This window comes from Tasmannia lanceolata, unplaced genomic scaffold (assembly GCF_043159265.1).
Source record: "Tasmannia lanceolata isolate RefF3 unplaced genomic scaffold, GAP_Taslan_0.1 ptg000013l, whole genome shotgun sequence".
Lineage (NCBI taxonomy): Eukaryota > Viridiplantae > Streptophyta > Magnoliopsida > Canellales > Winteraceae > Tasmannia > Tasmannia lanceolata.
Genome location: NW_027518690.1, coordinates 13444487 through 13588665, shown reverse-complemented (window position 1 = coordinate 13588665; position 144179 = coordinate 13444487). Strand labels below are relative to the sequence as shown.

General features: G+C 38.0%; 7 protein-coding genes, 1 long non-coding RNA gene, 3 other non-coding genes and 1 pseudogene across 13 annotated transcripts; 10 read left to right on the top strand and 2 right to left on the bottom strand.

The window, feature by feature from the left end:
- Nucleotides 1-9862: 9862 nt before the first annotated feature.
- On the bottom strand, nucleotides 9863-17878 carry MAP65-8 (microtubule-associated protein 65-8). 2 transcript variants are annotated; one of them, XM_077394218.1, is made up of 11 exons: nucleotides 17433-17878; nucleotides 17124-17327; nucleotides 15992-16249; nucleotides 15684-15899; nucleotides 14678-14833; nucleotides 14417-14576; nucleotides 14172-14323; nucleotides 13986-14073; nucleotides 13795-13868; nucleotides 10542-10616; nucleotides 9863-10412 (listed from the first exon to the last, which is right to left on the bottom strand). In XM_077394218.1, exons 1-11 carry the CDS (start codon nucleotides 17514-17516, stop codon nucleotides 10074-10076), a joined length of 1806 nt encoding a protein of 601 aa, XP_077250333.1. In that variant the 5' UTR covers nucleotides 17517-17878; the 3' UTR covers nucleotides 9863-10073. The 2 variants fall into 2 exon arrangements, with proteins under 2 accessions (XP_077250333.1, XP_077250334.1); XM_077394219.1 differs by having other exon boundaries at nucleotides 15992-16246; nucleotides 17433-17876.
- A 28341-nt stretch (nucleotides 17879-46219) lies between these two features.
- LOC143890984 (uncharacterized) lies at nucleotides 46220-47697 on the top strand. The gene is made up of 3 exons (XM_077395646.1): nucleotides 46220-46734; nucleotides 46963-47323; nucleotides 47680-47697. Exons 1-3 carry the CDS (start codon nucleotides 46220-46222, stop codon nucleotides 47695-47697), a joined length of 894 nt encoding a protein of 297 aa, XP_077251761.1.
- Nucleotides 47698-59936: 12239 nt separating this feature from the next.
- LOC143889844 (putative inactive purple acid phosphatase 27) lies at nucleotides 59937-74255 on the top strand. The gene is made up of 12 exons (XM_077394217.1): nucleotides 59937-60401; nucleotides 65823-65914; nucleotides 66123-66189; nucleotides 66308-66430; nucleotides 66574-66666; nucleotides 68302-68431; nucleotides 69386-69467; nucleotides 69555-69687; nucleotides 71246-71451; nucleotides 71559-71684; nucleotides 72558-72855; nucleotides 73662-74255. Exons 1-12 carry the CDS (start codon nucleotides 60216-60218, stop codon nucleotides 73965-73967), a joined length of 1842 nt encoding a protein of 613 aa, XP_077250332.1. The 5' UTR covers nucleotides 59937-60215; the 3' UTR covers nucleotides 73968-74255.
- Nucleotides 69194-76839, bottom strand: LOC143889845 (uncharacterized). Its single transcript, XR_013254956.1, has 3 exons — nucleotides 75137-76839; nucleotides 69565-69730; nucleotides 69194-69418 (listed from the first exon to the last, which is right to left on the bottom strand). It is a non-coding gene; the product is annotated as an uncharacterized LOC143889845 (long non-coding RNA).
- Nucleotides 76840-78228: 1389 nt separating this feature from the next.
- Nucleotides 78229-91449, top strand: LOC143889843 (putative inactive purple acid phosphatase 27). The gene is made up of 12 exons (XM_077394216.1): nucleotides 78229-78500; nucleotides 81074-81165; nucleotides 81361-81427; nucleotides 81538-81660; nucleotides 81806-81898; nucleotides 83176-83305; nucleotides 84485-84566; nucleotides 84654-84786; nucleotides 88456-88661; nucleotides 88769-88894; nucleotides 89753-90062; nucleotides 90869-91449. The coding sequence occupies exons 1-12, from the start codon at nucleotides 78315-78317 to the stop codon at nucleotides 91172-91174; spliced, it is 1854 nt and encodes a 617-aa protein (XP_077250331.1). The 5' UTR covers nucleotides 78229-78314; the 3' UTR covers nucleotides 91175-91449.
- Nucleotides 91450-95268: 3819 nt separating this feature from the next.
- On the top strand, nucleotides 95269-107430 carry LOC143889842 (putative inactive purple acid phosphatase 27). 2 transcript variants are annotated; one of them, XM_077394214.1, is made up of 12 exons: nucleotides 95269-95575; nucleotides 98417-98508; nucleotides 98704-98770; nucleotides 98880-99002; nucleotides 99148-99240; nucleotides 100520-100649; nucleotides 101827-101908; nucleotides 101996-102155; nucleotides 104185-104390; nucleotides 104498-104623; nucleotides 105500-105809; nucleotides 106848-107430. In XM_077394214.1, the coding sequence occupies exons 1-12, from the start codon at nucleotides 95390-95392 to the stop codon at nucleotides 107151-107153; spliced, it is 1881 nt and encodes a 626-aa protein (XP_077250329.1). In that variant the 5' UTR covers nucleotides 95269-95389; the 3' UTR covers nucleotides 107154-107430. The 2 variants fall into 2 exon arrangements, with proteins under 2 accessions (XP_077250329.1, XP_077250330.1); XM_077394215.1 differs by having other exon boundaries at nucleotides 95271-95575; nucleotides 101996-102128.
- Nucleotides 107431-114981: 7551 nt separating this feature from the next.
- On the top strand, nucleotides 114982-115061 carry LOC143891472 (small nucleolar RNA R12). The gene has a single exon (XR_013255354.1). It is a non-coding gene; the product is annotated as a small nucleolar RNA R12 (small nucleolar RNA).
- Nucleotides 115062-115822: 761 nt separating this feature from the next.
- Nucleotides 115823-115898, top strand: LOC143891473 (small nucleolar RNA R12). Its single transcript, XR_013255355.1, has one exon. It is a non-coding gene; the product is annotated as a small nucleolar RNA R12 (small nucleolar RNA).
- A 2887-nt stretch (nucleotides 115899-118785) lies between these two features.
- LOC143891505 (small nucleolar RNA SNORD24) lies at nucleotides 118786-118869 on the top strand. The gene has a single exon (XR_013255381.1). It is a non-coding gene; the product is annotated as a small nucleolar RNA SNORD24 (small nucleolar RNA).
- Nucleotides 118870-120943: 2074 nt separating this feature from the next.
- Nucleotides 120944-130672, top strand: LOC143889841 (protein LOWER TEMPERATURE 1-like). Its single transcript, XM_077394213.1, has 6 exons — nucleotides 120944-121102; nucleotides 123270-123315; nucleotides 125699-125828; nucleotides 128648-128721; nucleotides 129818-129915; nucleotides 130339-130672. Exons 1-6 carry the CDS (start codon nucleotides 120971-120973, stop codon nucleotides 130399-130401), a joined length of 543 nt encoding a protein of 180 aa, XP_077250328.1. The 5' UTR covers nucleotides 120944-120970; the 3' UTR covers nucleotides 130402-130672.
- A 9933-nt stretch (nucleotides 130673-140605) lies between these two features.
- LOC143890983 (protein FAR-RED IMPAIRED RESPONSE 1 pseudogene) lies at nucleotides 140606-141100 on the top strand (annotated as a pseudogene).
- A 30-nt stretch (nucleotides 141101-141130) lies between these two features.
- LOC143890982 (protein FAR1-RELATED SEQUENCE 9-like) lies at nucleotides 141131-141736 on the top strand. Its single transcript, XM_077395645.1, has one exon. The coding sequence runs from the start codon at nucleotides 141131-141133 to the stop codon at nucleotides 141734-141736; it is 606 nt and encodes a 201-aa protein (XP_077251760.1).
- Nucleotides 141737-144179: the final 2443 nt, after the last annotated feature.

Here is a 144179-nt window from a genome sequence, read left to right as displayed (position 1 = left end):
CTTTATCGACTCCAAAAAGTCCGACTGAACTCAAAAATTTGCTAAGATTGATTTTTCACCCACTTTACAAACACCCAATGTCAAATCTCTAAACTACTCAAGGAGTTTCCACTCTTCCATCATCAAGCATGCAAGTCTAGCACTTCCTTGCCTACTGAGAGCATCGGCAACCACATTGGCTTTACCCGGATGGTAGCTCAATGTAAAATCGTAGTCCTTTAAGAACTCAAGCCACCTCCTCTGGCGCATATTTAATTCTTTCTGATCAAATAGGTATTTGAGGCTTTTGTGGTCCGTAAAAATCTCAAACTTCACACCATACAAATAATGATGCCATATCCTGAGCGCAAAAACCATAGCTGCCAATTCTAAGTCATGGGTGGGGTAGTTCACCTCATGCCGCTTCAACTGCCGTGAGCCATATGCAATCACCTTCCCATCCTGCATAAGTACACAACCTAACCCCTTTATGGAAGCATCGCTATAAATAACAAAATCCCCTCCTTCAGAAGGGAGGACAAGTACAGGCGACGAAGTCAACCTCTTCTTCAATTCCTGGAAACTGAGCTCACACTCCTCCGCCCAAATAAACTTGACATTCTTTCTAGTCAACTTGGTCAGAGGACCAGCCAATGTAGAAAACCCCTCAACAAATTTTCGATAATAACCGGCTAGCCCCAAGAAACTCCTGACCTCAGTTGCGTTAGTAGGCTCTTTTCACTGCAACACTGCCTCTACCTTAACTGGGTCAACTGAGATGCCCTCCTTAGAGACCACGTGACCTAGGAATGTCACGCTCTCTAACCAAAACTCACACTTGGAAAGCTTGGCAAACAAGTGATTTTGCCTCAAAGTTTCAAGTGCTCTCCTCATATGCTCTGCATGATCTTCCTTGGACTTGGAATAAATGAGAATATCGTCAATAAATACTACAATGAACATATCTAAGAAGGGTTTGAAGATCCTGTTCATTACATCCATAAAGATGGCTGGAGCATTAGTCAGCCCAAATGGCATTACCACGAATTCAAAATGACCGTATCGGGTCCTGCAAGCTGTCTTGGATATGTCCTCATCTCTGACACGCAGCTGATGATACCCTGATCTGAGGTCAATCTTAGAAAAGTGACAAGCTCCCTGCAACTGGTCAAAAAGATCGTCGATCCTAGGCAAAGGATAACGATTTTTTACAGTAACCTTATTCAGTTGCCGATAATCGATGCACAAACGGAGGCTGCCATCCTTCTTTTTAACAAATAAAACAGGAGCACCCCATGGCGAAGAACTTGGCCTGATGAATCATTTCTCAAGCAACTCAGACAACTGCACCTTCAATTCTTTCAACTCGGTAGGTGCCATCCGATAAGGTGCTTTGGAAATGCGTAAGGTCCCTGGCTCGAGGTCAATGGTAAAGTCGATCTCCCTGTGGGGAGGCAACTCCGTGAGATCCTCTGGAAAAACATCAAGGAATTCACTCACCACGGAAATATCAGCTGCTGATAACCCTACACCATCATCCTCTTTCTTCACATACGCCAAGAAACCTTCACATCCTCTACTTAACATTTTTGGGCCCTTAATGCAGCAATAATTTTGATTTTGCCAAGGCGCTTCACACGCTCAAACATGAACTCTTCCTCTCCGGGTATTCTAAACACCACCACCTTATGGAAACAATCCACACTGGCGTGATAAGACGCCAACCAGTCCATGCCTAAGATGACCTTGAAGTCATTCATATTCAACAATACAAGGTCTCCCAAAAGCTCATGGTCACCAATTTTAATTATACAACCCTTACACATTATGTTAGTAACTACCACATCGCCTACTGGTGTAACCACTCTCAATGGATGCAGTAATGGTACAGGAGATAAAGCTAATTCTCGAACAAAATCAGGCGATATAAAGGATAATGTAGAGCCAGAATCAAATAAAACGTGAACAGATATACCATTAACGAGAAGCTGACCTTCGATAACTACATCAGATGCCTCGGCGTCACGCTGACTCAAGGCAAAGACCTGATTAATAGGAGCTGGGGGTGCATTTATTCCTTGAACCGGTATGTGATTTGGGTTTCCCCTCCACTGATTTTGCTGCTGCGGCTGGGGTGGAGGTCTAGGAGGAGCCTGCTGCTGCTGTTGCTGATATGGCTGCCTAGCATACTGCTGACGCTTCTTCTTAGGGCAATCCCTCTGCTTATGGTTCGGATCCCCACAATTGAAACAGACGTTCATTGTTTTCCAGTAGTGGCCTGAATGGAATTTTCCGCAAAGAGGGCACAAGGTCTTGGATTGCGAACCACCATCTGTTCTCTGCTTTTTGAGTGGAGGTCCCTGATTCTTGCTAGCAATTGATTGAGATCTAGCTATTTGTACTGATTTCCCGCAGTCTTCCGCCACTTCGGCCTTCTCACAGGCCTCGGCTAAGGTCCTAGTACCAAGGTTAACGATACTCGCCTTAATGGAAGGGCAAAGACCGCTAACAAATTTCCGAACCCGATCTACCTCCGTAGCTGCGTATCCAGGTGCAAAACGTGAAAGCTCTCTGAACTTGGCTCCATACTGAGCGACAGTCAATGCCCCCTGCTTTAGTTCTGCGAACTGCCCCGCCAACTGATCTTTTATGCGCTCCGGAAAGAACTGCTCATTGAAGCGGGACTTGAGCTGTCCCCAAGTTCTAGACAAGACTGCAGCATAGTTCTGAACCATAGTCCGCCACCAGACACCCGCCTCTCCCTTCAGTAGGAAGGAAGCAAGACGAATCTTCTGAACGCTAGTGCACTCCATCACGGCAAAGATCCCCTCTACCTCTGTAAGCCAATGATCTGCCGCTTAGGGGTCACCTGAACCCGTAAACTCAGATGGATGGCAGTCTCAGAACTGACGGTGTACCTGAGGGGCATCCTCACTAGGCCTCGACTCCTGACGAGCCCCGAGATTGGCTGCGATGGCCTGAAGGGCGGTCTGATTAGCTACCTGATTTTGTCTAAGAATCTCTGCCAGCATTTTTAGATCATCTTGATTTGGGGGTTGAGCTGGGCCAGGTCCATCCTGGCCATGCGCACCGGGCTGAGCTGGTTCATGTCCATCATTATTAGGGACATTAGCCTGGTTAGCAGCTCCCCTCCTCTGATACATCTGCAAAATGAACAATACATAGTCATATGTATATATATCAATGGCATAATCTTTTTATTTCTAGGAAGTATCATACTACTAGAAGACTTTGTTTGCCACTGATTGAGTAGTATTAAAAATTTAGTACTGTGTCTTTCCTTTAAAAATCAGAGTGCATATATTTTGGTCGTCAAGTCTTAATTGTCTACCCCAATCCTATAACCTACCCACACTCACGTAGTCCAGGTCTTTCACAAAATCCCATAGCTCTGATACCACAACTGTAACGATCTGATTCCGTCAAGTCGCTACGAGCAAAAGAACAACGCAAAAATCATGGGATTTTTTTTTTTAGATAATCAACAAACACGACAAAGATCTTATTCCAAATTAAATAAGTCTAACATAACAAGAGGTCCTTTCAATGCTTATACTTCAAATGAAAAGTAAAGTTTTAATCACTAAAGTTCAAACTAAAGGAAGTCCCGACAAAATAAAAATAGAAAATGACGTAAGACGTCATAGCATAATAATCCATGAAGCGAACTCTCCGATCACACGATCCCTTATCCCAAGGTTTCTTCGTTTGCAAATGCTCCGCCATCTAACGCCTCAACCCCTGTGGTGGAGGAAACAACGTTAGAGCAGGGTCCTCCAGAGACCGAGCGGATTAAAAGCAACAATATAAAAGGGCATGCAATAATAATTCAGATCCTTAGCAATCATCTAAAAGCAATAATAAATAACTGGAGAATAAAACTACGCCATCTATATCAATATAAACAGGAATGAATGACAATAATGAATGATATGTTATGTGTGCATTGAATATGTAAAATGAGAGCATTTTTCCCAGGAACATCCGGCTTTTCCCCAGTTTACTTTTCTGTTAGTTCTTTTCTGACTTTCTCCTTTTTCCCGATGTCCTTGCCGCACGGCTATCCACTACCCCTGTCTAAAGGTAGTGGCGTTATGGACTCGGATTTCGGTCTCGTATTTAATGCCGAGCCGTTTCGGGGATACTATCCCTTTGGATGGTTTGCCAACGAAAGGCTGTACACGCTTCTCGCGTTGGCCTTTGGACCCTAGGTCTCAGGATGATACCACCACACCCTTAATTTCCCCTTCACTCTCCCCATGTAGGATAGCAATTAGGGATTTTAAGGTACGTTACCTTTGCCTTTTTTTTCTGCATCCTTTCACATAAAGGTTAGAAACAGTTTATTATTTATTTCATTTCAAGTAAACTAGTATAATGAGCTATACAGTTATCACAAAGAAAATAGTATACGTAAGATTACTTTACAAGAAACAAGTTATATTGAAACCATTACAATACAAGGTCTAGCTGTCACCTGCCTTGATTTCTGAGTGTGGGGACAATGCTAGGTCTCTACTAGTCACACAGAAAGGCCCCCTGAAAGTTTTATATATCAAGGGTGTTAATGTAGTACTTTGGGAATTCCTTCCTTATTTCTAATATTTTACACTATCATACGTTCTTTATTTTGCAGGTTTTATCAACGAGGGTTTGGGCGTGACGGAGATCTGAAACCAAGGAAAGTGTACTAGGTCATTGATTGCAGATTCTGCGGTTAGCCATTTTGAAAGGGGTGCGTGCTTATCAAATGAATGCCAGGGTATTATGTCTATCAATGAAAGAATGTGAAGGGGTGTCATTATCAAAATGATAGAGATGAAAATCAGCACCTTTGCTTAAAATTTTGAGACAAGGCTATATTAATCAGATAAAATTATTAGTATAAAATAATGCTGAAAATCAGCAACTTCTATTAAAATTTTGGGAAAAGACGAACTGAGATTATGCCATTATTAATACGAAATAATGTTGAAACCAACAATTATTTTCATAAAAATTAAAAGACAAACCTAATTTGTGCCAATATAAAAATATAATAATGCTAGAACAACCTTTGGGAAAAACTTAATTGTTCAAATATCTAACTATTAAAGTTATCTATTTAGGAACTAATCCAATTACTACTACGTACTCAAATGCTGCTATCCCTTATTAGTAGCTATAGGGAAAATATCATATTTACAGTTTACTTCTCAAATAGACTTCTAACTGTTAAAGTCTCTTATAATAACTTTTGGGAAATTAAAAGTTCCTTATATATGTTTCATTTGTGACAATAAAATATAAAAATGTTGGAACAGCCTCTGACGCATGTCTTTAGAAAAGACGAATAAACTAAAAGGGGTGTCTCAAGGGTAAAACGAGGTGCATAAGTATATATAGATTACTTTATTTATTTTTCCCTTTTTGTATCTTGCTTCCTTTGTTTACAGCATCCCTATATTTATTTTAACATAGGTGTGGGTTTTGCAGGTGTTGGAAAGTAAGATTGGGCATGGAAGAAATCTTGGAATAAGATGGTCGTGAGCAGACCAATGGATCTAAAATAAAAAATTTGCATATGAGCAAGGGCTTTTTAGGGTGTGGCTCTGAGTCAACATGGAATGGGTTTTAAAGAAATAAACAAAGAGGGTTCCATTGTATAAACAAAAAGGTTTGATGAAGAAGTTGCCATGGAATTGAGCGTAGTTATTGATCAAGGACTTTCAAGTAAACTCACAATAAACATACCTCTCGGCTATGGTGAATGGTGAAAATGAAGTAGCAAAATGGGTTCCTGGCCAAGAACAAGGATGTTGTGCCCGAGCCTCTCTCTTTCTTCCTCTCGCAGTGTATTTCTTTCCCTTGTTTTTTTTTTTTTTTTTTGATCTTAATATTAAGGCAGTGTAGCTAATTTGGTGGGAATTTAAGTTTCAAAGCAAGGATAGGTGGTCCCACAAAAATGTGCGTTCCACATAAAAATCTTGAGTTTTGCCCACGCTTCTCTCAATTTTAGAGATCGTGATTTCCCTCCCCAAAATTTCCAACTGTCTTTCCGTTTCAACCTTACTAACCTTCTTAACTTATCCATCATATGACCCTAGTCACTTACCCTAATTATGCATATTGAATGGCTTTTGAATGTTAGTTCAAATTAACAGCAACACATACTAAAACATTGAATTTTTAAAAAGATCTTCAAGTGGGCCCACACTCCTTAAGGAAAATTGCACACGTTTTCCCACAAGAGGGAAAACGTAGGACTCTCCACTTGCTATTTATTCTCCACTTTTAAGTTGTTTTTCCACGTAAAATAATTTCCAAGGAAAATCCTATAATTACTAGCCATTTCTTGTATTTACTGAATTAAATTAGGGCCCTTGATTCTCAAATCGTTTGATCCAAGATAATCAAGGAAGGACGGAACAATCACTCTCGAGAATCGATCCAAGGCAGATCGATAACCTCGACCCTCAATTTTGATTCAATGGTTTAGAATTTACAGTTAAAAAAAAATAACTTTATAGATGAACGAGGGTAGTCGTTACATATTCTCTTGTTAGTTACCTGTCAAAGTGGGTGGTACTGTGAATAAGTTTTTTTCTTCTCAAAATATCACTTTTCGTGGTGAGTCGTGTATCATGGAATCAGTGTGAGAAACCTCAGATTATGTGTGATTATTGGTTATTCAAATCCAAAATCATGATTAAGGATTTTCTGTTCATAAATGAGGTGTATTATGTCTCATATATTTAGCTTAACCATTGAAAATCTTGTTTATTTAGTTTGTTGAGTTTCTTCTTATTTGATCAAATCCTTTTGGATTGCCTCAAAGCTTGATTTGTAGGTTAGTAACTCCGTAAGGTCTGATCAGTTCCTAAGCTTCTTACACATCTGGGTTTGTTTGAGGTTTTTTTTTTGTTTTTGTTTTTTGGGCTGGTGTTGAAAGGGGGGGGAGATGAAATGAAATGGTCAGTTTGATTTCACAGCTACATTTCTTCATCGATCAATTCTCTATTAATTAAAATGAAATGATCAGTTTTCATCTAATTTTGTTGGTGGGAATGATTGGAGGGTTGGCATGATATGATACACCCTTGTTTTATCATTTGTTCCCTCGGTACGAACTGGGTGGAACTGAATTCTTGAAATTTTCCAGGACTGAAGAGGCTTTCTTAATCAGATCAAGTTTGATTAGAGATTTTTTTGTTGTGTTTTTACAGAAAATACGGAGTTACAAGCACTACATTTTTAGAGGTTCTACTCGCTTTTGTTGTTCCATTGCTAAGATTATGAACTTATCTTCTTCTACTTCGAAGTATTTTTAAAAAAAGAATTTATCTCTCATGGGTATATTTCTATAAAAGATTATCTTCTTATTGCAATTTTATGATTATGTTAATGAAATAGTATCGACAGATCATTGGATACATAGCCAAAATATGGGAGGTGGGTTTCACACAATGGTTTTGTAACCGCTATCTTATGTAGTTCGTTTTGGCCACATACTCTGTCACGCCCGAAACCAATTGTGTTCAAATTTCAAGGTGTGATTATCGAAGATCAATGGTTACTGCCATTATCCAGATTAAATCATACATATATACAATCAGAGCCAAATCCATATATTGTGTGTATGGCTACTGATATTTGCATTGCCATGTTTTGACTTTTGATAATGAGACAAACTAACCTTGTCTTTTATTATTTAGCTAGCTGTCAAGAAGCTCTCAATAGCCAATTAAAGGAAAAGACAAAGTGAGTTTGTCTCATTATCAAAACTTGGTTGTGGGAATATCATTAGCCTATATCTGTGTGTGTGTGTGTGTGCGCGCGCGACATTTGATAATTTTTTACACAATTGATGACTCTACATACACTGATTCAAGTAATAACTCAAAAAGGGGGCAACAACTCCCTCAACTATACTGCTTACAAAATCTTAACCAAACAAGAATTATGCTTTAGCTCCCTTGATTGCTCTAGAACATTTCATAACAAGGGGTTAGCTAAATCACTCAGTAAGTAACTAGCAATGATCAATAGTTTAGAAATTACACTTGAAAAGAATGATATTTAAACATGGTAATAAATCTTGGAAAAATCAAACAAAGATTCAATACGACAGATTTTATTACGAAATGCTATAGTCAGAATTTTCCAAAATGGGACACATAATTCGAAAAGTGGTTCACATATTTTCCAAAAGTTCATATATTTTTCAAAACTTCACATATTTTTATTGATAATTCTGATGAGGCTCACATATACCTCAAGTGAGGTCCACTTATACCCCAAATGAGTTCCACTTATCCTCACTGATCAGATGTGGGTACGTATCCTCTCTGATAACTTTGATGTGGCCACTATATCATGTGGCCAAAAGTATAATAATACCTCATCCATATATAAATTAGTCCATATAATCTTCACCGATCAGATGGGGCCAATTGTATATCTTCACTGATCTGATGAGACCAATTGCATACAATGGGATGAGAAACAAATATGAAGATTTCAACTCTTTGCAGCAAAGCAAACATCCAATTGAAAGAATGATAGTAATAGCCCAGATTCACATATGATATTCCCATCACAAAATTGGACTCCAAGATTCAAAAGACAAATATTCAAATAAGCCCATGTAAAGTACGTTATGAAGCACATACAACAGCTTTTGTAGAATCCCATGTAAAGTATTGTGAAGAAACAATTCAGTACTTACACGTGCTTCAGAATTCAGAAAAAACCATGGATTCGTTACTTACAACTGCTTCAGAATTCATGTACACATGGCTTCGTTACTTACATATGCTTGAAAATTCGTAAAAAACATGGATTCGTTGCTCAAAGTGCTTCACAATTTAGAAAAACATAGATTTGTTACTTACAAAGTGCTTCAGGATTCAGAAAACATGGACCATCAAGGTGCCATTTTGATACTTCTCTCAGATGATGAGTGGGATGAGTAGATTTTGTTACGACTTACTACACCTAGAATGGCATCTATAGCCTCCCTATATTGACATGCCAACTTCATAAATGGAAATGCCTATTTGCCTTCACATAGAGCATTTGGCAACTTGATAGAGAGGCTGTTTCCGTGACTCGAACCCGTGACCATCAGGTCACAATGGAGCAACCTTACCGTTGCGCCAAGGCTCGCCCTCGTGCAGCTGTGAAGATAAATCCTCCTTATAGAATATGCTCACCAAATAGGCTATGCTAGATAATTAAGGGTTAGTAATGATTAGAAGTGGTGATGGTGCTTGACTCTTTATGTTGCTAACATGACACAAGGAGGATTATATTATATATAAACCTATTTTTGGTGGCTGCATTTCTTCAAGTCGAGCGCTTCTTTTGCTAGCTTGATATAGAAGCATTAACTTTATAACAGTGGAGCATTTTGTTTTTATTTCTTACTTTTTAGCTCCTTATTTTTTTACTATGATGGAAGGAAAATTTATCTTGATCTCCTCGTGAGGGTTATGTTTTTATGTCGAGTTGTGTTTTTCCCAAAGTTAACTTTGATGAATTCTCATCTGCATATGTGCACTTGTACAAACATGCACACATACACAAAGCAACACCCATGCAGTTTAGTGGACGGTTAAAGAAATAGCATGCCATTACCATTTGTACACTGAGAGTTCCTAGTGCTTAAGTGTTGAGTATGGTTTCACCAAAACTAATAGGTTTTCTAATTTGGGATTGACTGGTTCTGTATCATGACTTGAGAGGCATGGCACAAGCAAAATGGAATCTAACATACCCGTTGTCTGAGAAAGATTGAATATGGATTGAATCTGGTAAAATTTGCTCTCCAAATAATAAATTAATTGTTGTCAGTTTCTGATAAATTCGACATGTACAGTAGTTAGCAAATGATTTTATTCTCCTTCACAATCAGAAATTTCGTAAGGCACTCAACAGGGCCTTTGTTACAAATGTAATTACATTGAAACTGTCAAGCTGACACAATCTTTCTCTGCCATAAATTCCCAAACAACAATCTTTATGTCCCTAATCTATGAATTTTGTGACAAAGGAAGATAAAAAAGTTGAGTTTTCCATAGAACATCACATTTCTAATTGAAAAATGAAGGGGATGATGGGCTTGAAATTGTTGCGGAGACATGTGAAGCCGTATCCTCTCTAAGGCAAGACACATAATTGTACTGTGCAGCCCTTGTTTGTCCTTGTGCCTTCTTACCTTCCTTAATGAACGATATACCTTGTGAAGCAGAGTTGATGCTGTGTAAACCTAGTTGTTGGATCCCCATCGACAGCCTCCTGTTCAAAGGGGTAGCACTGCCAAAACCCCCATTTATGCTTCTGTTGGAAAGACGGCGATTGCTTGTTGTTGGCCTTGACCCAAACAGATTCTCTTGTTCAGCTACCACCTGACCTTGCACTCTCTTCTTTTCCTGTAGAAGCAAACGAAGGTAATTATGTTTACACTGTTAGAAATATGACTCGATGATATAATTATTATGTCTGTTCTTCAATTTACATCAAACTATACTCTTCTTTTGTCATTTTCAAACATTACATACTCGTTGCCTTTGCTTCTCCTCTTCCTTTTCATGTCTTGACAAATTGTACTCTTTCAACATTGCCAAGAGTGGTACCTACACACCAAGAATCAATCCCATTGTAAGAATAAATATGGTTTAGCAGAGAAGTCATCCATAATTGTAAGAAAGATGTAGGAAATATTTAAATGGTTCCCACATCAATAAAAATGGAACAGAAAACTTTGTGGTTCTCAACTTAGGATATTCACTCCATAGTGTGATGCAATTAGCTTCCAGGCTTTGTTTATTAATATATTACGAAATAAGATTTAGAATGCAGTTGCAACAGTATTCTCTCCATGTAATCCACAGACCCTTCCATGAGAAGAAACAAGAAAACACACTTACAGAACATTAACACTGATGGCCCCAGAAAACCAATGAATATTCCATGATAAAACGCTTCCCTGGAATAAGGCATCGTATAATTGCAACACATTAAAATTTATTGTACTGTCAGTGTTGTAGATCAGGTGTTCTTCTCTTTTGGCTTTCAGTCAAGATAAAAAACAAAAGAAAAAAACTCCAAGGAGAGCATGTATGGGCCTCTCTTGGTTTATTTATGAAAGACTATTTTTGATGGGTTCTTTCTTGTTAATTGTGGAATCCCCGTGGATTTCCTATATCACTATTGAATTGTTTAATACAATCTCAAGCATGCCAGCGATTGCAATCTAAATTAGATTGAAATATTAATGACTTGACACAAAATTATATGTTATGTTTCCAAAGCTAACCATGATAGTCTAGAGGTTTAGGATCATAGGGCGGCCCAGTGCACAAGGCTCCCATCATTGCGGGGTCTGGGGAGGGCTAGGTTTGGGATCATAATGACATGAAGATAAAATATAATAATTTGACGGTAAACTATAAAAAACACTACTGTTAGCAGATTTCCATGCCAGAAATATGTAGCTGAGCGTCCTTGTTCGTAGATCCTTCACTAAGACGGGAGCAAAAACAAAATAATAGTTATGTTGTAACAGAAGAGGGTCCTACTGTGGAATTAGAACTGTCCAACAACAAATCAATTGAAATAAATAGCATATAGATATTTCCATACCTGAAATATCTTGGGAAGCCTCCTCGTTTGTAGATCCATCACAAGGATGGGAGAAAAAACAAAGTAATAGTTATGTTTGCTTGCGAACTTTGGAACCAAAATGAGACGTGATAGAAGTGGCACCACTGTGAAATAGGAAGAGAGGACTCATGAATGGAGAGAGTCCGCTTTTTACAATTCTGAAATTCCATTCAAAGTTGAAATTATTTGGGTGTTATATGCGTATGAATCATGCAAGTTTTTCGAAAGATCACTAATAGAAATATAATAACTAGAAAAACTTGACTTGTCGCGTTGAGCTGATATTAGGAATGTAATTGATCTTTTGCATTATATGCTGCAATGTCCGGGGTTTCTCCCATTGACACCTTTACCATCTCCTTCAGTTGGTACTCATGAACAATCAAGATGTTTCATATTCCTCGTCTACGAGCAAATGAGCAATGTAGATGATTTGCCTGGGATAGCCTATGGTTACCAGTTGAAAAAGGAGAAGGAAGAGAGGATGAGGAGACAAAAGGTAGATATCAATGCATGCAGGTAAGCAAAATAATCTAAATGAAGAGGATTAGAGGCTAGTGAACAAGAAAGAGGGATATCACTAGTGAGGGAAAACTTGTCTTTTGGGTTTATTGGGCAAGGGTTTTGGAATTTTCTAGAACCCTTCTGTTTTCTTTATATATGTAGGCTTTAAGCTATTCGTTTAGACATCTTATGGATGAAATACAAAGAGCTCTCTTGCTTCTGAAGAAGTTTTCTTCTCTTATAGATCTTGATGTGAAGTCTTGATTTCTCATTGGTGTGAGGCCTTCTGTCTAGAAGTGTGATGCTTTGGGTTATCTTTCTTACTTCATCTTCTCAAGACATAATTCTATTATTATCTCTTCTCTTCTGACTGAATTTTTAGAGCTCCAATTCATGTGATTTTTCCCAGTTGGGTTGTTGATTTTATTCAAGTGTTCTACTAAGAGTGTCAAGGTGACTAATTAAGGGTTTTGGAATTCTATAGATCTCATGGCCAGATTAATTAATCTCTATCGTAGAGGGTTGTGAATTTCAATGTAATCTTTGATTTCAAATTTTAAAGTTACTAGGGATGCTAGGGTCTTACTATTATCATTAAGAGGATCAATCTGAAAGGATCTGATCTGAGATTTGAAGGATGGATTTATTCAACATCAAGCATCCGATTTCTACATTGAGTTGATCTTCAAACCCATTGGTCTGATCAAATCGATCTCAATTTGGATCAATATGATTTACATTTTGAGGCACATTGAGGGGTTAGATCTAAGTTATTTTTTAGAAAGAGTGAGATCCTTTTTATAAAAAAAATGAAGTGTGAGTTCCTAATTTAGCCTCACGTTTGAGCAATTTTACATAAGTTAATGATTGACTTGGGACTTTCTCTATGAATCCTACACCATCCCTAATTTGCAGTCTGACAACAAGAAGACGATTCTAGTCCTTCAATAGAAAATGGGCATTCTGCAATTTTCCAAGCTATTTCATCATTTGATATATGTGGATCAAACACGTGATATCTCTATCTGATGTGGGACTATACAGGTGGGATGTTCTTGTTCTGGCTCACAAGATGAATAAATCACGATTATCAAACCCATGCGCTCACCTATAAAAACATGATGTGTAGGAAATGGACATCCAAATTTGTTAAATGCTATGATTTGGCCGACACTTCGAATTTATTGCCGACTCACGTGTCCTGCCGTGTCCACACGTGTCGACACTTCTTTGGACACTTTTACTTGTATTGCTGGAAGTGTTAGACTTAATGTGGGTGTGTGGACATGTTTTTGTACCGTGTCAACTGTGACATTCTGTTTTTTTATTGAATATTGTGTTTACCTCATTTCGACAACTAGTATCCATGTCGAAACTGGACACACGAATCCAGATCCACAAATCATGATTACATATACTTTCTATTTTAGCCGTGTCCCCATTTCTAAAGTTTGGGGGTTTGCCGTGTCCGACACTCGGTGTGTCTGTGTCGACACTTGACACTCGTGTCGTGTCCACAAATCATAGGTTACATGCACTATATTTTTTGTAACCTTAACACATCATACATCAGGAGACTAACAAAGGGAACAACAGTATAATTTCCTCAGGAAGGCGATGCACTAAAACATTAGAATGCCTCACCTCATCATACAAGAACAGTTTCTTCCTTTCCTCTTCCCAATTCTGCGTCTTTGCCATCAGTGATGACACCAAAGCTGCATGCATATCACACATATTTATAGTCAGTTACCATTCATTAAAAAAAAACATATTTATAGTCAGTTACTTTTTATCATCATTCACAATTTGCAATCTATCTTTGAATTGCTTGCCTGGGATTTTGCTGACCCTTACTCTAGCACGTTCTGCACGTTTTAGATTCTTGTGAGCACCTCTGCTAACCAAGTACCGATTTTCATCCTGAAAAAAGCATAGAAGAACACAGAATCTAAATGACGTTAAATGTTAGGAAACGAAAGGATACAATTATGTGGATTAATCGATCATCAGAAAATGACCCTGCTGTATTCTTCCAACCAGCGCTCTTCATCACATGACACCATCCATTTTTCCACCTTCTCCATTATATCCTTCCTGCTAGAAGCTTCTTCTTTTGCTTTCAATATCTGTTCATCCATACTTGTGAGGAGATCAGCATGGTCAATCTCCCCTTCAACATGTGTATGTCAGTACACGGAATAATCTAATCTGTTAATATAGTATCGGACTATGACCTTAGAAACAGATAAATCAGAGAGCTCACCACAATTTATTAGATTCATTATATTATTCATCTCTGACTGTGAAGGTATCTCCATATGCATTTTCTTGCATATCTCCTCCAGTTCCATCTGTTTCTTAAGGAAAAGCTCCTTCATTTTGCTTGCTTTTAGTTGATCCAATCTCTCAACTTCAGCTTCAGCCTAGAAAGATTTCAAAATTCAAAACAAGCATCAATGAATTTTTGATACATGTAAGTATTCAAATCCGGTCATCGTTAATAAATTGATCATAAGCTCTCAACCTGGTGGATTATATCAAGGGTAAGGCTTCCGGGCTTTGATATGGCTTCTGCTGAGACCGATATAAAGTCAGTTACATGAGCAAATAATTTCTGGTCTTCGATGGATGTATCCATGAGACTCCACAAGTTTGTCAGGGTCTTCCCGAGTTTGTGAAGCTGCAAAAAAAATTGGAGACAATAATGCATAGTATAGATTAATTTATGGAATATGGAGAAGCATTAGCGGTTTAGGCATGTGATTGCCGCTAGGAATTTTGCTCTTTTTTAATTTTTAGCAACTATGTGGAATACCTGATGAAGAACTGAACTTATTCACCACCGATAACTTTCCTGCCACAGTGCAAATTCTCTATTCTGACATCCAGTGGTCTTGAATCTCTTCCACGTATCTCTCATGAATTAATTTCTTTTTATCGAATGAATTAAATTCTTTGATATGTTCTTTTTATTTTATACATGCCAACATAGCATATCACATGAAAAGATGCAGTATAAATGAACTTATTCTGCATGTGTTACAAAAATTTATCTCATACAGAAAGTTTGTTTCCTTTTGCAATATATTATATTTTGCGTGTGAATTGTGAAATTATTACTTCAAATCAGGCCATAAATGTTTTAGCTACCATTCTTTTTGAGGGAGGAGATACTCAACTCAACAAAGCCTTTGTCCCAAACTAGTTGCGGTCGGCTAAATGAATCCTTTAGAAAAATTTCATGAAAAATTTCGAGGGAGGATATAACATTAGTAAATAGATTTTCAGTTGTTTCTATATTTCTTATGCTGTGGAGATGGCATATAATAAGAACAGAGTTGTAGAGAATGCAGCAATAAACCATAAGCTTATACTGTGAACATGTGGGTGCATTGTGCCCTTGATCTTTATAATGATCAAACTATTCTCAATTGATTATGGAAGTTTCCTGTCTTGTTTCTCATGCAGCTTAAGATCACAACTATTGGTACGAAGCAATTTAACCCGGAAAAAATGCAGGTAATCACTACCTTCTCGAGCCGCCTTTGCTTCTCTTCCTTCAGGGACTTCACAGTACTGTCAAGTCTAGCCAAAATTGCGTCACTTATGTTCTTTGATTGCTTCCCACATGAACCTTCCAAACTAGGATGAACTTTCGTTATGATATCAGAAGAATCCATCCCCAAAGTTGCAGAAAGGTTATGCACAGCATTTATATACTCATCCACCTTCAGGAGCCTGTCACTCTTTCGAGAGTAAAAAAAAGAAAGAAAATTACACATTAATTTCTAACAAGCTCAAGACACATAATCCAAACTCAAGTTTTCTGCTCAATTACCTTCTCTTTGTGAAGCCGTTGAAGTTCAATTCGGTACTCGCCGAGCTTCTTCAGGGAGAGATCATTCTCATTCACGGCAACATCCATTGGAGAAATTTCATGCTCTAAATGGCCTTCTATTTCTGCAGAAGTCCTCTGAATTTGCATTTGAACCTCACGGAACTGGTTTACCCTCTCTTCTTTCCGTAGCTGCATTTCCCGGAGTGCTGGAGTGATTGAATCAAGCTGCTCCTTCAGTGTTCCTGACATTTTTTCCTGCTGTTTTAAAGAAAAATACTTAGAAAATAATCTGAAAAGGACTATAAATTGAGATCAACCATAACAATGTGGCCCCCACTGTATTTTAAGCTAGGGTGTAGAGAACTCTCTACATAGTTCTCTACACACTAGCTTAAAATACAGTGGGGGCCCACATTGTTTGGGTGATCCAAGCCATCCATTTTAAAGGCCCTCACATAGATAGGGTGTCTACAAAAAATCAGATCCATAGGATCATCCCAACCCTACGATTTGTGGAGGTAAAATGGATGTCTTTAAACCTTCACAAATTAATTCATTTTTTGCCTCCAAAGTTCGAATGGTTAGGATGATCCTATGGATCTGATTTTTTGTGGACACCCTATCTATGAGAGGGCCTTAAAAATGAATGGTTTGGATCACCCAAATAATGTGGCCCCCACTGTATTTTAAGCTAGTGTGTAGATAACTTATCTACACATGTGTAGGAACCGTTCTCTCTATACATTTGTATATATAAAGAGAGAGATGATATCAGCACAACCATGTTTTGATATTTTCACTAATCTTATCTTTTAGCACTTATAGAGCTGTCAAAGGTTATTTCAGTTCACAAAAAACTCTCAAAAGCCAATTAAAAAAGAAAATATAAGATGTATTTGTGCAATTATTAAAACATGGTTGTGCTAATATCAATTTCCTAGAAGTGCCAATGATTTGGTGGATCGCCTAGCTAAATTAGGTGCTTCTAGTAACTCTTTCTTTGGGGGCGTACTCACTCCCCTCTGAAGTGCACTTGTAATCCTCATTTTTATTAATGAAATTTAATAGAGGAATCTATTCCATTATATGTATGTATGTATGTATATATGTATGTATGCATGTATTAGCTTACCCGGCATGGGAAAGATCGTTCTCCGAGTGACACAAGGAGATGGGTGAATTCAGCTTCTGAATCGGCTAGCGTCTGATGCAAGCGAGCTCTAGAGATGTTTGCACTATCAACTTTTCTCCTATAAACATCCAGACATTCCTGTTCCAGGTCAAGGAGAATCTTCTCTCTTTCAATCTGATCTTGCCCCACTTCATCCCAAATCAGCTGTTTCAAGAAAAACAATCAATCAAGTTTTTAACACCCAACATTCATCCAAGACTATAAAATCAAAATTCTAACAAGAATTACAGAAAGAAAAACAGAACTCACCTTTAGTTCTTGAAGCAGGTAACCACAGGAAGACTCGAGCAATGCCAAGGTGCGCATTTTTAGCGGCATCTCGAAAGACCCCATTGGGTGAATATGCAATGATCTTGTGGAAATGGTGATGATTCAGTCGCAGAGTTTCTAATTTCTAAGAGCTGAGAGTATCAGTCTCTTAGAGAGGACCATTTACCTTCAATGAAAATATTAAAGGATGGTGAGAGGAAGTGACAGATTAGCACAAGGTATGGATGGATAGTGGGAGCTAAAGGATGTGGGTTTTGCTTAAAACATAAGACTGACAATGGGTAGGTGATGCTTCCTGCTGAACCAATCTAAAGCTTTGGTAACAAGGATCAGCCCTTCTTTCCTTTAGTCTCCTTCTCCCTCCTGTTACTTTTTAATTTGAATAAAAATGAGAAAATTATTCTCTTTTGGATGATTGGCTGCATAATTTATTAGTGGAAATTTTATCTCTACTCCCTTTTTTGTTATTGGGACTCCTAACTTTTCAAACACTTATTTGGTTGGCAGATAATTGCTTTTTGGAATTGTAAGCTAACAAAAGCTAATTAAAAAGGTGCAAGAGAGAAGTGTCGTTATCATCATTTCTCTATAATGTTGTAAATGAACATGGAAAAAGGATCTTGACTCTAAAGTAAAGAAAAGAGAAGCTTAGATCTTAATACATTTTAATTACTAAAAAGCCTTGTATAAGTGTACACAAGCGCGTGTGTAAGTGATTCTTATTGTTACAGAATGTGACCCATCTGTGGATGGGCCCATGCTTCTCTACTTTAGACGGGTTGGATGGCTTGATAAGTTCGGTTTTTTGGCTTATGGACATACATAGTAGACCCACATTTTGAACGGTCTTGATCACTATATACATTCGCCATGTGTTTGGTTTAGATCAATTTAATGGATCTTGTCTTTCTAGGATTGCTTTTGGGCGAACCTTCAAGCGAAATTCTCTATATTTTTTTGGATTAATATTCATGATCTAATTAGTTTATAGGTTAATAGTGTTATTTAGTGGTAGTTGCGGGCCCGGGACACCATATACCATCCTTACTATCTATACATAATCAAAATCAGTTCATCTGATATCTACTAGTTAATACAACAATGTATTATATACATGAGTTTTGGGGATTCTTCTACGACAGATTTGCATGCTTTTTTAAAAAGAAAATATTTGCCTACAAAAGTACAAGTGAGGGTCACTTGCTCACTGATCGGAACCATAGTTAGCAAAATGTGATGCACCAAAAAAACGGCACCGGAAAAATTGAGTTTAATACAGTATTGGCTCCAGAAACCATAGTAAAAAACAGTCAAATAAATAAAAACATGAAAAACACATTTAATACGTGTAAAATTGTCACTTACAAAATATAATAAGGGCCCATTTGGATACCTCCCATTTTCTATTTGGATTTGGAATTGAGTTTTCAATATAAATTGAATAGATCCAGCAGCTCATGTAGAGGGAGACAGAGAGGGAAGGGGGTACTTTGTAGTGGAGGGGAGAGGTTGAGGAGCAACGAGGGTGAAGGAAACTGCCAGATCTATCGATTTCTAATTTCTAATTTCCACAGCAAATTTAGAAATCTGATTTTTTTTCACTGTCAGGTGCTGAATTAGAAATCCAAGAATTTGATCCCATCCAAATTAAAACGCAAAAAGGCTGCAAATGTGAGAAATCCAAATCAAAATCTTCATGGCATCCAAACGGGCCCTAAGGGTAAATTGGAAAGCTGATAAAAAAACAAATTTAATATGTTTAAAATGTTTTCTTAAAAACTAGAGTTATTTTTTTGTAAATTTTTTTAAAAAGAAGTATTAAAAACTATGACCCTAACCATTTATTTCACTGTCCTTTCTATCGATGGGCCCGAATTGAATGATTCTATCCATCCAATTTGTGGCCACTAAATTGATGATGAGAAAATTTTAAAAGCAGCAACTCTGTATCCATCAAGAAAACATCTACAAATTAAAAGCTTAGGATCATCCAATGGCAGTGGATTTTGTTCCATTGATAGCGAGGATTAGCGCTGATGCGTGCTTTTAACTTGTGCAAATACCGCATGTGATCGACCGCGCATCAGCGCATGGGCATTCTTGGTATTTTTTTTAAAAATTTAAAATTGCTATATATAGGATGATATTGTTTTTATTTTTTTTGGGTGCAAATATATAGGAGTAGATATTACATTATATATTAATCTCAGTAAAACTAGAGATAATCACTGTCTTAATCTTGAACCTAACACACCACCTTATTCACCTTTAGAATACCATTTCTTAGAAGTGAGCTATCTTTTTCATGTGGTCTCTTTGGGGATGAGTTTAGCTGGACTGAAAACATGCTAAAGAAGAAGAAGAAAAGGATGAAAAGGAACCTAATGGGAGATACTTAGAGTGTCAAAGACCAAAACATTAGGAAAGGAAAGATATAACTAGTGCTGTCATAAGGGGTTGGAAATGTAGAAAAGTGAAAGTGATGGAAATATTGGTGTGTGGCATATGCACCGAAAGTTCGGTGTATGTGCTAGTTATGGATGGTTGATTGAAATGATGAGTAGGACTCACCACCTACTAGGGAGGTCTAATTGTGGGTGGTGGAATGTACACCAATTTTCAGTATACTATATGTGAAGAATGTCCAGTGGGGTGTGGCTTGGCCGTGTTTGGATTGTAGGAATTTTCTGGAAAAGTTTGGAAAGAAAAAACACTTCTAAAAGTTCCTACATTTTTTTCACATGAAAAAAAATCACTTGAACCAACCCTATAACTTATATTTTTACTTGGAGGGACCTTGAATTTGAGATAGTGTCCCTTAAATTGACTATAATCATATCATTTTCCATCTAAATTGTGGCAAGAAAAAGTTTTCCCAAGAAAATGTTTTTCTTGCAATCCAAACAGGGCCTCAGTTACAAAATTCTCTGAATAATTAGAAAAATCTTGAAAAAATCTTGAAATTGTGCTACCCATTTTATACTTGGCCGGGCTATGGAAAAAGATCAGAAACTACAGGTGCCGCAGAGAGTAGTAACATATGTTTTTATCTTGTTCCCATTAAACAACCACTCTTTATTTATAATATGAGATTAGGGTTAGGTCTCCCATGCACTACCTCCTTTTAATCTATGGACCTCTAATTAGAGATTAACTTTAAGTAGCCTTAAACCCATTTAGAAAACTCTAAACCACATTAATTAAGAGAGGCAAACGTGGTCCACCTTAGGAAACGTTTCTAACAACTTTGCCCTGTAGAAGCATCATTTCCTTGCATTATGAACATCACACCACAAGAAATCTGCAGTAGAAAGACACCATCATACTGTTAACAGACGGTTGTTGAAACCATGTAGAAAGATAACATATGAAAGTTTGCCAGATCTATCTTTCTTCTACGTGTTACAAAAGCCAAGTAGTCCTCGGACCACCATGTAGGTTTGAATGCTTCAAACTCACTAAAAACTTAAAACCTTGAAATGTATTTCCTGAAATAGGTTTTATTCGTGTGACATGTTTTAAAAAGTGTTTTACAAGGGACTTGCTAGGCAATTTTGAAGAAAGAAATTTGCTCACTTTTAAATGAGAGAAGAGCCAGCTGGTAGCAGGGTTTGTCGTATTCATTTAATTCATCCGAGGTGGTCCGAGGTGGCCGTTCTTTAAAATATATTTTAGAAGGGGTCATCCTCAGTTCCTCACAATGTACGTCTCCTCCGAAAAGTCATATATGGTCTCAAGCAGGCTCCTCGTACCAGCTATGTACTTCTTGAGCATGGCTTTCGATTTTGTCCTTCCGCCACTTCTTTATTTGTGCGGTTCACCTCCTCTTGATGCCACTTACTACACTTATTACTCTTATATGTAGATGTTATCATCCTCACTGGCAGTGATAAAGCCGGTATCTGCTCATCTATCATATATATTTCTTAACACTTAAATATGAAGGATGTTTCCTCAGAAAAGGAAGACGATCAAACAAACACAAGAGGTCTCAAAGAATCTCAAAAAAGAGAAGTATCATGGGCGGATGAATGTAATCTAGTCCATCTGATCCTAGTCGAGCAAGATGATAGTTGGGATGAAGAGAATCTAGAACTTGAGGAATCAAATGATTCATGACAGGAAGTTCACAAGAAAAATTGGCCAAGACGCACACAAAAGAGCCCAACATACCCCTGCCAATTTAGCTGATTATGTAATTCACAAGTATTGAGCATTTAGATCTCGTAGGCTTAGTGTTTGTCGCTCATATGTGCCGAGCCTTGGCTCTCCCTCTCTCGCATGTTCCGAGTTAGGGATGGTTTTGTGCCTATTATTGTATCATCTTTTTCTTTATCAGGACAAACCGGTAGGAGTCTCTGCCGAACCCCTAGCTTACCAATCTAAACAATGAAGGATCTGGGTGTAAAGTTTCAGATTTAACTAGTCTGTGATATCTTTCATTAATCGGTAAAGGGTGCTTAAATAAGCACTTACAGATAAAGAGATAAACATGAAAGCGATAAAGATAAGAAGATCATCCTAACTTCCCTAATCTACCACATCCTAATCTAAACCAAACTTCCACCAAGATCATAAACAGTCAGATTGACAAATCTCAACATGCCCCCTGAAATGTATATTGATTGAAAATCTATATACGTTTGCATATAATGAAAATTCCCAAATTGATTATAATAAAAATCCCCAAACAATTACAATAAAAACACCCCTAACATATTCAAGCGGAATATTGCCGAATCTTCTAGTGTAATGCACACCAAGTTGATGAAGAAGGTCCATTAACGCTGATTGATGCTTCTTGCCACATGTACGTCATTGCCGGTTGCCGAAAGGAAGCCACAATGGGCTAAATGAGACTCAAGGCCTCGATGGGGGTCTACATAAAATGGGTCACCATGGACTAATGCCAAAATTGGCGAGAATGAGCCCAATGGGCAAGAAAGCTCTCTCATGCACGCACTCCAAGGGTCCAAGGCATACACCTCAATGGATTGAAGAACCTCAACCGAGTAGAGTAGCTACTATTTCAGACACGCAGCCCAAGGGTCTGAGGCATATACCTCAATTGACTGAAGCACCTCAACTGAAATAGTTTGGAGAAACGAAACTGAGGAAAATAGGTAGGAGAGCGACAACAAGCGGCTTAGGGAAAACAACTATTGGCAAACATCAAATGAAATATGAAACCTTTTAAAAGAAATGGCCAGTGTCTACACAAAGAAGGGTTCAAATATCAATAGTTGGGAATGACATCTCTCTCATAAGATGATAGAAGGGTGTCAATATCAATTTTATGATGAAGATGAAGAGGGTGTGCATACCAAAAGCAGAGGGCTGTTTCATAAAGAGTACTTCAATGGGCCGCTGTTCTAAAGACTTGAAAGGTGCAAGGATGATAATGGGGATGTTAAATAAAGCCAATGGGCTGTTTTAATTTCCGCCATCAATTAATTAGTGCGACCTCCGTAGGCATCCTTGGCTTGGCTTTGGGAAGATCGGTAATAAATAAGCCAGGCTTTGGAAAGATAAAAAAAGGATCAAACACCAATGGGGGACAAAAATTAGGTGGAATTATCAACGACCAATGCTTTTCAGAAATGATCAAAGAGGGACAAAAGAGGTCTTGTCATTAAAAGTTGGACGAAGATGCCCTTTTCTTAAGCAACACATTTTGCTTTTCCACTTTTCCCTCTTCTCTCTTCTTTCCCTTTTTTTTTTTACATTTTCATTTTCAACTTTGTATTTTTACCTTACCAGTCATCTTCTTCATCATTTAGCCACCATTGGAGGCGGAAAAACTCAAAAATTTGAAACGTGAGTTCATTCCCATCTCTCTCTCTCAATATCTAGGTTTGTTTTTCATTTGTTTTAGGGTTTTGCATTTCTCATTCTCCCTTTCAATGGAGGATGAGGAAGATGAATCGTACGGTAGAAAGAAAAAAACGTAAAAATGAACGAGTAAAAAAAACAGGAAGTAAAAACGTGTTCATGAGGGACTTGATAAGCCCATTCGGAATTTGGTAACCCCATTTTGATACTGGATAACCCCAACCCCAGAGACTTGAAAACCTCCTTCCAAAACTCCAGTACCCTTGGGCAATTTTAAGGCACTTGATAAGCCCATTCATAAATTGGTAACCCCTTTTTGATACTAGATAATCCCAATCCCAAATACTTGAAAACCCCCTTCCAAAACTCTAGTACCCTCGGCCAATTTTCAGGGACTTGATAAGCCCATTCGGAAATTGGTAACCCCATTTCGATACTTGATAACCCCAATCCCAGAGACTTGAAAACCCCCTTCCAAAACTCCAGTACCCTCCGCCAATTTTCAAGAACTTGATAAGCCCATTCAGAAATTGGTAACCCCATTTTTGATACTAGATAACCCCAATCCCAGAGACTTAAAAACCCCCTTCCAAAACTCTAGTACCCTTGGCCAATTTTCAGGGACTTGATCACCCCATTCGGAAATTGGTAACCCCATTTTTTATACTAGATAACCCCAATCCTAGAGACTTGAAAACCCTCGGCCAATTTTCAAGCACTTGATAAGCCCATTCAAAAATCGGTAACCCTACTTTTGAGAGTTACTAACCCCTTCTGCTACAAAATCCCCTGCCTATAGCAACTCTTCTAATGGCATTACAATTCTGTTCATGATAGAAATAACAAAAGAAATGGATGTTATTTTCATTATATGTGTTTCATGTATTACATCCCAATTTGTGTATTACAAAAAAAGAAGATTTAAGTAAATAAAAAAATGTGTAGTCATCCATTCATGTATTACATCAACTTTTTCTTATACAACCATTTGTCTTCCAAAATATTGAGTGAAGCCATCCATACAACTCACCCTAAAATACAAATCGCTTAAACCCTAAACAAGATAAATCAGAAACAGAAGAATGAAAAATAGTGCAAAACCCTAAAAAAAAAAAAACCTAAATACAAAGAGATAGATGGTAAAAATTCAACATTCAAGTTTTCAAGATTTGCCAGCAACAATGGTGGCTGAACAAGGAGGAAGATGACTAATAGGGTAAAAAATCAAAAAGGTGATAATGGAAAAGTAAAAGAAGAGGGAAGAAGGAAAAAACAAGGTCAAAACGTGTTGTAAATGCCAAAGGGCATTTTCGTCCAGCTTTTACTGACAAGACTTCTTTTGTCCCTCGTTGATAATTTTTGAAAAGCATGGGTCCTGTTGGTAATTTTGCCTAATGTTTGTCCCCCATTAGTAATTGTTCCTAAAAAAAAATAGTAGATGCCATTTTCACCCTTTTGACTTGACTTGGCTAGGAAGAGCGCTCATTACTTCTCCACAAACTTGGAAGTCAAGCGACAGGGATAAATTAAAAACAATCTTGACAATGAAATAATGAACTTTTTTCCCTGTACTCACAAGGCAAAGATAGAGAGGAGAAAAGGAGACGAAGACACCATGTGAGGTGCTTCAAAAGATCTCCATGTGAGGAGAAAAAGCACACTCATTATTGAAGACGCCTCTCATGGCGGCCTTCTCCTTCGCAGACGAACACAGACACATGCAAGACAGGTCTCCACATGTGCCACGTGTAGGCCAGCCCAAGAAAAAGGGGGGGCCACATGTGAGGGGGAGTGAAGTATAAAAGATTAAAAGCGCCTTTCTCCAAACTATTAATCTGTGTTAATTACAATTATCAATAACTAGTGCTTAAATAAGCACTTGGAGATAAACAATGAGAGATAAAGATAAGAAGATCATCCTAATCTAAACCAACTTCCCTAATCTACCATATCCTAATCTAAACCAAACTTCCACCAAGATCATAAACGGTCAGATTGACAAATCTCAACACGCCCCCTCAAATGTATATTGATTGAAAATCTATACACGTTTGCCTAAAATAAAAAGTCCCCAAACAATTACAATAAAAACACCCCCAACACACTCAAGCGGAATATTGCCAAACTTCCAGTGTAATACACCCCAAGTTGATGAAGAAGGTTCATTAATGCTGATTGATGCTTCTTGCCACATGTACGTCACTGCTGGTTGCCGAAAGGAATCCACAATGGGCTAAATGAGACTCAAGGCCTTGATGGAACGAGTCTACATAAAATGGTTCACCATGGACCAATGCCAAAATTGGCGAGAATGAGCCCAATGGGCAAGAAAACTCTCTCAGGCACGCACTCCAAGGGTCCAAGGCATTTACCTCAAGGGACTAAAGCACCTCAACTGAGTAGAGTAGTTATTTCAGGCACGCACCTCAAACAGATGTACCTCAACTGAAATAGAAAATGAGAGAAAAAGTGGAAAAAAGAACGGCAACTAGCGGCTTAAGGACAAGACAAAATTATTGGCAAACATTAAGGATCATATAAAACTTTTAGAAAGGAATTAGTGTGTACAAAGAATGGGTGTAATTATCAAATAAGGGGTACATATTGGGTAGGGCATACGAGGCAATAACAAACTAGGATACGGAGAGGGGTGTCATTACCAATAACCCTTCATTAATCTCCCATTCTAATTGCCATGTGAAGAGGTCTGACATGCCTTGCGATTTTGTGAAGAGAGCAAGTAGATTTGGAGAACAACATAAACCCCATTTCGCCCCTTTGTTTTTGTTTCAACGAAATGGCCGTGAAAAGAAAAGCAAGAAGGTGTTACTGTGAGCGGCTCCGGTGGTTGATAGAGGGATTACAAAGAAAGGAGAAGCTGAGCGAACAATGCAGGAGATCTAGGCTTTTGATAGGAGATCTACTATGCGTTGAAGAGAGACAAATGAAGAAAGGTAGTTCAGTACTCCGGTGAGCGGCTAGCAGCGGGATGGTGGCAGCCGTCCGCCGGAGAACAAGATTGGCAATGTTGTAATTAGTGCAAGGCCCAGATCAGCTGCTTTGATACCATGTAAACTATTAATATGTGTTAATTACAATTATCAATAACTAGTGCTCAAATAAGCACTTGGAGATAAACATGAGAGATAAAGATAAGAAGATCATCCTAATCTAAACCAACTTCCCTAATCGACCATATCCTAATCTAAACCAAACTTCCACCAAGATCATAAACGGTCAGATTGACAAATCTCAACACTGGGTGCCCTCCGCTTCTTCCTTGGCATGGATGTTGTTTGAACACCTGCTTCGATTATCCTCACACAAACGAAGTATACTCATGAGCTTCTTGATCATGCCTCTATGCTTAGGGCAATACCACTGGATTGCTCGTGCTCCTCTCACTCCATTATGTCTCATGCCATGGCACCAGTCTCCCTGATCCTACGTTATATTGCAGTCTATGCTTAGGGCTCTTCAGTATCTCACTATGATATGCTCCGATAAGCAATCAACCAGATCTTTCATTTCATGCACTCTTCCACCATTGTTCGCTGCGAGGCCGTCAATCAAATCCTTCACTATCTCAAGGGGTCTCTTAGCATTGCCCTGACTCTTCACCCTATTACCACTCTTCGCATTGCTTATTTGGATGCCAGCTGAGTTGAATCTCCTGATGAACATCAATCTACTACTGGCCGTTGCATCTATTTTGGTCTTAATCATGGTTTTAAATTTCGGTTTCAGCTAAAATTTTGGACTTATCCGAAACTGAAATTTTAGTCGAAATCCCGAAATTTTGGGCAAAATTTGGTTCACGCGCACAAAACTCCGGAAATTTGGGATGAAATTTCGATCAAAATTCTTTAACGTAATAAAATATTAATATTTTCTTATCAATTTCGACGAAATGATTTCGGTCAAAATTTAAAACCATGGTCTTAATCATCACTTGTTGCTCTCAGAAACAACTAGAAGGGGTGTTAACGGATCCACTTCGGATTGAATCCACCTGTGTCTCAGTCACGATCCATTCAAATCCCTTATCGATTGGATCGGATTTGAAGTGTTCTTCGGATCCTACTTACATGTCTCAGTCACGATCCATTTCAAATTGGAATGTCCATCTGAATGTCTTAGTAGGTCCTACTTACATTGCATATTGTAACATTTCTTAGAAGAAGGCTAGGGTGAGGGTAAGTGCGAGTCGCAATGGGGTCCATGGTTATAGAAGTAAGACAAGAGGGTGACTCGTGAAGAGAGATGAATGACAAAATATTAAAAATAGGATTAGTACGAAAAAATGCAGGATACCCTTAAATGATACTTAAAGTTATAAAAAGTGGAAGGGAAGTTTTGTAAAATAGCATAATAAATTCGGATTTCGGACTCTCCTGTGGGCTTTTGGTAGTTGTCTAGATCCGATTCAAAACAATTCCGGGGATCCTATGGTAAGGATCCTAAATGTGTCCATGGATGTAAAGACCCGACCCCACATGGCCCTAGAAAGTTAATAACCTTAATTAAATCTAGACCGTAGATCCCCGACCAAAAATCACAACAGTGTATTTTCGTTTTTTTAGTATAACCAGTTTTTGGGGCATCAAATCTTGTCCGTTCGACATGATTTTGGTCCCGGTAGATGGGTATTTCGAATACCTATCCAACGGACCCAAGATTTAGCGATTCAGATGTGATTTGAGCAAGTTATGATATTTTTTCTGTTAGAGTTAGGCATAGTTACGAGTTTTGTTTTATTAGGCAACTTTTGGGTTTTTATTTTTATTTAAAACTTTAGTTTAATTGTTAAATTTGATAAGTACACATTTAAGGAGTTTTAATAAAGATTGACTCTTGCTAATTGTGGGAGACTTAGATTAGGAAACTAACTTTTAACATTCAATCTAATTGGGAAACCCACTTTAAGCACAAAACTCATTAGCTATTAAAAATCCAAAACATGAGCTTTTGCAACCCTACTTGTGCACACCAAGAGGGAGAGAGAAGAAGAAAAAAAAAAGAAAAAAAAAAGGAAAAGAGAAGAAAAGGAAAAGAAAATGAGAAGAAGAATTGGTGTTTTTCGTTGTTTTGGGTTTTCGTCTTCGAGTTCTTTTCCGATTGGTACATAGGGCTTCATGTCTCATTCTACACTCAAACTATAAGGCAAGTGATGACTGACTCTTGTAATAATGGTTACATTAATATTTTTGTTATTGTAGTTTTGTTTCATATGACTATTCTCATATCCTAGAACATGTATCCTTAAACTGTTAATAAAATCTATGGTTAGAAATGTCTACTTAGGATTTTTATTTTTAGGCCATATGCTATATACACGGGAACCTTTGTTGCCTCATACTAAGGTATGAGATGTCTGTATATGTATATGGTTTTAGATAGCCACAAACTACGGTTTGTGATGATGTTCACCGAGTATATACATATGATACATTAGATGAGACTTTCATATTTTTATAAAAGATGATTCATTAATAGTATCTTTATCCTTGTGTCTCTTTTACTTGTTATGTGCCGCTTCCTATGAGACCTGGCTAGTCTCTAGAGCGCTCATGAAACCAAGATATAGACACAAGGCCAGTACATGTGTCGGTTTTAGAAATTGCCCAAAGAGGTAAAATCTTGTGTGTGAGACTTATCCGGTTAACCAAATAGAATAGCTAGTTCAAAGATACGTCTACTATGCAATTCTGGTTAACTTTGATATGTCCTCACTAAGTGAAGGTTCAAATCGAGAGATACCTTCATCTATGCATAAGATTTCCAAGCATGATGAGAAAATTTTCTTTGATTTTGAAAATGGTGGGGGATTGTTAGTGATTTTGCATTTTCAAAATCATGTATATTACATGTTTTAGTGTTTTGGAAAATATTTTATCAAAAGCGTTTGGGAAAAAGAAATGTTTTCTTGGAAATATTTGCTTTTACAAAAGGATGTAGAAGTGTAGTTGAAAAGATAGTCCCGTACCGGATGAGAGAAAAGAAAGAGAATGGCTTATAAAGCACTACATTTTCTAACTCTTGTTGATTGCACATTGGGTTGAACCCATGGTTGGACCCGCGGGACGGTGCAACGCACCGTTCGCACATGCGCACGCGCACGCGCGCGCGCGGCGTGGGCAATGGGCTATAAGGCGCATAGTGGCGCTTTATTGGCGCTTTTTAGGCGCACTTTGCACTTCGCACGTACGCAAGGTCGCGAGAAGCGGCACCACTTCTGTTTGTGATTCTAAAGGATGATCTACAGAAGTTGTCGGTTCAATTTCTTTAGGAATTGAAGTGAACCTATTTTCATAGAAAAAGGCATCTCTAGATTCAATTATGGTATTGACATCTATGAAATCATTAGGTTCTATAACTAAGAACCTATAGGCCTTACTGTGACTAGCATATCCCAAAAAGATACACTCAATACCCTTTTCACCTAATTTTCTTAACTTAGGTTTAGGGACTTTAACTATAGATCTACAACCCAAACTTTAAGGTAACTTAAGTTTGGTTTCCTTTTCTTCCACAATTCATAAGGGGTTATATTAGATTTCTTACTTGGTACCCTATTCAAAATGTGACAAGCTGTAAGTAAGGCTTCACCCCAAAAACTTTTATTTAAACCAGAATTAACAAGCATAGCATTAATCATTTCAGTAAGTGTCCTATTCTTCCTTTCTGCTACACCATTTTGTTGTGGTGTATAAGGGGCAGAAGTTTCATGGACTATGCCTACTGATTCACAGAAATGAGGAAAGTGATATTCACCACCTCTATCTGATCTGAGACATTTAATGCTTGTTATACATTGGTTTTAAATAAAAGTTTTTGGGGTGAAGCCTTACTTACAGCTTGTCACATTTTGAATAGGGTACCAAGTAAGAAATCTAATATAACCCCTTATGAATTGTGGAAGAAAAGGAAACCAAACTTAAGTTACCTTAAAGTTTGGGGTTGTAGATCTATAGTTAAAGTCCATAAACCTAAGTTAAGAAAATTAGGTGAAAAGGGTATTGAGTGTATCTTTTTGGGATATGCTAGTCACAGTAAGGCCTATAGGTTCTTAGTTATAGAACCTAATGATTTCATAGATGTCAATACCATAATTGAATCTAGAGATGCATTTTTCTATGAAAATAGGTTCAATTCAATTCCTAAAGAAATTGAACCTACAACTTCTGTAGATCATCCTTTAGAATCACAAACAGAAGTTGGTGAACCTAGTGTACAACCTAGTAAAATAAGAAGAAGTTCAAGAGATAGAAGGGATAGGAGTTTTGGCCCTGACTTTGTAACCTACCTGGTAGAAGGGACAAGGGAAAAACTCCAAGGTTCTGTCTTGTTAAACTTAAGCATAGAAAGTGACCCTCAAACCTATGGAGAAGCCATAAAGTCACAAGATGCTGCTTTTTGGAAAGAAGCAATTAATGACGAAATGGATTCTATCATGGGTAATAAAACTTGGATTTTGGTTGATCTACCACCTGGGTCTAAACCGATAGGATGTAAATGGATCTTCAAGAAGAAGATCAAAGTAGATGGGACCATAGAAAAGTTTAAGGCAAGGTTAGTTGCCAAAGGGTTTACTCAAAAACCCGGTATTGATTACTTTGACACATATGCACCTATTGCTAGGATTTCTACCATTAGAGTGTTGATTGCCCTTACTTCCATATACAAACTTCACATTCACCAGATGGATGTTAAAACCGCATTCTTAAATGGTGAACTTGATGAAGAAGTGTATATGGAACAACCTGAGGGATTTATTCTGCCAGGCCAAGAGCATAAAGTATGTAAGCTTATCAAATCTTTGTATGGGCTTAAGCAAGCCCCTAAACAATGGCATGAAAGATTTGATAAAGTCTTAGTGTCAAATGGTTATAAGATACATGAGTCAGATAAATGAATATACAGTAAATTTAAGGGTGGCAAAGGTGTTGTTATTTGTTTATATGTTGATGACATGTTAATTTTTAGTACCGATATTAAAAGCATTCAAAGTACTAAATCATATCTTTCTCAAAACTTTGATATGAAAGATATGGGTGAAGCTGATGTGATTTTGGGTATTAGAATCATAAGACAGGATAATGGTCTTATTCTAACACAATCATATTATATTGAGAAAGTTCTCAAAAAGTTTAACCATTTTGAATGTTCACCCATTTCAACACCTTTTGACCAAAATATAAAGTTGTATCTTAATACTGGTAGGACTATCTCTCAACTAGGGTATGCTAGTGTAATTGGTAGTCTTATGTATGCTATGACTTGTACTAGGCCAGACATAGCATATGCTGTAGGTAAACTTAGTAGGTTTACCAGTAATCCTAGTTTTTCTCATTGGAATGCAGTCTCTAGAGTTTTAAAATATTTAAAGAAAACTATAGACTATTGTTTATGTTATAGTGGGTATCCAACTGTAATAGAAGGATACTCTGATGCTAGTTGGATAACTGAGCGTATAGACCATTTATCAACCAGTGGGTGGATTTTCACCCTTGGTGGGGGAGCAGTCTCCTGGGCCTCTAAGAAACAGACATGCATAACAACTTCAACTATGGAAGCAGAGTTTATAGCTCTGGCAGCATGCTGTAAAGAGGCGGAATGGCTTCAGAATTTGTTATTGGAAATTCCGTTATGGTCTAAACCAATGCCATCGATTTATGTCCATTGTGATAGTCAGGCCACACTATCAAGGGCATATAATCATGTTTATAATGGTAAGTCCAGACATATAGGACTTAGACATAGTGCTATAAGAGAGTTACTTACTAATGGAGTAGTAACTATTGATTTTGTGAGATCGAGTCAAAACTTGGCCGATCCATTCCTAAAGCTCTTGCAAGAGATCTGGTGTGTAAAACATCATTAGGGATGGGGTTAAAGCCATTAACCAATAGTCATCAATGATGGAACATCAACTCAACACTTGAATAAACATCAAGTCTTGAGTTCAATGAGTTCCAAGTACATCATATGGAGTGATTGCAAGCACTATAATCTTTATTATTTGCCATCCCAAGGTAAAGTGCTTGGTAGCTGTAGACACCCCATTTTGACCAAGCCCTAAAAACAAAAAACAAAACAAAACAAAAAACAAAAAAAGAAAAAGAAAAATGCCTGAGCAGCTGGACCCGGATAAGTCCTCGAGAAAAGAAAAGAAAAAAATAAATAATAATAACCTATGAATTAGCAACTTAAGGCTCCCGCGTTAAATCTTGGGTAGTTCGAGACCGTAAGTGGGCCTCACGAGGTTTCGTCGAAAATCCGCCGGAATTTATCCGTATAATAGGGTTCATTTCGAAAAATAGTGCAGAAGGGGGTCTAATTAGTCAAGTCAGAGAGTGCCCTAGGCAGAAGAAAAGCAGTGGAGATAAACCAAAAGAGGGTTGTCCCTGGGAAAAAGAAGGAGCGAAATTCGTGCGCTCATCAAGGTTGGGTTTTGGTGCTCTTAGAGGATATTGGTGTGCCAATATCTCTCCCCAAAACCTAACTATATATGGCAAAGAGAGGGGAGAGAAGCCCAAATTTTCCTTTCACCCTCATCATAAAAAATAAAAAAAAAAGAGGGAGAGAGGGAAAAAGCTTGAGCCGCTGCCTCCACCACCGCCTCTCCCAACTCCGGCCACCCTCCATCTCCTCCCCTCATCTGCCACAACCTCCACCACCACCTCAAACCCATCACCATCCTCCTTCCCCGGCAAGCTTGCCAGAATCCGGCAAGCCTACTCCCACTCCATCTTCTTCCTCCACTCATCTGTCATTTCCCCATTCTCACCTTCACCTCCAAATCTCACAACCACCACCACCCACCGCCAGCCCGAATCCGGCAAGCCCCCATCCACAAACCTTCTTCTTCCTCTCTACCCCCATCCATCCACTCCCGTCGGCCGGCCACCGCTCGACCAAACCCACATCTTCAACCTCCACACGGATTTTTTGCAAAATCCAAAACCCACGTTCACCTTCTTCTCCGGCGAGCTTGCCGGAATCCGGCAAGCCCCCAGCCTTACCTCCTTTTTCTTCCCTCCACCCAAATCACCACCGAACTCCACCCAAACCACCACCGAACTCCAAACCCAAAACCCAAACCACCCTCCTCCACAGCCACCACATCAAAACCCATTTCAAAAAAAACCACCACCAACCACAGCCACCACCACCCAACCCTTCGAAAATCCTCCACCATCCTCCACCTTCACCTTCCTCAACCCCCAAAGCCGAACCCACTTTCTGCATCTCCCAAAAACCGAAACCCATATCCTCCATCCCACCATCTTTGCCGGCAAAACCCATCCTCGGCCATCTCCGACCAACCACCGCCTCCACTCAAATCCGTTTTCCCCTTTTCACCCACAACCTCTGCAACCACCGAGCCACCACCTCCACCAACCCCAACCTCTGCGAATCCGGCCGATTCCGACCCAAGCCCATTTTCCCCATTCCCTCCTCTTCATTCAACAGAGAGAGAGAGAGAGAGAGAGAGAGAGGGAGGAGCTCCGCCACCATCAACCTCCTTCTTCGTCGGCCACCCTCTCTTCCACGGCAGCCACACCCCAAACCCCTTTTAGCTTTCTTTCTCTTTCTCTTTCTATTTCTCAACCTTCTCCTCTGTTTCATCAAACCCCCACCCCCTAAAAAAACAAAAAGAAAAATCAGAGAAAGAGCTACAAAAGGGAATTGAGGTTTTCAAGAGGGGAGGTCTTTTTCATTTTGCTGAAATTACAGAGGGAGAAAGGGGAGTTGCAGAGGGAGAAAGAAATCGTCCATGCTATGCTGGTATGTTCTTGTTGACTGTGTATAATGCTCCCCCTTTGTCATTTTAAAGAAGCATATGGCTTGCCGTTGATTTCATTTATACATTTATATCTCCTTTGCATTCTCTTCTACAAGCTGATTCTGTTCAATTAAAGCTTGACCTATTTCATCTGTTTTGCAAAACCAGCCATCGTGCTCCTCCTTGGTCTTTTCTTCGGTTGGTTGGTTCAGCTCCTCCTAGGGGAATCATAATGGTCCCTTGGTAGTAAAGGGGAATATGGGGTTTTGTTTTGGGAATTAGTTTTCTTGCTTAGGTTTGTGATCTCAAGCCCCCACCGGTTTCCTTTCGTTCCTCCTCCCGACTATGCTTCAGTGTTCAAGATTTTGTAGGATTTCTGTGATCTTCATCTGCTCATGTTTCCTTAGGAATTTCAGAATCATCTTGTCTTTCGAGATCTACACCAGTTCTTCGAGATTACTCTCTTACTCTTTTTTTTTCTATGATCTTCTTCGAGTCTAGGGCGATCCACTGATTTTAGGAGCATTCTGCCGGGTTTAGGCTATGACGGAATGTATCTTGAGCCAACTCCTTCCCTTCCTGCCTTAGAGTCTTCGCAGGTTAAGGGATTTCTTCCTCTTTAGAGTCAGTCCTAGAGAGTTTAGGAGTCAGTCCTACCATCCTAGGGTTTAGGAGTCTGTCCTACCTTTGTAGAGTTTAGGATTCTGTCCTATCCCTTCATAAAATTTAGGATTCCGTCCTTCCATCTTTCAGAGTCAGTCTTCAGCATAGGAGTCAGTCCTTTAGTCTTTCAGGAGTCTGTCCTTCAGTCTGTCAGGAGTTTATCCTATCATCATAGGGGTTAGGATTCTGTCCATCCCCTCATCAAGTCATGTGATTTTGTCCGTTCCTGCAAGGTATAGGATGCTGTCCAACCCTTGCAGAGTCGTGATTCTGTTCATCCCCCCGCAAAGCATAGGATGCTGTCCAACCTTTGCGGGATATCAGGAGTCTGTCCTCCCCTTGTGATGATAGGATTATGTCCTCTTGTGTCAAAAACATCAAAAAAACATCTGAAAAATCAAAAATCTCAAAAATCTCGAGTCATTAGAGTGCAGTTAGGAAAATCTCGTCCGAACTACGGATGGCTTGATCCCTAGCTGAGGGGTACGTAGGCAGCTCAGGCGTGCAGCTGGCATCCTGAGTCCAGTCACCCTTTCTTTTTTACACTATTTTCACACACTATTTTTACACCCTCTCACCTTTTCGTCCACCCAAGTTCAATCAAACCTTTTTAATAAATATTTTCAAACATTTCAAAACAAAAGCAAAAATGGGCAAGGATGGTGATTGCCAGGTCACTCGGAGCTCTCTTTTCATTCCATTTCCGGTTTTCATCGTGATTTTCCGGTTTCCATCGCTTTTCTGACGTTTTATCGGGTTTTGGGACGGGCGATGACGTAGCGTGGCCCCTTTACAGGGATTGCCCTCTCTGAGCCCAACGATAGGTTATGACGATCGCGAGACTTGTCCGATCTTCAGCAGATTAGGATCGCTGGGCTTGATTCCTTTTGAATCGCCCTCTGAGCCTATCGTGTGTTCCATCTTCTTTCCCCTGGCATTTTTGGTTCTCACGTGCCGTTGATTTTCCGATTTCTTTCTTTTCTTACGCCTTTTAGCTTGCTGTGTGCTTATCTTAGATTTCTTATGCATTCTAGTTTGTTTGTTCTTCTAGTGTGCTATCGATTGCCATTTTCTTAGTCTTATCTCTTGTATAGGCTCGCATGCTAGTGTATTTACCTTACTGCTTTGATTGCTTAGCTATAGCGTTTATCCATTCGTCTTAGCTTGATTATCTGTCTAAACTTAGATATTTGCTTTCCTTATCTCATTATATCTGTCATTATCTGCTTAGCTGTAACTATGCATGCGATTGTTTATTGCTTTCTTAGATGTGATGAGTTAGGATTAGATGCGATGAGTTAGGATTTGGACGTTCACTTTCTTTGCCCATCCCCGGGTCATGCATGCTTAGATAGACGTTTTCTCGGGGATGATTGTTCCCATTTCACATGATTTTTGCCTAAAACTCTTCAAAGTTAATAATAAATGGCATAAGAGACCAGGTGCTTGCACTTGGGCGAATTGGGGGCGCCTAACCCCTTCCCCATTCGTCATCAGGCACGGACCTTTTGTATCTCTGGTTATCTGTTGCGACAGAGCACAGCATGGGATCCAGGGCCTACTTTCTTGGATGGCGACTCTTTCTTTGTTTAAGGTGCGTCTCGAATCCGGGCTGGTCCCCGAATCGAGAGGTATCTCACTTTACATCGCCGCTCATGCTGTGAGGGACACTCTTTCGAGAGTTCCTTGGCGGAGCTCTCCTTCACGTGGATGATCCCGAGACTCGCGTGGGGGCACGTCCCCCCGCCTCTCTCGGATCGGGGTTCACAGTAGCTGTAATGTTTAAAAGGAGAAGGCTGAGTATTTAAACTCTTAATAGGCTTATAACATAGTGTTGGAGTGTTTTAGTTACAGGGGCACTCTTGATAAGCCTACCTATGTGAGTGTGGAAGTGGTGCCGCTTCATATGAGACCTGGCTAGTCTCTAGAGCGCTCATGAAACCAAGATATAGACACAAGGCCAGTACATGTGTCGGTTTTAGAAATTGCCCAAAGAGGTGAAGTCTTGTGTGTGAGACGTATCCGGTTAACCAAATAGAATAGCTAGTTCAAAGATACGTCTACTATGCAATTCTGGTTAACTTTGATATGTCCTCACTAAGTGAAGGTTCAAATCGAGAGATACCTTCATCTATGCATAAGATTTCCAAGCCTGATGAGAAAATTTTCTTTGATTTTGAAAATGGTGGGGGATTGTTAGTGATTTTGCATTTTCAAAATCATGTATATTACATGTTTTAGTGTTTTGGAAAATGTTTTATCAAAAGCGTTTGGAAAAAAGAAAATATTTTCTTGGAAATATTTGCTTTTACAAAAGGATGTAGAAGTGTAGTTGAAAAGATAGTCCCGTACCGGATAAGAGAAAAGAAAGAGAAGGGCTTATAAAGCACTACATTTTCTAACTCTTGTTGATTGCACATTGGGTTGAACCCATGGTTGGACCCGCGGGACGGTGCAACGCACCGTTCGCACACGCGCACGCGCATAGTGGCGCTTTTTTAGGCGCTTTTTTAGGCGCACTTTGCACTTCGCACGTACGCAACGTCGCGAGGAGCGATTGGAGCCTTTAATTTTTTCAGATTTGATCTGCACCGTTGGATCAAGATGAAGGTGGACCGGTCGGATGGGTGGGTCAAATGGTTCGCAGGCCCATCAAGCCGAATGGTTCAGTTGGGTTGGGCTTCAGTTCGGGCCAACGGTCAAAGGGTGGGTTGTGTCCCTTCCTCCAACGGTCATGTGCCAAGGGGGTGCGATCCACACCATAGATGGTTGATCTAACGATGACTGGGTTGGAGAGAGGTTTTACTCAAACCAACAGTCACCTCTAGAATCGATCAGGACCATTCAATATCAATGGGTGCGATCTAACGGTCAGATTTCAAACATTCTGGAAAGGTGCCCTGTAGAGGTGTTTTTCACACTGAAAAGACACCAGATGGTCTATAAAAATGTGCAAACTTCAGTCATTTCATATAGAAATCGAATTGACAATTCTGACTGACTTTACACTCCTACAAAAATCCCCAAGTATTTCTACATACTGTTTTTCTTTTGTTTACTGTTCTAGATACTGTTTTTCTGTAGAAACAGAATCTAGAGATTTCTCTAAGGCTTGAAATTTCGGAAGGGCATTTCGGGTTTGATTCCGCTAGTGCTACGCGTCATCAAACATTAGTGTAGACACCCCATTTTGATCGGACCCAAATTCACTATGCTTGGGCAAAACCCCATCCAATCATCTCCGCCATGTTTCGCATTTTTCCGTTAAGTATTGAGAGGTTGAGAGAGATTATTCATAAGAATCCGAGCGAAAGAGAATTTAGACCCATTTACTGGGCCCGCATCGAGCATGTCCTATTAAAATAAGATCAAACGGGTGTGCCCTGCATTTTTTTTTTATGAAGAATATGGTTTTGTTTATTTATTTATATGGACTCTTTGAATAAGATCAATTTCTATGGTGGGCATCGTGTATTTTTACCAATCCGGTGGGGGCTCATTATTGTGAAAAATTAAAATTTAAACTTATGGCTTGTCGGCTTGTCAAATTGGACAACATGGATCATCCTATGGAATAGATTTAATGAGTGCGACCGATTTACATTATGGCCCACTATGATATACGATTTAGATCACTAAATGAGGTGGGCATATTGTATTTTTTTTATGCAACCCAAATTATAGCATGATCCGAGCCATTTAATTTATGGTCCAACTTCTAACTCGTCGGAATTATTGAGCAAGGTGGGCTCCAATTTGAGTTGGTAGGCATTTTTTTTTTTTTTTTTAATATATTGTGCAAACCATTAGATCAACCTCTCTCTCTTTTATTTTTGGAAGAGCCATGTGTATAGATATTGGTGGGAAAAGTTACACGTGAAACTCTGGCTTCTCATTGTTTCATATGAAAGATAAATGGACAGGGAAGGCCTCATTCATAAAAGCAAGTCGGCATGTTTCCATTGCATTGCAAGTATCCCTCACCTCAATCATTATTTTGCTGAGCACAACCAATTTTTTTAAAAAGGAAAATGTCTAAATATATAATTGTTTACAATGGCCAAAGGTAAGTACAGTTGAGAATAAAGGAAATTTTCTAAAGCAAGGCAATAGTTAATTTGGGTAGTGGAGGAAACCTTGGGTAGTGGAGGAAACCAAGCGTGAGAGGGTTACTTATTTTATTGAGATTCTACTTTTGAGGGGGTAATGAGAAGGAAATTGGGTCTTTCTAAAAAACAAGGAAAATATTATTTAATAGGGAGAAAGAGAATCACATTAGAGAGTTTTTTTGGTTTTTTCTCTTTTCTTATTCTTGGACGGTGGAGGTGAGTAATTTTTTCTATTCCAGATGCTTTTTGATTTTTCTCTCCTTGCTCTTATTTATTCTGATTTTCTCGATCTCCCTAGGGGACAGATCTGAGATACCTCGAAGAGAAAACTCTCTCTCTCGGTCATTAAGGTCGCATCCCATCCTCTCAACTAAAACCCCTTTTAGACCAACATCCTCTCTCTTGATCTATCTAAATTTTCAACAGGCAGTCCTCTTGCTCTTGCATTTCTGATTTTTTTTAGAAAGAAGCTAAGTCCCCATTCTTCATTCCTTGGTAGAAAGCATACTGCTGAAATTGGTTTTCTTGGATTCTCATCTCCAAAGTGGGCGAATTTTCATTTTTTAATTCATGTTTCATCCCAAAGCATATAAAGAGGGATCACTTGGCTGCTCATGGATCAAGATCGATTCTCACTCTACTCGTTGTTGAATTTTGACCCTGTGATCACTCTCTCTAAGATTTTGATAACCCTTCTTTTCAAAGAATAATAGAATTGAACCTTTTATTCCTATTTGGGTTCTGTTACCTCGTCCTCCAAATCTCCTCTCATTCAGCTGGGCGTTTCTTCTATCCACTTTCTTGGTTCTTGATCGACCAAACTCTTTTGGATTTTCTATTCTATTCCATATTCCTGGATAAGCAACATATCGGACAATAAAGAGTGAGAAAAACAAATAAGAAGGAAAGAGAAAGCGGAGCGGATCAAGCGTCGGCGGGGTTTTCGGATTCTTTCGGCGGCGGGGATCTCCATTTCAGGTAAGTACAAATTTAATAAATTTCGTTGTATGATTAGGCTTTTTTTTTTAGTCATAAGTTTTCATATGCTTCAATTCAATTTATGTCCCTTACTTGCATATTCTAGTGTTAATCATTGATTAAAAGATTGTTTAATCAATACCCAAATTGAAAAACCATTAGGATTCCCCAATTTAATTAGGATTTTTGGATTTATTAGCTCTAGGGATTTTTCGAATCTTTTGGACAAAGCCATCAAAAATAAAATAAATAATGATTTTTTTTTAACCTAAAAGATCATAAACAGACAGCCCATTCCATATTGATAGAACTAGCCCCCACTCCAAATTGATAATTACAGCCCCTATTCCATATTGATAGAACCAGCCCCCACTCCACATTGATAATTACAGCCCCTATTCCATGTTGATAGAACCAGCCCCCACTCCACATTGATAATTACAGCCCCCATTCCATGTTGATAACAATAGCTCTAATTCCAAGTTGATAACAACAGCCCCCACTCAATCTCAAGAACCCAATAATAATAGCCAATTCCATATTGATAGAAATAACCCATTTTTTATTTGATATTCACAGCCACTCCATAAAGCCATGTATCCCATGTAATGTCCAAGAGCATCTATAGACCTCTTTTGTCTAAAGTTTACACAAGCCCACCTTATTCCCATAATCATATTACCCATACCATCAACCCATCTCATCCGAATCTCAATTGTAATATAAAAAACTAATCAAGATAAAATAACAGCACATACAAAAATGTAAAAAAAAAATATATATAATAATATAGCATTCAAACAAAATTAACAATTAAGAAAGATAGCATAATGAGACAAAAATCCATAGGTACAGTATAACAAGACAAGATGACAATCATGGCATAATAAATAAATAAAAAAGAGGAAGCCACAAGGTGAGTTTGTACAATTATCAAAACGTGGTAGTGCCAATATTCTTCCCGCCATAGTGCTGGCTGCCCATTTTGTGACCCGATTTCGAACCTCTAAACCATAGATTCACAGAAAATAGTAAACTACAAAGTTGTAGCCTTTTAAAAGATCTTTACAACGCATATCTGTACATTAAATTTGGCCAAGCGGTTAAAGAATTATGATAGTTTTAGTGGGCTGTCTTCGTTAGACATTTTAATGGTCAATGTTTTATCAAATTTGTGCAATTATCAAAACATGGTCGTGTTAACATCATTTTGCAAACAAAAATCAAAAGACACTAATCTAAAATACGCCCAACCTAAAAGACACAAATCCAAAATTCACCTATTAAAAATTACCGATTTAAATCTGTTAAAAGCCATTAACCAAAAGACCACTAAAAGTCACAAGTGAAACTAAAAACTTCTATTCAAACAACTTAAAAGACACCACACACACTAAAGGCCTCAAGATAATTAAAAGCTCCAAGAAAATTCTAAAAGTTTCTACAAACCCGAAAGAATTCGAGCTTCCTAAGAGCCTGTAGATTCAAAATTCCTTTAGGAACCTTTAGAGCCCAATTTAGGAATACTGGTGTCGTGCCGTGTCCTAGGTTTTAGGGAGTCCTAGAGTTAGGAGTCCAGCCTCATCACGGACGCTTGCTATGAATAGCAACCGTACCATAGGTCTAGTTACACTAGTCACCCAATCTTTCCTTAAGACAATCCTAGTCTAGAAGGCCTGCTGGCCTCATTTGTAGAATCCCCTCTCATTGCGAGGGCGATGAAGGCGCTAGCCCAAGCCCACCCTTAGGGGGCGTGCTCAATCCAAGTAGCATACCCCTCATTTATATATAGGATACTTGCCTAGTCTTGCTAGCATTTTTCTCTATCCTACCTCTGTGTCTAGGAGACTTGCCCAGTCTCTTTCTCTTGCTAAACCTCCTCTTTGTGCGTCGTTTGGTTTTGGGAGAACACCCTACTCGGCTTGGCTTCATACCCCTATCCTATATGGGTATCTGGTTGCACATTTGTTGCACCCTAGGGCTAGGTAGCTGTCCGGCTCGGCTGGGTGTTTTACCTTTGCCAAATATGCGCAGGGTCTCTTATTCCTTTTACGTCATTTGTGTCTCGGAGACAAGCCTTGTCTCATGTAGAGAGTTTCCCCTTTAGGAGGCTTACCTAGCCTCATGTTAGAGTGGCCTCCTCTTTTAGAGTGAGTCTTTGACTCGATAGTGTTATTAGAGAGTCTCTGACTCATTTATTCCCCCTCTTTAGTGTAGTTAGTTCGGAGTTTCTCCTTTAGAGTTGTTGATTACTTCGCTTTGACTAGAGGCTAACTCAGTCTTATTAGAGCTTTGCTTGCTTGGGATCTTGGATCGTTTTCTCTCTTCTTGGGTCGCTATCTTTCTTGTTGTGGTTTGTCTCTTTGAGACGCCAGTTTCTTATTGTGGTTCGTCTCTTTGAGGCGTTAGTTGCGTATTCGGGGTTTCCCCTTTGGATTTAGGGCTTTGCCCTAGTTTATGGTGTTACTTGCGTGTTCCCTTTAAGATTGAAAGCGTTTTAAGGTTTAGAGCATTGGAAAAGCTTTAAATCCAAAAAAAATTAGAAATTTAAAACTCAAAAACATTTGAAAACTTTAAAAATATCAAAAACATTTGAAAATATAAAAAACCTTAAAAAATCTGAAGTGTGAGTGTTTCTTTTAGAAGCGTAGTTTGAGAGTTCGTTTCGAACTACGTTGGCTTGATCCTCTTTCACGAGGTACGTAGTGCAGCTTGGGATTTATATCCCAAGTCCAGCCAAACTTTGTAAATAAAAAATGCTTTAACCCTTCAACTTTAAAACCTTGTTTTAACAAAAATCTTCCTCTAGAGTTAGGAGTTTGTCCTAGATAAAGAGTTTTAGAGTTAGGATTTCGTCTTTGATCTGTTGTGTGCTTGTTTGTGTTTTAGAGTTAGGGGTTTGTCCTAGCTAGGAGTGCCTCCGTCCGGTTAGTTGGCGATTCACATCGCCGACTGATGACTAGGTCTTGGATACGTTAGCAATCCTATTGTTTTCCTTAGGGCACACAGCCTAGTTACACATAGGTTATAGGAACCACCTGCATTAGCCTAGGGCTAGTCTGCATTTAGCTAGGACATATAGGGTGTCCTAAAATTCACAATTCACTGGAATTTAAATAATCGTACAATAAACTTTAATAACTAGTCCGGTCTTTTAGATCGAGTCTAGGATAGAGGTCTAGGTGTCTTAGGCATCCTAGGTTAGAATAGGTGCGAAGAACTACGTTGCCTTGATTCTCGTGGAGGCGGGGATACGTAGGCTTCTTTGGATGAATACCAGACCATCCGAGGACTCGGGCTAATAATTTAGAGTCTTAGGATTTGTTGGGTAGTTATTGTATTTCTTTTGATGTGCTTTCTTACTTTCTTGTACTGATCTTATACATTTAGCTATAGCTTGCATGTGTTTGCACATCAAAATTTAGACACCCATTAGGTATGTCACTCATAACCTAGCTATGCTTAGGTGACACCTCTTTCATTTATTTTTTGTGTGCTTATTATTTCTATTCTCAGGAAATGCATGCTTAGATAGACGATTCCTGAGGATCGTTCCCATTTCACATGATTTTTGCCCAAAACTCTTCGAGGTTAATAATAAATGGCATAAGAGACCAAGTGTTCGCACTCGGGCGAATTGGGGGCGCTCTTCGGACCTTCTCCATTCGTCATCAGGCACGGACCTTTTGTATCTCTGGTTATCCATTGCAAACAGAGCATTTGTTTTGGTTCCATGGCTTGTCCATGGATGGCGACTCTGAGTTTATTTTAGGTATGTCTCGGTTTCGAGCCCTGGCTCCGGATCAAGACATATCTCTTTCTTTTTATATCGCCACTCGAGCTATGCTATGAGGGTGGCATCAGTTTCGAGAGTTCCTTGGCAGAGCTCTCCTTCACTTTGTGGAGATCTTAGAGGATTGCAGGAGGGATCTCGCGTCCCTCGGCATCGTCCTCAGGATCGGGGTCCACAGATTGGCGACTCTGCTGGGGAGTTCTTGAAACATTGCCTAACTCTATAAAAATGCCATTTTTACAAACTTCGGAGAAATTTGAGCTAAAATCATTTTAAATGGGAATTCTATCGTTAGAATCCAGGGGCACCAGATAGGTGCGTAATTAAAACAAGGGATTCACACACTGCACATCATATGTTATCATATTGTTTATTCTTTACTTATTTCATTGTTTTTCATTATTATTGGCTCCACGGGATAGATTGAATGCGTGCCCGACTGGGATGTCATTACACCCTGATGGTACTGTTGAATCTATTTCCAAGCTATGCGCCGGTGCTGCAGCCGTAAACACTGGGCGTACTTGTGTTTACAGCAGCCGATGAGCAATGAAGCATACTATGTATAACATTGGGCGTACTTTTGTTATACATATTAAGTATGTTTCATACGCATAGTACCCATTAGATTGAGTCCGGAGCCCTATTTTGTTTGATATATTATGTATATGCTTACTGACTTAGTGAAACCTAACTAGGAAGTACCCGTGTTTATATAAGTATATTACATTCATATAAGGTCGAACATGTGTTGCTCACACATGTGGAGCCTAGAGTTAGGAGCTTTGTCCCATTTGTAGACTAGGGTAGCTCATTTTACATGGCTACAACACGGTCCTAGTTCACTCATCAGTCTGTCTTGAGTCGAGACTTCCTTGACTCCGCTAGATTAGAATTAGGGCTGGTGCCCCTGGTTAGGATTTGTGTGTATGTATATATGCCTATATATACTGATTATGTATATTAGGGTTCTCCTCTTAAGTTAGAGTTCCTTATTCATTTCAATTGGTTATATCCATTCGTTATTCGGATTTAGATCTAGTCAATGGCTTTTGCTTGCCATATCCTTGACCTGGTTTTGTCCTTTGATCTGTTGATTATAGGATTTGACCCGTTGTCATATATGCTCTCACCTTTGGTCGGTCCTTCATTTGGTCACCTTTCTCTGGTAACCATATTCCGAATTTATCCTACCACCGTTGTTCATATACCTTTAGTTGAGTTGTGGGAATCCTTTGTCTAGCCGTTATGCTGCCGGATTTTATCCAGAATATTTTGAGCATTATCGCTATCTCTTTGAATTAGGAAAACCATGAGTTTGCCTTACCTTGACTTCCTTGTATAGCCGTTGTGCTGCCGAATTTTTCGCAACACATGTTGAGCATGATTGCTATCCTTTGGAGTCAGTCTACTTTGTCTTGATTCCCATATATACATTGCTCAGTAGGATTAGATCCTTACCTGTTTTGTCTTGAGATCTGGCCGATAGCTCGTTCGCTGTCCTTATGACCATGGTCTAGCATGATTGATCCTCTTGATCGTACAGTTAATGGTATTCATCACCAGATTTAGATCCGGTTTATGACCTACTTCTGTCATCTTATGGCCGTGGTTTATTTTTCTGATCTATTGGCTACCTCTCATCTTTGATGAAAAATTCATTATCACAGAGTTCATCTTTTTAATGAAATTGATTTTCAGATTACCTTGGTTATTTGTCTATGCAAAGTTATCCCCATTCTCTCCTGATCTTTGTCCTATCTGAATTTTAGGTCGGATCATGGCGAATAATTTGTTAGACAAGTGGATAGCTGAGACTGTTAAATCTTTTCCGTTGAGATGTGAAGAAAGGAGTGTGGCCGAGCGTTTCATCAGTTCTTTTACCCATCTGAATAGTCGTGGTATAAATTGGAAGTTTCTTCAAGCAGCTGCTGGATTTTGGGACCCTGTCTTCCATGTCTTTCGATTTGGATCTTTTGAACTTTGTCCTGTATTTGAAGATTGGCGACTCTGCTGGGGAACTTACTGTTACAGAGTAATGCCTTTTGGGTTGAAGAATGCGGGCGCTACTTATCAGAGAGCTGCAACTGCTCTTCTTCATGATATGATCCACAAAGAAGTCGAAGTCTATGTAGATGATATGATCGTCAAAGGAAAGACTCGGCCGGAGCATACTGTCTCTTTAAGAAAATTCTTTGAAAGAATCAGACAGTATCAGCTTCGTCTGAACCCCAGCAAGTGTGTATTCGGGGTTACTTCAGGAAAGCTACTGGGATTCATGGTGAGCGAAAGGGGAATTGAAGTAGATCCTCAGAAAATCAAAGCGATTCAGGAGATGGAACCGCCGAAGACCGAAAAGCAGATCCGAGGTTTTCTCGGAAAAGTTCAGTATCTGAGACGGTTTATAGCTCATCTGACTATGACCTGTGAGCCTATTTTCAAGCTTCTGAAGAAGAATTCATCGAAGAAATGGACCGAAGAATGCCAGGTGGCTTTTGAAAAGATTAAGCAGTGTTTGTCCTTACCTCCGGTTTTATCCCCGGTCATCCTGGGTCAGCCATTATTGTTGTATTTGTCCATCACGGATACGGCGATGGGTTGTATGCTTGCTCAGCAAGATTCAGGGTCTAAGAAGGAGAGGCCTGTATACTACATCAGCAAGAAGATGCTAGAATACGAGGTGAAGTATACAATCTTAGAGAAGACCTGTCTAGCATTAGTTTGGGCAACTCAGAGGCTCAGGCATTACTTGTTGTCAAGCAAGGTACTTCTGCTTTCACGGATGGATCCGTTGAAGTATTTGTTTGAGAAGCCTGCTCTTACCGGAAGAACCGCAAGGTGGTTATTATTGTTATCTGAGTTCGACATTACTTATGTCACTCAAAAGTCTGTTAAAGGGCGGGTCATCGCAGAACATTTAGCTGATTCCCCTGTGGAAGAGAGCGCATTCCTGAAGGCTGAATTTCCTGATGAAGAGATTATGGATATTGAAGAAGATACCCCAAATACCAGATGGACAATGTACTTTGATGGTGCAGTCAACAACCAGGGTCAGGGAATAGGAGCAGTACTCGTATCCCCTCAGAAGGAGTATATTCCTATATCTATCAAGTTGCAGTTTGAGTGCACCAACAACATGGCCGAGTATGAAGCTTGTATTGCCGGACTGGAGGCAGCCTTAGCTTTGCAAATTCAAGACATTGATGTGTTTGGAGATTCCATCTTGATCATTTACCAGACTAATGGAAAATGGAAGACTCGGGAAGATAGATTGATCCCGTATAATGCATATCTCGAATCTTTGGTCCAGAAGTTCAGGAGTATTACATTTACTCACTTGTACAGAACAAAGAATCATTTTGCTGATGCTTTGGCTACGCTGGCTTCTATGTTAGACATTTCAGCAACAATGGAGGTCCAGCCACTTACAGTGCGACTGCAATGGGAGCCAGCACATGTGACCGTTATTGAAATAGCAGCTAGGTGTCCAGATGGAAAGCCCTGGTATACAGACATCAGGAATCTCATATCCGGTGAAGGGCATCCACCTGGGGCTTCTGGGAAAGAGCGCAAAACCCTTCAGAAATTAGCTGCCAATTTTGTTATTTGTGGTGGTCAGTTATATCGCAGATCTTTTGATGGGATCCAGCTTTTGTGTGTTGATGAAGACAAAGCAGTTGAGCTTATCGAGCAGACCCATGAGGGAGTTTGTGGACCTCATATGAATGGGAAAATGTTGTCAAGAAAGATTTTGAGACTTGGATTCTATTGGCCCACAATGGAAGCAGACTGCTTCGCATTTGTGAAGAAATGCCATAAGTGTCAAGTCTATGCAAATCTTATTCATGTACCTCCTTCGGAGTTGCACTCTATGACTTCTCCATGGCCGTTTTCAGTATGGGGAATTGACATAATTGGGAAGGTTCATCCAAAGTCTTCGAGCGGGCATGAATACATTTTGGTCGCAATTGATTACTTTACGAAATGGATTGAAGCCGCTCCGTATGCTTCCATTACTTCGAATACAGTCGCAAAGTTCATCCGTGCCAACATTATTTGCAGATATGGAGTACCTCATGAGTTAATCTCGGATAATGGTTCTCACTTCAAGAAGGAAGTAGCGCACTTGTGTGTAGAGTTTAAAATAAAGCATCACAAGTCGTCTCCTTATAGGCGGCAGACGAATGGAGCCGTTGAAGCAGCAAACAAGAGCATCAAGGTAATCATCAGTAAGATGACAGAAACTTACAAAGACTGGTCAAACAAGCTTCCTTATGCTTTGTGGGCTTACAGGACGTCGATCAGATCTTCTACAGGTGTCACTCCGTATTCTTTAGTGTTTGGAATGGAAGCAGTTTTGCCTGTTGAACTTAGAATTCCATCTCTAAGAGTGATGATAGAGGCAAGCTTGCCGGAATCTGAATGGGCGAAGGCCAGGCATCAGGAACTGCAGATGATAGATGAGAAGAGGCTACGAGCTCTGTATCATATCCAGGGGTATCAAAGGCGGATTGAAAGGGCGTTCAATAAGAAGGTTCGTGTCCGAGATTTGAAACCAGGGGATCTTGTCTTGAAGTCCTATAGGGCACCGGTATTTGATCCGAGAGGGAAGTTTCGTCCAAATTGGTCTGGTCCTTATATTGTCGATGAAGTCCTGCCGGGAAAAGCCGTAAGACTCCTCAATGAAAATGGAGAAAAATTAACAGAACCTACAAACCTGGATCAGTTAAAGAAATATTACGCCTAAAAACACTAGAGGGCCATCTTTGGACGACTTGAGCTTTTTAAGCCAATAACCCAGATTTCAAAAATGAAAACCCTTTTTTGCTAAACTCCTTTGAGCCAAAAGCAAAACCTCCTTATCAAACTTAAACCAGGGGCATCTTTTATGACTTTCGTCATAAAAGATATTAACCTCGAACTACGCGGGACCTGATTCCCATTTTCTTTGGGGATACGTAGACAGTCTGGATAGTCCAGATTCGGTCTAATTGCTCAAAACTTACCAAATGTTAGCCTGTTTGAACCCAGGCCTACCTAAAAGTCCTTCTGGTGTTATTGGCCCAGGTTTGTAAAAAAAAAAAAAAAAAAAAAAAAAAAAAAAAAAAAAAGTGAAAGAATGATGGAGTCTTGGACCCGCTAGACTGAAAACCCGCAAGGGCGGTCTAGGCAAAAGTTAGGGTCATTCACCCGCTAAGTTGAAAACCCGAAAGGGCGGCTTAGGCAAAAATCAGGGTGCTGAGCCTGCTGGATGGAAAAAGCTGCAAGGGCAGACAATCCAGGCAAAAATTAAGGCGTGCGGTCCGCTGAATCGAAACCCTAAAAGGGGCAATTCAGTATGGCAGGGATTTCACGAAGGATGGCTTTTGAAAGCCGATTGTGCTTCCGTTTTGGGCATTACTTCAGAGTCTGAGTAAGCGCCAGCATAATTTCTTTCGATACTTCTTCAATTTAAAGTGGTTAAAACTAAGTAATCCAAAGGAGGTAATAACCATGACTGAAATACCGAAAAGAGGAATGAAACACTTTTAGATGCGGTATTCAAAAGATCCTAAGAGCGGTAGACTGTTACCACCTTAAACATTTATCAAATTAAGAAGCAGATTCAGTCTCTTTTAGAGTCTATGTTGTGCATTTATCAAAGTTTTCGTCAGTCATCTGTCAAAGTCTCGTTTATCGTGTGTCAGAATCTTTCATTGTCAGGTCAAAGTCAGGTCTTTAAGGTCAAGTTTAGCCTTTACTTCTCTTGGGGCTGGGGCGATAAACTTTAAAAGCAAGAAGTTGCATCTCCTGCGGACAGAGCCGAACAGAGCAGAGTTCAGAAGGGGCAATTTTTCAAGTTTACTCGGAATGTTATCACGAAGTGCAGGAGGAAGAATGCTTCGAGCAGAACCCATTTTCCTGTATTTGCAAAAGCTTTGTAGCCTCAGGCATTTCTTTGAAATGAAAGCCTTTAGTTGAACCCTTGCGTTTGGCTCTCTTTTGAATCTTGTAATGGAAATAAAATCGTACTAGGGGCATCTTTTATGACTTGGTTTCCCAAGTCATAAAAGACGTCGAACAAAACTTTAGGGTTAAGATGGCTATTCTTGTCAAATAAAGATAAGAGAAGCTCGAACATCCCTTTTCGAGCTAGGCTCCTTGATCAGTTTCTTCAGAAAAATCCAATCCTCGTTGGAATTTAAAATTGAGTTTTACATTTTTCAAAATATAGGCAGAGTTTTGGTTTATTTGTTTAAAGGGGGCCAATGCCCGCGAGATTTTATCAAGTGCCTTTGGGTTATATCCTGTGGTAAAGGTTATGATTTCCAGATCTATTCCAGCTGTGCTATGTTTTAACTATCTTTCCTCCTCTCTGACCTCTAGGAGGTCATGTTAGGAGCGACATGACCGTCATTCTCAGAATAAAAAGCTTGAGATATCATCCCTCCTAATCCGGTATTGAAAGTTTGAGTCTTCTCAAACATTCTTTACCCATTTTGAAATCCGGTATTGAAAATTTGAGTCTTCTCAAATATTCTCTACCTGTCTTGTAATCCGGTATTGAAAGTTTGAGTCTTCTCAAACATTCTTTACCCATTTTGAAATCCGGTATTGAAAATTTGAGTCTTCTCAAATATTCTCTACCTGTCTTGTAATCCGGTATTGAAAGTTTGAGTCTTCTCAAACATTCTTTACCCGTTTTAAAATCCGGTATTGAAAATTTGAGTCTTCTCAAATATTCTCTACCTGTCTTGTAATCCGGTATTGAAAGTTTGAGTCTTCTCAAACATTCTTTACCCGTTTTGAAATCCGGTATTGAAAATTTGAGTCTTCTCAAATATTCTCTACCTGTCTTGTAATCCGGTATTGAAAGTTTGAGTCTTCTCAAACATTCTTTACCCGTTTTAAAATCCGGTATTGAAAATTTGAGTCTTCTCAAATATTCTCTACCTGTCTTGTAATCCGGTATTGAAAGTTTGAGTCTTCTCAAACATTCTTTACCCGTTTTGAAATCCGGTATTGAAAATTTGAGTCTTCTCAAATATTCTCTACCTGTCTTGTAATCCGGTATTGAAAGTTTGAGTCTTCTCAAACATTCTTTATCCGTTTTGAAATCCGGTATCGAAAATTTGAGTCTTCTCAAATATTCTCTACCCGTCTTGTAATCCGGTATTGAAAGTTTGAGTCTTCTCAAACATTCTTTACCCGTTTGAAATCCGGTATTGAAAATTTGAGTCTTCTCAAATATTCTCTACCCGTCTTGTAATCCGGTATTGAAAGTTTGAGTCTTCTCAAACATTCTTTACCCGTTTTGAAATCCGGTATTGAAAATTTGAGTCTTCTCAAATATTCTCTACCCGTCTTGTAATCCGGTATTGAAAGTTTGAGTCTTCTCAAACATTCTTTACCCGTTTTGAAATCCGGTATTGAAAATTTGAGTCTTCTCAAATATTCTCTACCCGTCTTGTAATCCGGTATTGAAAGTTTGAGTCTTCTCAAACATTCTTTACCCGTTTTGAAATCCGGTATTGAAAATTTGAGTCTTCTCAAATATTCTCTACCCGTCTTGTAATCCGGTATCGAAAGTTTGAGTCTTCTCAAACATTCTTTACCCGTTTTGAAATCCGGTATTGAAACTTTGAGTCTTCTCAAACAATTCTTTACCCGTTTTGAATGATCTGGCTCTCGACTCCAGGATAAAAACTCGATGTATCTCTTTCGTCCTAGCTTTGCTATGTTATAGACTTTGTTTCTTCCTTCGACCTCTAACTTTGTTATGTCAGGTATTTTCTGGCTGTCGATTCCAGGATAAAAACTCGGTGGTAAAATGAAAACTCTTTGAGTGATTGGAATGATTTGTTTGTTTGTTTGGTTGGTGCTCTTTGAGCAATTGTTATGTTTACTTTGGCTTAGCCTGAAAAAAAAAAATAGTGTGTGTGTTTGTGTTTTTATAATCGTTCCTTCATCTTTGTTAAATAGTTTAGATAGTTGAGTCATGAGTATTAGAGAGAGACTATCTCATTGAGATGTCATGTTTGCCGAGTTAAGAGTCAATGAGAGGCCATTGCCTTATTTGCTTCTAAATTTTGATTTTTGTTGTCATGTATTTTACTGTTTTGCTTTTGCAAATATCGTTCTTAGAACCAAAAAAAAAAAACAAAAAAAAAAAAAAAAAATTGGTTTGCTTTGTTTTCGGGTCGATCAAAATGCGTTGTCTGTTCAGCTTTGCCATTCGCGTGTTACACACGCTCTGCCAAAGAGGGGCATCTGTAGACACCCCATTTTGATCGGACCCAAATTCGCTATGCTTGGGCAAAACCCCATCCAATCATCTCCGCCATGTTTCGCATTTTTCCGTTAAGTATTGAGAGGTTGAGAGAGATTATTCATAAGAATCCGAGCGAAAGAGAATTTAGACCCATTTACTGGGCCCGCATCGAGCATGTCCTATTAAAATAAGATCAAACGGGTGTGCCCTGCATTTTTTTTTTATGAAGAATATGGTTTTGTTTATTTATTTATATGGACTCTTTGAATAAGATCAATTTCTATGGTGGGCATCGTGTATTTTTACCAATCCGGTGGGGGCTCATTATTGTGAAAAATTAAAATTTAAACTTATGGCTTGTCGGCTTGTCAAATTGGACAACATGGATCATCCTATGGAATAGATTTAATGAGTGCGACCGATTTACATTATGGCACACTATGATATACGATTTAGATCACTAAATGAGGTGGGCATATTGTATTTTTTTTATGCAACCCAAATTATAGCATGATCCGAGCCATTTAATTTATGGTCCAACTTCTAACTCGTCGGAATTATTGAGCAAGGTGGGCTCCAATTTGAGTTGGTAGGCATTTTTTTTTTTTTTTTTAATATATTGTGCAAACCATTAGATCAACCTCTCTCTCTTTTATTTTTGGAAGAGCCATGTGTATAGATATTGGTGGGAAAAGTTACACGTGAAACTCTGGCTTCTCATTGTTTCATATGAAAGATAAATGGACAGGGAAGGCCTCATTCATAAAAGCAAGTCGGCATGTTTCCATTGCATTGCAAGTATCCCTCACCTCAATCATTATTTTGCTGAGCACAACCAATTTTTTTAAAAAGGAAAATGTCTAAATATATAATTGTTTACAATGGCCAAAGGTAAGTACAGTTGAGAATAAAGGAAATTTTCTAAAGCAAGGCAATAGTTAATTTGGGTAGTGGAGGAAACCTTGGGTAGTGGAGGAAACCAAGCGTGAGAGGGTTACTTATTTTATTGAGATTCTACTTTTGAGGGGGTAATGAGAAGGAAATTGGGTCTTTCTAAAAAACAAGGAAAATATTATTTAATAGGGAGAAAGAGAATCACATTAGAGAGTTTTTTTGGTTTTTTCTCTTTTCTTATTCTTGGACGGTGGAGGTGAGTAATTTTTTCTATTCCAGATGCTTTTTGATTTTTCTCTCCTTGCTCTTATTTATTCTGATTTTCTCGATCTCCCTAGGGGACAGATCTGAGATACCTCGAAGAGAAAACTCTCTCTCTCGGTCATTAAGGTCGCATCCCATCCTCTCAACTAAAACCCCTTTTAGACCAACATCCTCTCTCTTGATCTATCTAAATTTTCAACAGGCAGTCCTCTTGCTCTTGCATTTCTGATTTTTTTTAGAAAGAAGCTAAGTCCCCATTCTTCATTCCTTGGTAGAAAGCATACTGCTGAAATTGGTTTTCTTGGATTCTCATCTCCAAAGTGGGCGAATTTTCATTTTTTAATTCATGTTTCATCCCAAAGCATATAAAGAGGGATCACTTGGCTGCTCATGGATCAAGATCGATTCTCACTCTACTCGTTGTTGAATTTTGACCCTGTGATCACTCTCTCTAAGATTTTGATAACCCTTCTTTTCAAAGAATAATAGAATTGAACCTTTTATTCCTATTTGGGTTCTGTTACCTCGTCCTCCAAATCTCCTCTCATTCAGCTGGGCGTTTCTTCTATCCACTTTCTTGGTTCTTGATCGACCAAACTCTTTTGGATTTTCTATTCTATTCCATATTCCTGGATAAGCAACATATCGGACAATAAAGAGTGAGAAAAACAAATAAGAAGGAAAGAGAAAGCGGAGCGGATCAAGCGTCGGCGGGGTTTTCGGATTCTTTCGGCGGCGGGGATCTCCATTTCAGGTAAGTACAAATTTAATAAATTTCGTTGTATGATTAGGCTTTTTTTTTTAGTCATAAGTTTTCATATGCTTCAATTCAATTTATGTCCCTTACTTGCATATTCTAGTGTTAATCATTGATTAAAAGATTGTTTAATCAATACCCAAATTGAAAAACCATTAGGATTCCCCAATTTAATTAGGATTTTTGGATTTATTAGCTCTAGGGATTTTTCGAATCTTTTGGACAAAGCCATCAAAAATAAAATAAATAATGATTTTTTTTTAACCTAAAAGATCATAAACAGACAGCCCATTCCATATTGATAGAACTAGCCCCCACTCCAAATTGATAATTACAGCCCCTATTCCATATTGATAGAACCAGCCCCCACTCCACATTGATAATTACAGCCCCTATTCCATGTTGATAGAACCAGCCCCCACTCCACATTGATAATTACAGCCCCCATTCCATGTTGATAACAATAGCTCTAATTCCAAGTTGATAACAACAGCCCCCACTCAATCTCAAGAACCCAATAATAATAGCCAATTCCATATTGATAGAAATAACCCATTTTTTATTTGATATTCACAGCCACTCCATAAAGCCATGTATCCCATGTAATGTCCAAGAGCATCTATAGACCTCTTTTGTCTAAAGTTTACACAAGCCCACCTTATTCCCATAATCATATTACCCATACCATCAACCCATCTCATCCGAATCTCAATTGTAATATAAAAAACTAATCAAGATAAAATAACAGCACATACAAAAATGTAAAAAAAATATATATATAATAATATAGCATTCAAACAAAATTAACAATTAAGAAAGATAGCATAATGAGACAAAAATCCATAGGTACAGTATAACAAGACAAGATGACAATCATGGCATAATAAATAAATAAAAAAGAGGAAGCCACAAGGTGAGTTTGTACAATTATCAAAACGTGGTAGTGCCAATATTCTTCCCGCCATAGTGCTGGCTGCCCATTTTGTGACCCGATTTCGAACCTCTAAACCATAGATTCACAGAAAATAGTAAACTACAAAGTTGTAGCCTTTTAAAAGATCTTTACAACGCATATCTGTACATTAAATTTGGCCAAGCGGTTAAAGAATTATGATAGTTTTAGTGGGCTGTCTTCGTTAGACATTTTAATGGTCAATGTTTTATCAAATTTGTGCAATTATCAAAACATGGTCGTGTTAACATCATTTTGCAAACAAAAATCAAAAGACACTAATCTAAAATACGCCCAACCTAAAAGACACAAATCCAAAATTCACCTATTAAAAATTACCGATTTAAATCTGTTAAAAGCCATTAACCAAAAGACCACTAAAAGTCACAAGTGAAACTAAAAACTTCTATTCAAACAACTTAAAAGACACCACACACACTAAAGGCCTCAAGATAATTAAAAGCTCCAAGAAAATTCTAAAAGTTTCTACAAACCCGAAAGAATTCGAGCTTCCTAAGAGCCTGTAGATTCAAAATTCCTTTAGGAACCTTTAGAGCCCAATTTAGGAATACTGGTGTCGTGCCGTGTCCTAGGTTTTAGGGAGTCCTAGAGTTAGGAGTCCAGCCTCATCACGGACGCTTGCTATGAATAGCAACCGTACCATAGGTCTAGTTACACTAGTCACCCAATCTTTCCTTAAGACAATCCTAGTCTAGAAGGCCTGCTGGCCTCATTTGTAGAATCCCCTCTCATTGCGAGGGCGATGAAGGCGCTAGCCCAAGCCCACCCTTAGGGGGCGTGCTCAATCCAAGTAGCATACCCCTCATTTATATATAGGATACTTGCCTAGTCTTGCTAGCATTTTTCTCTATCCTACCTCTGTGTCTAGGAGACTTGCCCAGTCTCTTTCTCTTGCTAAACCTCCTCTTTGTGCGTCGTTTGGTTTTGGGAGAACACCCTACTCGGCTTGGCTTCATACCCCTATCCTATATGGGTATCTGGTTGCACATTTGTTGCACCCTAGGGCTAGGTAGCTGTCCGGCTCGGCTGGGTGTTTTACCTTTGCCAAATATGCGCAGGGTCTCTTATTCCTTTTACGTCATTTGTGTCTCGGAGACAAGCCTTGTCTCATGTAGAGAGTTTCCCCTTTAGGAGGCTTACCTAGCCTCATGTTAGAGTGGCCTCCTCTTTTAGAGTGAGTCTTTGACTCGATAGTGTTATTAGAGAGTCTCTGACTCATTTATTCCCCCTCTTTAGTGTAGTTAGTTCGGAGTTTCTCCTTTAGAGTTGTTGATTACTTCGCTTTGACTAGAGGCTAACTCAGTCTTATTAGAGCTTTGCTTGCTTGGGATCTTGGATCGTTTTCTCTCTTCTTGGGTCGCTATCTTTCTTGTTGTGGTTTGTCTCTTTGAGACGCCAGTTTCTTATTGTGGTTCGTCTCTTTGAGGCGTTAGTTGCGTATTCGGGGTTTCCCCTTTGGATTTAGGGCTTTGCCCTAGTTTATGGTGTTACTTGCGTGTTCCCTTTAAGATTGAAAGCGTTTTAAGGTTTAGAGCATTGGAAAAGCTTTAAAATCCAAAAAAAATTAGAAATTTAAAACTCAAAAACATTTGAAAACTTTAAAAATATCAAAAACATTTGAAAATATAAAAAACCTTAAAAAATCTGAAGTGTGAGTGTTTCTTTTAGAAGCGTAGTTTGAGAGTTCGTTTCGAACTACGTTGGCTTGATCCTCTTTCACGAGGTACGTAGTGCAGCTTGGGATTTATATCCCAAGTCCAGCCAAACTTTGTAAATAAAAAATGCTTTAACCCTTCAACTTTAAAACCTTGTTTTAACAAAAATCTTCCTCTAGAGTTAGGAGTTTGTCCTAGATAAAGAGTTTTAGAGTTAGGATTTCGTCTTTGATCTGTTGTGTGCTTGTTTGTGTTTTAGAGTTAGGGGTTTGTCCTAGCTAGGAGTGCCTCCGTCCGGTTAGTTGGCGATTCACATCGCCGACTGATGACTAGGTCTTGGATACGTTAGCAATCCTATTGTTTTCCTTAGGGCACACAGCCTAGTTACACATAGGTTATAGGAACCACCTGCATTAGCCTAGGGCTAGTCTGCATTTAGCTAGGACATATAGGGTGTCCTAAAATTCACAATTCACTGGAATTTAAATAATCGTACAATAAACTTTAATAACTAGTCCGGTCTTTTAGATCGAGTCTAGGATAGAGGTCTAGGTGTCTTAGGCATCCTAGGTTAGAATAGGTGCGAAGAACTACGTTGCCTTGATTCTCGTGGAGGCGGGGATACGTAGGCTTCTTTGGATGAATACCAGACCATCCGAGGACTCGGGCTAATAATTTAGAGTCTTAGGATTTGTTGGGTAGTTATTGTATTTCTTTTGATGTGCTTTCTTACTTTCTTGTACTGATCTTATACATTTAGCTATAGCTTGCATGTGTTTGCACATCAAAATTTAGACACCCATTAGGTATGTCACTCATAACCTAGCTATGCTTAGGTGACACCTCTTTCATTTATTTTTTGTGTGCTTATTATTTCTATTCTCAGGAAATGCATGCTTAGATAGACGATTCCTGAGGATCGTTCCCATTTCACATGATTTTTGCCCAAAACTCTTCGAGGTTAATAATAAATGGCATAAGAGACCAAGTGTTCGCACTCGGGCGAATTGGGGGCGCTCTTCGGACCTTCTCCATTCGTCATCAGGCACGGACCTTTTGTATCTCTGGTTATCCATTGCAAACAGAGCATTTGTTTTGGTTCCATGGCTTGTCCATGGATGGCGACTCTGAGTTTATTTTAGGTATGTCTCGGTTTCGAGCCCTGGCTCCGGATCAAGACATATCTCTTTCTTTTTATATCGCCACTCGAGCTATGCTATGAGGGTGGCATCAGTTTCGAGAGTTCCTTGGCAGAGCTCTCCTTCACTTTGTGGAGATCTTAGAGGATTGCAGGAGGGATCTCGCGTCCCTCGGCATCGTCCTCAGGATCGGGGTCCACAATTAGTAGGGCTTCCCTACTAGGCTTCATTGTATCTTGGAGGCAATTCGCGGATCCCCTTTGCACACTACTAGTGGGGGCGAATCTTGTCTTAAGGAAAGTGATATCACGCCTTGAAGCAACAAGTTTCTGTTTTCTATTATCAACAGTACCTTCAACAAATTTTCAACAATATTTAGTTATCAGTTGATACTCGCACATATTTCACGGTATTCAATACTGATCATTTATCTTGAGATTTTTGTTGTTTCCTTTTTATCACGTAAATACCATTAGAACCACTACTATAATGCAATTTACATTTTTGTCACTCTTATTGCTTGAGTCAGTCACATGACTTTGCTATAACTTAGATTACTTTCCAGACCTTGTAGGTGAGGAAGGTGAAGGAGCCGTCGTCAATGAGCAAATCTAGGTGACACATGGGATGGGAGAGAGCATTCATATGATTTCTTTTGGGGTTGAGATAAATCATATAATAGACATTCTGATAATGGAATAGAATTTTTTTGTTGTTGTTTCCCTTTTTGGGGTAGCGATTTGGATGTTGGGATTTAAAAAAAAAATCATGTTCAAAAAATTTGCCCCAAATCCGGGTCGTTACAATAGATCCTGATAATATGTCTAGATCGATCCTGTTCATGTAAGTTCGGATTCGGATGGTCCGTCTAAGTCCATTGCTGGGGCTGATGGAACACCACATTCTTACATTCACTACGACCGATTTATGCTTGCTACATTTCTTACTCGGTGGTTTGGGCATCGTTCTTCGTCATGCACCTCTTCTATGTTGTGATAATATCAGTTCTACTTCGTCATTCACTCTGATTTCACTTTCTGATGTGTTCACAGAGGGCCTTTCAGCTAAGAGAATTCTTTGATTACGGGACAAACTCACCCTCACTAAACCTCTCGTGCGTTTGAAGGAGGTTTTTGTGAGATAAATGACAAGTCTCCTACCATTCATGGTTACGTCCTTACATTGCATCCTCCAATGTAGCAACTAATCATTCACCCACGATTGACTGCAATCTTTCTCAACACTACAGCTCGTCTCATAGCAGACTACTTTAGCTAGTAAACTAGGATTAAAAACTTGCTAAGATTACTACATGGACTGACTTAGTTTAGCTAGGTTCTATTATTGTCTAAATTAGTATAGCAAGGCTCTATTTCTGATTGTTCCATTTCTGATTGTACTAGCTTAGCAAGCTTCTACTTTTTGTGGCGACTGTATAGGGGCCGTTTGGATATATGGATTTTATAATCCTGGATTTTACAAGCTAAAACCTGAATTTTATAATCTAAAGCCTGTATTGTACATTTTCAAGATTGTAAAATACATGCTTTAGCTTATAAAATTCAGGTTTTAGCTTGTAAAACCGAGGATTTTTCAAGCCTGGATTATAAAATCCATGTATCCAATCAAAACTCCAAAGGGCCCCTTGTATGTATACGAATGGCAAACCTATTGGTCGCGGGCAAAGTCACTAGTCTTGTACTCTTGCTTGTAGATTTCACATGCAACTAACTTGCTATTGGACTCTCAAATTGTCTGTTTCTAAATTCTATTGGCCCCCATATGGACTTGCACCCTTTTGAAAAATCTTTTGAGATTCTTTCTTTGTCCCTTTCTTATCAAAGTAATTGACCAACGACTTAAACAAGACTGGACAATGCCACTCACCATGGAGTGCCACGTGTACGATGATCAGAAGAACAGCTAGAACTAAACTGGATCAGAACCGTTGGCAGTCCATGATGGGGCTCCGGATTAAAAATAAATAAAAAAAATCGCAGGTTGACCTTGTTAAACAAACAAAAAAGGAGGCTATTGATATTGACACTACCTTGTTTTAATAGTTGCACAAACCCAGCTTATCTTTTCTTTTTTAATCGGCTCTTGTGAGCATTTTGGGTATGGTAATAATAACCTTTGACAGCTGTTTAAATAATAAAAGACAAGCTGAGTTAGTGCAATCATCAAAATGTCATAGTGTCCATATCAGCAGCCAAAAAAAAGGGCAGTGACATATTCGCCCTGTTTTTATACTTGGAACAGCCCCTCTAGTGTATATTATTGACTACTCTTTTACACTAGAGAGGGCTGTCCCAAGTACAGATGGAGGGGAGAATACCCAACTCCTCTTGGCTCTTTTACAACTACCAGTGTATCTATAAACTTGGGAATTTCTAGCGTCTATAGCAGAAGGCATTTCATGGCTGGTCTGTCGCATGTCAGAACAGCCACCATTAAGCTGAAATGGATAAACTACTAGTGTATTCGTAACTACTCTAGCAAATCCCTTTTAACTACTAGTGTATTTATAACTACCTTTTACAGTAGAGAGGTCTGTCCCAAGTCCAGATAGAGGGGAGAATACCCAACACCTAAACAAATTTTAAAAACTACCCAACTACTCGTCCTCCTCTTCTTCTTCTTCTTCCCTCTATATTCAGCAATAATGGAGAAACTCCCATTGCTGAAATTCTTGTTTTTTGTATTCTTGAATTTCTACACCTTGATTGGTGCGTGTGTCACCGCCACGGCCGGCGAGCAACCACTGTCAAAGATCGCTATACGCAGGGCGACACTCGCGCTTCATGATTCGGCATATATTAAGGCTTCTCCTCCTGTTCTTGGTCTCAAGGTAGAATCTTTGCAATTTTACACTCCAATTGTCTGCTCAATTCTTCCTCATTTCTCAACGTTTTCTGTAAGTTTCATGAAATTCTAGTTCTGGATAAATCAATGAATCTTTCCACGCTAGTTACTAGCTCTAGTTAAGCTGTTAATTGTCGGTGTTATATCATTTATAGTTAAAACACTCCCCTCACGTGTGGCACCTTTTTTTTTGGGTTAGCGGTCCACGTGGTGTTGTTATATTAAAAAAGAAAACCAAGTTTCCTATTATAGGAAACGCGCAGACTTGTTTCCGATTTGGAAAAGCAAAGCCGTGAGTGTGTGTGACGTTTTATCAAATGTTAAATAGTGAAAAACGTTAGAAAGGGAAAAAAAGAGGAATAGAAAGAAAAAAAAAAGGAGAGAGCAGAAGAAGAAGAAGAAGAAAGAAGGGTTTTTTGTGTGTGTAGGGTTTTGATGTGGGGATCATTTGGGGATCAAAACCTAAGGCTCTTTTGGAGCGTTTCTTCTTGGAGATTTTCACCGTGCCGTTGGATCCTCTCTTCGCATAGAGACTTCGCGAGGATTTGGGTTTCTTCGACTTGAAGATTGGAGTGGGTAATTTTTGGTGAGAAAGCGGGTTTTGTTGTTCGCAACGGGGTAACGTTTTATCTCTCTTATTTCTTGTGTGGTCTCAAGTTTTGGGTGAAAAACTTGTGAAAGAGACGTTGTATTACTTATCTGATTAGTGGATATTTCGTCGGATTCGCCTCGTGGTTTTTTCCTCTTCGTTGGAGGGTTTTTCACATAAATCTTTGTGTTCTTTTGTGTGATTGCTCTCTGATGGTGTGGTTTCTTTTATCCACATATTTATTTGCTTCGTAATTTAAGTGGGTTTTCTTCGGCGAAAAACCCAACAAGTGGTATCAGAGCCGTGGTTGTTTTGAAGCATAGTTGTTTGTGTGGATTGAGATAGAAAGTTCTACGGGAACTATGATTAAGCTTACATGATCAAATTGGATGATTTGGAAACCAAAGATGGAGAATATTCTTTATTGTAAGGATTTGTATGAACTCATTGAAGGTGATAAGGCTAAGCCGACTAGCATGTCTGATAGGGATTGGCAAAAAATGAATAGAAAGGCTATCGGACATATTAGGCAATGGTTGGATGACAGTGTGTTCCACCATGTGTCTAATGAAACATCTGCACATTCTCTTTGGACGAAGTTGGAGGGAGGGTCTTTGTGAGAAAAAGACTGCTGGGAACAAAGCTTTCTTAATTAGAAAGCTTGTAAACCTAAAGTTCAAAGAAGGTGATTCGATCGCAGAGCATCTGAATGAAGTTCAGAGCATAGTGAACCAATTGTCTTTAAAGAAGATAGTGCTAGATGATGAGTTGCAGGCATTGTTACTTTTGAGCTCGTTACCTGACAATTGGAAAACTTTGGTGGTGTTACTTAGTAACTCTGCTCCAGATGGTGTACTTAGTATGACCAAGTTACTAGCAGCTTGCTCAATGAAGAGACTAGAAGGAAATCAACGGGTACAGACCATGCACAAGCTCTTGTCACAGAGAAGAACAGGGGTAGAAGTAAAAGCAGAGGTAAAAAAATTATGACAAATCCAGAGAGAAGAAAAAATGCTTCCACTGTGGCAAAGAGGGCCATATAAGGAAGAATTGTTGGGTTTACAAAAGAGAACAAAAAGGAGGTAAAAATCAGAAAAATGATGATGATAAAGACACTACGGCTACCGGGTCTGATGAAATAGTGATAACACATGTTGCAGATCAGGGTATATAGTGGGTTGTTGATACATGTTCTTCTTACCACGCTACTCTCAACAAGAAGTTCTTCACTTCATATAAAGCAGGAGGCTTTGGTATGGTGAAGATGGGCAGCACTAGTCTCTCAAAGATTGTTGGAATTGGTTATGTGTGCATAGAAATCAATGTTGGGTGCACGTTGACTTTGAGGGATGTGCGACATATTCCTGATATGCTCCTTAATTTAATTTCTGGGATAGCCATGGATAGGGGAAGATTATGAAAGCTACTTTGGTAATGGAGCTTGGAAGCTCACCAAAGGTTCACTCGTTGTTGCAAAGGGGAAGGTTTGTTGCACATTATACAAGGCTTATGCAAATGTGTGCAAGGATATGGTAAATGTTACTGAAGACAGTTCTCCTAGCTTGTGGCATAAGTGGCTTGCTGACAAGAGTGAGAAGGAGTTGCAGATTTTGGCAAAGATGGCACTTATTCCATTCGTCAAAGGTACGCATCTTGACCCATGTGATTATTGTTTATTTGGTAAACAACATAGGGTCTCTTTTGTTGTGTCATCAGAAAGAAAATTTAATGTTTTAGACATGGTTTATTCTGATGTGTGTGGTCCCTTTGAGGTGGAATCTCTTGGTGGCAATCGTTATTTTGTCACTTTTATTGATGATGCATCGAGGAAAGTGTGGGTTTATTTTTTGAAAACAAAAGACCAGGTGTTCCAATGTTTTCAGAGATTTCATGTCATGGTAGAAAGAGAGACAGGAAAACCTTTGAAGTGCCTCTGTATTGGTAATATGGAAGAATATATATCAAACGAGTTTAAAGGTTATTGTTCTAAACATGGTATAAGAGATGAAAAGACAGTTCCTAGTAATGGAGTGGCAGAGAAGATGAACCGCACTATTAGTGAGACAGTCAGATGCATGGTGAAGATGGCTAAGTTCCCAAAGTCATTTTCGGGTGAAGCAGTTCGCACTGCTTGCTACTTATTTAACAGGTCTTCTTCGGCTGTGTTGGATTTTGATATTCCAAAAAGAATGTGGTCAGGAAAAGATGTTTCCTACTCTCATTTGAGGGTGTTTGGGTGTAAAGCTTTTGCTCATGTGCCCAAAGAGCAAAGATTAAAGCTTGATGATAAAGCTATTCCGTGCATATTTGTGGGCTATGGAATTGAGGAATTTGGCTATAGACTATGGGATCTTGAAAAGAAGAAGATAGTCAGAAGCAGAGATGTCGTGTTCCATGAACACCAAACTTTTGCAGATTTTGAGAGGGCTGAAGACCTTAAAGGTATGAGTGTGGTTGATGGTGTTATTGATCTTACATCTATTCGTTCTCCGTTCGAGCATGTTACACATGGGGGAGAAGTACAAGAAGATGGTGGTGATCATGGATCAGATGCGGGTGGTTATGATACTGTGATAGATCATGAGCAGTGGGAGCAGCCCCCACAGACAGAGATAGTGGAATCTCAAGTTAGAAGATCTACTAGAGAGCATCGGCCATCAACGAGATATCGTACCTCAGATTATATATTGGTTACTAGTGAGGGGGAGTAAAAAAGGTTACAGGAGATACAATCTCATAAAGGCAAAGAATACTTGGCAATAGTGGGATGGTTTTTCAGGAACCAATGGATCCGTGATGTGATCGAAACACGGTTGGTGCAGTTGAAGAAGATTCATACTGACAAGAATCTGTTTGATATGTTGACTATGGTTGTTTCCAAAGGAAAGCTTGAGCTATGCCTAGACATAACTCGTTTGGACTCTAAGTGAGAGTCAAGGTTGGTGTCTCCTCTTCATGGGCCAGGAGGGGGAGATTGTTGGGTCCAGCCCATGTAGGCCCCACGCCCACATCAAGATTTATATTAAAATAGAAAAACCAAGTTTCCTATTGCTAAAAGGAAACGGGCAGACTTGTTTCCGATTTGGAAAAGCAAAAGTCGTGAGTTGGTGTGTGTGTGTGTGTGTGTGACGTTTTATCAACACGTTAAAAAGTGAAAAACGTTAGAAAGGGAAAAAAAGAAGAATAGAAAGAAAAAAAAAGGAGAGAGAGAAGAAGAAGAAGAAACAAGGGTTTTCTTTGTGTGTGTAGGGTTTTGATTTGGGGATCAAAACCTAGGGCTCTTTTGAGCGTTTCTTCTTGGAGATTTTCACCGTGCCGTTGGATCCTCTCGTCGCACGGAGACTTCGTGAGGATATGGGTTTCTTTGACTTGAAGATGGGAGTGGGTAATTTTTGGTGAGAAAGTGGGTTTTGTTATTCGCAACGAGGTAACCTTTTATCTCTCTTATTTCTTGTATGGTCTCAAGTTTTGGGTGAAAAACTTGAGAAAGAGACATTGTACTACTTATTTGATTAGTGGATATTTCGTCGGATTCGCCCCGTGGTTTTCCCTCTTCGTTAGAGGGTTTTCCACGTAAATCTTTGTGTTCTTTTGTGTGATTGCTCTCTTGATGGTGTGGTTTCTTTTATCCACATATATATTTGCTTCGTAATTTAAGTGGGTTTTCTTTGGCGAAAAACCCAACACGTGCCACATGTGGCCCCTTGGATCTTTAATACTAAGGAGTTGTTGGGTTTTGAACACAGGACCTACCGTGAGGCAATAACTCTGATACCATGTGAAACAACCGATTACTCCAGAAGCTTAGGCCCTATTCGTTTGAGACTGTGACAACCAATTCAGAGCCCAAAACCTATTATTGGAGTCAAAAACCTATTATTGGAGTCAAAATTACATTTTAATTTGAGTCCCATAATAGGTTTGAGGCTCACAATCGGTTGTCACAATCTCAAACAAATAGGGCATAATTAAGCTGTTACAGTTGGCGTTATTTAATCATTTATACTTTAACACTCCCTCTCACGTGTGGGCTTTTGGGTTGGCCATACACGTGCATTTTTAATATCAAGGATATGTTGGGTTTCGAACCCAAGAACTTCGAACCCAAGAACTGCTCTGAGGCAATAGCTCTGATGCCAAGTGAAACAACCAATAACTCCAAAAGCTTGAGCTGTTAGAGTTGGTGTTACTTGATCATTTATACTTCAGCAGTCAGTAGCTCTACTTTTGAAATTCTGTGGTCCTGTAATTGGTTCGATGTTTCAAGATAGTTTTTTTTTCTTTCTGTTTTTCAAATTAATGGGTTGATTCAATGCGGCCATTGACAGTCGGCTAAAACAGTTTAGTAGAATTAGTCTCAAATGGAACAGTGGTGTGATTAGCAAGCAACACACGCAGCATCAAGATTAGGACATTCTTGAAGGGGCCAAACATCAAACACATTCTACTTCTAAAATGCTAAATTCTAATGTCTAGGTCTTCTTTTTTCCTTCTAAAATGCTAAATTATAATGTCTTGGTGCTTTTCATTTTGCCATCAATTTGACAACTGAAACCTTAAATTGGATACTAATGCTTATGGGAATCCACTGTAGCTTTCATTTCTAGATACCACAGATTAAGCATGTATTCCAACCTGACATATAATTTCAAATTTGAAGGGAAGGAATTGACTGAAGTCCAAAAGAATTTGTAGTCTAGAGAGCAACTCTATGCAATCTTATATTTTTCCAGCAATGTTCCATTTTTACTCGTGATGTTCAAATTGATTGAGGAAGTATGGGGTTAATGGTCTCAATGTTTGTTCATCTGTTTGCAGGGGGAAGATATTCAGTGGATAACTGTTGATCTCAAATGTCCTAGTCCCTCTGAAGATGATTGGGTCGGGGTGTTTTCTCCTGCAAAATTCAAGTAATGTACTGTTTGGCAGTTATGCATATCTTCTTCTGGTTGTATTATACTTGAACTATGACTATGGAGCAGAATTTCTCCACCAAAATCTATGGAGGGAAAAAACCCATAGCCTCAGATGTGCTGAATTTCAATCATCTTTAACCACACACATATCAATCATTTTCTGGAATGTAAATGTTAAAATGAGTCATTTTTATGTTTTCAGCTCATCTACCTGCCCAGCTGACAATCCAAAAGATGTGGCTCCATTTATATGCTCTTCACCAATCAAGGTGTGCAAAATTTCAATTTCACTTCTCTGTGGAGCAGGAGACTCAAATCACAGAACCATCTTTCCATGTTTAAAATTTTAAATATCACTAATAACATTTTGGACGTCTATATTTCCAGTATAATTATGCGAATCACTCCAATCCGGATTACACAAAGACGGGGAAAAGTCTTTTGAACTTTCAGCTGATCAATCAGCGGGCAGACTTTTCCTTCGCATTATTTTCTGGCGGGCTTTCAAATGTATGTTCATAATTGCATCTATATGCTATTTTGTTTCGTTGATATATAAACCTTGGTAAGCTTTCCGATATGAAATGGAATGAGTTATCTAGGAATGTGGATGACACTGGTAGTGTTGACTAATTTATACTTGGAATTTGTAGCCAAAGCTAGTGGCGGTTTCAAACATAATTTCTTTTGCAAATCCGAAAGCACCTGTTTATCCCCGTCTTGCTCAGGGAAAGTCTTGGAATGAAGTAAGTCAATTTTATTTATGGTTTTGTTCTTGTGCTGAGAAACTTTATTAATGAATTATAAGGTGAATCTGTGTGTTGAAATTATTTTAGAGAGAATTGTCTTCCATTTCTCGGCAATCGGCATTCATTATTATATTGTCATAATTTGTGTACAACTGGGTTATTTTAGCTACCAACCCAGAATACATATAGCCTATATTTTCTACACTAAATGAACTGTCACAAATCTCTTTCATGTTCAGATCATGAAGAATGTTTCTAGACTCTAGGATTTACTTCCTTACCCAGGGGGCTGCTATTTCTTATCCTTGGTTTTCTTGTACCAGTATTTAATATATATTTTGAATTGTTATTTTCCTGTCAAAAACGTCAATTTTTCATTAGAGTTTTCAGGAACCAAAATATTTTGTTGTACGCTCAGCACACTATTCCTAGGTATCTTTCACTGAATGTTTTTTTCTTCTAGCGACTCTTTATTGGCCACTTTTTGTTGTATGAAGAAAAGGAAGCATCCCCATTTGTATCTTAGATCATGTGTCTATTAGAGCCGGAGTTTGATAGCTTTCCAGATCTGTATCTTTTTGTCTGGTTTACTGTCCAAGTGCCCATTTCTAACTCCACGCACGGGTGTCCAGAAGCTTCACTTGCCCACTTACTCTTGAAAATGTGGATCTTGATTTCTTTATTATCCCACAGATTTGTATGATTGTGCTTGCAGGCAATGCATGTGGTCAGTGTTTAGAAGCTTATTTTTGCACCTGCATCGTAGCCATTACACCGAGGAAGATACTCGCTGTTAGTTACTGTGAGGATATACTATTGGGCATTTTTAAAATAAAAAAAATGAGATCTTTCAAAGAGACGCTTTTAAAAAAAAATGTGAAATGGCATTTCTACTCAAAAGCCACATGTGTTGTAAAAAGATTTTATTTTAAAATGAACGGTATTTTCATTTGACTCTTTTTATCTTCTATAAAAGAAGACTTAGATTCTCATTTTCAATGAGGGATTTCTCCTTTTTTACTCATTTTTCTCTAAGTAAGGTGATATTGGTTGTCTTGAACTTGGGGTGCAGCCCTTGTTCTTGGCGTAGGCATTGTATCCTTGGGACTTATTTCCATGTAGCCACCTGCATATGTGGGAAATAGAGTCTATAAGAGAAAGCTTCATCTTGACATATCTTTCTCTCTTTCTATTCTCTTTCTTTGTTCTAAAGAGTCACTTTGTTCATCCATCATTACAAATTTTCCCAACATATACCACTGTTGTAGTCAATCCTGACTCCATCACCTTTCCATGTGTGGTTAGTGTTTCACACCCACCTTGTCTGGCTGTAACTCTTCAGTATATGTCAGTGCATATTCTGGTTGTAGTGGCACAGGGTTTCCCCTTATAAGTGGCACTGGGTCAAAAGTAGAATGATTTTCATTAATGAGTCCTTTGGTGAAATTTAGACCTTCTATGGCCAGTTCAGGCCTTCAGGGTAGCTTTGTTGGCAATTGTTAACAGTATTTATCAGTAAACTTAGTCAATTGTTGAACACATGTTTCTTTTTTTAGCACTCCTTGTTTTAAAACGAGGAAATTATCAGTGTTCCAAGTATTCTAAAGATGCATTTATTGTTTTCTTTCCCAGATGACCGTAACATGGACAAGTGGGTATGATATAACTGAGGCAGTTCCATTTGTTGAATGGGGCCTAAAGGGAGAACCTCAAATGCGCTCCCCAGCTGGAACATTGACATTTAGTCGTCAAGCTATGTGTGGTATGATTGACATTCTTGTTGGCATTTGAAAATGTCAAGTTCAAAATTTTGTGAATATCATCTAGATCTCAGCACATTGATCTCCCTCTCATGAAAATCTAAAAATGCATGATAATCATTTTCCAATGATCATTCTTATTAGAGTTGCTCTGGCTTAGATAATTTGTTAGCGACTAAAACCCTTCTCTTATATTTTTTATTTCTATTTGCTTATACTTAATTTCTTCCGATGATTTCATCTATCTTTCAAAAAGAGCATTACATTTCTTTGGATGAAGTGATACTAGTTCCATCAAGTTATATTATCTAATTATATTACCAATAAAATATGATAGGAAAATACTTTTACTCGTACCAGAAGTTCAAATGTAAGAAATTATACGGGCCACTTTTTCGTTTTTTGAATGGTCAATTACGCCGGCCACTTGACACAATCGAGAATATAGTACCTTTTATCAGACCAACTAAAAGAACAAGTTTCAACTAAGCTTCACAATTAAAACAGTCTAAATTGTTTCCTTTCAAGGATCAAAAAAATCAAAACTTCTAATTTGATCAAGTCCTTTAACTTTTAACTCGAAAACCTAACTAAAATAGAATTATGTATTTGACTTCTGCTCAAATACGAAATTTCCAGCCCTTGACTAATAAAGCTGCATCACAATTCTAGCCCAAAATTTCATTTATGCTTGATTTTGTGAATCTTATAAATATATCTCCTGATTGAATGTAAGAAGTCAGATTCAATTGCCCCATAATAATATGAGTGATTAATTTACTTTGTACACCTTATTCTTAAAAAGCAAGTGTATTTTTTTTCTCATGTTTGGAAATGGTTGTAACATTATTGTGCCAACTGAATGAGTTTGAAATTTGATCATTGTGTGGAGCATACATTTTTCACAACTTTACAAGACTTGTAACATGATAAAGGTCCCTTTGTTGCTTTCTCAGGTTCACCAGCACGAACGGTTGGGTGGCGAGATCCTGGTTTCATACATACAAGTTTCTTAAAAGATTTATGGCCAAATTCAATGTATAGATTTTCTGGATCAATAATTTTTTCTAACAATGAGATTAAGAAAAGCTAGATATTATTCTGAAGTGTATGATGATGGTTCAGGTACACTTACAAACTCGGCCATCGGTTATTCAACGGTTCATATGTTTGGAGCAAGCTTTTCTCCTTTAGATCATCTCCTTTTCCTGGACAGGACTCATTACAGCGTGTCATTATATTTGGAGACCTGGGAACGGTGAGATTTTTCCTTTGCAAGGGGACTACAAACTTGTGAATCCCTGTAAATGGTCAAAAGTTTAAACTGACAAGTCCCTGTAATATTTTTTTAATGGTAAAATATCATTAATAAAAAGACAAATTACAAGGCCGCCCGAGAAGGGCAGCACAAAGAGAGGAAGATAAATAGAAAAACAAATGGAGTGAAGTTCTCAAGGAGGCAGGACCTCAAACTTTTTGACGAGTCCCTGTAATATTGAAATTATTTAGTTTAAAGGGGTGTATTTGGTGAGAAAAGCAAGGAAAGTTGACGTGTTAAATTCTTAGAATTTTCAAAGAAATGAAAAAAAATCCTTCATTTTCTCTTCTGCTATATATATATATATATATATATATATATATATATATAGAGAGAGAGAGAGAGAGAGAGTTTCTACCACACTAGTGTAGATAACTTATCTACACTAGTGTGTAGAAACTCTTTTCTCATATATATATGTGTGTGTGTGTGCGCGCGCGCGCGCGCGTGCGTGCGTGTGCGTGTGCGTGTGCGTGTGTGTATATATATATATATATATATATATATATATATATATATATATATATATATATATATATATATAGAGAGAGAGAGAGAGAGAGAGAGAGAGAGAGAGAGAGAGTAGAGTTCCTGAGGGTGCCCTCATATAAGCTTATATGAGGTGGCTCTCACAAAACATAAGGAGCCCATATTGTTAGGATGATCCGAAGCATTCATTTGAAAGGCCCCATCATAGATAGGTTGTGTACAAAAAATCAGCTCCATTGGATCATCCTAACCCCTCCAAAAGTGGGGGCAAAAATGCGGCCTTTCAAATGAATGCTTCGGATCCTCCTAACAACGTGGGCCCCTTATGTTTTGTAAGAGCCACCTCATTTAAGCTATATGAGGGCACCCTCAAGAACTCTATTCTCATATATATATATATATATATATATATAATTTCCTTGAGACAAAACTCAGTTTTGCTTTTTCGTTACTTGGTGGAAAGCTTGCTCGCTCTTCTATTTTTGTCATTTTCAAAGTGTTTGGATTTGCACTCCATCAAAAAATAAAACAAACATACTTCAGTTATTTTAGAAGGCTAGTCAAACTTTTTTTTTTCTTTCTTTCTGAAAACAGACAAAAACTCCTGTAATCGCAGAAATCTCTCTTATATTGAACAGTCACATATGCAGCCTTCTGATTTCTTTAATAAAAGCTCACTTGTTTTCAGTACTTGGTGGAAGTTTTGCTTATTCTTATATTTTTATCACCTTCAAAAGGCTTGGTTTTATGTTCAAATTCCATGGAAAAGTGATGGGTGTTCAACAAATAAATGAACAAATTTCAGTTATTTTTGTAAATACCTTAGTGTTGGTTGTTTCTTCTGTAAAATAACCTTAGTGTTGGTTTTTTGTGCTCACTGATCTCTTTTCTCATTTCTTTCTAAAAACCATAGTGTTGGTTATTTCTTTTGTGAAAATATCTTGGCTTTGTCTTAGTTTCACTAGTCCGGTTGACAGTAAAAGAGAATGACCTCCAGCGTGCTTTTCAGGCAGAGCGCGATGGCTCTAATGAGTACAACTACCATCAGCCAGGTTCTCTCAATACCACAGACCAAATTATCAAGGATTTAGATAACATAGACATAGTTTTCCATATAGGAGATATAACATATGCCGATGGTTATATCTCCATATGGGATCAGTTCACATCACAGGTGGAGCCCATTGCTTCGGCAGTGCCATATATGATCGCGAGGTTTGCCCACTTGTTAGCTGTATTTTCCATGTTTATACTGTGAAGTGTAGGTCATGGGTATAATTTTGTACTTCCCCTAATAGTTTTCCAATCTTATTTTTATGTAGTGGTAACCATGAACGTGACTGGCCAGGGACTGGATCCTTCTATGACACCATGAATTCAGGCGGCGAATGTGGTGTGCTGGCAGAGACCATGTTCTACGTTCCGGCTGAGAACAGAGCCAAGTTTTGGTAACTTCAGAACATTTATTTTCTAGCATGTCCGAAAGTTACAGCTTTTTGATCATTTTGAAGGGGGAGTGTATGCAATGTTACTGGTAATAGCATAGTATATTTCAAAGTGTATGCAGCTGCATGAACAAAACTGATAAAATAGGATGATAGGAATGGAGAATTAGGATTTTAAGCGTTCAAACCATAGTTGTCATAGTACGAAGCGAGAGGTTTAGAAAGAGAAAATGTGAGAAGCGAAAAGCCTTAAAGAAATTAAGTAGAAAATTTGTTGGAAATGTCATTGAAAGTTAACATGAAGCATGTAATAAGCCTCATTGGAAGTGAATAAGAAATACATGGAAGAGTAGGATGGTAGTAGGTTAGGAAGGGTTAATATAGGTAAGGATTACAGGTAGAAAAGAAGACTTCGACTAATCAGACTTGAACGTTTTAGGAATTTATAGTTTCACATGTTTTATTCATGTATATTTAATGTTAAGTTTTTGGAAAAAATCTCTCACAATTTTCATTTTAAAATTAAGATGAGTTTTCAAGTTTTAAATGCACTCTACGCTCCAACATTATCAAAAGGATAAAATATTCTTTTAGGAAGAAAAAATCACCTAAATAGGAAGCATACTCTTAATTAAGAGGTAAAGTGTAGGAAGCGACTAGGAAGCGTACTTCCCCTAAATTTGGGAAACGAGAAGAACTTAGCTTCTGAAGCAATTTTCTAGGGAAGCAAGCATCCCATCCAACTAGGAAGTTTTCGGTAACTATGACTACTAAGAAAATCTACCATGAGGATTAGTAGTTATCTTCCTGTATTGGATGTGATATTATACTTCCTCTTTAAATAGCTAGAAGTTCACCTATGCCTTTCTTTTACAGGTATTCGACAGACTACGGTATGTTTCATTTCTGCATAGCATACAGTGAACACGATTGGAGAGAGGGTACCGAACAATACAAATTTCTTGAACATTGCTTTGCATCGGCCGACCGGCAGAAACAACCATGGTTGATTTTTGCTGTTCACCGTGTTCTTGGCTACTCTTCCGAGTATAAGGGATCATTTGAAGAGCCCATGGGAAGAGAGAGCTTACAAAGACTTTGGCAGAAATACAAGGTTGATATTGCATTTTATGGTCATGTCCATAACTACGAAAGGACATGCCCAATCTACCAGGTACAAATATGCATGCTGCTTTGATACTGATAATTAGTCTGATATTATTATATTAAGCTTCAAACAGTAGAGTATGATAATGAAAAGCTGCATGTTCAACAAATCTCTCCTCTTTACTTGTTGTGAACAACTGAAAATGAAGTTTAGAACTAGTCTATCAGTTCTCAAAATATGAAAAGCTAAGCTATTTTTGTTGTCTAGTAGTCTGGTTGCAATTATTTGCTATTTTATAAGATTTTAAAATTTTATGGAGTATTCTCAAAGCTAATCACTCTTTTCATTTTCCTCTTGATCAAAAGATGAGATGTCCCTATACAAGCACCTGTAATTGGGCCCACTCACATGATGTCAGTATCATCTGGGCCATTCACCTACGGGATCATGGTGGGGGTGCTATAGCCTGAAACTCACGATCATCAGATTGATCCCAATTTTCTGATCGTAGATATGCAGTTAGGAAAAATAAGCAATGACCACATTTAAGTTCTCTAATTTAGTCTTAGGCTATGCTATCTCTACGTTGTGGCCCACCAGATGAATGGTCTGGATAATGTTGATGACATGTCAGTGTGCTACTGAGCTCAATCAAAGCATCCCATGTGCACGAATCCAGTAGTATATTTCCCTTCAGACGAACAATTCTATTCCTCAGATCCCATTGTATGCCTTACGCTTTAAATAGTACATTTCTCTTGAGACAAACTGACAAACAATTCCATTACTCAGACATCCATTGTATACTTTACACTTCCATCTTAGCATTCCAGACAATAAATCAGTGGCTTTTGTTCTTTGTGGTGGTGCAGAACCAGTGTGTGAATACAGAAAGATCTCATTACTCGGGCACAGTGAATGGAACAATTCATGTCGTCGTAGGTGGTGGAGGCCGTGAGTTGGCGGTGTTCAGCGATGTGCAGACGAGTTGGAGTGTTTACAGAGACTTCGACTTCGGGTTTGGCAAGATGACTGCATTTAACCACAGTTCCCTCCTCTTTGAATACAAAAAGAGCAGTGATGGCAGAGTCTATGATTCATTCACCATCTCAAGAGACTACAGGGATGTCTTGGCCTGCGTACATGATGGTTGCGAGCCAACAACATTGGCCTCATAACAAATTGTTCCAGGTGATTAAAGTAAATGTTCTACTTATCATAAAGCATGGATTTATATTTTTAAGTGTACGATTTATGTAAAATCCACTTGTAAAAAGTGGATAGACTGAATGCACCCAAGATTTGGTGTGTATGTACTATTTAAAAAGCTGTGACAAGTTTTGGGGCCACCCAAGAAAGTTTTGTAATTTTATCATGTGGCGGTCAGCCAACCACTTACCATGATCGAACGGTGGAGAATAATGTTCACTATATATGAGGAAATGATATTTTCTCTCTTGGTTGCATGCAAATATTCAAACATCAAAATCAAGACTGGATAAGACAGAACATGCATTTGGATAAGAAAAATGTCTTTTGTGGGTCAGATTGCAGACATTCATGGGTGAAGAGTTTAACAGATATCTTTTTCAAAGGTAACAGTAACATTATTAGAATGACCAGAAGAGTTACATCACGGGGGACGCAGCGTCCCACCAAACACAGTAATTATTACAACCTATACTGACAAAAACCAATTTAATGCTAACCACCCCTTAAAACCACAACGACTAGTATAGATTAAACTCGTGGACTAAGCACCATCAAGTAGACAAGCCTTGTGCCACCGAAAACTCATTTACGATAACCTGCATTTCCACCAAATCCGCACCCTGTTTCGCCTATGCATCCTCCAATTCATTAGGTGATCTCCTTCTATGATAGATTTGTGGGGAAGCAATACGAATGAGATCCCGAATTTCATCAATGATATGGGCTATTCGCCATGGCCCAACAGACTCCTTAGATGCCCATGCTATTACATTGGAAGAGTCTCCTTCAATCATTAGAGGGCCAAGGCGAGCATCCACACACCATTTCAAGCCCCATAATTGTGGTTTAGATTTTAACAGATATCAGCGAACTTTAAATAGAGTATTCGCTTAAGATAAAAGGCCAACAAGACTACACTCAAAGTTGACAGCAAATTTTAAAATCAAATCATTTGCTGCACTATGGATATTGTAACCAATATATTAGTGAAATGATAATACTTAGCAAAACAACCTAAAAATTCACATGAAAACTTCAAAGTGAAGAAGAATTTGAAGCTTGAGGGCATAAAGTAGCAAGGACTTGCAGTTAAATTATCTGAACCTAATGACTGATAGAGTACTCAAATAGAAACCTGAAACTCCTTGCTTTAACCCACCAACCCCCACGACAAAAAAAAAACCCACTCCTTGTTATATTGCTGTGAGCGAACTCTAGGCTTATACGAAGTTCATGGATACAAGTGATGCCTTGGAATTAAAGACAATTTTGCATCGAGACAATTCTTCCGCGGTCCCGTTTGGCCAGCCAGCCAGCTCGTAATTTCTTCAGCATGGAGGCGCGGGCGAGACAGAATGGGCGGTCACCACTACTACAACAGTCTATGAGAAGATTTGTAAGATCTATTCATGAGAGGACTATGTAATATACTTGATGTAAATATATTTCTGGAACAAGAGAATTATAATTGAAAACAGCATATTTGTGTGGTCCTAGAACAAGAGAATTATAATTGAAAACAGCAAGAAGGTGCAGCAAATTGTACAGTTGCGACCATGGACTGGGTTAGGCCTTGGTTGCACTAAGAGAAGGGATTGAAGTCGAACTCCTTGTACCCATGAGGTCTCTACTAAGGTCCAAACAAAATAATTTAGCCAAGTAAAAGAGGGGTCTTCATCTATTGATTTTCAGCAAAACTTACAAAATTTGAAAGTTACAAGAAAGGCTTAGACAAAAGGCTTACAAAAGAGGGTTGGAAAGACTTCCTCCTCACAAATATGTACTTCTTGAGCATGGCTTTCGATGTTGTCCTTCTCACACTTCTCTATTTGTGTGGTTCAGCTTCTCGTTATCTCTTATTACTCTTAAATGTGGATGATGTTATCCTCACTGCAGTGATATGACCACTATTTGCTTTTTAATTAGATACACTTCGACATGAAGGATCTTGGTTCCCCCAGCTATTTCCTTGTCATAGAAGACACCAGCTTCAATTATCCTCATATAAACGAAGTATACTCTCGAGCTTCTTGTTTAGGCATCTATTCTTGGGGCAAAACTACTTACTACTATCGTCTCCTTTAGTTCCAAGATGTCTCACGCCATGGCACCAGTCTCCCTTGTCTTATGTTATATCACAGTATATATAGCTGCAGCCCTTCAATATCTCAACATGACATTCTCTGATATTTTATACATGCACTCCTATCACCACTCCTCTCATCGCTTATTCTGATGCCAAATGTGTCGGATCTCCTGATGGCTGCTGATCTACCACTGCCAGTTGCATCTACTTTAGTACGAATCTTATCACTTTGTGATCTCAAGAACAACCAACGGTCTTCCGTTCGGTGCTGAGGCTAAATGGTTGAGTGCTCACACTATGACTGAATTATGCGTGCTACAATTCTTACTCTATGATTTGGGCATTTTCTTCGGCATTCATCTTTTCTACGCCATGATAATATCAGTTCTACTTGGTTGCTAACCCTACTCTTCATACTAGCTCCAAACATATCAAAGTAAATTATCACTTTGTCAGAGAACGCGCTCCTAGGAGGGCACACACGTTGCTAGTGGAGCCCCACTGTCTGCTTTTTCAAAAATGAAATCTACTTGTTGATGGGTTCATAAAGGGCCTTTCATCTAAGAGATTTATTTGATTACAAGACAGATTCACTGTCTATAGTTATATGTTAGATGAATGAAAAGTCTCCTACCATTCATGGTAACCTGCCTACTCAGATTCTGCAACTAATCAATCACCCATAATTGATTGCAATCCTTCTCATAGCACCTTTTCTACTTTAACTACCCGACTAGGATTAACAAGATTAGTACATCCATCTGTCTTAGCTTGGCTAGGTTCTACTATTGTTAAAAAAAATAAAAAAGTTCTACTATTGTCTACATTGGAATAACAAGGTTCCATTTCGGATTGTAGTAGCTTAGCAAGCTTCTATTTTTTGTAGTAACTTCATATCCACCTATTGGCTACTGGCAACAGTCAAGTCTTGTTTGCAGATTTCACATCCACCTTTCCTATTCGACTCTCAAATTGTCTGTTCACAATGGTCCCAATATTGACTTATACACTTTGAAAAATCTTTTAAGATTCTTTCTTAGCCCCCTTCTTATCAAGATATTGACCTTTGATTTTAAAAAAAGCAAAAGAAAAAGTGGCTACTGATATTGGCACTACCATGTTTTTATAATTTCACAAAAGAGGTTACTGATATTGGAACTACGGTGTTTTTATAATTGCACAAACTCACCTTTACATTTCTTTTTTAATTGGCTTTTTTGTGCTTTTTGGGAACTAATAACCTTTGACAGCTGTTTAAATAATAAGAGACAAGCTGAGTTAGTGCAATCATCAAAACATGTTTTTATAATCAAGATATTGACCTTTGATTTAAAAAAAGAAAAGAAAAAGTGGCTACTGATATTGGCACTACCATGTTTTTATAATTTCACAAAAGAGGCTACTGATATTGGAACTACGGTGTTTTTATAATTGCACAAACTCACCTTTACATTTCTTTTTTAATTGGCTTTTTTGTGCTTTTTGGGAAGTCTAATAACCTTTGACAGCTGTTTAAATAATAAGAGACAAGCTGAGTTAGTGCAATCATCAAAACACCGTAGTGTCCATATCAGTAGCCCAAAAAAATAGGCTATTGTTATTGGCACACAAACTTAGCATGTCTTTTCTGTTTTAATTGGCACTACAATGTTTTAATAAGTGCACAAACTCAGTTTGTCTGTTCTGTTTTAATTTTCTTAGAGCTTTTTGGGAAGTGTAATCACATTTGACAGCTGTCTAAAACAAAAAAAACAGGATTGGGTTATTGCAATTATTAAAACATGGTAGTGCTAATATCAGTAGCTAAAAAAAGGTATGTGAATATGTGATATAATCTCCCCATTCTTTACTTGGGACAGACCCCCACTATTGTATTTATGACTTGAGTTATGAAAGACTACTACTTTTACACTAGAGGGTGCTGTCCCCAGTAAAAAATAGGGGCAAATATATCATTTACCAAAAGAAAAAGGGCGATCGTAAATTTGCACCCACTTTTGGATAATTCGCACCCTCTAACGGGAAACGGTTAGTCTGGCGCATGAATTTACGTTCCAGGGGTGCGAATTTATCTTTTCCCAATAAAAATTGCCGGCTATACTCTCCATTTGTAAATTCGACACTCCGTCGATTCAATACAAACAAATTTAAAAGAGTAATGCTAAGTTGACCGAGAGTAATACAAACAAACTCTTCTTCTTCTCTCTTTATCTCTCTATATTCAGCAATGGAGAAACTCCCACTGCTGAAATACTTGTTTTTCGTATTGTTGAATTTCTGCACCTTGATCGGTGCAGGAGTCACAGCCACCGCCGGCGAGCAGCCACTGTCAAAGATCGCTATTCGCAGGGCGACGCTCGCGCTTCATGATTCGGCCTATGTTAAGGCTTCTCCGACTCTTCTTGGTCTCAAGGTAAATCCGCCTCAAGTAGAATCTTTGCAATTTTACACTAGTTGGGTTGGTCTACATGGATCATTTTCTTCCATTCTCTCCTATCCAAGGTCATGTTCTTTGTTATGTTCCTAGCCATCAAGTCTTTCCTCATTGTTTCTATCCAAGTTGTTTTCGTTTTGCCCCTTCCTCTTTTTACTCCATCACTTCTTCTCACTGGAGCATCTAAAGGCCTACATTGGATATGGTTAAACCATTTTAAGCGGTTTTCTCTGATCTTCTCCTCAATTGGTGCAACCCCCACCTTTTTACGGATGTCTTTATTTTTAATTCTATTCTTTATCGGTTTCTTTTTTTTCTTTTTCAAGTGAATGGGTTGATTCAATGCCGTCACTTGATGACGGGCTGTAGCAGTTCAGTAGAATTAGTCTGAAATGGAACAGTGGTGTGGCTATGTTAGAATATGTGAGATCCAACGGTTGGATTGGGTTAAGATATCACATTTGGATTATTTCAGAGAATGATTGGGCAAGTTGGTTAGATGAGGTAACTTAGATTAGGCAACTATATTGGATTAGAATAGTCTCTTTCCATAATTATCAAGATTTGATTCTATGTTTAGCAACTAAGTGCTCTCTATAAGTACTGTTTGATTCTCTGTAATGGCATCCAAGAATTAGTGAAATTCCTAAATTTATCAGGCTAGCAAGCAACACAAGCAGCATCAAGATTAGGACATTCTCGAAGAGGGAAAACATCAAACACATTCTACTTCTGAGAATGCTAAATTGTAATGTAATAATGCCTTGCCCTTTTCATTTTGGTATCAAATTTTTTTTTTTTTGAAAATTCACAATTTCATTGATACTAGGAAGATTACATCGGGGACCATGAGTCCCTACTTGCATTACATAGAATCAATTAAGGGTGACCAGGAGCATACTCCTAGGCCAGTAAAAACCAAAAGAAGTGATCTTCTGAGTCAACTGCTACAGTGAGGTCCACACTTCCATGCGCTGCGACTACGCCGAATAACTATTTCATTTCTCTTTCAAATTCTTCATCTACCACCACAGCCAAGAGTGCCTTCACTTTTCCCCCTTTCTTTCCTTCACACTGCCCAATGGTTTCAATTGAATCGAATCCAACAAAAAGTGCCATATTTGTGGGCCCCATCAAGTCATATGTGTGACATGCCACGTCACACAGACTTCTCCACCACTTTCTAGACAGCAAATTTAATTTTTAAAAATCCCGCTCAAAGGCCTGAGGCTATTGTACGCCCCTAACGTGCACGATATCCAACCCATGGAATCCGATCTTCAGCGGCCTCCACCTTGCGCCACCGCCTGTTCCGGGGGATCCCCATTAAACCACCAATCCAAAAAACCCTAGTACCCTAGAGACCACAATTGTTCACCCTAACTTCTTCCTTTTCACCTCCACCAGATTCTAAACCCCTAACCCTACCATTCCTTCCACCTAACCCTAGAGACCACCATTGTTCACCCTAACATTCTTCCTCTTCACTTCCACCAGACCCTAAATCCCTAACCCTATGCTACCTTCCACCTAACCCTAATCTTACCTCATTCCTCAACCAATACCTCTGCAGCCACCGCCTTCCACCACTCCAGCTAACTACTTGCAACCCAAAACACCTATCCTAACCTAACAACCCGACCGTTCTAGCCCCAACCCTGCACCTCGATGAAACCCATATTTTACCCCCCAAACTCCAGACGGCAACCCCAATGCTATCTCTGGCTATCCATCGCCTCAGCCACTCAACACGGACCCCAGATTCGGTGACCCACGGCTTCTGAAAGCCCTTTGCCAGTCATCCGCTAGCACCATTGCTGCATCCCCTGCGAGATTTGCCCAACTCCGGGCATCATCCGGCCACCAACACCTCCCTTGCCCGTCAAGGAAGAGAGAGGGAGAGATCAGAAAATAGGAGAGATAGATCTAAAAGAAAGAGAGACCAAAGAGATAGAAAGAGGGGGGATCAGAAAAAGTAGAAAGTGAGAGATCAGGGAGAGATCTGAAAAATGAAAGAAAAGGTGATAGCGGGATAAAGAGAGAGATCAGGAAAGGAGAGAGGAAGGGAGAGATCGATCGGAGATAGAGAGACCAACGAGAGAGGGGGGAGAAAAAATGTTAAAAGGAGAGAGAGAGATCAGAGAGACAGAGAGAGACCAGCAAGAGAGAGGGGAGAAAAAAAGCTAAAAGGAGAGAGAGAGAGAGAGAGAGAGAGAGAGAGAGAGAGAGAGAGAGAGAGAGCCTCCCTCCCTAGGGTTTCCATCGACCTAGGGAGTAGCTCAAATTTGATGCTACTGCTTGTGGAAATTCTACTGTAGCTTGCACTTCTAGATACCACATATTAGGCCTTTATTCCGACCCCATATATGATTTCAAGTTTTAATGGATGTATTTTGTTGAAGCCCAGAAGAATTCTAGTCTAGAGAACAACTCTATGCAAGCTAATATTTTTCCAACATTTTTCCAGCTAGTTTAGATTTTTACTCTTTATGTTCAAATTGATTGAGGAAGTATGGGGTTATTGGTCTCAATGTTTGTTCATCTTTTTGCAGGGGGAAGATATTCAGTGGATAACTGTGGATCTCAAGTGTCCTAGTCCCTCTGAAGATGATTGGGTCGGCGTGTTTTCTCCTGCAAACTTCAAGTAAGATGTACTGTTTTCCAGTTAAGCATCTATTTTCCAGTTGTATTACTGTGGAGCAAAAATTTTCCACCAAAATCTATGGAGGGATAAACCCCATAGCTTCTGATGTGCTGAATTAGAATAATATTCAACCACACCCATATCAATAATTTTCGGGAAAGTAAATGTTAAAATGAGTCATTTTTATGTTTTCAGCTCATCTACCTGCCCACCTGACAATCCAAGAGATGTGGCTCCATTTATATGCTCTTCACCAATCAAGGTGTGCAAAATTTCCATTTCACTTCTCTGTGGAGCAGGAGATTCAAATCACAGAACCATCTTTCCAAGTTTAAATATCACTAATAACATTTTGGATGTCTATATTTCCAGTATAATTATGCGAATCACTCCAATCCGGTTTACACAAAGATAGGGAAAAGTCTTTTGAACTTTCAGCTGATCAATCAGAGGGCAGACTTTTCCGTCGCATTATTTTCAGGCGGGCTTTCAAATGTATGTTCATAATTTCATCTGTATGCTATTTATTTTCATTTATATGTAAACTTTGCTAAGCTTTCGGGTATTAAATGGAATGAGTTATCTAGGAATGTGGATGACACTGTGCTAGTGTGGACTAATTTATATTTGGAATTTGTAGCCTAAGCTAGTGGCGGTTTCAAATATAATTTCCTTTGCAAATCCAAAGGCTCCTGTTTATCCCCGTCTTGCTCAGGGAAAGTCTTGGAATGAAGTAAGTCAATTTTGATTTTGGTTTTGTTCTTGTGCTGAGAAACTATTAATGAATTCTAAGCTGAATCCGTGTTGAAATTTTATTTTAGAGAGAATTTTCTTCCATTTCTCGTCATTTATTTTGATATTGTCGTAATTATCTTTCTTGTTTTGTTTGTGTACAACTGGGCTATTTTAGTTTCCAACCCAGAATACATATAGTATATATTTCGGTATTTCCTCCACTAAATGAACTGCCACAAACCTCTGTCATGTTCACATCACGAAGAATGGTTATAGTCTCTAGGATTAAGTTCCTTCCCCAGGGAGCTGTTATTTCTTATTCCTGGTTTTCTTCTATAAGTAATATATATTTTGAAAGGGAAATGATATATTCGCCCCCCCTTTTTTACTTGGAAGTCATAAATAGACTAGATGGGGCTGTCGCAAGTAAAAAAGGGGCGAATATATCACTTCCTATTTTGAAATATTGTTCTTCCTATTTTGAAATATTATTTTCTTGTCGAGATCTTCAATTTTTCATTATAGCGTTCAAGGGCCAAAATATTTTGATGTATGCTTAGGACACTATGCCCTTGTATCTTGCACTGAATGTTTTTTACTGTTTTCTGGAGACAATCTTTATAGACCACTTGATGTTGTATGAAAGAATGAAGCATTAACATTTGTCTGTTAGATCATGTATCTATTAGGGCCAGAGTTTGGTCAGATCTGGATCTTTTGTCTAGTTTACTTTCCAAGTTTCCATTTCTAATTCCATCAGCATTTTAGAATGAGGGGCTTAAGACTTTCCTCAACGCATGGGTGCCCCAGAAGCTTCACTTTCCACTTCCTCTTGAAAGTGTGGGTCTTGGTTTCTTTATTATCCTACAGTTTTTTATGATGGTCAGTGTTTCTCTGAGGATATATTGCTGTTACAGTCAATCCTGACTCCATCACCTTTCTCATGGGTGCAGTGTTTGACGTCCAAATTGTCTGGGTGTGCCTCTTCAGCTAATTTTATGAGTTCATATTCTGGTTGTGGTGGCACTGTTTTGTCCCTTATTATTGGCGCGGGGTCAAAACTAGAATGATGTTCATTAATGAGTCCTTCTATGAAATTTAGATCTTCCATGACCAGTTCAGGGTAGCTCTGTTGGCAAGTGTTACAGTATTTGATCAGAAAATGTAGTTCATTTTTTGAACATGTGTTTCTTTTTGGAGCAATGCTAGTTTCGGGCAAGGAGATTATCAGTATTCCAGGTATTCTAAAGATTCATTCCCTGTTTTACTTAACAGATGACTGTGACATGGACAAGTGGGTATGATATAACTGAGGCAGTTCCTTTTGTTGAATGGGGCATGGAGGGAGAATCTCAAACACACTCGCCAGCAGGAACGTTGACATTTAGTCGCCAAGCCATGTGTGGTATGATCCACATTCATCCCATCGGCAGCTTGATTGTAATTTTGTTGGCATTTGAAAATGTTAGGTTGAAATTTTTATGAATATCCGCTAGATCACTGCACATTTGATCCCTCGCTCATGACAATCGTAAGAGGCATGATAATAAGTTTCCAATGATCGTTCTTACTTAGCGTTTTTCTGACTTTGATAATTTGTAGTGAATAAAAGTATAAAACTCCTCTTAGGGTTTTTATTCCCGTGCTTATGCTTCCTTTGTTTCGATGATATCATTTGTTTTTGAAAAGGAGCATTACATTTCTTTGGAGGAAGTGATATTATTTCCATCAAGTTATATTATCTAACTATGGGCTACTGTCTACTGATGTTAGCACTACCATGTTTAATTACACAAACTCAGCTTGTCTTTTTCTATTTTAAACAGTTGTCAAAGGTTATTATAGTTCCCAAAAAGTTCTCAAAAGCCAATTAAAAAGAAAAGACAAAATGAGTTTGTGCAATTATTAAAACATGGCAGTGCCAATATCAGTGGCCTAATTATATTATCAATAAAATATGATGGGATAATACTTTTACTGGTACAAGAATTTCAATGTAAGAAATTATGTGGGTCATTTGATGCAAGGGAGAATATAGTTCCTTTTATCAGACCAACTAAAAGAACAAGTTTCAACTAAGTTTCACAATTAAAACTGTCTAACCTATTTCCTTTCGAGGTTCCAAAACTCAGAACTTCTAATTTGATCAATTCCTGTATTATTGTTGACTTTTAACTCAAAAGCCTAACTAAAACAGACTTCAGTGTTTGGCTTCTGTTCAAATACGAAATTTCCAGCCCTTTACTGATAAAGCTGCATCACAATCTAGCCCAAACATTCATTTTGAGCTTTATTTTGTGAATCTTATAAATGTATCTTCTTATTGAATGCAAGAAGTCAGATTTAATCTGCCTCATAGTAATATGAGTAGTTAATTTAGTTTGTACACATCTTAAAAAGCAAGCGTATTTTTGTCTTCTGTTTGGAAATGATAACAGAGTTGTAATATTCTTGTGCCATGAGTTTGAACTTTGATCATTGTGTGGATCATATAGTTTTCACAAGTTTATTGCTTTATGGTATACCATCCTCTCAATGGGCAAGACTTATAGCATGATAAAGGTCCCTTTGATGTTTTATTCAGGTTCACCAGCACGAACAGTTGGGTGGCGAGATCCTGGTTTCATACATACAAGTTTCTTGAAGGATTTGTGGCCAAATTCAATGTATACATTTTCAGGATCCATAATTTTTACTAACAATGAGATTAAGGAAAGCTATATATTATTCTGAAGTGTATGATGGTGATTCAGGTACACTTACAAACTCGGTCATAGGTTATTCAACAGTTCATATGTTTGGAGCAAGCTTTTCTCCTTTAGATCATCTCCTTATCCTGGACAGGACTCATTACAGCGTGTCATTATATTTGGAGACATGGGAACGGTGAGATTTTTCCTTTGCAAGGGGACTGCAAACTTGTGAATCCCTGTAAATGGTCAAAAGTTAAAACTGACAAGTCCCTGTAATATTTTTTTTTAATGGTAAAATATCATTAATAAAAAGAGAAATTACAAGGCCGCCCGAGAAGGGCAGCACAAAGAGAGGAAGATAAATAGAAAAATAAATGGAGTGAAGTTCTCAAGGAGGCAGGACCTCAAACTTTTTGACAAGTCCCTGTAATATTGAAATTATTTAGTTTAAAGGGGTGTATTTGGTGAGAAAAGCAAGGAAAGTTGACGTGTTAAATTCTTAGAATTTTCAAAGAAATGGAAAAAAATCATTCATTTTCTCTACTGCTATATATATATATATATATATGAGAAAACGGTTCCTACACATATGTGTAGATAAGTTATCTACACACTAGCTTAAAATACAGTGGGGGCCACATTATATGGGTGATCCAAACCATTCATTTTTAAGGCCCTCACATAGATAGGGTGTCCACAAAAAATCAGATCCATAGGATCATCCTAACCATTCGAACTGTGGAGGCAAAAAATGGACTAATTTGTAAAGGTTTAAAGACATCCATTTTATCTCCACAAATCATAGGGTTGGGATGATCCTATGGATCTGATTTTTTGTAGACACCCTATCTATGTGAGGGCCTTTAAAATGGATGGCTTGGATCACCCAAACAATGTGGGCCCCCACTGTATTTTAAGCTAGTGTGTAGAGAACTCTCTACACATATGTGTAGGAACCGTTTTCTCATATATATATATATATATATATATATATATATATATAGAGAGAGAGAGAGAGAGAGAGAGAGAGTTTCTACCACACTAGTGTAGATAGTGTGTAGATAACTTATCTACACTAGTGTGTGTGTGTGTGTGTGCGCGGGTGTGTGTGTATATATATATATGAGAAAACGGTTTCTACACACATGTGTAGACAAGTTATCTACACACTAGCTTAAAATACAGTGGAGGGCATATTGTTTGGGTGATCCAAACCATTCGTTTGATTGGCCCTCACATAGATAGGGTGTCCATAAAAAATCAGCTCCATAGGATCATCCCAACCCTACGATTTGTGGAGGTAAAATGGACGTGTATAAACCTTCACAAATTTGTCCATTTTTTGCCTCAACGGTTCGAAGGGTTAGGATGATCCTATGGAGCTGATTTTTTGTGGACACCCTATCTATGTGAGGGCCAATCAAATGAATGCTTTGGATCACCCAAACAATGTGGGCCTCCACTGTATTTTAAGCTAGTGTGTAGATAACTTATCTACAAATGTGTGTAGAAACCGTTCTCTCTCTCTCTCTCTCTCTCTCTCTCTCTCTATATATATATATATATATATATATATATATATATATATATAGAGAGAGAGAGAGAGAGAGAGAGAGAGAGAAAACATTTCCTACACACTTGTGTAGGTAAGTTACCTACACACTAGCTTAAAATACATAGGGGGCCCACATTGTTTGGGTGATCCAAACAATTCATTTGAATGGTCCTCACAGAGATAGGGTGTCCACAAAAAATCAGATCCATAGGATCATCCCAACCCTACGATTTGTGGAGGTAAAATGGACGTGTATAAACCTTCACAAATTAGTCCATTTTTTCCCTCCATAGTTTGAATGGTTGGGATGATCCTATGGATTTGATTTTTTGTGAACACCCTATCTATGTGAGGACCATTCAAATGAATGGTTTGGATCACCCAAACAATGTGGGCCCCCTATGTATTTTAAGCTAGTGTGTAGGTAACTTACCTACACAAGTGTGTAGGAAATGTTCTCTCATATATATATTGTTTGGGGGATCCAAACCATTCATTTGAATGGTCCTCACATAGATAGGGTGTCCACAAAAAATCAGATCCATAGGATCATCCCAACCATTCAAACTATGGAGGCAAAAAATGGACTAATTTGTGAGGGTTTATACACGTCCATTTTACCTCCACAAATCGTGGGGTTGGGATGATCCTATGGATCTGATTTTTTGTGGACACCCTATCTCTGTGAGGACCATTCAAATGAATGGTTTGGATCACCCAAACAATGTGGGCCCCCACTGTATTTTAAGCTAGTGTGTAGGTAACTTACCTACACAAGTGTGTAGGAAATGTTTTCTCTCTCTCTCTCTCTCTCTCTCTCTCTATATATATATATATATATATATATATATATATATATATGAGGAAAGTGAAGCTACACTGCAGTGTAGCTAACTTAGCTACACCGCCGGCTTAAAAAACAATGGGCCCACATTGTTTTGATGATTCAAACCATTCATTTGATTGGCCCTCACATAGATAGGGTGTCCACCAAAAATCACCTCTATAGGATTATCCCAACCCTTCAAACTGTGGAGGCAAAAATGGACAAATTTGTGAAGGTTTTTACACGTTCATTTTTGCCTCCACAAATCGTAGGGTTGGGATGATCCTATGGAGCTGATTTTTGGTGGACACCCTATTTATGTGAGGGCCAATCAAATGAATTCTTTGGATCACCAAAACAATGTGGGCCCATTGTATTTTAGGCCGGCGGTGTAGCTTCACTTTCCTCTATATATATATATATATATATATATATATATAGAGGAAAGTGAAGCTACACCACCGGTGTAGCTAACTTAGCTACACCGCCGGCTTAAAATACAATGGGCCCACATTGTTTTGGTGATCCAAAGAATTCATTTGATTGGCCCTCACATAGATAGGGTGTCCACCAAAAATCAGCTCCATAGGATCATCCCAACCCTACGATTTGTGGAGGCAAAAATGGACGTGTAAAAACCTTCACAAATTTGTCCATTTTTGCCTCCACAGTTTGAAGGGTTGGGATGATCCTATGGAGCTGATTTTTGGTGGACACCCTATCTATGTGAGGGCCAATCAAATGAATTCTTTGGATCACCAAAACAATGTGGGCCCATTGTATTTTAAGCCGGCGGTGTAGCTAAGTTAGCTACACCGGTGGTGTAGCTTCACTTTCCTCATATATATATATATATATATATATATATATATATATATATATATAATTTCCTTGAGACAAAACTCAGTTTTGCTTTTTCGTTACTTGGTGGAAAGCTTCCTCGCTCTTCTATTTTTATCATTTTCAAAGTGTTTGGATTTACACTCCATCAAAAAATAAAACAAAAATATTTCAGTTATTTTAGAAGGCTAGTCAAACTTTTTTTTTTCTTTCTTTCTGAAAACAGACAAAAATTCCTGTAATCGCAGAAATCTCTCTTATATTAAACAGTCACATATGCAGCCTTCTGATTTCTTTAATAAAAGCTCACTTGTTTTCAGTACTTGGTGGAAGTTTTGCTTATTCTTATATTTTTATCACCTTCAAAAGGTTTGGTTTTATGTTCAAATTCCATGGAAAAGTGATGGGTGTTCACCAAATAAATGAACAAATTTCAGTTATTTTTGTAAATACCTTAGTGTTGGTTGTTTCTTCTGTAAAATAACCTTAGTGTTGGTTTTTTGTGCTCACTGATCTCTTTTCTCATTTCTTTCTAAAAACCATAGTGTTGGTTATTTCTTTTGTGAAAATATATTGGTTTTGTCTTAGTTTCACTAGTCAGGTTGACAGTAAAAGAGAATGACCTCCAGCGTGCTTTTCAGGCAGAGCGCGATGGCTCTAATGAGTACAACCACAATCCGCCAGGTTCTCTCAATACCACAGACCAAATTATCAAGGATTTAGATAACATAGACATAGTTTTCCATATAGGAGATATAACATATGCCAATGGTTATATCTCCCAATGGGATCAGTTCACATCACAGGTGGAGCCCATTGCTTCGGCAGTGCCATATATGATCGCGAGGTTTGCCCACTTGTTAGCTGTATTTTCCATGTTTATACTGTGAAGTGTAGATCATGGGTATAATTTTGTACTTTCCCTAATAGTTTTCCAACCTTATTTTTATGTAGTGGTAACCATGAACGTGACTGGCCAGGGACTGGATCCTTCTATGACACCATGGATTCAGGCGGCGAATGTGGTGTGCTAGCAGAGACCATGTTCTACGTTCCTGCTGAGAACAGAGCCAAGTTTTGGTAACTTCCGAACATTTATTTTCTAGCATGTCCAAAAGTTACAGCTTTTTGATCATTTTGAAGGGGGAGTGTATGCAGTGTTACTGGTAATAGCATAGTATATTTCAAAGTGTAGGCAGCTTCATGAACAAAACTGATAAAATAGGATGATAGGAATGGAGAATTAGGATTTTAAGCGTTCAAACCATAGTTGTCATAGTGGGAAGCGAGAGGTTTAGAAAGAGAAAATGTGAGAAGCGAAAAGCCTGCAAGAAATTAAGTAGAAAATTTGAAAGTTAATATGAAGCATGTAATAAGCCTCATTGGAAGTGAATAAGAAATACATAGAAGAATAGGATGGTAGTAGGCTAGGAAGGGTTAATATAGGTAAGGATTACAGGTAGAAAAGAAGACTTCGACTAATCAGACTTAAAAGTTTTAGGAATTTATAGTTTCACATGTTTTATTCATGTATATTTAATGTTAAGTTTTTGGAAAAAAACTCACACAATTTTCATTTTAAAATGAAGATGAGTTTTCAAGTTTTAAATGCACTCTACGCTCCAACATTATCAAAAGGATAAAATATTCTTTTAGGAAGAAAAAATCACCTAAATAGGAAGCGTACTCTTAATTAAGAGGTAAAGTGTAGGAAGCGACTGGGAAGCGTACTTCCCCTAAATTTGGGAAACGAGAAGAACTTAGCTTCCGAATCAATTTTTTAGGGAAGCAAGCATCCCATCCAACTAGGAAGTTTTCGGTAACTATGACTACTAAGAAAATCTACCATGAGGATTAGTAGTTATCTTCCTGTATTGGATGTGATATTATACTTCCTCTTTAAATAGCTAGAAGTTCACCTATGCCTTTCTTTTACAGGTATTCGACAGACTACGGTATGTTTCATTTCTGCATAGCATACAGTGAACACGATTGGAGAGAGGGTACCGAACAATACAAATTTCTTGAACATTGCTTTGCATCGGCCGACCGGCAGAAACAACCATGGTTGATTTTTGCTGTTCACCGTGTTCTTGGCTACTCTTCCGATTATAGATATGGTGTGGAGGGATCATTTGAAGAGCCCATGGGAAGAGAGAGCTTACAAAGACTTTGGCAGAAATACAAGGTTGATATTGCATTTTATGGTCATGTCCATAACTACGAAAGGACATGCCCAATCTACCAGGTACAAATATGCATGCTGCTTTGATACTGATAATTAGTCTGATATTATTATATTAAGCTTCAAACAGTAGGGTATGATAATGAAAAGCTGCATGTTCAACAAATCTCTCCTCTTAACTTGTTGTGAACAACTGAAAATGAAGTTTAGAACTAGTCTATCAGTTCTCAAAATATGAAAAGCTAAGCTATTTTTGTTGTCTAGTAGTCTGGTTGCAATTATTTGCTATTTTATAAGATTTTAAAATTTTATGGAGTATTCTCAAAGCTAATCACTCTTTTCATTTTCCTCTTGATCAAAAGATGAGATGTCCCTATACAAACACCTGTAATTGGGCCCACTCACATGATGTCAGTATCATCTGGGCCATTCACCTACGGGATCATGGTGGGGGTGCTATAGCCTGAAACTCACAATCATCAGATTGATCCCAATTTTCTGATCGTAGATATGCAGTTAGGAAAAATAAGCAATGACCACATTTAAGTTCTCTAATTTAGTCTTAGGCTATGCTAGCTCTACGTTGTGGCCCACCAGATGAATGGTCTGGATAATGTTGATGACATGTCAGTGTGCTACTGAGCTCAATCAAAGCATCCCATGTGCACGAATCCAGTAGTATATTTCCCTTCAGACGAACAATTCTATTCCTCAGATCCCATTGTATGCCTTACGCTTTAAATAGTACATTTCTCTTGAGACAAACTGACAAACAATTCCATTACTCAGACATCCATTGTATACTTTACACTTCCATCTTAGCATTCCAGACAATAAATCAGTGGCTTTTGTTCTTTGTGGTGGTGCAGAACCAGTGTGTGAATACAGAAAGATCTCATTACTCGGGCACAGTGAATGGAACAATCCATGTCGTCGTAGGTGGTGGAGGCCGTGAGTTGTCGGTGTTCAGCGATGTGCAGACGAGTTGGAGTGTTTACAGAGACTTCGACTTCGGGTTTGGCAAGATGACTGCATTTAACCACAGTTCCCTCCTCTTTGAATACAAAAAGAGCAGTGATGGCAGAGTCTATGATTCATTCACCATCTCAAGAGACTACAGGGATGTCTTGGCCTGCGTACATGATGGTTGCGAGCCAACAACATTGGCCTCATAACAAATTGTTCCAGGTGATTAAAGTAAATGTTCTACTTATCATAAAGCATGGATTTATATTTTTAAGTGTACCATTTATGTAAAATCCACTTGTAAAAAGTGGATAGACTGAATGCACCCAAGATTTGGTGTATGTACTATTTAAAAAGTTGTGATAAGTTTTGGCGCCACCCAAGAAAGTTTTGTAATTTTATCATGTGGCGGTCAGCCAACCACTTACCATGATCGAACGGTGGAGAATAATGTTCACTATATATGAGGAAATGATATTTTCTCTCTCGGTTGCATGCAAATATTCAAACATCAAAATCAAGACTGGATAAGACAGAACATGCATTTGGATAAGAAAAATGTCTTTTGTGGGTCAGATTGCAGACATTCATGGGTGAAGATTTTAACATATATCTTTTTCAAAGGTAACAGTAACATTATTAGAATGACCAGAAGAGTTACATCACGGGGGACGCAGCGTCCCACCAAACACAGTAATTATTACAACCTATACTGACAAAAACCAATTTAATGCTAACCACCCCTTAAAACCACAACGACTAGTATAGATTAAACTCGTGGACTAAGCACCATCAAGTAGACAAGCCTTGTGCCACCGAAAACTCATTTACGATAACCTGCATTTCCACCAAATCCGCACCCTGTTTTGCCAACGCATCCTCCAATTCATTAGGTGATCTCCTTCTATGATAGATTTGTGAGGAAGCAATACGAATGAGATCCCGAATTTCATCAATGATATGGGCTATCCGCCATGGCCCAACAGACTTCTTAGATGCCCATGCTATTACATTGGAAGAGTCTCCTTCAATCATTAGAGGGCCAAGGCGAGCATCCGCACACCATTTCAAGCCCAATAATCGTGGTTTAGATTTTAACAGATATCAGCCAACTTAAATAGAGTACTCGCTTAAGATAAAAAAGGCCAACAAAACTACACTCAAAGTTGACAGCAAATTTTAAAATCAACTCATTTGCTGCACTATGGATATTGGTTAGAAACAGAGTTCAGAAGTTGTAACTAACTATTATGATATAACCAATATATTAGTGAAATGATAATACTTAGCAAAACAACCTAAAAATTCACATGAAAACTTCAAAGTGAAGAAGAATTTGATCCTTGATGGCATAAAATAGCAAGGACTTGCAGTTAAATTATCTTAACCTAATGACTGATAAAGTACTCAAATAGAAACCTGAAACTCCTTGCTTTAACCCACCAACCCCCACGACAAAAAAAAACCCACTCCTTGTTATATTGCTGTGAGCGAACTCTTGGCTTATACGAAGTTCATGGATACAAGTGACGCCTTGGAATTAAAGACAATTTTGCATCGAGACACTTCTTCCGCGGTCCCGTTCGCCCAGCCAGCCAGCTCATAATTTCTTCAGCATGGCAGGCGCGGGCGAGACAGAATGGGCGGTCACCACTACTACAACAGTCTATGAGAAGATTTATAAGATCTATTCATGAGAGGACTATGTAATATACTTGATGTAAATATATTTCTGGAAGAGCCCGAAACTTGATGATGGCAATATTGAAATATGCTAACACTTGTTTCAATGCTCAGATAGATCTCTACCGAACCAAAAGAAAACCTACAGAGAAGCACTTAGAAACTGAAACTACACATGCATATTTGTGTGGTCCTAGAACAAGAGAATTATAATTGAAAAGAGCAAGAAGGTGCAGCAAATTGTACAGTTGCGACCATGGACTGGGTTAGGCCTTGGTTGCACTAAGAGAAGGGATTGAAGTCGCACTCCTTGTACCCATGAGGTCTCTACTAAGGTCCAAACAAAATAATTCAGCCAAGTGAAAGAGGGGTCTTCATCTATTGATTTTCAGCAAAACTTACAAAATTTGGAAGTTACAAGAAAGGCTTAGACAAAAGGCTTACAAAAGAGGGCTGGACAGACTTCCTCCTCACAAATATGTACTTCTTATTACTCTTAAATGTGGATGATGTTATCCTCACTGCAGTGATATGACCACTATTTGCTTTTTAATCAGTTACACTTCGACATGATGGATCTTGGTTCCCCCAGCTATTTCCTTGTCATAGAAGTTGTTCGGACACCCGCTTCAATTATCCTCGTATAAACGAAGTATACTCTCGAGCTTCTTGTTTAGGCATCTATTCTTGGGGCAAAACTACTTACTACTATCGTCTCCTTTAGTTCCAAGATGTCTCACGCCATGGCACAAGTCTCCCTTGTCTTGTGTTATATCACAGAATATATAGCTGCGGCCCTTCAATATCTCACCATGACATTCTCTGATATTTTATACATGCACTCCTATCACCACTCCTCTCATCGCTTATTCTGATGCCAAATGTGTCGGATCTCCTGATGGCTGCTGATCTACCACTGCCAGTTGCATCTACTTTAGTACGAATCTTATCACTTTGTGATCTCAAGAACAACCAACGGTCTTCCGTTCGGTGCTGAGGCTAAATGGTTGAGTGCTCACACTATGACTGAATTATGCGTGCTACAATTCTTACTCTATGATTTGGGCATTTTCTTCGGCATTCATCTTTTCTACGCCATGATAATATCAGTTCTACTTGGTTGCTAACCCTACTCTTCATACTAGCTCCAAACATATCAAAGTAAATTATCACTTTGTCAGAGAACGCGCTCCTAGGAGGGCACACACGTTGCTAGTGGAGCCCCACTGTCTGCTTTTTCAAAAATGAAATCTACTTGTTGATGGGTTCATAAAGGGCCTTTCATCTAAGAGATTTATTTGATTACAAGACAGATTCACTGTCTATAGTTATATGTTAGATGAATGAAAAGTCTCCTACCATTCATGGTAACCTGCCTACTCAGATTCTGCAACTAATCAATCACCCATAATTGATTGCAATCCTTCTCATAGCACCTTTTCTACTTTAACTACCCGACTAGGATTAACAAGATTAGTACATCCATCTGTCTTAGCTTGGCTAGGTTCTACTATTGTTAAAAAAAATAAAAAAGTTCTACTATTGTCTACATTGGAATAACAAGGTTCCATTTCGGATTGTAGTAGCTTAGCAAGCTTCTATTTTTTGTAGTAACTTCATATCCACATAAAATCCCATATAGAAATGGCTAACCTGTTGGCTACCGGCAACAGTCACAAGTCTTGTTTGCAGATTTCACATGTACCTTTCCTATTCGACTCTCAAATTGTCTGTTCACAATGGTCCCAATATTGACTTGTACACTTTGAAAAATCTTTTAAGATTCTTTCTTAGCCCCCTTCTTATCAAGATATTGGCCTTTGATTTTAAAAAAAGCAAAAGAAAAAGTGGCTACTGATATTGGCACTACCATGTTTTTATAATTTCACAAAAGAGGTTACTGATATTGGAACTACGGTGTTTTTATAATTGCACAAACTCACCTTTACATTTCTTTTTTAATTGGCTTTTTTGTGCTTTTTGGGAACTAATAACCTTTGACAGCTGTTTAAATAATAAGAGACAAGCTGAGTTAGTGCAATCATCAAAACACCGTAGTGTCCATATCAGTAGCCCAAAAAAATAGGCTATTGTTATTGGCACACAAACTTAGCATGTCTTTTCTGTTTTAATTGGCACTACAATGTTTTAATAAGTGCACAAACTCAGTTTGTCTGTTCTGTTTTAATTTTCTTAGAGCTTTTTGGGAAGTGTAATCACATTTGACAGCTGTCTAAAACAGAAAAGACAGGATTGGGTTATTGCAATTATTAAAACATGGTAGTGCTAATATCAGTAGCTAAAAAAGGTATGTGATATAATCTCCCCATTCTTTTACTTGGGACAGTCCCCCACTATTGTATTTATGACTTGAGTTATGACTTACGAGTTATGAAAGACTACTACTTTTACACTAGAGGGTGCTGTCCCCAGTAAAAAATAGGGGCAAATATATCATTTACCAAAATAAAAAGGGCGATCGTAAATTCGCACCCACTTTTGGATAATTCGCACCCTCTAACGGGAAAAGGTTAGTCTGGCGCATGAATTTACGTTCCAGGGGTGCGAATTTATCTTTTCCCAATAAAAATTGCCGGCTATACTCTCCATTTGTAAATTCTACACTCCGTCGATTCAATACAAACAAATTTAAAAGAGTAATGCTAAGTTGACCGAGAGTAATACAAACAAACTCTTCTTCTTCTTCTTCTTCTTCTCTCTTTATCTCTCTATATTCAGCAATGGAGAAACTCCCACTGCTGAAATACTTGTTTTTCGTATTGTTGAATTTCTGCACCTTGATCGGTGCAGGAGTCACAGCCACCGCCGGCGAGCAGCCACTGTCAAAGATCGCTATTCGCAGGGCGACGCTCGCGCTTCATGATTCGGCCTATGTTAAGGCTTCTCCGACTCTTCTTGGTCTCAAGGTAAATCCGCCTCAAGTAGAATCTTTGCAATTTTACACTAGTTGGGTTGGTCTACATGGATCATTTTCTTCCATTCTCTCCTATCCAAGGTCATGTTCTTTGTTATGTTCCTAGCCATCAAGTCTTTCCTCATTGTTTCTATCCAAGTTGCTTTCGTTTTGCCCCTTCCTCTTTTTACTCCATCACTTCTTCTCACTGGAGCATCTAAAGGCCTACATTGGATATGGTTAAACCATTTTAAGCGGTTTTCTCTGATCTTCTCCACAATTGGTGCAACCCCCACCTTTTTACGGATGTCTTTATTTTTAATTCTATTCTTTATCGGTTTCTTTTTTTTCTTTTTCAAGTTAATGGGTTGATTCAATGCCGTTACTTGATGACGGGCTGTAGCAGTTTAGTAGAATTAGTCTCAAATGGAACAGTGGTGTGGCTATGTTAGAATATGTGAGATCCAACGGTTGGATTGGGTTGAGATATCACATTTGGATTATTTCAGAGAAGATTGGGCAAGTTGGTTAGATGGGGTAACTTAGATTAGGCAACTATATGGAATTAGAATAGTCTCTTTCCATAATTATCAAGATTTGATTCTATGTTTATCGACTAAGTGCTCTCTATAAGTACTGTTTGATTCTCTGTAATGGCATCCAAGAATTAGTGAAATTCCTAAATTTATCAGGCTAGCAAGCAACACAAGCAGCATCAAGATTAGGACATTCTCGAAGAGGGAAAACATCAAACACATTCTACTTATGAGAATGCTAAATTGTAATGTAATGCCTTACCCTTTTTCATTTTGGTATCAAATTTTTTTTTTTTTTTTTGAAAATTCACAATTTCATTGATACTATGAAGATTACATTGGGGACCAGGAGTCCCTACTTGCATTACATAGAATCAATTAAGGGTGACTAGGAGTATACTCCTAGGCCAGTAAAAACCAAAAGAAGTGATCTTCTGACTCAACTGCTACAGTGAGGTCCACACTTCCATGCGCTGCGGCTACGCCGAATAACTATTTCATTTCTCTTTCAAATTCTTCATCTACCACCACAGCCAAGAGTGCCTTCACTTTTCCCCCTTTCTTTCCTTCACACTGCCCAATGGTTTCAATTGAATCGAATCCAACAAAAAGTGCCATATTTGTGGGCCCCATCAAGTCATATGTGTGACATGTCACGTCACACAGACTTCTCCATCACTTTATAGGCAGCAAATTTGATTTTTAAAAATCCCGCTCAAAGGCCTGAGGCTATTGTACGCCCCTAACGTGCACGATATCCAACCCATCGAATCCGATCTTCAGCGGCCTCCACCTTGCGCCACTGCCTGTCCCGGGGGATCCCCATTAAACCACCAATCCAAAAAACCCTAGTACCCTAGAAACCACAATTTTTCACCCTAACTTCTTCCTTTTCACCTCCAGCAGATTCTAAACCCCTAACCCTACCATTCCTTCCACCTAACCCTAGAGACCACCTTTGTTCACCCTAACATTCTTCCTCTTCACTTCCACCAAACCCTAAATCCCTAACCCTACGCTACCTTCCACCACTCCAGCTAACTACTTGCAACCCAAAACACCTATCCTAACCTAACAACCCGACCCTTCTAGCCCCAACCCTGCACCTCGATGAAACCCATATTTTACCCCCCAAACTCCAGACGGCAACCCCAATGCTATCTCTGGCTACCCATCGCCCCAGCCACTCAACACGGACCCCAGATTCGGTGACCCACGGCTTCCGAAAACCCTTTGCCAGTCATCCGCCGCACCATTTCCGACATTCCACGTGCCTTCCACGTTTCACGAGGGAGATGAGGGTTTGGAATAACCGGCCGTCTCAATACCGTCGCCCGCATCCTTCATCATACTTTTTCTCCACCACCAACACCACCATCACCTCCACATCCAACCTCCTCCTTTTTTCCCCCGAATCCGGCCACCCTTTTTCATACTCCTGCCACATCCACCACTTCCGACGACTCACCAGCCCACTTTCTTCATCCACCTTACCCAGTTCCGATCATTTTCCCGTTAAATCCGGCCTACTTAGACCCAGATCCGGCCATTCCGCACCTCCAGCACCATTGCTGCATCCCCTGCGAGATTTGCCCAACTCCGGGCATCATCCGGCCACCAACACCTCCCTTGCCCATCAAGGAAGAGAGAGGGAGAGATAAGAAAATAGGAGAGATAGATCTAAGAGAAAGAGAGACCAAAGAGATAGAAAGAGGGGGGATCAGAAAAAGTACAAAGTGAGAGATCAGGGAGAGATCTGAAAAATGAAAGAAAAGGTGATAGCGGAAGAAAGAGAGAGATCAGGAAAGGAGAGAAGAAGGGAGAGATCGATCGGAGAGAGAGAGACCAATGAGAGAGGGGGGAGAAAAAATGTTAAAAGGAGAGAGAGAGATCAGAGATACAGAGAGAGACCAGCAAGAGAGAGGGGAGAAAAAAAGCTAAAAAGGAGAGAGAGAGAGAGAGAGAGAGAGAGAGAGAGAGAGAGAGAGAGAGAGAGAGAGAGAGAGAGCCTCCCTCCCTAGGGTTTCCATCGACCTAGGGAGTAGCTCAAATTTGATGCTACTGCTTGTGGAAATCTACTGTAGCTTGCACTTCTAGATACCACATATTAGGCCTTTATTCCGACCCCAGATATGATTTCAAGTTTTAATGGATGTATTTTGTTGAAGCCCAGAAGAATTCTAGTCTAGAGAACAACTCTATGCAAGCTAATATTTTTCCAACATTTTTCCAGCTATTTTAGATTTTTACTCTTTATGTTCAATTTGATTGAGGAAGTATGGGGTTATTGGTCTCAATGTTTGTTCATCTTTTTGCAGGGGGAAGATATTCAGTGGATAACTGTGGATCTCAAGTGTCCTAGTCCCTCTGAAGATGATTGGGTCGGCGTGTTTTCTCCTGCAAACTTCAAGTAATATGTACTGTTTTCCAGTTAAGCATCTATTTTCCAGTTGTATTACTGTGGAGCAGAATTTTTCCACCAAAATCTATGGAGGGATAAACCCCATAGCTTCTGATGTGCTGAATTAGAATAATATTCAACCACACCCATATCAATAATTTTCGGGAAAGTAAATGTTAAAATGAGTCATTTTTATGTTTTCAGCTCATCTACCTGCCCACCTGACAATCCAAGAGACGTGGCTCCATTTATATGCACTTCACCAATCAAGGTGTGCAAATTTCCATTTCACTTCTCTGTGGAGCAGGAGATTCAAATCACAGAACCATCTTTCCAAGTTTAAATATCACTAATAACATTTTGGATGTCTATATTTCCAGTATAATTATGCGAATCACTCCAATCAGGATTACACAAAGATAGGGAAAAGTCTTTTGAACTTTCAGCTGATCAATCAGAGGGCAGACTTTTCCGTCGCATTATTTTCAGGCGGGCTTTCAAATGTATGTTCATAATTTCATCTGTATGCTATTTATTTTCATTTATATGTAAACTTTGCTAAGCTTTCGGGTATTAAATGGAATGAGTTATCTAGGAATGTGGATGACACTGTGCTAGTGTGGACTAATTTATATTTGGAATTTGTAGCCTAAGCTAGTGGCAGTTTCAAATATAATTTCCTTTGCAAATCCAAAGGCTCCTGTTTATCCCCGTCTTGCTCAGGGAAAGTCTTGGAATGAAGTAAGTCAATTTTGTTTTTGGTTTTGTTCTTGTGCTGAGAAACTATTAATGAATTCTAAGCTGAATCCGTGTTGAAATTTTAATTTAGAGAGAATTTTCTTCCATTTCTTGTCATTTATTTTGATATTGTCGTAATTATCTTTCTTGTTTTGTTTGTGTACAACTGGGCTATTTTAGTTTCCAACCCAGAATACATATAGTATATATTTCGGTATTTCCTCCACTAAATGAACTGCCAGAAACCTCTGTCATGTTCACATCACGAAGAATGGTTATAGTCTCTAGGATTAAGTTCCTTCCCCAGGGAGCTGTTATTTCTTATTCCTGGTTTTCTTCTATAAGTAATATATATTTTGAAAGGGAAATGATATATTCGCCCCCCCCTTTTTTACTTGGAAGTCATAAATAGACTAGATGGGGCTGTATCAAGTAAAAACGGGGCGAATATATCACTTCCTATTTTGAAATATTGTTCTTCCTATTTTGAAATATTGTTTTCTTGTCAAGATCTTCAATTTTTCATTATAGCGTTCAAGGGCCAAAATATTTTGATGTATGGTTAGGACACTATGCCCTTGTATCTTGCACTGAATGTTTTTTACTGTTTTCTGGAGACAATCTTTATAGACCACTTGATGTTGTATGAAAGAATGAAGCATTAACATTTGTCTGTTAGATCATGTATCTATTAGAGCCAGAGTTTGGTCAGATCTGGATCTTTTGTCTAGTTTACTTTCCAAGTTTCCATTTCTAATTCCATCAGCATTTTAGAATGAGGGGCTTAAGACTTTCCTCAATGCATGGGTGCCCCAGAAGCTTCACTTTCCACTTCCTCTTGAAAGTGTGGGTCTTGGTTTCTTTATTATCCTACAGTTTTTTATGATGGTCAGTGTTTCTCTGAGGATATATTGCTGTTACAGTCAATCCTGACTCCATCACCTTTCTCATGGGTGCAGTGTTTGACGTCCAAATTGTCTGGGTGTGCCTCTTCAGCTAATTTTATGAGTTCATATTCTGTTTGTGGTGGCACTGTTTTGTCCCTTATTATTGGCGCGGGGTCAAAACTAGAATGATGTTCATTAATGAGTCCTTCTATGAAATTTAGATCTTCCATGACCAGTTCAGGGTAGCTCTGTTGGCAAGTGTTAACAGTATTTGATCAGAAAATGTAGTTCATTTTTTGAACATGTGTTTCTTTTTGGAGCAATGCTAGTTTCGGGCAAGGAGATTATCAGTATTCCAGGTATTCTAAAGATTCTTTCCCTGTTTTCCTTAACAGATGACTGTGACATGGACAAGTGGGTATGATATAACTGAAGCAGTTCCTTTTGTTGAATGGGGCATGGAGGGAGAATCTCAAACACACTCGCCAGCAGGAACGTTGACATTTAGTCGCCAAGCCATGTGTGGTATGATCCACATTCATCCCATCGGCAGCTTGATTGTAATTTTGTTGGCATTTGAAAATGTTAAAGTTGAAATTTTTATGAATATCCGCTAGATCACTGCACATTTGATCCCTCGCTCATGACAATCTTAAGAGGCATGATAATAAGTTTCCAATGATGGTTCTTACTTAGCGTTTTTCTGACTTTGATAATTTGTAGTGAATAAAAGTATAAAACTCCTCTTAGGGTTTTTATTCCCGTGCTTATGCTTCCTTTGTTTCGATGATTTCATTTGTTTTTGAAAAGGAGCATTACATTTCTTTGGAGGAAGTGATATTATTTCCATCAAGTTATATTATCTAACTATGGGCTACTGATGTTAGCACTACCATGTTTTCATAATTACACAAACTCAGCTTGTCTTTTCTATTTTAAACAGCTGTCAAAGGTTATTATAGTTCCCAAAAAGCTCTCAAAAGCCAATTAAAAAGAAAAGACAAAATGAGTTTGTGCAATTATTAAAACATGGCAGTGCCAATATCAGTGGCCTAATTATATTATCAATAAAATATGATGGGATAATACTTTTACTGGTACAAGAATTTCAATGTAAGAAATTATGTGGGTCATTTGATGCAAGGGAGAATATAGTTCCTTTTATCAGACCAACTAAAAGAACAAGTTTCAACTAAGTTTCACAATTAAAACTGTCTAACCTATTTCCTTTCGAGGTTCCAAAACTCAGAACTTCTAATTTGATCAATTCCTGTATTATTGTTGACTTTTAACTCAAAAGCCTAACTAAAACAGACTTCAGTGTTTGGCTTCTGTTCAAATACGAAATTTCCAGCCCTTTACTGGTAAAGCTGCATCACAATCTAGCCCAAACATTCATTTTGAGCTTTATTTTGTGAATCTTATAAATGTATCTCTTTATTGAATGCAAGAAGTCAGATTTAATCTGCCTCATAGTAATATGAGTAGTTAATTTAGTTTGTACACATTCTTAAAAAGCAAGCGTATTTTTGTCTTCTGTTTGGAAATGATAACAGAGTTGTAATATTCTTGTGCCATGAGTTTGAACTTTGATCATTGTGTGGATCATATAGTTTTCACAAGTTTATTGCTTTATGGTATACAATCCTCTCAATGGGCAAGACTTATAGCATGATAAAGGTCCCTTTGATGTTTTATTCAGGTTCACCAGCACGAACAGTTGGGTGGCGAGATCCTGGTTTCATACATACAAGTTTCTTGAAGGATTTGTGGCCAAATTCAATGTATACATTTTCAGGATCCATAATTTTTTCTAACAATGAGATTAAGGAAAGCTATATATTATTCTGAAGTGTATGATGGTGATTCAGGTACACTTACAAACTCGGTCATAGGTTATTCAACAGTTCATATGTTTGGAGCAAGCTTTTCTCCTTTAGATCATCTCCTTATCCTGGACAGGACTCATTACAGCGTGTCATCATATTTGGAGACATGGGAACAGTGAGATTTTGCAGGGACTGCAAACTTGTGAATCTCTGTAAATAGTCAAGGAAGTGCCACATAAAAGTTAAAACTGACAACTCCCTGTAGTGTGTGTATATATATATATATATATATATATATATATATATATATATATATATATATATATATATATATATATATATATATATGAGGAAAAGGATTGTATGCTCGAGCGTACCAAGCTTATGGTACGCTCGAGTGCCCCAATCACATGGGTCCCACATTTTTTGTGGTGATCCAAAGCATTCATTTGCAAGGCCATATCATAGATAGGGTGTGTACCAAAAATCAGCTCCATTGAATCATCCTAACCCCTCCAAAAGTGGAGGGCAAAAATGGGCAGATTTGTGGTCTGTCCATTTTGCTCTCCACAAATGGATGGGTTAGGATGATCATATGGAGCTGATTTTTGGTACACACCCCATCTATGTAAGGGCCTTTCAAATGAATGCTTTGGATCATCCTAACAAAGTGGGCCCACATGTGATTGGTAACTCGAGCGTGCCATAAGCTTGGTACGCTCGAGCGTACAATCCTTTTCCTCTCTCTCTCTCTCTCTCTCTCTCTCTCTCTCTCTATATATATATATATATATATATATATATATATATATATATATATATATATATATATATATATAGAGAGAGAGAGAGAGAGAGAGAGGTGTTGGTGCGCTTAAGTGGTTATAACGGCTCCCATTCGTTTAAATGTTTGAGTCCCACATACAGGAACCAATGGGAGGCGTTAGAACCACTTAAGCGCACCAAAAAAATGGTGTGCTTAAGTGCACCAACGTTTTTCTCATATATATATATATATATATATATATATATATATATATATATATATATGAGGAATAAGATTGTACGCTCGACCGTACCTAAAGTTAGGTACGGTAGAGTGCCAAATCACATGGGTCCCACATTTTTGGTGAGCATCTAAACCATTCATTTGCAAGGCCCCATCATAGATAGGGTGCATACCAAAAATCAGCTCCATAGGATCATCCTAACCCATCCATTTGTGGAGGCCAAAATGGACAGACAGTGTTTGTCCACAAATCTGCCCATTTTGGCCTCCACTTTTGGAGGGGTTAGGATGATTCAGTGGTGCTGATTTTTGGTATGCACCCTATCTATGATGGGGCCTTTCAAATGAATGGTTTAGATGCCCACCAAAAATGGGGGACCCATGTGATTTGGCACTCTACCGTACCTAACTTTAGGTACAGTCGAGTGTACAATCCTTTTCCTCTCTCTCTCTCTCTCTCTCTCTCTCTCTCTCTCTCTCTCTCTCTCTCTATATATATATATATATATATATATATATATATATATATATGTATAGGGCGATGGTATTTTCACCCCCCTGCATTACGCGCATGCCCCCATATAATGCGATTTGACGTCAAAAAGAGTTGAAGTTGCCCACTTTTCGCGTCAAATCACATTATAAGGGGAGCGTGCGCGTAATGCAGGGGGAGTGAAAATATCATCTCCTTATATATATATATATATATATATATATATATATATATATATATATATATATATATATATATATATATATATATATATATATATATATTCCTTAAGACAAAATTCAGTTCTTCCATTCAAAACAAGAAAAAACTCCTGTTTTTTTTTTTCATTACCGGGTGGAAAGCTTGCTTACTCTTCTATTTTTATCATCTTCAAAATGTTTGGATTTACACTCCATGAAAAAATAAAACATACATATTTCAGTTATTTTAGAAGGCTAGTCAAACTCTTTTGTTCTTTCTTTCTGAAACTGACAAAAGTACCTGTAATCTCAGCAATATCCCTTATATTGAACAAGTTACAGGTATTTATAGTCAACACTAAGGTTATTTCACCTTAGTGTTGGTTTTATGTGCTCACTGATCTCTTTTCTCATTTCTTTCTAAAAAGCTTAATGTTGGTTATTTCTTTTGTGAAAATATCTGGGTTTTGTCTTAGTTTCATTAGTACGGTTGACGGTAAAAGAGAATGACCTCCAGCGTGCTTTTCAGGCAGACCGTGATGGCTCTAATGAGTACAACTACTATCAGCCAGGCTCTCTCAATACCACAGACCAAATTATCAAGGACTTATATAACATAGACATAGTTTTTCATATAGGAGATATATCCTATGCCAATGGATATCTCTCTCAATGGGATCAGTTCACATCACAGGTGGAGCCCATTGCTTCAACAGTGCCATATATGCTCGCGAGGTTTGCCCACTTGTTAGCTGTATTTTCCATGTTTATACTGTGAAGTGTCGATCATGGGTATAATTTTGCACTTTCCCTAATAAATTTCCAATCTTATTTTTATATAGTGGCAATCACGAACGTGACTGGCCAGGGACTGGATCCTTCTACGACACCATGGATTCAGGTGGCGAATGTGGTGTGCTAGTAGAGACCATGTTCTACGTTCCAGCTGAGAACAGAGCCAAGTTTTGGTAACTTCAGAATGTTTATTTTCTAGCATGTCCAAAAGTTAAAGCTTTTTTGAACATTTTGAAGGGGGAGTGTCTGCAGTGTTACTGGTAATAGCATGTTAACTTTCAAAGTGTATGCAGCTGCCTGAACAAAAACTGATAAAATAGGATGATAGGAATGGAGAATTAGGATATTAAGAGTTCAAACCATAGTTGCCAGAGTGGGAAGTGAGAGCGAGAAGTAGAAGTGGAAGCGGGAAGCAAGAGGTTTAGAAAGAGAAAATGCGAGAAGCGAAAAGCGAAAAGCGAAAAGCCTTAAAGAAAGTAAATAAAAAATTTGTGGGAATCCTCATTGAAAGATGAAGCATGCAATAAGCCTCATTGGAAGTGAACAAGAAGTACATAGAAAGAGCAGAATGGTAGTAGGTTACGGAGGTAGGGTTAATACAGGTAAGGATTGCAGGAAGAAAAGAAGACTTCGAACTAATTAGAATTACAAGTTTTAAGAATTTACAGTTTCACTTGTTTTATTCATGTATATTTAATGTTAAGTTTTTAGAAAAAATTGCACAATTTTCATTTGAAAATGCACGCTATGCTCTACATTATCAAGAGGATAAAATATTCTTTTAGGAATAAAAAATCACCTAAATAGGAAGTGTTCTCTTAATTGAGAGGAAACACGTAGGAAGCGACTTGGAAGCACGCTTCCCCTAAATTTGGGAAACAAGAACTTAGCTTCTGAAGCAAATTTATAGGGACCGAGCTTCCCATCAAACTAGGAAGTTTTCGGTAACTATAACTAGTAAGAAAATCTATCATGAGGATTAGTATTGGATGTGATATTATACTTCCTCTTTAAATAGCTAGAAGTTCACCTATGTCTGTCTTTTACAGGTATTCGACAGACTATGGTATGTTTCATTTCTGCATAGCAGACAGTGAACAGGATTGGAGAGAGGGTACCGAACAATACAGATTTATTGAACGTTGCTTTGCATCGGCAGACAGACAGAAACAACCGTGGTTGATTTTTGCTGTGCATCGTGTTCTTGGCTACTCTTCTGATTATTCGTATGGTGTGGAAGGATCATTTGAAGAGCCCATGGGAAGAGAGAGCTTACAAAGACTTTGGCAGAAATACAAGGTTGATATTGCATTTTATGGTCATGTCCATAACTACGAAAGGACATGCCCAATCTACCAGGTATAAATATGCATTGTGTTCTGATACTGATGAATTAGTCTGATATTCTTAATTTAACCTTCAAGCATTAGAGTATGATAATGAAAAAAAACTGCATGTTCATCTAACAACAAATCTCTCCTCTTTAGTGGTTGTTAACAACTGAAAACTGAAGTTTAGAACTAGTATACCAAATGTCAAAATAAAGAGCTGAGCTTTTTTTTAATCTGGTGCAAGTGAAGAGTCTGGTTACAATGATTGGGTATCTTATGAAGATTTTAAAATTTTATGGAGCATTCTGAAAGCTCATCACATTCTTGTTCAGAAGATGAGATGTGCCTATATGAGACACTTGTGATTGGGGCCACCCACATGATATCAGTATCATCTAGGCCATTCATCTATGAGAGGAGCATAATGGGGATTCTATAGCCTGAACCTCGGAATCATTAGAGTGATACCAACTGTCTCATAGGTGACCTGCAGATCTACAGATAGGAAAATAAGCAATGGTCTACATTTAAGCTCTATATTTGGATGGTTAGGATCATGCAACGAGTTTGGTTTTAGACTATGCTATCTCTACATTGAATCCCACCTGATGAATGGTCTGGATCATGTTATCATATCCGTGGGCCCAATCATAGCATACCATGTAGGTGGATCCAATAGTATATTTCCCTTCAGACAAACTAATCAATCATAGTATCCCTTGTAGGTGAATCCAATAGTATATTTCCCTTCAAACAAACAATTCCATTCCTCAGGCATCCCATTGCATACTTTACACTTCCATCTTATCATTCCAGACAATAAATTAATTGCTTATTCATAGCACTTTTCAAGTCGAATGAATACACTGTAGACATCCCTTGTAAGTTGTGACAAATCAAGAGGTCTGAGTTTGATTAAAGGTCCCATCCTGTGGGATCCGATCAAGATCCAACATCAATCAATCATGGACTGGTTTCAACAATTGTTGATTAATATAGTTACCAATGACCCATCTTAGCATTCCAGACAATAAATCAATGGCTTATGTTCTTTGTGGTGGTGCAGAACCAGTGTGTGAATACAGAAAAATCTCATTATTCAGGCACAGTGAATGGAACAATCCATGTCGCCGTAGGTGGTGGAGGTCGTGAATTATCGGAGTTCAGTGATGTGCAGCCGACTTGGAGTGTTTACAGAGACTTCGACTTCGGGTTTGGCAAGATGACTGCATTTAACCACAGTTCCCTCCTCTTTGAATACAAAAAGAGCAGTGATGGCAGAGTCTATGATTCATTCACCATCTCAAGAGATTACAGGGATGTCTTGGCCTGTGTCCATGATGGTTGCGAGCCAACAACATTGGCCTCATAATTAATATTTCCAGGTGCTTCAAGTAAATGTTCTACTTATCGTAAAGCTCGGATTTATATGTTTAAGTGTACTATTTATGTAAATCCACTTGTGAGATTTGGTGTATGTTCTATTTAAAAAGTTATGATGAGTTAGGCCCACTGTATGGTAGTGAGTTTTGGGGCCACCCAAGAAAGTTTTGTAATTTTATCAGGTGGCGGTAAGCTAACCTCTTATCATGATCGAACGGAGGAGAATAATGTTTACTATAGATACGGAAATGATATTTTCTCTCTCAGTTACATGTAAATATTCAAAGTTTCGAACATCAAAATGAAGACCGGATAAGAAAGAATATTCACTCGGATCGGCTAATATCTTTTGCGAATCAGAATGCAAACATTTATGGATGGAGATTTTAACAGATATCAGAAACCTGAAATCGAATGTTCGCTTAAGATAAAAGGCCAACAACAATGACTATAGTCTAAAGTTGGCAGCAAGTTTAAATATGATATCATTTTGTAGCACTATGGATATTTGTTAGAAACAGAGTTCAACAGTTGTAAATAACTATTATGTTGCTGATATAACCAACATAGTAGTGAAATGATAATACTTGCAAAAATAACCAAAAAATTTACATAAAAACCTCAGAGTGAAGAAGAATTAGATGCTTGATGGCATAAGCTAGCAAGGACTTATAGTCATATCTTCCGAACCTAATGACTGTAATAAAGTATTCAAATAGAAACTTGAAACTCCTTGCTATATTGCTGTGAGCAAACTCCAGGCTAATATGAAGCTCATGGATACAAGTGATGACTTGGAATTAGACAATTTTGCATTGAGACAGTTCTTTGATCGTCCCTGTTTGCCCACCCAGCCAGCCCATAATTTCTTCAGAACGACAAGCGGGCAAGACAGAATGGACGGGCACTACTACTACAACAGTCTATGAGAAGATTTGCATGTAAGACTCCCAAGTAAACAATCTATTCATGAGAGGACTAGGTGATAAATTTAATGTAAATATTGTGGAAGAGCCCAATACTTGATGATGGCAATATTGAAATATGCGAACACCTGCTCAGATGTATCTGTACCAACCCAAAAGAAAACCTACAGTGAAGCACTAGGAAACTGAAACTATACACGCATATTTGTGTTGTGTGGTCCTAGAACACGAGAATTCTAATTGAAAACAGCAAGAAGGTGCAGAAAATTGTACAATGGAGACCATGGACTGGGTTAGGCCTTGGTTGCACAAGGAGTAGGGATTGAAGTCACACTCCTAGTACCCGCGAGGTCTCTACTAAGGTCCAAACAAAATAATGCATCTAAGTGAAAGAGGGGACTTCATTTATTGATTTGCAGCAAAACTCACAAAATTTGAAAGTTACAAGAAGCTTACAAAAAAAAGGGTTGGAGAGACTCCCTCATCTCCAAATCTGAACTTAAAAGCGTAAAGAACTAATCCTTTGTTGCTGAGAACTTCTCTTTCTTGAGCTAGAATTGAAACTACTCAATCTAAGAGAAAGGGCTGCTGATATTACATGGATAGTGGTAGAAGAAAGCTTTGGCTTATTTATTTACATGCCAAACTGTCATAAACTAATTCCAAATCTTCTAACATGATGGAGAAGGCATGCAACAGAAACAGAAGAATAGAAATTAAAAAACCTTCTACCTTCTCTCCATAAAATATCCAAGATCTATGTCAAAGATGCATGTTTCTCTTAGGATTATACAAAATTTAAGATTGTAAATTAATCTTACCAGTCAACACAGATGCAACCTCTGTGCAATCTACTCCTCGCCTAGGCCGAATTTCTTCTCAAGCTTCAACCCCATCAAGAAATGAGGTGTAAAATAGGGGGCCCTACAAGATGCATGGATTTGAGTGGAGTTGGTAAGACCCACCATATCTAAACATGGTGTAAAATGCCCCACCCTATGCATGGATTTCGGGGGAGATGGTGGGCCTGCTCATGGTGAGTAAAATAATGAGCCTCAACCCTCAAAACACGAGGTGTAAAATGGTGGCCCCCACCCCATGCATGGCATATGAGGAGATAGTGGGACCCACCCCATGAAAACATGAGGTTAAATCGTGGGCGCGTCATCATCTTCTTCCTGGCTGCAGAAACTCTTCATATAGATGGGGGCCGTGTCATATCAAAACATGAGGTGTAAAATGGTGGGCTCCACTCATGCTATGCAATCGTTAAAATGATGGGCCTTACCTAACATGATTCGAAGAAACAAAGAAAAATCTGTCAGAGAGAAATTCCCTAAAAAATTTTTAGAGAAAATGACCAAAAAAAAGGGCTTTGATATGACAATCACCTGTCAAGGGGGGAGACTTGGAAATGACCAATCCAAAGTGATGGTGACTGGTTTGGGTAGGTTTAGGACAAAACTACGCTTAAAGTCATTCAAGTATACTGTTTTTACATCTCTCTCTCTCTCTCTCTCTCTCTCTCTCTCTCTCTCTCTCTCTCTCTCTCTCTCTCTCTCTCTCTCTCTCTCGACGGCCCTCTCTCGTCGTTCCTCTCTCGCCGGCTCTCACTCGCTCTCGCTGGCCATCTCTCTCTCTGTCGTCGGCACCCTCTCTCTTCCCCTCTTTGGTGTGATTCTCTCCGACCCTCTCTCTCGCGGCCCTCTCTCTCTCGTCGGCATCTTCTCTCTCCCGCTCTCTCCGGCCCTCTGTCTCTCCGGCAGCCTCTGATTCTGAGAGGACCTCCTTTTCACATGTTGGTACTCAGTTTAGAAACAAAAAATTAGGGGTTTTGAGAAAATCAGTTTAGGAACAAAAAATTAGGGGTTTTGAAAAGATCAGTTTAGACTCAAACAAATAAGTTAGGGTTGGTACTCTCTCTCTCTCTCTCTCTCTCTCTCTCTCTCTCTCTCTCAGTTGGAAAAATCAGAGAGAGAGAGAGTAATCGAACCCCTAATCGAAACCCCTAATTATTTTTAGAAATCTAAGGTTCAAAGCCCTAAAGTTTGGTTTAAACCCCTAATTTTTTTAGAAAACCTATGGTTTAAACCCCTAATTTTTTTAGAAAACATATGGTTTAAACCCCTAAAGATTGGTTTAAACCCCTAATTTTTCCATAATTTGTCAGAAATTATAGTTTTAAACCCCTAAAGCTTGGTTTAAACCAATAATTTGTTAGAAATAATTGGTTTAAAGTTGAGAAAATCAGTTTGGCAAAACCCTATATTTTTCCAAATCAGTTGAGAAAACCCTATATTTCGAAAAATCAGCAACTAAACCCCTAATTTTTTAATAAATCTAGGGTTTAAACCAATAATTTCTCACAAATTATTGGTTTAAACCTCTAAGTTTGGGTTAAGCCATTGGTTTAAACCCCTCTCTCACACTGTCACTCTCTCCCTCTCAGTTTTAAGTTAGGGTTTTGAGAAAATCCGTTTAGAATTTTCCCTATATTTTCCCAAATCAGTTGACTGAACCCTATAGTTGGAAAAATCAGCAACTGAATCCCTAATTTTTGTATAAATCTATGGTTTAAACCAATAATTTCTCACAAACTATTTGTTTAAACGTCTAAAGTTTGGTTTAAACCAATAATTTGATAGAAATCATTGATTTAAACTCCGTTTTGTCAGAAATTATTGGTTTAAATCCCTAAATCTTGAACAATTAATGGTTTAAACCAATAATTTGTGAGAAAGCATTGGTTTAAACCCTTAATAATTCGAAATCAGTTACTTTAAACCCTTAATTGGTCTAAAATGTATGGTTTAAACCTATAAGTTCTCACAGATTAGTGGTTTAAATCCCTAAATGTTGAAAATCAATGGTTTAAACCAATTATTTGTGAGAAATCATTGGTTTAAACCCCTACTATTTCCAAAATTAGCTCCTAAGTTTTGAAAAATAATGGTTTAAATCAATATTTTGGTAGAAATCAGTGTCTGTAACCCCTAATTTTTGAGAAATATATGCTTTAAACCTATAGTTTCTCAAAAATTATTGGTTTAAACCTCTATGTTTTGAAAAACCTATAGTTTCCATATGGTTGGCATCACAGTTAAGAAGAATGTTGGGTTTTGAAAAGTCATTGGTTTGAATTCCTTCTATTTCGGAAAACAGCTTCTATCCCTTGTATTTCGGAAAACAGCTCTTAAGTTATGAAAAATGATGGTTTAAACCAATATTATTTGTAAATCATTGGTTAAAACCTCTATTTTTTCGAAAATTAGTTGAGAAAACTGTTAATATTTTGACAATATATGGTTTAAACCAATAATTTCTCCCACCTTATTGGTTTAAACCCCTAAATCTTGAATAATAAATGGTTTAAATCAATAATTTTTGAGAAATCATTTGTTTAAATCCCTTCTATTTCGAAAATCAGCCCCTAAGTTTTGAAAAAAAATGGTTTAAACCAATATTTGATATAAAGCATTGGTTTAAACCCCTAATTCTTAAAAAATCAATAGTTTAAACCAATAATTTTTGAGCAATCATTGGTTTAAACCCCTAAATCTTGAATAATAAATGGTTTAAATCAATAATTTTTGACAAATCATTTGTTTACACCCCTTCTATTTTGGAAATGAGCCCCTAAGTTTTGAAAAATAATGGTTTAAACCAATATTTGATATAAAGCATTGGTTTAAACCCCTAATTCTTGAAAAATCAATAGTTTAAACCAATAATTTCTGAGCAATCATTGGTTTAAACCCCTAAATCTTGAATAATAAATGGTTTAAATCAATAATTTTTGACAAATCATTTGTTTAAACCCCTTCTATTTCGGAAATCAGCCCCTAAGTTTTGAAAAATAATGGTTTAAACCAATATTTGATATAAAGCATTGGTTTAAACCCCTAATTCTTGAAAAATCAATAGTTTAAACTAATAATTTCTGAGCAATCATTGGTTTAAACCCCTAAATCTTGAATAATAAATGGTTTAAATCAATAATTTTTGACAAATCATTTGTTTAAGCCCTTTCTATTTTTGAAATCAGCTCCTAAGTTTTGAAAAACAATTGTTTAAACCAATATTTGATATATAGCATTTGTTTAAATCCCTAAATCTTGAAAAATCAATAGTTTAAACCAAAAATTGATCAGAAATCATTATTTTAAACCCAAAATATTTGAGAAATTAGTTGGTTTAAATCAGTTTGGAAGTTTAAATTAATTGTGGAAGAGCGTGGTCGATGATGTGTTGTTGTTTTGCAGCAATGATTGCGGGCTGTTTGTGCTTAAGGAGATGGACTGCCTGGCACGTGACGTTCCGCCAGAGTTCAATCAGGCAGATATAGAGCTGATGAGAGGACAATTGTTGGAGGATTTCTTAGAAGGGCGGTGTGGCACGGTTCTGAACTTGTAGGAGTTGATGAACATGCAGGCTTGGCGAGGTTGAATTCCATTTCAAATGTAGGCTTGTAAGAAACAATATCGTTGTAATGTTTATATGTGGGTAAAGGCTGGGAAGATGCCAAAAATCATTTTTCATATCAACATTGTATTTGGTTTGTCTTTTTGTAGCAACAACCAGAAAATGCTGTTGTAAATAAGATAGGCTTTACATGGATATGTAAGTGGTACACATTCCAACACGAAAACATCTCTGTTGTTCTATATGTGGATCTTATCAAATACATGGATGATGGTTTGTACTCTAAAAATTTCTTTAAGATTTTGAGATCCAATGTAAGCCGAAAGTTGATTACTTCAGTCAAACTTATAAAAGTAAATTTGTGGCCAATAATCAGTTTTGAACCCAGACTCGGTTGGGGAAAATGAAAAAAAAAAAAAAACAACAATGTCCAAACTCTACTGCGGAATTCCGACGAACTTCTCGGAATTCCGCAGTAGCCATATACAGAACCTCAACAGATGAATATGTTACTGCGGAATTTCGCCGAATTCTCAGAATTCCGCAATAACCCAATTACGCAAAAAAAATTGTGTCGGAATTCCGATTTTTTTTTCGGAATTCCGAGAGTCGGCCCAAGCGCGCATAATGTCTGGACCGACTCGTTGAACTCATTTTAATTTCTTTCTCCATTTTTCTCCTCCATCTCAAAAACCTCATTTGTTTTTGTTTTTTTCTTCCCTAAATCCACCATCCATCCCCGATCATCTCCTTCCTTAGCAAACCCTACATTTCTCTCCTAAACCCTACCCACATCATTTTTCTTGAAACCCTTTCCCCTTTCTCTCATTTTTCCATCTTTTAGGTGTCCCTTCCCCTTCCTCTTCTTTTCCCCTTTCTCAATTAAGTCACAGTGAGAGGGGTACCGACCTCTTTTGTGCCGGTGGTGGGGAGAGAGAGGACCGGCGAGAGAGGTAGAGAGAGTGCCGGAGAAGACCGCCGGAGAGAGAGAGAGAGAGAGAGAGAGAGAGAGAGAGAGGTGGGTGGGTGTATACTGTTAAGTGCTTTGGGTTTCTCAAATTTAAAAAATCTAACAGCTGAAAGTAATCATCATAGCCTGTAATTTGATTTGATAGGGGGAGAGAGAGTGGGAAAGAGAGAGAGGGAGAGGGAGAGGGAAAGAGAAAAATGTAGAGTGAGGGGCATTCTCGTCCTAAAGACTTTATATTAGTCATTTCCAACTCTCTTCCCTTGACAGGTCATTGTCATATCAAAGCCCTTTTTCTTGGTCATTTTCTCAAAATTTTATTGAAGGCCAATGAAAATAGATTAAGAGATTTTATAAGGTTTTCCGTCTAGTCCAATATTTTAAAAAGTATCTTACTACCCATTTTCACAGGATGATCCTAAATGTTCATTTTTTGGGCCACAATGTAAATAGGTTGCACCTCAAAAATCATTTCCATAGGATCATCCTGACCCTCCGATCTTTAGAGGGAATGAACTGTTTGGATCATCCTTTCAAGTGGGCCATACAATACTTTTTGAAAAATATTGAAAAATATTGGACTATACTGTTTGGATCATCCTCGAATCCATGGGAATGATTTGCTATCAAGGTCTTAAATTTCGACCGAAGTCTGAAATTTCGGTTTCGGTCGATACCGGAATCGAAATTGGATAAACCCAAAATGTTACTTTTATTTGACCGAAATTTCAAAATTTAGATCGAAATTTTAGGAAAAACATGTTAAAAACTGCAATTTATTCATTATTTAATATTTCCTTGAAATTTCGGGTGAAATTGATAAAATATTACTTTTTTTTAATTTCTTGGGATTTTGAACGAAATTTCGCAAATTTCGGTTTCGGGCGGGCTCAGATTTATTAAATAAATAAGACAAAATCTGAGCATATGTGGCTGCTCTCTCATGCAGTAGACGCTCTGTGAAATGCCTTCTGCTATGGTCCCTAGCAAATCCCTGAGCAAAAACAATAAAGGGGGTCCTCTCTAACATGCGCCGAATGTGACCACCCTCTCTAAAGTTATATAAATATGCTCATTTGCCTTCCTATAGAAACCCTAGTTTAAGCTCATTTGTCTCTCTCTAAAGTAGTCTCTACATTCCTATTTCCTTTTACCTCTGATCTCTCTTCAAATCTCGACGAATGATTTTTGGCAGTTCTTCCCAGTTGTATGGTTATAATGTTCTTTCTTTTCTTTCCCATTATCTTTATATGTTGGTGTTAGGGTTAGGGTTAGGGTTTAGAAAGGCAAAACCAGGGGATCCATCTCTATTTGAGAGCATTATAATAAATTTACACATAACTGGAATGTCATGCGTCAAAAATCTATGCCCATAAAAAAAAAATCCCTTCTTTTTCTTCTTTATAGGATTTTCTGTTGACAAGATGGAGATCTTTTAATGAATTGTAATTTCTTCTCTTTCCATGTGGGTATTTTTAGTGAGATTTTCTCTTTTGAGTATGATGTTGAATGATGAAATAAATCAGACGGATTACCGTTGATCTTTTGGATATGATCTAATAACCAGCTACTTCTGACACATCATGCAATTTACAGATATCTACAAGGAGAAATGAAAATTAGAAATCATGTATTCTGTTTATTTTTTTAGTAGAATTGGTTATTTTTATTAATTATTGTAGTGAAATTTGTTATTTTTTCTTAATTATTGTTTATTTTTATTAATTCATGTGATCTGTTTATTGCTTTTAGTAAAATTGGTTATTTTTATTAATTAATTTAGTAAACTTGGTTTTTTTTATTAATTATTGTGATTTCTTCGTTGTAAATCGATGTGGGTTTTATTTAATTCTGTTTTTGCTCTGTAAATTGTTATTGATTTTTGGCTTTCTAAATTGATATCGGTTTTCTTTATGTCTGTTTTGATGTGAGTCTTCTGTAATTCAGTTGATTTTGTTATATAAATTAGTATTTTATAGTATTGTATCGTGCCTAATTTGCAATTTGGCCCAATACTGATGTTGGTTTTCGGCCTTGTAAATCGATATGGAATACATATGGGTTTACTCCTAGTCTGTTTCGTTGTGGGTTTTCTGTAATTCAGTTGATTTTGTTTCTATAAATTAGTATTTTATAGCATAGTTTAGTGCCTAATTTGCAATTCCTTGCTACTAGTTAGTAGGAAGGATTCTATCATTAGGCAAAAGAGATATACCTTTAGCTCTAACGATCCTTCTGTATGGGATTTTTTAGTGACAAGGTAGAGATATTTTCATGTATCATAATTACTTCTATTTTCCTTGTGGATAGTTATTGAGAAGATTTTCTCCTCTTTAGAATATGATGACGAATGATGAAATAAGTCAGACGGATTCCCACTGATTTTTTATGATTCAATAAACAGCTACTTCTGACACATCATGCAATCTACAATTATCTACAAGGGAAAATGAAAAGCATGAATCTAGTTTTCTGCTTGTTAATTTTTACTATCATTGTTTGTTGTTTGATTGACATTGTTTATTATGCAATTAGGGTTGATTTCTACTCTGCAAGTCTATTGGGGCCTTCTTTAATTCTGTTTTTTCTTTGTAATTACGTATGGGCTTTCTATAAATTTTATTTTTCTTTCTAATTTTTTGTGAGTCTTTATGTATTTAAGTTGATTTTTTTATTTATAAATTAGTATTTTAAATTATAGTATAATCGACGTGCCTAATTTGCAATTCCTTGCTACTGATTATGTATGTAGAGAGGATCTATCATTAGGCGAAAGAGATCTACCTTTTCCTCTTAAAATCCAATTTTCTTCTTTATAGGATTTTTTGGTAATTAGGTAGAGATATTTTCATGTATTATAACTTCTTATATTTTTCTTGGCGATAGTTTTCAAGAGTATAATCGACGTGCGTAATTTGCAATTCCTTGCTACCGGTTATGTATGTAGAAAGGATTCTATCATTAGGCGAAAGAGATCTACCTTTTGCTCTAATAATCCTTTTTTCTTCTTTATAGGATTTTTTTTGAAATAAGGTAGAGATATTTTCATGTATTATAACTTCTTATATTTTTCTTGTCGATATTTTTCAAGAGATTTCTCCTTTTTTATTATGATGCATAATGATTAAATACGGATTCCTGCTGATTTTTTTATATGATTTAATAGCTAGCTACTTCTGATACATCATGCAATCGGCGAATATCTACGAGGAGAAAGGAGAAGCAGCAATCATGTGTTCTATTTATCGTTTTTTGTTAATTTAGTTATTATTTTATTGTTTTTTTTTTTTTTTTGATGATTAAGCTGGGGTTAGGCAAGACCCCCACTAGATATATTAAAAGAAACGGAGAAATACAGAGAACAGGCCACCAAGGACCTAACTTAGCATGCTGCTACAAGCCACCAAGGGCTAAAGAAAAACAACAATATACAAACAACAGGAGATCACCAATCCTAAACAGAGAAATACATAAAAGAGGATTGTGTAGACAGCAAAGAGTTGGTTTTTTTCTTTTAAATTGATGTGGGTTTTCTTTAGTTCTGTTTTTGCTGTGTTTTTTCTATAATTCTATTTTTCTTTCTAAAATGACACAAGTCTTCTGTAATTCAGTTGGTTTCGTTTCTATAAATTTATTTTTTTAATTATAGCTTCAATTTCTCATAGATGTGCCTAATTTTCAATTCCTTGCTGGTCATGAACTTAGGAGATCTACCTTTAGGTCTAATAATCTATTTTTTCTTCTAGGATTTATTGGTGATAAATGCAGTAAGGATTCTATCTTTTGTGTCTAAAGAGATCAGCCTTTAGCTCATATTTTCTGTGCAGATAGTTGTTGAAGAAATTTTCTCCTATTCAGAGTATGATGAAATAAATTTAACAGATTCCCCCTGAAACCAGCTACTTCTGACATATCATGCAATTTATGAATATCTAAAGGGAAAGGTAAAAGCAGAGATCATGTGTTCTGTGTTCTGTTTTTACTAAAAATTGTTTTTAACTATTATGCAATTAGGTATTCACCTATTTTGTAGATCCTGATTTCTCCATGCTTAATGAGTTGTTTCTTCTTTTTTTTGGGATGATAGTTTATAGTTTTTAGAAGTGTTTTGGGATTTTGATTTGGGAAATAAGTGCTACTATTGATGTGAGGAAAACCATCTAATGATCACTTTCTACCAAGATCTCTGTTTTTGCTTTGTAAGTTGAGATGTGTTTTCTATATGATCACTTTCTACCAAGATATCGGTTTTTGCTTTGTAAATTGAGATGTGTTTTCTATAATTCTATTCTCTCTTTCTAAATTGATGCATCTTCTTTAATTCGGTTGGCTTTGTTTCTATCCTTATGCAAAAGAGATCTATCTTTATCATTAATAATCCTTCTTTTCTTCGCTTGATATTATTTTATATGTAATTCTATTTTTTATTTGTCTATAGATATCGATCTTGTGTAATTCAATTTGCTTTTATTCACAAATATGCGTAATATTGGTATTCCTTGCCATAGAATTTGGATGTAGAAAGGTTTCTATCACTTGGCAGCATTGATCTATCTTCGGCCACATCATACAATCTATCATTGTCATTATCTACAAGTAAAAGGTGAAGCAATTGTTCTCTCATTTTTACTAAAAACTGTTTTTCTAACTATTTATTGTGCTATGAGTTTTATTCCAATGTACCCCCCCCAAACAAAAAAAAAAACAACCCCCCAAAATCTATGGTTTATATGAATAACTATCTTCGCCTAGAATCCCAATTCAAATCACAACTCTATTAGTCCCCAGTCACAAAATCTTCAACCCTTATAAGATGTGCTCCCTTCCTTCTATTTCTGATGCGGGTCTTTGTGGCTTGCCACTGATTTCTGTCTTTCAAGCCTACCTTCCTCAAAATCCTTTAAATTTTTGTTGTATTAATTTCTGCTTTGTTAATATGTGGGTTGCCTCGTGATGGTCCACAAGATCAATGGTCTCAAATACACATGCATGTCCCAGTGTGGGACCTGAAAAATTGATCACTAGCTTTCATCCTGACATTGACTATCTGCCTACTTGGTCTCTTTTATGTATTATAATTTTGTTCAGTATAGTTGAATTCCTTCCCTTTTGAGTATGATGTTGAATGGTGAAATAAATCAGAGACGGATTCCTACTAATTTTTAGATATGATTTAATAACATCATTTACGTGGAGTTCGTGATTTTTAATTTTACCAAAAGCTTGTTATTTTTTTTACTGTTTGTTAGACGATTTTCTACATATACACATCTGTGATGTTTATAAGTTTTGGAGGAATTATTTTGGGCCTATGATGTGAGAAAATATTTGCTACTCTTGATGGGGTAAAACCCATCTGATGATTACGATCCACCAAGATCTCTGCGGCTCTGTTCGGCTGTTCCTTTTTTTTCCCATGTGGTTGCAATTTTTTCATTTTTGTTTTTACATTCCTCTTCCTGAAACATGTGAAACTTCTAGTTCAGTGTCAATCTTCCATTTGTTACCTTCCCATAATTAACTACAGGTTTGAGCATGCAAAACCATCTCCCTAGGTAGAGAAAGAATTTCCATATCCTTTTTAATGTGTTTCACCGCAGGCGTTTGTGCATCAGAGTGGAGATATTTTTTCGCCTTACTGGCAGCCTACTTCACCTGGTAATTTCTTTGTGCAAAACTGCTAAAGGGGTGGTCCAGGGAAGAAAAGTGGGTGAATATATCAGCTCCCTTCCTAAAGTTGTATGCTTCTTTTGGGTGTTGATTTGGGTCTGGATCCTACACCATATGACTGTTCCATGTTTTCCTGTGAGACTTCACTCCATGTGACTACTCACTAAGATTTTCCGTTGATGTTGCTTCCATCAAGATCAATGACTTTGATACTTTGCCCAAGTTATATGATTCACCTTTTTTTTTCCCTACAGTAAATCAAGGAGGTTGATAACTCTACCCAAGTTATATTTGGGGCTATGTATATTGTAAAGGTCTGTCTGATTATGCACTGGCATGGAACCTTCAACTGTCTGATAGTGAAAGATCTGCCACAGATGAAACAAAGTTGTCCTCCCAAAAGGCTAAGAATAGACGAAATACCTGGGATTCTTGTGTTAATATTTTAATTGTTGCATGAATTATTAAATATGTGCTAAAAGTGGCAATATGTTAAAAAGAAAATCACCAGGGAGATGATATTTTCACCCCCTCTGCAGTACGCATTCACCCCCTTATAAGGTGAACAGGGGCAAATTTAATGCTTTGACTTCAAATCACGTCGAAAGGGGGGCGAATGCATGTACTGCAAGGGGGTGACAATATCATCGCCGAAATCACAAATTTAAAATGAGTGTTAAATGGCATGGGAAATGGTTTTGGTGCCCGTAGGGGTGCGACTCGGGTCCAATTTTGGGAATTCCGTTCACCTCTAGTTGGTGGTTGATATCACCTAGTGCTCGTGGCAGGGGCCGAGTCTCAGTTGTGAGAGAGAGGGAGAGAGAGAGGAGAGCTAAAAGTTCAAATGGTGGGTAGAGGGTGCGGAGAGGCGGTGAGAAGTGGCTGAAGATAGGGAAAAACCTATACTCAAAATATGGGTTTTTTTTTCTTGTTTTTCAGCATTCTTCCTAGCCTATGCCTTCTCAAGCCTCTTCATCTCTCACCCTCCCATGTTTTGATGATGGGTGAACTCGCCTTGTTTTACATGTTTTAACCTTCTGTTAAAGTTTATTACAATTGCCACAGCGTCTCGGCAGCCAATCATCAAAGTGTTCACTTCCATAGGATGATCCTAACCCTTTGATCTATAGTGTTTTCTATAATGTGAAGTCCCTGTATAGATGAGGTTAGGAGCATCCTATTGAGAGGGTTTGGAGCATCCTTATGGAGATGATATATGGTTTACTAGAATTCATACTCGCACCATATAAAAAATATGTTATGTGAGAGTGAAGTCTAGCATTTTTTAAAAAGTACAGTGGTGCCCACTTCATAGGATGATCCAAACTGGTCATTTGTCGGGCCACAACATAAATAAGCTGTACAGAGTAGATCCTAACCCTCCAATCTATAGAGGTTTCTCTAATGTGCATACATATTGGAGGATTTTACCAATATAAAAAAAAAAAATATTGGATGATCTGAATTATCCTATGAAAATGATCTTTACAAAAAAATTATCCTAGTGTTTGGATTCGGGTATGGGCCCACATTATTTGAATGATCCAAAGCGTTCATTTGATAGGTCCTGACATAGATAGGGTGTGCCCCAAAAAATCAGCTCCATCGGATCATCCTAACCCTTCAATCTAGGGACGAACCTTCAGCTGAGGGGACAAACCTTAAACAAATTGAAACTACACGGGTGTATTTGTCACGTTTTAAACTATAGGGGTGGAAGTGGATGCGTGGGGTGTAAATGTAATTATCCCTATAAAAAAAAATACCCAACTTCGTATAAAATCTAGGGTCTGCCCGGAAAAGTAAAACCCTTTTCCTACAATGGAAATCGGCACAAGGAAAGGGAAAGCTGCCCTATGGAGCGATTCGAATACAATGGCGGGAGCTTCCAAATATCTGACCAACCTTCCCTCTCGAGGCCTCTTCTCTTCCATTCTCTCCTCTTCTAATTTGGTATCTTCTTTTCTTCCTTCTCAAAACCCACCCAAATGGGAAAACCCTAACTCTTTCTCAATTCACTTCTTCTACACACACACAATCTCTATACATTGTGGTTTTTTGAGTGATCTTTTTACCAATCAATTGAGTCGATACAATATACCATTAAAAAAACAAAAAATTACGATTAATTTACTATGATTTAGAAAACCCTAATTATGAAAACCCACCCAAATCGGAAAACCCTAATCAATTCACTTCTTCTACACACACAATCTCAATACATTGGGTTTTTTTGAGTGGTCTTTTGACCGATTTTAAAAAAATTTGCAATCAATTGACTCGAAACACCAAAATTTACAATCAATTTACTATGATTTAGAAAGCCCTAATTATGAAAACACGCCCAATTCGTAAAACCCTCACCCTTTTCACAATTCACTTCTACACACACGGAATCTCTAGACATTGGTTTTTTTTTCTTTCTTTTTTGAGTAATCTTTTGACCGCATTTTAAAAAATTTACAATCAATTGACTCGGTACACCAAAATTTACAATCAATTTGATATGTGCAAGTTAATCTTGTATATGGGGTTAGTTATTATCTAGTTATTATGTAGTGGCTATGTGTTTTAGAGTTATGGGGTTAGTTATTGGTGATGTGTCTTGTAAGTGGGTAGATGGACTTGTGATGTGGCATTCTCTTTTATTCGTATTTATTTAGTTGTAATTGAATGAAAGGGAAAGAAGAAAAGAATTCTACAGCAAAGGAAACTTTGTAGGAGAGTCATGGTTCCTCTCAATTTGAGCCATTAGGAGGTCCGGTTGCCTCGAATCAACCTCTCTCCCCTTCTTTTTCTATTTTCCGTTTGTTTATTTCTGTTACTGCGGATTAGGCACATAACACAATTTACTATGATCTAGAAAACCCTAATTATGAAAACCCACCCAATTCGGAAAACCCTAGCCCTTTTTTGCAATTCACTTCTTCTACAAATACAGAGAGTTTCTCTACACTGGGCTTTTTTAGTTATCTTTTGACCGCTTTTTGAAAAATTCAACACTCAATTGACTCGATACACCAAAATTTACAATGAATTTATTATGATTCAGAAAACCCTAGCCCTTTTCGCAAAATTCACTTCTTCTACAAACACAGAGAATTTCTATACACGGGGTTTTTATAGTGATCTTTTGACCGCTTTTTGAAAAAATTTCAGTGAATTGACTCGATGCACCAAAATTTACAATCAATTTACTATGATTCTGAACATTTTTTAATTAGACCCTATCAATTCATGGATACACCAAATTCCACAAATTACTCCCATTATGCAGTCTTAGTCTATGAAGCACGGGTGCTTCAAAATGGCCAGCGTACCCGTATCGGGTGCGTATCCGACACGGGTGCGCTCGGGTGCGTGTCGGGTGCGCACCCGATTCAAAAACCCTTTTTTAAAAAATTTTGACGGTCGGGTGCGTGTCGGGTGCGCTTGGGGTGCGCACCCCGACGCACCCGACACGTTTTTAAGTGTTTTAAAACAAAAAAGAAAAAGAAAAAGAGGAGGGCTGCCAATAACATTTTTGGGGGTGGGAGGTTTAAATTATAAAAGCCCTTTTTCCATTTTGGTGAATGGTGATGTTATGGTTATTTGATTGCTTTCCTATTTTAAAATTTTTTTTTAATAAAAATTATTATTATATTCAACGCACCCGAACGCACCTGCACCCAAGTTTTTTGGAAAATCACGTACCCACGTACCCGTGTCGTGTCGCACCCGCACCCCGCACCCGCACCCGTGCTTCATAGGTCTTAGTACTCGCTCAGTGCTCTATAATTGAGAAATTAGAACAATTTAAAGCACATGTTCAGATTAATTGGGTAAAGTTCTCTCATTTGATGTTTAGAATTTACCAACTCTTCTGAATTTTAGGCTACAACTTATCCATGACAAGACCCAACAGATAAATAGCCCAAATCATGCTGCTCTCATGAGCATGTGCCTAATCACTATGGCCATGTTTGGCAACCATGAAAAGTAATTTCATGGAAGATTCATAGGCCGCCCAATTGTATGAGAAGGGCGGGGAAGGAGGGACAGGGGGAGACTTGAGTGTTTCAATTCGTTCTTATACACTGAGATTGTGATTTACATGTTGAAATTTGAAATCTTTGTGCAGGGAGGCATTCGAGTGTATGTTTGTGAGCACAATACGTTGCCCCCAGGTGTGATCTGCACCTCAATTTCCTTTCCTTTATAAATTTTTATTTATTTTTTGAAGATGGCGATTCATTGTATGTATTGTTGTAATTGCAATTTCTAGTACATTTTTACCCCGCTTAATGTAAGAGAAAGCTATTTCATCAAGATCCTATTTAGAATTTCTTGCTTGAATTCGGTGTATGCTCTTTGTGAATTGCTTATTTCTATTTTGGTTGTGAAATAGAAGTATTTGTGCTGATGTGTCTTATCCAACATCTTTTGATGTCATGGATTTATGTCGAATTAGAGCACGTTTCATTTGAATAATTTGAATATGCTTAGGTGAATAGTTCACTTTGAATCCTTTCTATTTTCTTTTTAGGTTGTTGAATAGACGTGTCTCTGTTGACTGGTCTTATATATTTTGACATCTTGTACATATGTCAATTCAGGTCAATCTTCCTTTTGGAATGATTTGAATGTGCCTTGTTCAGTGGTTTTTCTTTTACTTCTAACTTTGAATAGTTCGAGTTGTATGCTAATTGTCGATTTTTTACCATGAGCATAGAAGTTGTGAGGTAAAGAGATCCTTGAAATGTAATGGATTAGGCGAGGCAGGTATTTTATTTGCTATGGTAGAGTATTTTGAGGAAATTTTTAATGATGTAGAGTATCTCAATTTGTGGGTTTGTTATATTCATAGAAAAGCCAACTTGGCTTGAGGGTTTGCTTCTGACTCTTTGCATTTGTGACTCAATTATTGTGTAGAATTTTTAGCACCCTTTATTGTAATCTTTGTTCCTATTAATTTGGTTCTTATTCGGTGATTTTTTTTAATAATAGCCGATTTTATTGAAAAGAAAAGACCGAGGTGGTCGAAGTACACAGTTCTGAGAAATTAGACTGACATAGATAAAAAACTAACAAAGCAAAACATCAAGGTGGGAGAGAATCGAAAAGCACCAATTTGTCCATGAATACACCATATCTAGCCAGAGCATCAGCGACTGAATTGGCCGATCTTCGCACGTGATGAAGAATCAATGATGAGGACTTCGACCAATCAAGGATCTCGTCAAGAAACCGATAAAACCTCCAGGGGTGATAAGAAGAACCCCCTTAACCCTACCTTTTGGTGATAAAAAGGTTTTCTATGTAATTTAATATCAGTTTGATCCTTTTTTTACCACCCTTTAATATGTGGGGTTTTTTTTTTCTCACAGAGAAGATTAAACGGGCAAGTTTACTGGAAAATACTTTGATGGTTTTGCGGCTTTTTTTATAAATCCACTTTTCATGCTGATCTTGAACCCATTCCATCTTTATGTCTATATCTCTAATAACCATGGTTTTAAATTTCGAATTTCGGATTTCGGTGGGGACCGAAACCGAAATTTTCCGAAATTTCATTTTTCGCCATTTACCAAATTTCGGTAATTTCGGTCCGAAATTTTGATTAAATACCATTATTTATTTATTTTTAAAAAGTGTTACAAAATTTCGGCCGAAATTTCAGAATTTCGGTCCGGAATTTCGAAAATTTGGTCTGGAATTTCGAACCAAATTACCAAATCTCGGACCAAAATTTCGGTTTTCGGTGGGGTCCGAAACGGTTACCGAAACTGAAATTTTAAACCATGCTAATAACTTCCTGTTTATTTTGGTCATACTTTCTTTGGATGGTAATTATGAATTTTAGCTTCCTTTAGCCTTATTTATTAAAGAGCAGGTTGAGTTAGCAGTTAGCACATTCTATAATATACTTACGATTTGCAATTATTTTACTAGCTATTGCATGATGAATTGTTTCAAAATCCTATTTTGGATTGTATGTATAGTCTGTATTTTCTCTACTTTTTGCATGGTTCTATTGACTTGACATCCCTCCAAATGTGACATCTTGTTGATTTGGTAAGCCTCCTTTCATGTACATTACAATTCAGACCCAAACCATTGAACATGTCATTTTATTTCAGCATCTCCAGATTTTATACACCTTCATGCATCTGTTGATGCTCATGCTGTGACCAATGGGACCAACATTCCCAATAATCTTGCTTCGCATTTCTTGTTTATGTATTGATTTAAGTACCTTTAGTACCTTTTTTTATAGTTTTGACTTTATTAATGATTACATCATTTCCATATCATCATGGTCCAACTTGTCATTGTAGAAATCTGTTTTTATTCAATTTGACTATTGTGACTTTTGTGCATTTATCTGTTGTTTTGTTTTTAAACTTTTTGAATGCCAAAGGACTTTCATCGTCAATTCTTTGTTTCTCCAGAAGGGCACTTAGCAGTGACAAACTACTTTTACATAACATAGTACTCTGTTCTACAGTTTGAATATTAGTTTATAGTAAAAAAACAGAAAGCCTCATGCTCACTTTTTTGTCAATCCAGCGGAGCAATTAATAAAGACAAACCAAACAAACATCTTGATTAGATCTCTCACGCTTAATAAACAGAAAGGTGATTCTAGTTCAAATGATATAAAGGTTAAAGGTACAACTGAGGGCGCAAAAGGAAAAAGGTACTGGCACTCTCTTCTATACCGTAGTCTTGCATGAATGACGTGAGGTGGATGACTATATAATTATTTGATCCATGTGGTAATGCAAATTTAAAGGATTTTGTTTGATATTTGTTTTCTTACAGTAAAATTCCGTGAATAGCTTAGTTGTGGACACATACATGTGGTTTTTCTGCCCATAAATTTTCATATGCATGCCTTGCTTGTGTATGAGCGCTTCTATATGTATTCATGTAGCCAACTGAATGGGTAAGTGTGGCTTGATGGCTATGTCTACATGACCATTGTCTTGATTTCATGCTCCCTTCTCCTCGTACATGTATTCTGCTTTTACAGTTGCATGCTTGTATAGATGAATTTGTTTGTTCCTATGTTGCATCAGTACGGGTACGAGTGTCGGAGTCCGAGACGAATATCGAGTGTCGGATTCGGCAAACCTCAAAAAGATAGATTCGTGGATTTGCTAAGATAGCTTAATCAATTCTCAAATTTTAATTTTTCTTACAAAATAATAAAGTTATAACAAGTAATATATTGAAAATTCAAATGGGTCAAGTTAAATATAATGCTTAAATTCCACATAAAAAACTTACTATTAGGATGAATAAAGTTCAAAACATGCGGTAATTGTAAAGTTGTGGCAGTAGTATTCAGAAAAAATAGATAAAAGAATCTAGAAGTGTCACAAAGAATCCCAACATATTGGTATCCGAGACCTGTCCTACACGGGTACTTCGCTCATTGAGAAGAATCCTTGTAACATTGTTTGTTTATTTTTGTGCCCACACACATTTCAACATTGATGTGTTACTTGCCCTTTCCTGTCTGGAAGATGTTATCTTTTGTTTATCTCCGTTTTCTTCATTCACTCTTTTTTTTTCATCATTGATTATTCTTATGCTTCTTTTTCTCTAGAACTCTTGCTTCCTTGCTCTTTTCTTCTTTGTTTCCAATTATGAAAGTAAAATAAAAATAGATTCTTAATTTTTTTTTAAATGTTCATTTTCTAAACGACTTTATGTTCCTGCACTTTGAAAACCTTTTGTTGTGCATGCCTAAGATGGGCCTTTCCAACTTAAAATTGTTCCTTTTTGCAAAAAATTCCGTAGAGCAGTAGTTTTTCTCATAACAATACCTTTCCTTTGCATTTTGAAGGAAATACATATAGGTAGTGTTCATACTTCATACTGCTATTTGTTGCACGCCAATAGAAGCCATATGTTAGGTTTCTTGTTGCCATTGTATTTTAAAATCAAAATAGGAACAAGAAAAAGCATTTTTGGCTAGAAAAAGTGACAGAGATTGGTACCATTCAAAAAAGTGACGTAGATTGATCTGCGATGATCATGTTTCTCAGTTTGATTTTTTTATTTATATCTGTCATTATTTCAGTTAAATAGAGGAAGTTATCAAAAGCCCAAAAAATTTAAAGGTAAGTACCTCTCAAATACCGTGAATTTCATGGTGTAAAAACAGTTAAAAAATGTTAATTGAATCAATAGAAAAAGATTGAGTCCAGAATTTCATTTATTCACTCACCATGATACTACAAAATATATATACTTTCTATATATTCCCTTTTTATTCAAACGAGAAGGTCTGCAGTTCAAATGGGAACCATCCTATGGGTCATATTCTAATTTTTGAGTGTCATTTAGGTGTTTTTTTAAGTCTTTTGAAGTCATAGGGGTGTAGTAGTTTTTTCCCTTCAAAATCACTTAAGTACTTTGAGTAATGGGTGTTTTTTTATAGGCTTCACACATGTATTACAAAAATTTTAAGTGGAGAGTCGGTAAGTCATTAGAGGGTGTTTTAGTTCAGAAGTGTTTGGCTTTTGTTTAGGGTTTTAGAAATTGCTAGTTCTATTTCTTTTCTTGGCCTCAGGGCACTTTGCTTTGATGCTATGCAATGATGGAATGAATAAAAATTTGACCCACTTTTCTATCTTTAATTCAATGATGGAATGAATAAAAATTTGACCTTCATATCATGTCAGTTTGCTACCCCTAAACTCCTTTTTTTCACTCTCTTCCTTTCTCTTCTCTTCTCTCTTTCTTTGGTCACTCTTTTATCGTCTTTTTCCCTTTCCTTCTTCACTCTTTTTAGTTGGGTTCATAAATCCCACCCCGTCGGCTCCCTTTCTACTTCTATCACCCCTCTTTCTCAATCTTAATCTTGATTTAAGAGGATTCTTGGGAAGAGTCCAATATCTGAGTCGTTTCATAGCGCAGCTTACCAATACTTGCGAGCCCATTTTCAAACTTCTAAAGAGGAACAAGTCGAAAGAATGGAACGCCGGCTGTCACAAACCTTTGAAAAGATCAAGGATTGTCTGTTGTCTCCACTCTTTTCCTTCTTCACTTTTTTTTAGTTGGGTTCATAAATCCCACCCCGTCGGCTCCCTTTCTACTTCTATCACCCCTCTTTGTCAATCTTAATCTTGATTTTGATATTTCTTGACCTTGACCTTGATTATCTATTCTTTCTCTCTCTTTTCTCTTGATTGTCATGGATTCACATCAAGTCACCGAGGCATGTGTATACCGGTGCAAATGAAGAGAGACTGAAACTTTGGTCTCAAAGGAGGGCATGAAGGTGGCGTCATCGTGATGTATTTTTGCTTGTGAGCTGAATAAATTCTTCATCAGGTTTCATAGTTTAGTCTGGTGGTTTCCATATGGTTGAATGAAATTTGGGCAAGTGGGTTTTCATATTTGCATTTGTTAGAACTGATTTGCTTCCTCTATTTTAGCTAGTACCTAATTATTTTACATAATTGTTATCTTATGATTTTTATTTCTATCAATTCATTGTTCCAGGTCTGCTGAAAGAAATGTAGATGGCAGGAGTTTAGCGAAGAGAGCCAACATTAGTGGTCCTAGTTCTCGGCAAGGTAAGCTATAATAATCCTCGGCAAGGTAGCTATGCCAATGATAATCTTTTCTATCACTTGAGCATGTAGATGAAGACAGATTCAACCAGAGTCGGTAGTAAAAGCAGTGTTTCAAAACTCGGATGTCCGTCAAAACACGGCTGAAGAAAAGCCTAGTCGACTGGGCACAACACGGTCGAATACTCAATTGACACGGCTGAGTATTCGGTTGATGCAGTCATAACTTGGCAGAGTCAAAGGAGTTTTTATTGACTCTGTAAGGCAAAATGCGGAATGCGTCCATGATGACGTGGGGAGTTTTAAACCTATGGGTAGAAGGGCAGTACGTTTTGGATGACACCAGACATCTGGCCAAAATGTGACCAGCATCACAACCAGCAATAGCATATTAAAATTAAAACTGGGAAAAAGCATAAAAATCTATTTTGATGTTGCTTATTGGATGCCGCCTAATCACCAAGCAACGTCGGAATTGGTGCTGAACTGGTCACTCAGACCAGACGGCACTGAATATCCAACCGTACGACAGCCCAGAAACCAGTGTTGAAGCCGGCGGCCTAATCGTCATCTTTCATTTTACTTTTAACCCTTCAACAGCTTGGTTCTTCTACCTGTCAATGGTCGACCGGTGGTTTAAACTCTGCTGTAGAGAATTGCCGCTGAGGTTTTTACGCATTCATCATTTTCCAATTTTAATTTAAAAATACTGAAATACCTATCTTTTATCTGTTCCATCTCTCAGTTAAGTGTGCAATGCTAGGACATTCTCTCTCTCTCTCTCTCTCTCTCTCTCTCTCTCATACGTGATTACGTGGCATCTGAACGAGTGAGCATCAATGAAATTGAATCACGGGATCTATCTGATGACTAAAATATCTTTCTATATGATGGAATTTAACAAAATAACTATTTACCAGTGCTTTTTTCATTTACTGAAAATCTCAGTTTAAGTATATTTTGGTATGCCGTACATCAGGCAGAATTTTCACGCATATACACGCGCTGACGTGTTCATGCATGCATGCGTACATGGTAGTTTTTGTGTTTGGTATCTTCTTCTTTTTGTCTTGAGATTCTAGTGAGTTGTTCACTGTAGATGGATCAAGTAAACGCCCTGAGGATTTTCAGACTCTGAAGGTAGAAAAGCTCCGCGCCCTTTTGAAGGAGAGAGGTTTGCCGACCAAAGGAAAGAAGGTAAGAAAAATGCAGTGTCATTGAAGCCTTTTACCAACCTTCTCTTTCTGTTTTTGCATCCTTAGGGGCCGTTTGGATACGTGGATTTTAGAAACTTGGATTTCCTCAAAATTGTGGATGGAAGACAAGTGAAGTAGGAGACCGACTGTCGTTTTCCGATTTCTCGCCCTTCTTTCCGTCGAGCGAGAGAGTAGGAGATCACCCCTGTTTCCAAGTTTTAGAAATTTCAAGATGGGCGAGAGATTTCTAAAATCTGGATTTCTTACTTCAACCCTTCATCCACAACCTACTTCCCCCACATCTGCAGCCTACTTCCATTGTAAAATCCAGAATTTTATACTGCTTTCAAACTAAAACCTGGATTCTGAAATCCACGTATCCAAACAGGGGGCTATTCGCTAATACTTGGCTCCCCATCTGCAGGATGAACTGATTGCACGCTTGAAAGATGATCAAGAAGATGACAAAGCAGACCGCTGTCCCTAATCGTATGACTGAGAGGAAGAATATTTTGTGGGAGAGTAATCATCTTTCTCGATAAGTAGGCCTTCAAGTTGAAACTGTTTTTGAATTAATTTAGAAAATGAAGAAACTGATGGTCTAATTTAGAATAGAAAACCTTTGTTAGTAAACTGTTTATTCTACCCTGTAGCTTATGAATTTGCAGTATAAGATCTAATTCATTCCCGCTTATCTGTGGATGAATTAGTTTCTCTGTTGTTGCTACATACTGTTGAAGATAGTGTACATTGTGACATGTTCTACCAATTTCACTGCCATTTCATGCCTTCTTCTCTTTCAATAGCAAAACATAAACTAAGCCAAAGTGGCATGTTAAAGGAAAGTAATGCATCATACTCACATGCCTTATGCGCCGCTTAGGATTCTCCCCTCACTGAATCACTTGATGCTTTGAACCATCTTTCATGAGCACCACAAATTCAGCACCAAGTTTAGGTGGCTACCTAACTAGTTGAATTTGTCCTTGTCATTCATCAAATGATATCTACATTCTCAGTTGATCCAATCGCTCATATAACCCATCCTCCCCTTCCCGGAGGCCGTCACACATAGAACATTGCCTCTTTACGGCTATTAGGCTTCATAAAACGTCTGTAAAACAGTATTTCTCATCTCTTTCTTGTGGTTAACTCTTTGACTTGGACTTTACCCTGAATGATCCATCCATTGTCCGTCACCATTGGCCACAAATGATTGATCAACATAGAGCTCCTTTATGTTCAACTACTCACTATTGTGTTTCTTGACACTAGTTATCTACTTCAGTGTTCCCTAAAACCACCACCATCTTGACCTTGCAACCTATTTAGGCTGTGGCCCATCTAATGGACAGTTTGGATCATCCTATGGTGAGGGCCAGACCGTACTTTTAATAAAGTGAGGAGTGCCCTCATCAAAATACAGTAGTGCTGACAACATTTCCCAATAAATATTTTAAACACATATCAGGGAAAATGTTTGTGAAGGCGCCATCAGATAGCTTATATGAGCTAGCGCTCACAAAACATAAGGGGCCCACTTTGTTTGGATGATCCAAAGCATTCATTTGATGGGCCCTCACATAGATAGGGTGTGCCCAAAAAAATCAGCTTCATAAGATCATCATAACCATTCCATTTGTGGAGGTTAAAAATGGGCTGATTTATGGAGGTTTATACCTGTTCATTTTAACCTCCACAAATGGAAGGGTTAGAATGATCCTATGAAGCTGATTTTTTAGTTGGAAACTATGTGATAGGTTTCTATCTATCTGCACGTATCGAACTATGTGTGATAGGTTTCTTACAAACTCTATCTCATAATGGGGCCACCCCTCACCAAACTGTTCGAGGAAATGACCAAGAGAGATGCATCCTAATATCATCCATCTCAAAAAGGCTAAAAGAGACGTTTGCAAGTTTTCTCCGTTAACTTTTTCAAAATGACAAAGTTAACCATTAACATATCTTCGGTACACGCATTTCTAATTAGTTGTATTCTCTCTTCTGAGTTTTTATATGATGCCCGACCGTCAAAATTACAAGGGCAGGCCACCCTGCCCCTTGATTTTTGATCTAAGTGGGAAGTCAAAAAAGGTGGTTTTGCCACCTTGCCCTTGTAATTTTAACGGTCGGCCACCATATAAATTCTCCTCGAGTAGAAGGTTATAATATGCCAAAAATTACTAGATTAACATACGACCTTGCGAACAAGAGGGCAAGGATGCCCCTATTAGCCAACTTTCCAATAGGGGTGCCCTTTACCGAACATATTGGGAGAAAGTCGTTAAAAAGTTGAGAAGTTATAGTAGCCATTTTGTAAATTTTGACGCATCAAATTGGTGTTGGATTGTTTTAGGACTTTTTGGTAATGATAATAATACCTCATTCTTAGGGACGTTTTAGCATTTATTTTGTTATGGAGGACTAATCGGCAAAAATCCCTTACATGAGGGATATTTTTACAATATTTTAAGAAAAATGATATCAGCACAACCATGTGCATGGACCCAACTTGAAACCAGCGTGACTTGGGAACTGTTTAAATACTAAAAGACGAGTCTTTAGTGAGAATATCAAAACATGGTTGTGCTGATATTATTTTCAGTTTTTTAAAGGAAAATGATAAATTTGCCCCTTTTCTTTGCATGGAACAACTACGTTTAAAATTTACGTGGCAATCCGGCATTTTCAATTAAAGAAAGGGGTGGATATATCAGTTCCCGGTTCTTGTCTCACTCTCAAGATTCTTCATTCTTTCCTCTCTAACCGTAAGCCTGCAATGTAAGCTAGGACACTCCAATGGACGGTCCAATTTGAAATGAGTGTGACATAGACTCAGAAGGTATAATTCAAAAAGCATGACCTAGGGTGTCCCCACCCAATTTTGTAGAGTGGGACTAATTCCTTCCGGATGGGCGCAATCACCCGTAAACCACGCGCATCGGGTAAGCCTAGGGGGATTCGAGCTCTCGTCTTTGGGGAGCATACCCAAGACTTTAAGCCAAAGAGCCACACCTGCGGATCCTGACCTAGGCAAACTTCATCCAAGATGGGAGATTTTATATGTTGTAAGGCCTTACAACAATACGGTAGGGGTACCACCCTTATATTTGATCCAACAGCAGCTCACTTTTTTATGTTGACCAAATTACCCCGAGGTGCTAGAATTTGGCGAGACTAGGGAAAACCTTGAGAAATTCTAAAAATAACAGATTTTCTAAAATTTATGAACAGATTCAAGATTTCTTAGACACAACTTAGGGACTAAATATAATATGTTTGGAAATGTCTAAAATACTCCCGAAGTGCAAGACTAAGAGAAAATCTTGAGAGATCTAAATTGAGCAGGTTTCCCAAATCTTACGAAATTACTCATAATCCATCAGCCGCACCCTCGAGATGGTTTTGGACATATGAGAAATGATTGAAATATCCATAAGATGATGAAAATATGAAAGCCTCATGAGTTTCTAAAAATAGCAGCTTTTTCAAAATTTTTAAAATCACTCAAGATTTCTCAAATATAACTCGGAGGTCAAACGAACAAGCCAAAGAGCCACACCTGCGGATCCTGATGTAAACAGTTGGCAGCATAACGGCTGAGCCTCTCAGCCATGTGGCAGAGGCATCCGAGCCCGTCTGTAAAACTGTCACCGTCGACGTCCCCGATTGCTTCTTATTCTGTCAGAAAAAATGTCGATATTTATTAGGTACAGAAGCAATTGGCTCCTTGTACCGAAAGGAACAACGTTGAGTGTCGTTGTGACTATTGCAAGTAATGTGGCAGAGTAACTCCATGTTAACTCTTATGTCTCTAGAGGACGTTCTCTTTAAATTAAAGGCTGATATGGCATCAGTTCGTTATTTCATAAAGGCTCTCTCTCTCTCTCTATAGTTGGGTTACTGGAGTGGTTTAAAAACTTGGGATACTTGATGGTAAACCAACCTTTTAGAATCATGTATAAATTAAATTAGAGAAAATTATAATATTTATTGTTTCATATGGATCATGCTTTTGTGAGTACGATCACTTCCATCCATTTCACTCAAGGTAACATCACCATCACACATGTCTTGTGTTCTACCAATGTCATGATGTTCTCATCTGCAGAAATTGATTTAACGAGGAAGAAAAAGAAGATCTTCAAATTACTTAAGAACACCTTAGCTCTGGAAATTAACACATTTAAAAGAGAAAGTGTTCTTCATCTATCTTAATGCCGATGCTAAAGAAATGATATCCAATATCCTTTTCAGATGTTTCCTATGCTCCTCTCGCTGAATAATCTGTTAGGCTAGTTGATTGTTAATGGGAGTTCAAAATTAAACGTAACTCCCAGGGTGGTATTGAGAGACATAAGGCAAGATTGGTTGCGAAAGAGATCGCTTACAAAGTGGGAGTAGAATATAAAAAGCTTTTCTCCAATTTTAAAGAAAGACTCTATAAGGATAGTTATAGCAATGGTAGCTCATTTTGACCATGGTTTAAAATTTCAGTTTCGGTACCGAAATTTTGGCCGAAATTTTGTAACACATTTTTTTAAATAAATAATGTCATTAAACCGAAATCCAAAATAAATGGCAAAAAATTGAATTTCGGAAATTTTCGGTTTCGGTTCCCACCGGTATCCGAAATTTCGGATTTCGGTCCATGATTTTGACTAAGTGTTGTCGTAGATAAATGTTGACATTACTTTTCTGAATGGAGAGTTGGATGAGGTTGTCTATATGACACAACGTGGACATTTTTATAGTTTTTATATACTGCCAAAGAAAGAACTTTGGATGCATATCTCTAAGAAAAAGTAGGGAGACATAAATGCGTACATACATCATCTAAAGAAGTTTTATTAATTGATATTTGTACTTCCGTAAAGGTCGTCTAACTATATCACCTCCCTACACATTGTCGTTAGGCCGATGTTTCACTAGTTGTTTTTTTTATAGTTTATCTCAGCAAACCAGAAAAGGATGTCAATCGTCGGGAGTCATTTCCAGCTTCCAACAAATGACAAGTGTTCCTACTCCGTCGAGTAGATAAGTTATCTACTCTGTCGGATACAAATACAGTGGGGGTCCATATTGTCTGGGCGATGCAAACCATTCATTTGATGGGCCCTCACATAGATAGCGTGTGCCGAAAAAATCAGCTCCAAAGGATCATCCCAACCCTTCGATTTCTGAAGGTTAAAATGGATAGGTATAAACCTTCACAAATCTGTCCATATTTTTACATCCACAGTTCGAAGGGTTAGGATGATCATCCTATGGAGCTGATTTTTTCAGCACATCCTATCTATGTGAGGGCCTATCAGATGAATGCTTTGGATCATCCAAACAATGTGGGCCCACTGTGTTTCTAGCCGACGGAGTAGATAACTTATAGATATATATATATATATATATATATATATATATATATATATATATATATATATCACTTTTTTGACTTTTTTAACAAATGCACCCATTCAACTCACATATTTTCAATCCTACCCCCTCCTTTATGCTTTTAACAAAGGCACCCATTAAAGCCATATAATTTCAATCTTACCCCCCTCCTTTATGGTTTTTTAATAAAAAATCTATAGGGTGATCTTAACCATCCGATTTAAGAGGAATTATGGAAACATCTATAGATTGGAGGGCTAGGATCAGCCTACGGAAATGATTTTTGGGGCACAACCTATTTATGTTGTGTTCCATCACATGGACGGTTTGGATCAACCTATGACGTGGTCCGTACAGTTCTTTGTCGGCCCGTGCATCGCACGCACCCATTAAAGCCACATAATTTCAATCTTACCCCCCTCCTTTATGGTTTTTTAATAAAAAAATCTATAGGGTGATCTTAACCATCCGATTTAAGGGAAATTATGGAAACCTCTATAGATTGGACGGCTAGGATCAGCCTATGGAAATGATTTTTGGGGCACAACCTATTTATGTTGTGTTCCATCATATGGACGGTTTGGATCAACCTATGACATGGTTCGTACAGTTCTTTGCCAGCCCGTGCATCACACGGGGTTTTTTACTAGTATCTAATACAATAAGCTGGGATGAAAAGAGAAGAGTTTTTTTGATTTTTTTGAAAATTACGTGAGAATTACACCTCACATTTTTTGACTTTTTTGAACAAATGCACCCATTCAACTCATATAATTTCAATCCTACCCCCCCTCCTTTATGCTTTTAACAAAGGCACCCATTGAATCATATAATTGCAATCCTACCCCTCCTTTATGCTTTTAACAAAGGCACCCATTAAAGCCGTATAATTTCGATCTTACCCCCCTCCTTTATGGTTTTTTAATTAAAAAACTATAGGGTGATCTTAACCATCCGATTTAAGATAAGAGGAATTATGGAAACATCTATAGATTGGAGGGCTAGGATCAGCCTACGGAAATGATTTTTGGGGCACAACCTATGTATGTTGTGTTCCATCACATGGACGGTTTGGATCAACCTATGACGTGGTCCGTACCGTTCTTTGTCGGCCCGTGCATCGCACGGGTTTTTTACTAGTATATAGATATAGCAGAAGAGAAAAGAAGAGAATTTTTTGAATTTTTTAAAAATTCTATGAGAATTACACATCACTTTTTTTGACTTTTTTTAACAAATGCACCCATTCAACCCACATATTTTCAATCCTACCCCCTCATTTATGCTTTTTAACAAAGGCACTCATTAAGGCCACATAATTTCAATCCTACCCCCCTCCTTAATGCTTTTGTAGTAAAAAAATGAACAAAGTCAAGTTTTTTCTTTGCAAAAATACTGATTGGGTGCATATACATAATGCTACAGATTTTTTGAACATATTACATAATATTACGACTTCGGGACACCTTTACAAATATTGACGAATTGCGGGCACCTTCAGAGGAACAACAATTATGGAAACCTCTATAGATTGGAGGGCTAGGATCAGCCTATGGAAATGATTTTATGGGCACAACCTATTTATGTCGTGTTCCATCACATGGACGGTTTGGATCAACCTATGATGTGGTATGTACAGTTCTTTGTCGGCCCGTGCATCGCATGGGGTTTTTTACTAGTATCTAATACATAAGCTCGGATGAAAAGAAAAGAGTTTTTTAAATTTTTTTGAAAATTACATGAGAATTACACGTCACATTTTTTGACTTTTTTGAACAAATGCACCCATTCAACTCATATAATTTCAATCCTACCCCCTCCTTTATGCTTTTAACAAAGGTACCCATTAAATCATATAATTTCAATCCTACCCCGTCCTTTATGCTTTTAACAAAGGCACCCATTAAATCATATAATTTCAATCTTACCTCCCTCCTTTATGGTTTTTTAATAAAAAATCTATAGGGATCACCATCCAATTTAAGAAGAATTATGGAAACATCTATAGATTGGAGGGCTAGGATCAGCCTATGGAAATGATTTTTGGGGCACAACCTATTTATGTTGTGTTCTATCACATAGACGGTTTGGATCAACCTATGACCTGATCCGTACAGTTCTTTGTCGACCCGTGCATCACACGGGTTTTTTACTAGTATATATATAGTAGAAGAGAAAATAAGAGAATGATTTGAATTTCTCCCAAAATTCTATGAGAATTACACATCATTTTTTTTGACTTTTTTTAACAAAGGCACCCATTCAACCCACATATTTTCAATCCTACCCCTCCTTTATGCTTTTTAACAAAGGCACCCATTAAAGCCACATAATTTCAATCCCCCCCCCTCCTTTATGCTTTTTTCATAAAAAAATCTACAGGGTGATCTTAACCATCTAATTTAAGAGGAACAACATATTATGGAAACCTCTATAGATTGGAGGGCTAGGATCAGCCTATGGAAATGATTTTTTGGGGCACATCCCATTTATGTTGTGTTCCATCACATGGATGGTTTGGATCAACCTATGGTGTGGTCCGTACAGTTCTTTGTCGGGGTTTTTTTTCTAGTATATATATATATATATATATATATATATATATATATATATATATAGAGAGAGAGAGAGAGAGAGAGAGAGAGAGAGAGAGAGAGAGAGAGCGTACACCTTGGAGTAAATAGGGCGTGTGCTCCCTACTTAAAAATTAGGTGCTTATTCATTTCAACCATCGGATCACGATGATCTGGACCGTACTTTATTTTAAACAAACTATACACGTGAGCGAGGGTATTTCACAGGTTTCTCTTGTCGAGAGAGAAAACTAGACGACCTAGGGTTTCTTCCGTCTCTCCCATCTCCACCTCCGGTGCGAAGAAACCTCCGACGGGCTAAAGTTCTCGGCATCTCCAGGTCAGGCTCCCCGTTCGAAGGTTGTCCGTTACACAGGTACTCGCTATCTCTCTCTCTCTCTCATTATTTTTCGTTTTTGAGGGTTTCTTTGTTTTTTTAGGGATCTTTGTTCGACATTTGGGGTTTAAGTTGTTAGGTACCTATGTAATGACTCCCTATTTGCTGATGGGGTTTAGGTTTTTAGGGACCTCTGTTATGACTCCAAAGAATCCAAACCCAAAAAAACCCTAGTTTTTCTCCACCGAGATCTCTCTCTCTCTCTCTCTCTCTCTCTCTCTCTCCCCAATCTATCTACGATTCACGCGAGGGTTTCTTCTCTGCCTCCTTCCAAACAAAAAAAAACCCCACTTTTTCTCTACTTCGTCTGGAAAGATTACAGCGTGCCTCCAACGGTTCTCTTTTTCCTTAGCTTCTTCAATCTGCAGCTTTCTTAGAGGTATTAGAAAAATCTCTTCTTCTTTTTCCATTGTTTGTTTTGGGCATAAGAAAAATCTCTTCTTCTTTTTCCATCGTTTGGGTTTAATGCTCTGCTCTTCGTACTGATTGATAAAGGCAACAGACTCGATGCATTTTATTTATTGTTTTTCTGTTCAATTGGATTCAGATTTGAATTTCGATTTCTCAAGTTTTGGTGGTGTTCATGGAATGTTTAGTATTCTCTCTCTCTAACTTATGTAGAACAGTTTATTGAATTTTTAGATTCCCTACTGGTTTTTGAATTGTTAATTTGCTTAAATTAGTGTCCTAGTTATTCTAGATATGAGTCCTACAAGTCATGGGAAATGGAATTATTTCATCTGTAACTTTGTATGAAATTCGATTAATGTAATCTTGTCGGTTTTTTTTTAATTTAAATTTTACAGTCATCTTTAGCCCTACCTACCTGTACAGTATTAAGGCCATGTTTGTTTAAGATATGACAACAGCCCTACCTACCTGTACAGTATTAAGGCCCTGTTTGTTTAAGATTATGACAACAGATTGTTAGCTCCAAACCAATTATTGGGCTCAAAATTACATTTTGAGTCCAGTAATCGGTTTGGTCCATATAATCAGTTGTAATAGTCGGTTTGGTCCATAGAATCAGTTGTAATAGTCTTAAACAAACAGGACCTAAATGATGTGGTGCCATCCAAAATATGGGTTAATTTGATCCTATTTTATGAGTGAAAATGCTAGACAATTTTTCAACATCATGCACAACACAAGCAAGAAAATTATGATCGAGTGAGAAGCTGGGGCACGCAAAAATATTAAACACCAAAACCATTTCAAAATAGATTAAGTTTCATAAAATTTCTAAAACGCGAATCATATAATTTCTTTGATATATAAACATGTTATTCTTTAAAGTTTAATTGTTATATTTTTATAAGAAGCTGTTGAAATTGATTGATTTATCATCATTTTCACGAAACTCTCCATTTCTGTCAAATAGCTCAATGTCTATTTAGGGCAGTGTATCAATTTTTTTCTATAATATGGGTTATATCTTGTCCTTTTTATCTGTCCGTGATTTTTTTTCTTTCATCGAAGGATATGCAACTTGTCTAGAGTTAATGGATCCGTTGGGGCTATCAATTGAGGAGGTCGACGCGAATATGTTAATTACCTTTGATGATACGCTGTCACAAGTTGATGGATTATATGAAGCTATTGGGAATAGAGGAATGTTTGTTGATGAGGAGGAAGCTGAGGAGGCTTTAGTTACTGTTGATAATGAGGGGGGATGTAGTGGTACCGTCGAGACACCTAATAAGGATAAGGGTGGGAGCATTACAGTTAACAAACCTTTTGTAGGGCAACTCTTTGACAATTCTGAAGAGGCATACGCATTTTATAATTTTTATGGCTTGGCGACCGGCTTTGGAGTAAGGAAATGCAAGACTAATAGGTCAATGGCAACAAGAGATATTATACGGAGAAGATATGTTTGTGATAGAGAATGATGGAAAAAAATTAATGACAAGATACCGACGGATAGGGAAGTGAAGCGGCGTCGCACTGTAAGGGAGGGTTGTAAGGCGAAGATGGAAATCAAGTTAACAAAAGATGAGAAGTGGGAGGTGAGAACCTTTATAGACGATCATTGTCATGATCTTACATCTCCAACTAAAAGACGGTTGCACCATTCGCACAATACATTACACAAGAAAACCTCAGTTAAGAATTTGATGAACACACTTCGTAGAGATGGGTTTGGTCCTACTGGCATTTCAAAGGCAGTTAATGCTGCAAACGATGGTTCAATTAGTGCTATCACACCAAGTCAAGTGAAAGGACATTTGAGAGCATTGAGGGCCAACAATATGGGGCATCAAGCGGTCACAGTAGCAACACAGTTCTAAGAAAAACGAGCAGAAGATCCGAATTTTCATTTTTCCATGGAGTTAGATGTTGACGGGAACTTGAGATCATTATTTTGGGCAGATTCAAGGGCGAGAGATTCATATCGAATCTTCAGTGACGTGATTGTATTTGACGTTACATACAAGACAAATCGGTATAGAATGCCATTTGCCCGATTTACAGGAGTTAACCACCATAGACAATCTACACTTTCTGGTTGTGCCCACTTAGCAGATGAGACGAAAGAGACATTCATATGGTTGGTTAAGGAGTGGTTAAAATGCATGTTCGACAAAGCTCCAGGATGTATTATAACTGACATGGACGGTGCGATGCGAAATGCAATTAGGCGTGTTTTTCCAAATACTCGGCATCACTTTTGCAAGTGGCATATTGATAGGCATCTAGTTGAGCATGTTCCCGCCAGACGAGATGAAAATAGCGAGTTTTCTAAAGATTACAATCGTTGGTATTATAAAAGAAGTAGGAGCGATAGTGAGAAGGAATGGAAAAAGTTGGCAGAGAAATAAAATATTGATGAAAGACATTGGTTAGGTAAAATGTGGGAGTTACGAGAGCACTGGGTTCCTGCTTATTTTAGAGATGTATTCACAGTTGGCATGACATCTAGTTCTCGTAGCGAAAGCATTAATGTTTTCTTTGATGGATTTGTTAATCAGAGTACGACTTTACAAGAATTTGTGGTGCAATATGACAATGCTCTTGTTGATCGGTGGAAGAAGGAAGCTGAAGAAGATTTTAGGTCTAAAGCATCACATGCTGTATGTCTTTCGAAGAGCACATTGGAAGAAGATGCTTCAAAGCGTTACACGAGGGCAATGTTCGAGAAGTTCGAACTAGAGTTTAAGGGAAGCATCGATTGTTGGGAAAATTTGGTGTGTGACGATGGATACGTGACAGAATACATGGTAGGCTTGCGTAATGAGCCGGAGTGGAAGTGGTACAAGGTTGTCTACGATGTATCCGACGGTATAAATGTTTCATGTGAGTGTGCTATGTTCGAAACCGACGGAATTTTATGCGAACACATCATTTGCATAACGGAGAAGAAGCATTTAACAGCCATTCCAGAGAAATATATGTTAAATAGATGGACGATTGGGGCTAGATACAAAGTGAATCATTTGGAATCTACAAGCACATGAGATAGTAACAAACTTACTGCATTTGAGAAATGGTGCATCACATCAAGGCTCCAAAGAGTGCTAGAAGAACATCTGAGATGTAGGACTATTTTTAAGAAGATGACTGAAGACCTTGATTTATGGGTGGCAGAATGTGACGAACAAAACAAAGACAAGGAAACTATTGTGGAAACAAGTGGCAGCCAAGTGCAATCAAATTTTTTGGTGGAAGGTAACGAGATATTTATTCGTGACCCAAATGTCGCGAAGACAAAGGGTCAACTGAAAACCGCAATAAGGTTTAAGTCTCCAATAGAGGTCTCTCAATCCCAACCGAAGCAACGGACATGTAAAAACTGTGGAGGAAGAGGTCATTATACGACAACGTGTAAAAATATGCCCAATGAGCTATTTATTGAACCAACCGAAGCAGTGGACCTAGTAAGGATCAATGAGCTTTATTACATGCATCTTTATGACATATTAGTTTATTGAATTAATGATTTGTACTGATTTGTTTTTTCTTTGATTGTCGTAGAGATCTTAATTGCGATGTTTCATTTTGAGGACACCAGAGGCTGCTCTGGCTGATTTTTTTATTGTTCATTCCAGTTTGTGATTGTTTTATCAGGGAATAATCCCATTTTTGTGATACATTGAAGGCATCAGGGAATAATCTCATATTTGTGATGCATTGAAGTTATCACGGAATTTTGAATCGTTTTTGTGATACATTGAGAAATTAGAAGCTCGTTTGCTGCTTGAATCCATTGAGAAATTGGTTGACTAAGATTGTTGGTGTATTGGAACATGCAGGGGAGGGAAGGAGCATCAGCAGCAGCTGATTTTTCTTTGAAAAGGGAATTACACCCATTTATGTTGTATAAGGGAATTACACCCATTTATGTGATAAGTGGTGTTTGGTTGCCAATCTCGTAAGAGTTTGATCTTCCTTGAAACTGCTGTCGAAATTCCAATACATATCTATACCGATGGACCACCAAAGTTTTCCCATTATATATAGATTTGAGTGAATTGTGATTAGAAAATATCTAGAGATGTGATAATTGTGCAAAAGCAAATGTCTCAAATTTCACTAAATTTCGACTTGAACTAATTCAATATAATGGGGCAGAACTCAACCTACACAATGCAAAAATAAAAATAAAAATGGATCAATGAACAAGAGGCCGAAACAGATTATTGGAATGGATCAATGAACAAGAGGCCTTGTTAGTTTTGGATTTTGAGTACCCATAGTGAGTCCGAAACAGATTATTGGAATAAAAATTTTTGTTTTTATTGAAGTCACTGTCATCTCTCTTCTACTCATTTTAACCAGAATCGTATATAGTTTTGAGTCCAATAAACTGTTTTGGGTTCACAATCAATTCTAAAAAACCAAGACAAACACGGCCTAAATAAAAATCTAGTTGTGCAAATAAACATCCAGTTGCAAATAAACATCCAGTTTCGTGTCATAGTCTCTTATTGTTTCTGTGAATTTGATGTTGCTGTTTGTGCTGAATCTTGTATTCATTTTTATCTTGGTTCTACTTATAGTGACATTTTGTTTTGTGTTGCAGACTGATATTTTCTTCCGGATCCGTGAAATACTTGCAAGAGGTTGCAGACACCACTCTCTGACCAAATATGCCGCCCAACTTTGTTTATGTTTGTCAATTTTTGTAGGCTTTCACTACCAAATGAAGAAAGCATAGGAACATTAATGATTTTTGTGTTTTTTATTAGAGCTGTAATGAGATGTGAAGAAAAAACAAATGGATGTTTTTTATTTCAGTTGTATTGAGATGTGAAGAGAGCACAAGATTCAGCTGATATTTCACTTGAACATTAATGAGATGTTTTTTTACTACAATGTTACTTTGTATCAAAAAGGTTGAAGGATTTGGAGGTTAGAGTTGAAGGTTTGGAAGTTGGATTAGAGTGCATTTTTAGGTTTGTAAGCTGGATTAGCTTGTATTTTACTACAATGTTACTTTACAGTGCTGTGTAAGCTGAAATTTACCAAGAAAAAGGGGAAAAATAGTGCCTTTAGTTTCAAGTGGCATATGGATCCATGTCTCCTCCACACACCACTACACTGTCTCCACCATCTCTTTATAAACAACTCAAAAAAGGCCTTGTATGTACTAAACAGATTTCAAATAGTTTGAAAATGCAATTGCCAACACCAAAACTGTGGCCTTCATGGCTTGTCTCCACCTAAGGAACCATGAACCATTGACCCCCAAATAAACAAATTCAAAAGATGATAGGGCCTGAAAAATTATATGAACCTGATTTACCATGCCTGGCTCTAATCTCTTGGGAGTAAAGAAAGAGATAGCAATAAAGTTTGTTGGCAGAGGGGTCACACCTCACATATCACAAGATCACCTTATAAAAAGGAAGACCAACATTGACAACACACGCTTGATCACATAGACTACCATGCTAGCTC

Coding starts and splice junctions, on each gene's coding strand:
- LOC143889842 (XM_077394214.1), top strand. CDS start 95,390: ATGGAGAAACTCCCACTGCTGAAATACTTGTTTTTCGTATTGTTGAAT. Junction 98,509..98,703: donor TTTTCTCCTGCAAACTTCAA/GTAATATGTACT, acceptor TTATGTTTTCAG/CTCATCTACCTGCCCACCTG. Junction 104,391..104,497: donor GTGCCATATATGCTCGCGAG/GTTTGCCCACTT, acceptor ATTTTTATATAG/TGGCAATCACGAACGTGACT.
- LOC143889841 (XM_077394213.1), top strand. CDS start 120,971: ATGGAAATCGGCACAAGGAAAGGGAAAGCTGCCCTATGGAGCGATTCG. Junction 128,722..129,817: donor TGGTCCTAGTTCTCGGCAAG/GTAAGCTATAAT, acceptor TGTTCACTGTAG/ATGGATCAAGTAAACGCCCT. Junction 129,916..130,338: donor TGCCGACCAAAGGAAAGAAG/GTAAGAAAAATG, acceptor CCCCATCTGCAG/GATGAACTGATTGCACGCTT.
- LOC143889844 (XM_077394217.1), top strand. CDS start 60,216: ATGGAGAAACTCCCATTGCTGAAATTCTTGTTTTTTGTATTCTTGAAT. Junction 66,667..68,301: donor AGGGAAAGTCTTGGAATGAA/GTAAGTCAATTT, acceptor TTTCTTTCCCAG/ATGACCGTAACATGGACAAG. Junction 71,685..72,557: donor GAGAACAGAGCCAAGTTTTG/GTAACTTCAGAA, acceptor TTTCTTTTACAG/GTATTCGACAGACTACGGTA.
- MAP65-8 (XM_077394218.1), bottom strand. CDS start 17,516: ATGGGGTCTTTCGAGATGCCGCTAAAAATGCGCACCTTGGCATTGCTC. Junction 16,250..17,123: donor AACGATCTTTCCCATGCCGG/GTAAGCTAATAC, acceptor TCTTTAAAACAG/CAGGAAAAAATGTCAGGAAC. Junction 14,324..14,416: donor AATGAATCTAATAAATTGTG/GTGAGCTCTCTG, acceptor CACATGTTGAAG/GGGAGATTGACCATGCTGAT.
- LOC143890984 (XM_077395646.1), top strand. CDS start 46,220: ATGCTTGCTCAGCAAGATTCAGGGTCTAAGAAGGAGAGGCCTGTATAC. Junction 46,735..46,962: donor CCTATATCTATCAAGTTGCA/GTTTGAGTGCAC, acceptor TCACTTGTACAG/AACAAAGAATCATTTTGCTG.
- LOC143889843 (XM_077394216.1), top strand. CDS start 78,315: ATGGAGAAACTCCCACTGCTGAAATACTTGTTTTTCGTATTGTTGAAT. Junction 78,501..81,073: donor CGACTCTTCTTGGTCTCAAG/GTAAATCCGCCT, acceptor ATCTTTTTGCAG/GGGGAAGATATTCAGTGGAT. Junction 81,166..81,360: donor TTTTCTCCTGCAAACTTCAA/GTAAGATGTACT, acceptor TTATGTTTTCAG/CTCATCTACCTGCCCACCTG.
- LOC143890982 (XM_077395645.1), top strand. CDS start 141,131: ATGTGGGAGTTACGAGAGCACTGGGTTCCTGCTTATTTTAGAGATGTA.